Source organism: Falco biarmicus, chromosome 15 (assembly GCF_023638135.1).
Source record: "Falco biarmicus isolate bFalBia1 chromosome 15, bFalBia1.pri, whole genome shotgun sequence".
Lineage (NCBI taxonomy): Eukaryota > Metazoa > Chordata > Aves > Falconiformes > Falconidae > Falco > Falco biarmicus.
The window spans coordinates 14,403,392-14,547,416 of record NC_079302.1 but is presented as its reverse complement, the minus strand read 5'-3'; the positions used below and the strand labels follow the sequence as shown (position 1 = coordinate 14,547,416).

Here is a 144,025-nt window from a genome sequence, read left to right as displayed (position 1 = left end):
TTTTGTAATGACTCAGTGAGGTGTTCCAAACAGCCCCCATAAATCACTTAAGCTAAATCGCTCCCACAGACTGCTGGTATCACTGTCGACCCATCAGCTCCCTGAACCAAACCCCTGTCCCATCTGCTTTCTCCAGAACACGGCTCTGTGTTCATCTTTCACTAGAACACGTTAAACTCCCCATTGCTTGTTGAAGGAACTTCCTTAGAAACTGGGTAACATGAACATGACTGCTCACCAGTCCTCCCCTTCTGATTCATGACCATTCCCCCTCTCTTCATTAGCTGAGACAGTAAATCTTCATAGATTTACTATTACAAAATTGGAGAACAAATCACAGCTGTCTCTAATAAGCACCTTCCTTCATATCTTTAACTCTGAATTGCATGCAGCAAACATGGGTTTTGCAATAATTTTTATACCTGAACTCTCACTAAAGAAAAGGCTAACTAGGAAATAATGGACAACAATGAACAATATACAGTCTCACTACGTTACACACATTCCTGCTTTCCTATTTATACATATATAAATATATTTATAACCAATCTGAACTGAAACAATTGTAAACAATCCAGTTACTGAATAAATTACACTTTAGTAAAAATGGGAAAACAAACACCACATAACTATATTAATTAAATTTTTATTATTAATACTATATTAATTATATTATTAATTTTATATTATTCTATTATTATTAAAAATGAAAACATTGTATTAAAATAAAAAATAAAAATATATGTAGAAAGTGCTCAAAATTAAAGCCAAGTCACATCCAAGAAAACACACAGAAATTTCTATTTGAGGTGGGTTTTTTTTGTATTTCCTCTAAAAGATGGATTGCATGGCAATACAATGGAAACCGCCCAAAACCTCCTGGGACTCTCCTTGGGAAAATCATATTAAAATCACTGAAGTCACAGCAGCATGAGCTGACATTAACTATCTTCAAGCTACCCAATGTTTTAAAGAAGCATGAGAGAAAGCATAAAACTCTGATCCAGACTAGAGCCTTTCCTAATAAACTGGCAAGTCTTGGACAAGCTTGTCCCTCTGGCAGACTCACTTTATCCATATTAACATTTCACATCTGGGAGGACTTGCATCAATGCAAGAGGTTAGAAATTATTTCAAAGTCTCTTACAACCTTTTACCAAGCAACTCTTGTTAAAAAAATAATTTGGAAGGGTAACACACAGTCCTTAATAAGTAGCTGCATTTTCCAAAGTAGTAGTCCTGGTAAGGGCAACTAGTATTTTTTTACTAGGATAATGCCCCTGTTGAACTGGAAAGGGACAGAATATGGCTATGCCAGGCTGGTACGAGTTGAAAAAGAAAACTTACTGTTCTCAGGTGTGCACATAAAAGGTAGGCAAACCTGGCTTAGCTATTTTCACCATAATTTGCAAATCACAGGTTTAGAAACCTTGACTGGAAACATTGGTGGTGTTTTCTGATAGACAGACCAAAAAAAAACGGCATGGGGTGAGAAAGAGTATAGAAGGAACAAGAGAATGAGCCAGCGCTCAGAGCGAGTAACGAAGGGAAGAAGAATCAGTGTGGTAGGGGAAAGAGCCTGCAGAGAAAAGCTGCGGGTAGTCATTACTGCAACACTGCTAATTCTGTGCATCCCCTGCAAACTTCCACTTTTCTAGGGAAAAAGATACTCCAATTTTGCTGCAGACTGCATGTCTCACACTAACCAGCTGGAGGCTATTGGTCCTTCTCCACATTGGTACTTTTTCTTCTGGTATTTAGAGATAATCTTTAACATCCCATAAATAAATACAAAACAGTCCTTGAGAAATGAACAAAAGCCACAGCATACCATCTAAAAATTACCCAAATTTTTCACTTCCCAAGGAATGGTTTCTTTGGGAATTTGACAGCATACTTTGGAAACAGTGAGCTTGCAATAGAGCTCTTGCAGCCACCTAGGCCCACACCCTGGTGGGCATTTCTGTTGGTGCGCACGTTCTGAAGAACCAGGGAGCACCACAAAGCTACTGACCGGTTTGCCATCAAATAATTTACATCTTTGCTTATAACTCCACATATAACCAGAAAAGTTCACTTTTTCTTACACCTCCTCCTATTCCTATTAAAATTCACTTAAAACACAGCTGTGATGTCTGGCAGGACCCACTGTACTGCATTAGACCTGAGACACCATCTTGCTCCTCTACATCTGCAGCATATTTTCAGGAAACGGGAACAGTGTCTTCTCAAAACCAGAGTGGCGCTGCTTTTATCTGAACAGGGTGACTCCTCAGCCCCTTACCTGAGCAGTTACACTCACCCATTCCCCAGTTACAAGTCCCAACACATGCACAGACAGGTTTTCTAACTACCAAAAGTTCTGGTCACCTTATCATTCCCGCTGCAGTCACTGACACCTTCACACTGAAGACCACTGAACAGTTAATTCCTAGCTTCTCCCTCAGCACACACTACAATTTACCTGATAAATCTTCCTTTGCCTCCACGGACACCTTACCATGGGTGATGCAAGTACAAGGCTTCAGCAATCCATAAGCTCTCTTTTCCAGCTCCAACAGCCCCATCTTCTTCAAGCCTACACACCATGTGAGGTTTGAGCAGTACCAGTGGGATAGAAGGTCCCCACTAACCAGTAACAGCTGCATCAGGCTAGCCTCCTGTGCCATCACAGCTGAGTCAAATGTCCAATTAGCCTCTTGGGCAACACCAAAATTCCAAACAAGCTCTCTTGATATAGAAAACACCTGAGTAGTTTCAAAGACTAACTGTTGTCAGCTGTGCCTCGTATTCTGGTTGTATTGCCTTCTTGCACTCCAGATGACCTCATTAGCATGCAGGGCCTTGGTGAGTAAAGCATATTAGTTGACCTCTATAACAAGTGCTCACCTTCACACGTCTTGTTAGACTAATAAAAACTGGATTTACAAATCTTGTCATGTTACCACATGAATCAGACCATGGTCCTATGTACCAGGTCAAATTACATGTTGACAGCAGCTGAATCCATGGAATTTTGCAGAAGTTTGACCCACCTTTGCCTCATGCTCCCCTTCCTTCAATCTGTTACTCCTATGCCAACTCACTCCAGTTCTGAGTCATCTTCCCCACAGTGTGTGATGAAAAGGTATTCTTTTAGTAAGGCAAAAATCTCCCTCAGTGTACTGGTTTAATTAAATTAATGAGTGAATGTGAAAAATAGAAGTTCAAGCATCCACTGCTGCTGAGAGCAGTTATATCTGGCAAACACAAACTTCCTGAGTGGCCAAACAAACAGCACCTGGTGCTCTGCCTACAGATGGGCTTGGGCTTTGACACCTAGCTCTGCACACTCTGCCTGTTGGACAGGGATTACGGAAAACTACAAAGAACCCAGCGACATTCAGTATCTAATTAAGAGCTTCCCATGTCAAGAGAGCTCTCTGCTGCTTTCTATTACTGTATTAGTCACATAAGGTACAGTACCTTTTAACTATTAAGAAGAGAAAGAAACCTGAGCATACAGTTGACTAAAATAACATAACTAGTAGCTTTGAACCAGGACGCTGAAGGAGAAGAAACAACGCAGACTTTTCAGTCTATCCTGCCCTGCTCCCCAGCCATTTTTGGGCTATTACTTTTTTCATTCTGCTATGAACTATTGCTGTAGCACCGAACTTGCCAAACAACACTGCTTTACATGTTATTTTCATATACTTTCAGGCACTGACCAATGTTCTAATAACCTTCCATGGCCAGCTGAACAGCATGTTAAAGTACAGGCCTGTCAATAGAAATCTCTTCCCGGTGTATTAGTTAATAAATTCAGCCTTATTTCTTTCAGCTCTCAGAATGTGCTCCTAGCCTCATGACATATGGAATCTTAAAATATACAAAAAAATATTATAGTTAGAACATCAATTATAATATTCATGTAATAGTTTCTAGGAAGTATGAAATTATCAGAAACGCCAAAGGACTTTGGCTCGACCTCATAAATTGTAAATCAATAACCAAAATTGAATATAAATGCTAAAGTCCTCATATGCTTGTTAAAGGCAAAAGTTAAGACTTCAAAACCGCAAGCATGACTGCACTCCTCCATGAGCCAGGGCTTCTCAGCTGAGCCACGTGTCTCTGGGGCCCCAGGCTTGTAACAGAACATTTAAGAAAAAGTGCTTGTTGTGTCTGAGTCCAGCTGTCAAGCAGATCTCTGACTGCAAGCTCCTTGGCCATCCTCTAGTGTACACATAGTATCGGCACCAAAACGTACTCCCCTTAATAGCACTGTTACTCTGGGAGGGAGGGAGGGAAAAACAGGGTTATGCACTTCTTGTAAATGTTAAAATAATCCCATAAATCTGAGTAAAATGAAATTTTTTTTGTGAAATCGTCTGCAACACTCTGCCATGCATATTCTTCCTCTAAAGGACTATTTCAAAATTATGGACTCGGAAATGTTCAGCTGGATAATTCTTGGGTGGCTGAGGTGCTCACTGAAGAATGTAAATGATGTAATAGCTATTGAACACCCCATTATATGGCTGCCTAATTAATGTAAATGATAGTTATGTCTCACTCACAGAGGATTATTTTACACGGAGGAAAATCTACTCACTGCCACAGTAGCCATTTCAATAGTTTTTATAGGAGCAGTTGCATTATGGCTTCATTGAGTAAAAGGTAAGTAGCCATCCTAAATAATGAAGATTGAAGGTTTAATAGTCCCAATAAAGAATCCTGCAGGTTTTTTATTTCAAAAATTAGAGTTTGATTGCAAGCGTATGATAATGAGAGGGAAAAGAGTACTGGCACGTGGAATCCTTCTGCAGCCCAGGCTCCTTGGGAACTTCCACTCCTGCACAGAAATACAGAATAATGACAGAAAAAAAAGAGAATAAGATCTTCTTTACTTTTCATGACAGCATGTCCAAGCTCCAAGCTTCTCTCTGTGGCAACATTTCAGTGGATATGCTGGATTGTGTCTGTTATACTTAAAGGCTGACATTACTGGAACAGCTGCATACGGCTGATCACGTACACACAAATACCCTCAAATAATGTGAAGAGCCCAGCTTAGACCCATTTGAGTGATGATATACAGACATAAGCCAGCCTTGCAAACTTGTCTCAGAATTGTAGCCTATTACAGCTACTCTTTTTTGCAAGGCAATAGTCAAGGGACTCGGCATTTCTGTTACGAGACCCTACTTCCAAGGTTATATATCAGAGATTATAACAGCTATAAAAATTCAAATGAGATTTAAAACTTGGCATGAGCATTCTCACTTGGGATCTAGTATTTTTTAAGCAAATCTTTCCAGGAAGAGCTAAAAGTTTACTTGTTCCACTTGTTATTTTAGGTGTCTATCACTACATAATTCTCAATCTAGATTCTTACACACTCCCCATTTCAGTACCCAAGTAATCTCTTTTCACAGCTGCATTTTCAGAATGGCACTTTGCAGCTAGGACAATTGATCTGACATTTATTTCTCCAAACAGCAAACTTCCAGGAAGGGTTTTAAAAGAACTTCTGTTCCAAGGCAGCCACTTTTTTTCAGCAATAAAGCACCACATGCGTTTTAGCAAGTAAAAAGTGGCAACAACATTAACCTGAATTATGGTAACAATGACTACAAAACAAGCTGGCTGGGGATTTGCAAACACAATCTCCAGATGTCTGCAAAAGATCTGATTTATCAAACACACTCCAGGCAGGATTTGTTGTGTGTTTGTACTTCCTAATAAAAGAGGTCTGTAGTATTTATTTACTGTTAGTGTCATTGAAAGGTGCTACCCTTGTGACATCTTTCAGAAAGATGAGTAGATCCCTTTAGAATAATCCACAGGATACAGAGAGAACCACAGACCCTAGAAATCAAAGCTTGGAATCACCAGTGAAATGAAACAGGATGACGCTGAAAGTTAAATATAGGGAAGAGGGGAAAAAAATCATAGGAATTGGAGGCAGCCTCAACAGGACACCTCAGGTACTGCCAAGGGGAGGCCCAATGCACTCTGGCTGCAATGACAGGTTAGAAATGCTAAACGCAAACCGTGGAGAATGCAATCATATTGTATCAGGACAGCCTGCGGCCATTTAAAATGCTTCCCTCTGTGTGGGGCCTTAAAAGCACCAAACTGCAGCGTAAAGGCTAGTTCTGCCTCTGGGTTTGATCCATTGCCTTGCTGCTGAGGCCGTGATGAGAAGCCCTGGCTAGTGCTTCCTTTAGTGATGATTCTTGTGATGTGACTCCCTGCCATACAGGAGCTGGACTGACATGAACACACTCTTTCCAAGCAGACCTCCACATATCACTCCCCATGGATAAGTGCTGCATGCAAATAACGAATCATCACTTGTCCTAGTGGAAGAGTGGCACAAGGACAGACAGAAGCAGTGGGGACATTAAATTTACATTCCCTCACTTTCGTTCTCACAGTTCAGCCATACAACTTAAAACTAACGCTTCATACAAAGCACACATGGTCCCTTATATACTAGGCTCAATATCCAGAGGAAAGAGAAACATACATGTACATGGAATTAAAATAAGTAAAACACATGATCCAAATTTTTAAATTTGCGTTACAGTGCAATACTTCCTATTTGCAATGATATCACGATAATTACCTCTGTTTCTGGTTGTGTTGTTGGTTTGGTTGTTGGGGTGGGTTTTTTTTAAGGCAATAAAGTTGAGGAAATTCTTTAGAATTACTTAGAAAACCCAAGGCTTACCCAAAGAATGATAACATCTTCTGGTTTTGAACAATGACTTACTTCTGTTTAAAACAAAATGAGCTACTAAGGTGAACAGATTGAGTAATCAAGCTCAATTAAGCATGCGCAATATGCACTGTAACAACATTCACTGCTTGGTGAAGTAATAAAACAGCTTTATTTTCTTTTGACTTCTGGCAGTCTACCTCAAAGAACTGTTCATTCCTACTTCTACGCAACTAGCATTTCAGTGAAGATGTACCATGAATTCTAGCTACTTTGCTAAAGATATTGTTGAAGAGGGGAAAACAAAGAAAAACATCCTACAGCTACAAGTAGGCGACAGTATTAGCACCAACACAGGCATCAGGCTCCACTGGTATGGTCCATGCTACATGAAACCAATGAGTTATTGAGCAGAGTTATATTTTGGAAGACAAGCCACTTTTGGGGCCACACACTTAAGAGAACGTTTCAAAAGACAGTTTTCTTCTCATACAGCAGAACAGTTTGTAGCTTCAGGAAAACGACATTAATAACTTGTGGCTCAGCTCTGAGGTACAGGTATTTTAATTCGTTATTATTATTATTATTATTGTTGTTGCTGCTGTTGGTTTTGTTGTTGCTTTTGTTCCAGCCAACAAAACCGCTATAGCAATCCCCTTCCCCTCACCTCTTTCTATCCCCAGAGCAACACATTTTGCTTTGATACCAGAAGATGGAGCCACATGCTCACAGTTTTAAAGTTGGGTTTTTTTCTTCCCCCCGCGCCCCCCCCCCCCCCCCCCCCCGTTCTGACAAAAACCACCCATGAAGCAGACAGTGCCTAGAAACTGCTCCCTTACCTTACATGAACTTGCCTTCTTACTGCGTCTGTGTACTGCTAATCTGGTGCATGCCTTACTCTGTCAGCTGCCTTTCTCAGATGTTCCCATAACAACTGAATTTTCCTTACTGCAAATGTATTTTCTGAATTGCCTACCATGTCAAAACGAAATCAGGAAACAGAACAAACTAAGCCAGACATTTCCAACTGCTAAAATGCCACACTTTTAATTTCCTTCATGAGAGGATATACTCTTCAAGGGAGTCGTACATGTCCCAGAACCATCGATGTAATACTCTCATCTCACCTTGTTCAAAGGCCAAATAAACGCAGATATAATATTATGTTTACTCTGTGTCCTAAACCTTAAAAATACATACTCAGATGAGAGAATAGGCTAGGCTTGTACTCTGCAGACCCTTCAGCACTGCTGCAGTCACCCAGAGTAAGCTGTGTATTTGATGCGACTGAAGCGTGCCTTTGCCTACCCCAGCAGTATGCTGCTACCCAGCATGACCGGTTGCCACAGGGTAAGGCATGGTTGGTTTTTTTCACTCTGTTGAAGGCCAGCAAAGCCCCATTCTGCTTCAAAATCTACTTGCCAAAAAAAACCAAAAAAACCCAACCAAAAAAACCCCAAACCAAAAACAACACAACGAACCAACCAATAAAACCCACAACCTGCAGCGGGAGATGCTCTACCATGGCTGCTCCCTCAGGCCTTGCTCCAGAGCAGCTCCCACCCACTGCCCTGCAGATGTAGGGGCTCCACAGCCAGGGCAGGCAAGGAGCACTGCTGACCTCCCCGCAGCTCCATGCTGAGCAGTGGGACAGCGCCAGTCAAGTCTAGCAGCAAATCTTCTAAACCCTGCCCCTTAACCAACAGAGATGTCCTACTGCATACAGCCATCTCCATGAACACATTAAACTGAAAAGCGCCTTTGTAAAATGACATACATCTGAGGGGAAGAGAAACTCTTCGCTAAAGGTATTAAAGCCTGTCAGGGCTTTCCTTTGTTGGCTACTTGCTCGGCGTCAGCTCAGCTGTATGAGCAGCCAGTCCTAGGGAGTCAGATCAAAGCAAGGTAATGGCATTCCTAATAAAGCCAGCAGAGATCTTTCAGGTAAAAATGTTTATTGTTCAAGAACACTGTCAGGACCTTTCATGTCCTTTCCTAACCTGGCAACACCCCAAGTTACTACAGAACTGTTTTAAATACACAGACTTAATTATTCTTTTTGCCACTTTCAGACTGATCTGAGGCAGCAGAAGCCGGTGACTAGCTTTACTCATTCATTTCCTTAGTACAGTGTTGTAACCTCTTTTGTAACAAATCCTCCACCACAACACTTCACGTGTCTCCAACAGGACATTAAATGTGAAGTCAGCAAAATGTTCTAGCAAAGCGGTTCACCACTAAACACGGGCCAAAGCATGCTGCCTCTATCACCCTGAATGCTGCAACCTGCTGTCAGCAGTAAATAATTCACACGTGGCTTCAGCTCCCACCAGTACTTGGGGAACCTCCACCTGGTGGGGAAAACCAGAAGGGTGTGTAACACCAAGCAGAGCCCACAGTGGGTGAGATTGATACAAGTGGTCATCCTCTGTCCAGAGCCTACAGGTATCACAAGGCGGCTTTGGCAAATGGAAGAGCTATATTAGTAATTAATACTAATTCTCAGCTTTTATTTAAAAAATTGTACTCGCAAGCTTATCTCCACCAATTAAAGGCACCCTGAGCAGCAAATCTGAAGAAAATGTCTTCAGACATTTTTCCCCCATTTCAGTTCTGTGGCCAAAAGCCCAGTTACAGCTTCGGCTCCCAGGATTTCTGAGCAGTGTCTCTAGCACTCTCTGTATGATTTTTGGACAATCACTTAAAAACTTGGATTTGCTTCCTTTGCCTGTAACATATGAATAATATTCAAAGTCCTCAAGTGAGCACTACATGTGGGAATCACTTTGGGGCTACAAAAGCACTCCGTAAAAGTGTAAGGGGGCTGTGGGCTGGGATGCTGAGGCATGCCTCAACATGGACAAAAAGGATTTTCATACCCTTCCCATCCAGTCTGGGTCCCACATAGAGCAGCCACAGCTGTAGCAGCCAATCCTAGTCAAACTGCAGCAGGTGGAGAGATCTCAGCCATGCACTTGGTGCAGGCAGAGGCCAGCTGTGTGGCAAAACCACCAAAAGTGGCTGTACCATGCATCTACCAGGCTTAAGCCACATTAGATTACAAAACCCACAAAGGACACCCAGGCACCACTCATATAGTATGCTAGATGTATCCCAGATATATCACCTGCACTGTTCATGCTCTCTCCTCAGAGAGAAATGGAAATCCCAGACAGAAACACAGGATTTCTTTTGAAGATCTGCACTGAAATGACGACAAGCTGAGGAAATCTCCAGGAGGAAGCAGAAAAGGCCACACTGTTGACTGACTATTGTGTCTGCAAGATGGACGAGAATTTGAATTCCTTTGTAAGGAGATCAAACATATCACTTAATAAAAACAAGGCATCCTACAATGAACCTCTCTTTCCCATATTTATTCCTCTCTAAACACAGCAGTGCACAGATTACAGGAAATGGTTTTACATTTAACTTCAACCCCAAGTGGTAAAGAAACGGATTGTATCTCACAATGTAAATTTGCATCTACCATCATTTAATGGATGTTTTATACATGCTATGTACTACTGTGTTTTTATGGAAAGGCAAAAAAATTACTTGGGAATTTGTTTTTAATTAAGCAATAAGGCTCAATGGGGTACTGCTATCATGCAATAAAACCACTCCTGGGGTGTTGCGAGGCATTTGGTCCAGATGAGTGCTTCAAATCACCCCCAGATTGTGATTAGATGATTACTCCCTGGAGTTAATATTAGATGGTTCTCTCTAGAGTTGTCTTATTGCTATTATAAAAAGTCTTCAACATGGGGAAACTAAGTAGCTTTTGTGCTTGAAGAAGATGAAGTTCACAGTTTCGACTGTTCAGTGGCTGTCTGAGCTATGTGGGTCCCATAGATCAATTCACCTATTTAGCATGCGTGAAAGATCATCTCAGTGCATTTCTTTGACCCAAACAGTTTTACAATTAAGTGGCTTTCTTTTTTCTAGGAGATGGAAAGATATAAAGAGCAAACAACTCCAAAATAAAGCAATCCCAAGACAAGATGCTGAGGAATTTGGTTTTGAGATATAAGTTACTGGCTTTATCTTTTTGTAGGGAATAATGAATCCTAATCACTATGATGCTAATTGTATTAATGAAGGCTAATGCATGCAGCAGCGGTAAAAGATCCTCCCAAGTTGCGTGCATGAGGAGGTACACGGCCTGAGGCATTTGGGGGGGCTCCCAAGCTAATTAATTCAAACAGCACCAATGGTACAGAGCCAAACCGCGGTGCCTTCCCCTGCCTCCCCTCAACTGCTCTTCAGGGTTCAGGTTAGAGAACAAATATTTCCTTCTGAGAAAAGAAAAAAAGGAAAAAAAAATCAGGAAAAAAAAAAACTCAAAAACAAAGCTTCCTGCATATTTCAGTATACCAGTAAGAGAGAAATCTCAGGAAATAGTTAACTCTTGCAGGTCCCTTCTACTCCCAGAAAGGCAGGATGGTAGCACACACACGTGGACAATTTTTGCACAGCCTGAGCTGAAGTACAGAGGAGAATGCTCAGCTCCTTCAGATGTCCCTCAATAGCCCACCACACACCTCCTATTACACAAATGCTGTCTGGTTTCTCGAGCAGGCAATAATTTTTACACTTCAATAATTAAGGTGTGATCCTTTACACATCCTCTGCATCCTAGCCTGTGTCACATCTCATACCCTGCACAGCCCAGGCAGCAATACACTCTCTAAAGGCCAATAAACCTCTTCTATCTAGTAAGAGTTCCTCATGGTTCCTCCTTCAGCTCAGCACCTCTCCATTTAAAGATCCAGCATGCCAATGGATGGAGATCCCAGCCAAGCTGAGGTATGCTCTTTTGGTTTCCAGGATATCAGCAGAACACCTTGAAAAAAAACATACCACCTTCCTGTTTTCCCTTATATTTGAAGAACACGAGAGGAGACAAGGATTTCCTTTTTCTTTTTTCCCCCTTCCCCTTTCACAGAGCTCTCTGCACTATACACCCAATGCATAAAACTTCCCCAAGCAATCACAGCAGATGTCTTCCTGCACAAAAGGCATTGATGTGGGGCAAGGCGCGGGTCCCTTACATAGAAATGATATTTCCTTTCTGAGCAACACACACACTCAGTGTGGGTAGCAGTTCCAAAGGAAAGAGACCAAAACATGTTCTTCACTTAAACAGAAGCTATATCCATGGGCAAAGCAGGGTTTATGAATGAAACACTTTATGTGTCTTTGACTACTCAGTCAATCATAGGTGAACACATTTACATCTTTTTAAATTAACTAATGATTATCACACTCTTGTTCCCTGTGCTTTTTCCCCACTTCAATATTTGAAATGCCTAATCTACCTCAGTTTAGTGTTTGAAATACCTAATTGTTCACCATGATTTATCTTGTGCAATAAAAGCACACTCTGAATATGAGATCACTGTTTAAATAGAATGGCAGTAGTAGGAAAAGAGTTCAGAGAACAGAATGGTGTTATTCTGGAAGGAAGGCTGAGCCCAAAAGGTGCAGTACTCTCTCACAAAATGCTGTGAAATGCTTTCAGCAGCTTTTCTAGACACATCTCTTTTTCCACATTAATTTCATACATTTTTCCTTTAACATTATACCTCTCTCTGCACTGAATACCTGCACCTTATCACAGTTCTGGTATTTAATTGCCTGTTACTTCACCTCTTTCTCGCTCTTCCCTTTCATATTTGGACTAGAACCTGCTCCCATTACTGGGGAACACTACTCAGAAACAGCGGTCTGGCAGCCTGCCAATCCTACTGCTTGTTTGTCAGTGCATACTCACCCATCCCACCCCTCTGAAGAGAGCAGACTTCTGAGCTTACCCTGTTGTATGTCCCTGTGCTGGACAATTCTTGGGTGCAACCTGGAGACTCACGCCAATTGACGCACTTGATCAATCCACTCAGAAAACGAACACGAAGTTTATGCTGTTAAGGATTAAAGAAAGCATGGGTTAGTGACATGTGAAAAAAATGAGACTAGGTAACCTGCACTAAAAAAAAAGAAACAACCTTTCTCACTGAACCAATGCAACTCCTTCCTTGCTTGAACCTGCTCAATTTTCAGCTACAAAATGCCCTTGCTACCTTCAACCAACAGCCCACACGGGAGAAGCCACAGAGCTGTCACAGGCCACATGGGCATTGGTGCTCTGGGAGGCAGGGAAAGGGCTGCCAGCGTGGGATGGCGAGGGTGCTTCTGCACCACAAGGCAAGGCACACCCACAGTCCTGGCAGCAGCAGCTTCCCATGCCCAGTGCCAGAGGTCCAGTGTGCCCTCCTGACATCCACTGTGCTCCCACACACTCTCTGCTTCACCCCATGAGCATAAATCATAAATCATGGCCTGTTCATGGTTTTAAGTTTCAAGTTTTATCACGTCTCCTGCTCACAATATACTCCATCATGCAATATGGTACACACCGATGTCATCATACAAAGAACACTTCAGTGATAAAACACACAGAGTATTTTAGAGTTAAGAAGGGGGATATGAATGGAACTACATACGACATGCTGATCCAAAACAGAAATTAAAACTCTTACCAAGATTTGGATCAGATCTTCTAACCACTTCTGTGATTACAGTTACAGACCACTGTGAAGAGAACAAGCTATCAAAACTGAAATTGGCTTAGCAGGGAAACCCCTAGCATTCCTCTCTCCCACTGTATGTTTCACCACTGCTATTTATCACTGAAAATTAAGAAGGAAAAAGCAAAATACCTTATGCCTTCACAGCACTAAGATCCACAGACAACTGCCAAAGCTTAACACAAACACCAGTATACAACTTAAAGATAACAGGGGTTGCAAACCCCTCTCGTAGTGCTGACTATCATGTGTCTTTTTTACTGGGGAGAACACCCCCCCTTCTTTCCTGCTCCTAGAACCCAACCAAGAGCAGATATTTATTACATATTTATACACAGCATTTAAATGTAGCCTCTGCCGTTTACCTGCTTGGTCATTATTGGTTGTTCAAGACTTCAGTTCCAACTCTACCTAAAGGCTATGCACAACACTGCACGTATGTGACAAGGGGCTGAAAGTCTGAGCAGGTAAGGGCAAGGCACAGCAAACATAAAGGCTCTTATGATGCAAAATTGCAACTTTGGAATCTCCAAGTGTGAGTGGGTTTGTGCTCCTTATGTTCCACGGCTTTTGTAACAATTACTGAGATTTCTGAGCCGGGACATGACCCTGTGGTGAGACACACGGGGCTGTGAGTCAGGAGCTCTGGGGGACATTCCTCGGCCTCCTGAGTGATTCATATTGAGCCAGAGCCTGGGACTGCTGAAAACAATAGCAAACAACCCACTACTCCTGTTTCAGTGATCAAACGGTGCATGACCATATGTAACTCTCCAAGTTTCAGTTTTACACTCCATGAGGAGGGTACAAACCCTCACAGTTATTAGAATTTATGCTGCACTTCAAGATCCTTAGCATAAAGTGCTGCACACGTGCAAAGCACAGGAATGGCACTGTAAAAAGCACAGACTGTGTATTGCTTCCTTATGCAAAAGGCAGCCGAGCAAGCAGGTCTCAAGGTTGCTTGCAGGAATACTTTCATCACTCTGAGAATCATTTTGCAGCCAGGCTCTCAGGAACAACTCAAGAAGTGGGTAACTTCCCCCAGTGGGCTGAGAGAAGCCCCGAGGGCACAACAACCCTCTGAAACGGGTTTGTCTGGCAGCAGTCTCAAGGCATGTGGACTAGGGATATTTTGGAAACCCATGTTCTGAAGTTTGTCTGTACTGACAGAGCTGAGCAGGGCTCTGATTTCTGCACCATCAGACTTGGAAGCACCTCATTTTTAAAGCATGCAAATGATGCTCGTAGGGCTTCAGAGACACAAATCAATCACAGCAATTCATACATTTCTAAAATTGGCTGATTAGCTAAATCCACCAGGAGCCAGATCAAACAAACATTCATCCCTCCATGCACACTGCGCTCTCAGTGAGTATAGGACAGAGGTTATTCATGCTTACAAGTAACCCGTAAATGAACACATGTTGACTTACTCACTCATTAAAGAACAGGAGTATTCCAAGCTCAGTTCAATAAAATCTCCATAGCTAAAAGCTGTCTCATCCACTGATGAAATGCTCCATGTAGCCAATTAGTTAAAACCACTGTCTATCTTGGTGGGTTCCTAACATCCCAAACTGAATCTCGAGTTTTATTCAAAATAATTCTATCAATTGCCTGGTTTTTTGGTGGGGTTTTTTTTCTGTTGTTTTGGTGTTTTTTTCTAGAAAAACATCCATTAAACATACACTGAGCTCAGAATTTAACAGATGTTTTTGTTACTATTATAATCTAATCTTTTCCTGCAGGCTGTTGTAGTAATTTTGCCACTAGAAGATAATAAAAAGCCATTTTCTCCCCTGCAGAGCTTACCTTTGGCTGACTCAGCTGAGCAGCTGCAGTTTCCTTTACTTGCTTTGAAATTATTGCATCCCAGTTGGGCAAGATATTTCTGCTACTGAGAAACAAGTGGTTTTGGAGAAAACACCAGAGGCAATAGATCAGATAAAGTCTCTTTACCTTGCTCCAGTTTCATGAAAAGCTGGCAATTTGGGCTACAGCTTTTTCAAGTGGTCCCACAAATGTTTCACTTTAACAGCCAGGAAAAAAAGAGCTCCTGACCCTGCCTATCAAATAGCTCCTAAGATTACTGGTTAAACTCTTGAGTTTGTATCTCAGTAAGGGCTTCAAACAAGGATGTGACAGCTTCCAAAACAAACAAAATACCAACAGAAAGTCAGCTCTCAAGTGCAACTGACTTAACACTGACTGCACGCCCAGCCTGTACCTCCAGGCTTCCCTTGCCTCATGCAGCAGTTGCCTGAACACACCTCTACTTCTGACTAAAAGTGGAAACAACCTTCCCATCTCAGGCTGTTTGGCTAACACAATGCAACATTTGGCCAACTTGTAACGATTATTGCCCAGATGAGCATATTGAGAAACAACAAGAAAAATAAATCAAAGTACTACATTTCAGTGATAAAGACTATGATTAGGATAAGATGAAAGCAAACTCAGACTAGCAGAGGGGGAAAAAACAGTTTAAGAGTAATAACCTAGCGCTGGTTAGATCTGAATTATTCTGGCAGCTAAGACAAACTCTGACATATTTAGTTCAGCACTTTGAATATTTACAGATAGCTTTATGTAAAAAAAAAAGAAATAAACCTAACATTTTGCCAAGGATTAATTTCTAAGCTGGGCAGAACTCCCCAGACGCAGAAGGCTGCTCACAAGGCAGCCCAGATGGAGATGGCTGGTGTCCGGGCTCAACCCAAACCAGCTCCCAGTTGCGAGAACTGGTCTGGAAGGGCTCTGCCCCCACTCCCGCCAACAGCTCAGCCCCGTTCTCCCTTAAGGCCAGGAAAGGCCCCACACTGAGGCCCCAGCAATAGCCCTGCTCAGGCCAGCTGCCTGCCCTCTGCAGCGCGCTCTCTTCTCCCAGGTTTCACAAGCCCGTTGGCAACCCACAGCCTTCCCACAACCCTCCCTGTACCCTGCCAGGGAGCCACCTGAACTCGTCCACCCATCCCACACAAACACGCAGTACGAGGGATAAGGTCTTGTGGAAAGAAATTCTCGTGACAGCCTAAGCACTTCAGCGCTAAGGTTCACCACGAGCTTCCCAGCCGACCTTATTATTACCAAAGAAAACGAAAACCTGGAGAAAAGAAACATTTCAAATACTTTGACAGGTCCATCAGTTCCCATTAAAAATAGAAAAGCTATTACAGGAAGTGAGTAAGCGCCTGAATTATAGATCAGCGCGGGCAGCCGGGGGCTGTGTTACAGCGCCAGGCCAGGCGGCAGCTCGGCCCAGCCGCGCCTCCAGCCCGGGCACCCGCTGAGGGGCGCCTAAGGCCTCCGCCCTCCGGAGGGGCGCTCGGGGCCCGTGGCACAAGCAGCCACACACCGGAGTACCCCCGGGGGGCAAAGCCCCAGCACTGAGGCGGAGAGGCCCGAAGGCCCCGGGCCGCCGCCGCCGCGGAGGGCCGAGGGCGCCGCCAGGCAACCCGGGCAGCGGGGGACAGCGGGGGGCAGCGGGGGAGCCCGTCCTCGGACGCCCCCTAGCGGTACCCCGCCCGCCGCCGCCTGCCCCGCTCCGCCATTGGCCGCCGCCCAGCCAGAGCCGAGCGGCGCCCATTGGCCGGCGGGCGCGGGGTGGGCGTGGCCACGGCCCGGCCCGGCGGCGGAGCGGAGCCGCCCGGCGCGGGGCGGGAGGGGAGCGCTCGCCAGAGGCGGCCGGGGTCCTGCCGCGGAGGTACGGGGCCGCGGGTTCGGCGGGGCGGGCGAGCCTTTGCGGCAAGGAAGAGTTCCGGAAGGGTCGGGGGGTTCCGCCGCCGGGCCGGTGCAGCGGGAGGGGAACCGTCTCCGCCTGCCGTGGGACGGGGGGGGGCCGTGCTCGCCGCCGGGAGGGCCCGGCCGTGCGGGACCTGCGCCCGCCTGGGGGTGCCCCGCCACGCGTGGGGTGTCCCGCTCCGGGGGCGGCCGAGCAGCGCTTACCCGGCTGCTGCGCCGGCCGGCGGGACGGTGGAAGTGGGGGTTTGGGGGAGCCTCGTTACTGACCGACCCTGACCACGTACCGAAGCCGGTCCGGCGGCAGGAGGACCCCCCCGGGCCGTACAGCTCTGAAAGGCACGTGAGGAGACCGGGAACCCGCCTCCTCCCGCCGTGCCCGGCCGTCCCGCCGGTGCAGTTTGTCACGGCCCGAGCACGGGCTGCGGTGCGGCTGCTGCGGCGGGGGCTGCCGGGGGGCCCGGCCCTGCCCGCGGCCCCGTGCGAGGACGGAGAGCGGCGCCGAAGCAGCGGGGAGGCTCCTCCCGGAGTTTCGGGTTTTCCTTCGTTCCCCTGCAAAGCCGCTGGGATGCCTGCGCCCGGGGGCACGTGCAAGAGCGGCGGCCCGGGCTTGGTAGCATCAGCCCGTGCTCGCCATCGCTGCCGCTCAGCGGGCCCCTTGCTCTGGCCGTACGTGCCAGAAGCCCAGGGCAACCAGAGCGACAGTGGCAAGAAGCTCAGTAGCTTGGTTAGCCCGTATCCTGCCAGGACTGGTGGCATTTCTCAATCAAAGGCCCGATGTGACGGTCTGTCCCAAAAAGTCCGTGTGCCGAGCCGGGTTCCTCGTGAGCGCAGCTGGAAGTGGGTGCCAGAGCCTGCCCCCCTTGCCTGTGGTGGCCCAGCAGTTACAACACGGCTGGGAGAGAGGGACAGGCAAGCCAAAATCCCCTCCGGCAGCAAAAAGAGAGGAACTGCGTTGTTCCAAATGCCTGCTCTGGCAAAAAGGTGGCTGCATCCTGCTTACCGTGCTTGGTGAGGAAGAGCTTACACCAGCCCTAACTCCGGGAGAGGCTTCTCAAGCTGAGCAAAGCAGAAGGAGGGAGTAAGGGAGAGCTAGAGAGGGACGAGGCTCAGGGCATTTTCTGCTGGTGGCCCTCAGCAGTCAGATCTCAGTGTGCCAGTACTCGAGGACCATCCCTTGCATCTGCTATGCGTTAGGTATGCAATGGATACCGAGACCGTCAATTCTGTTTGACAGCAAGAACGGAAGAATCAGGTAGAACAGCTCACTGCATTGCTATGCCTAAGCCTTAGGTACACACAGACCTGAAAAACATACCCCAGACTTGCTGACCCAGGAGCTTAAGTTGAAATGCTCTGCTGGCATGCATCAACATGGCTGTTTATAATCACAAGTGAACAAGCGCTCATTGTTAAAAGACGTGGCTTGCTTACTGCTGGAGTGGAGTGCCAAACAGCATATTTTTCCCCGTGAATATCAGTTATATTCACTGAGTTATAGATTCACTGCATAGTATTGATCACATGCAGAACCAACAGATCTAGATGAAAAAAACAACCCCAAACTCTGCCATGCCAAAAACTCCTGTGGAAAGTAGCATGCCAGTAAAGTACATCCATCCTTCCCACCCTCATTTCAGCTGTGCAAGCTTCTGCTGCACGTGGTGCATGTGCATGTGTATCACTTGGTAATAGGCCCTGTGACCCTGCTGACCTGGCAGAACAAACACGAACAAAATATTTACTGTAATGAATAAAATAGATTACAATTTATATCCTCATTTTTATCTCTCGACACTGTTGTGCCAAAGGGAGAGACTCTCACCTCCCAGCAGGTATCTGTCTTTACCACATTCACATAATACTTCCATCTGAAAGCCAAACAGAGTATTATTTGCAGTGAGTCACGATATCAATGTGAAATTGGCTTGTATGTGGGCACTGCAGCTGAGCACTGTCTAAGACTTGGGGCAGGATTGATCCTGTGCGTGGTGGGATGAGGTGAGTCACCCTTGGCAGGTGGCTGTTTCTCCCCCCTTAGCTGAAAAGGGATCGTGTAGAGTTAGTTGTCCAAGTCCAAGGGTAGGTGATGTGAATCACACCCCTCCTATTTTTTTTACTGCTTGGTATGTGTATGTGCAGCTCTCCAATCATTTGTGCCTGAGGGGAGAGAGGTGGAAGAAAATTGCTCGCTTTTGCTTCTCTGGGAAGACTCCTTTGGGAAATACCCTGGACTAGAGCAGCAGCTGATACTTTTAGTCTTAGCAGGGAAGATTTTTCCCAGAACAGTTAGCTTTTGGTTAATTTGTGACATTTTAGCTAGGTAGCAAACCAGAGGGTGGAGGAATAAGGACATACCTTGCAGGTGGAAGTGCGATGTGTCGTGACAGCTCACTTTCATTTCTTTCACATTGTGGGGTTGTATCCAGCCCCTGTGCAGCCCCTTCTCCCTTTGCTCCACACGGCAAGTCCAAGAGCTTTCTGGCCTATGCAGGGGCCCGAACCAATGCAACAGCTAAAGCTTTCATGGCAGCAGGGCTTGCACTCCTCACTGCAAATGAGCTTATGTTTCCTGGCTCTTTGCAGGCATGGTCTTCATATCTGACGGAACGTTTTCATTTCCACCGGGAGCCAGTACACGGAGAACCCTAGAAATAGAGTCATGTCAAGTACCGTACATGCTTGAGAGGTTGGACCGTGCTTCTAAAATACATAAAACTAAAAGAAGCAGGCTAAAAGCTGGAGCTCCATAACCCAGAAACAGGAAACTGGTGGGAGCAGGATTAACTGCTTTGGTTTATCCCACTTGGTGTTGCTGGTGCCAAAAATTCTTGACAGTATTTTGTTGCATTCACAGTCTTTCCACACCAAACTTCCCAAGCTGTAATTTCAAGGATTTTTTTTTTCCCCTTTATTTTGTGTGCCCATCTTGCTCTTTCACTCAAAAGCTCTGCATCCAAGCATTTGTTTGTAGAAAACCCTGAGAGACCACATCCCAGGATAGGTGAGACTCTGGGTATTCATAGTCAGGGAGTGTGGTGTTCAGTTGTGGATCCTAGTTTGCCCTGCCTGTTTGTTCTTCAGCCTAATTTGTGTATTTAAGAGGGACAGAGAAAAAAAACGGTGCTGCACTGTTGTAATTGAGAATAGATTTGAATGAATGTCCTGCAGCAGAGCAGTTCCCTTCGTGCACGGGTCCACCTGGGCTGACAGATCAAGGAGGGGAAACGGAGCCTTTCTCCTTTCCTGTTGGCCAGGGGTAAATCCCTTTGCACAGCTTCTGCATGCCTGTATCAAAATGGTAGGTTGATTGGGGCGTTAATTACTTCAGCTGCTGGTGCTGCTGTCAGGCCCCTGGATTCCCCCTGCCCGGAGCGTGGCAGTTAATTGTAACTTGCCCTTCACGCTGGAGAACACACATGTGCGTGGATACGCTTAACATTGTCCCATTTCATTAAATCCATGCTGGTGCTTTGAGGCCCTGAAGATAGACATCCTTCCAGAAGGAAGCTGGAGGTCTTGGGACCCTCCCTCTAGCTCAAGGGGGACCCTGAAGAAGCCAGCTTTTCAGGAGCACTGGCCACTTGATGCTTCTCTGTGAAAGCTACTTCTGCAGGGTAGGTTGCTTCATTGAGGTCTCCTGGGGCTAAACCTGCACCTTAGCTTTGTGCCTCTGTACCCTGCCGGCTGTAGAACAGAAAATTCTGGGACCTCAGAGGAACTGACCGGTACGTCTGCCAGATAGCCCAGGCAAGAGGTAAACGGCAGGCAGCAGCCTTGAACTTCAGCTCTGTGGTTTCCCTTCTAGCATACCGAAGGGGTGATTTGGGGTGAAGGGCAAGGGAAGACTGTAAATCGTCATTGTCCCAAACACACAGGAGCAGACGTGTTGCCCTTCTCCTCTTCCCTTTCCCCTCCAGCCTCCATGGCTACAGGCACACTCTGGACAAGGAGGACCGGGGAGATGGTGGGGAGCGGCTCTGCCTTAGTGATTCAGTGAACCACTAACAGCAACCAGGGCGACACACATCCCTGTGATCTTGGAGCCGCCTCGTGATGGCTGAGCTACCTTGGTGCTGGAGGAGGAAATGACTCACGTTCCCGTGGCCGGCCGGCCTCGGGGCAGCACCCTCCGGCACCGGAGGGGCTAGGTGCAGCGAAAAATTGAGCTTGCAGCACAGAGCGCTTCCCGTACAGCAAACCACCAACAGCAAACATTCGCTTTTGCTTCGGTTACCCTTACCTAGGTTTTTCTGTTAAACATAACGCAACAGACTATCGAAACCCCAGATTGTGTGAGGGAGGAGGACATGGAGGGGTGGGGAGTGATGAGCCTGCTGCCCTCTGCCTCCCTTTCAGCAGAGATTAGACTATTTTCAGAATGATGTGTCTTCTAACTGGAAGCGCCGGCAGCCCCAGCATAACTGGGGTAATGGAGGAGGGGCTTGGCTTTTGTGGGTTTACTCACATAGCGAGTGCTTCTATCTTTTCTTCCCCCCTCTTTTTTGTTACACAGGGAGGATGAGCGGGAACAAGTGCTATTGCTTCGTTTTGTTCCTGCCTCAGCTCTGGTCAAAAATGACGTTGCGGGGTGCATGTGTCTGTAATCCTCAAGAAAGCAGGTGTGCAGTCAGAAACAGGAGGCTTGCTCCCAAGACCACGGGTCTCCTCCCTGAGCCTGCATCCAGCCCAGCATCAGTTAGCTCCCAGCACCAAGAGGGATAGACGACAGGCATCCTGGTACCCTTCAGCTGTCACAGCGGTAACTGCTGAGCACGTACTTACACCTGCATAAAAGCAGGTTCAGACTAACCAGCTTCCTTTGCTATGGGCACACAGTCATCCTGGTAAAGAGCACATCTGTAATGGAAGAGCTGTCTCTGACTTCAGGGGCTTCCACTGCTGCAAACTGAACTATCTGAGTATAGACCAGGCTGTTGCAAAGTTGAGTCGGAAATTCTGAAAATCTAATTTAGAAAGGTAACAGACTAAAGTGAGGAGTTGTAAGGAGATTACTTGGAACCTCAGGTTGCGTTAGGAATATTTCACCTCTGCATATGTTTGCTACTCAGCCTCACCCTGGGGCAAATGTTTGCAGCTTCACCACTTCCCTCTTTATTTTCCTCTCTTCAGAGCAAGCTGGAGATGGTGGACCATCTTGCAAACACTGAGATCAACAGCCAGCGCATTGCTGCTGTGGAAAACTGCTTTGGGGCTTCTGGACAGCCCTTAGCCGTGCCAGGAAGGGTCCTTCTAGGAGAAGGGATTTTAACCAAAGAATGCCGCAAGAAACCGAAGCCTCGCATATTCTTTCTTTTCAACGACATCCTCGTCTACGGCAGCATCGTCATCAACAAAAGGAAGTACAATTCCCAGCACATTATTCCCCTTGAAGATGTCACTTTGGAGACGCTGCCAGACACCTTGCAGATGAAGAACCGTTGGATGATTAAAACCTCCAAGAAGTCCTTCGTGGTTTCTGCAGCCTCCCTCACAGAGAGGAAGGAGTGGATCAGCCACCTGGAGGAGTGCATCAGGCACCTGCTGACAAAGACGGGCCGGCAGCCCTCCACGGAGCATGCGGCCCCCTGGATCCCAGACAAGGCGACGGACATCTGCATGCGCTGCACGCAGACCAAGTTCTCCACGCTTACCCGACGGCACCACTGCCGCAAGTGTGGCTTTGTGGTCTGCGCAGACTGCTCCAGGCAGAGGTTCCTGATGCCCCGGCTGTCCCCCAAGCCCCTGCGGGTCTGCAACCTGTGCTACAGGCAGCTGCTGGCAGAAAAGAAGAAGGAGGCAGAGGCAGATCGCAAGCAGCCGGAGCCGATCTGCTCTACCATCCCAGGCTATGAACCCTCCAGTGGTGATGACAGTGACAAGTCTGATGATGACAAAGCTGACCAGTGGCCAGCAGACACAGAGTTTTATACCTCAGAAGTATCCTGGTCATCCTTCCATAGCTGACCTCCTTGGGAGTCAGTGGCATTGAGACACTGGGAACCCAGCCTCTGGCCGCCAGTGCTTGTCTGTCTGGATGTTTTCTCTGGAGGCCGTGCCTAGGAAGGTGGATCTTGGCCCCTGTGTGTGGTGTCTGAATGGGGAGCAGGGATGGGGTTACCCCTCTAAAAACGTGTATCACACAACACGAGTGCAGAAAGCAATAGCACAGTGACAAGCACGGACTGGGGCGGAGACCTGCGGGTCAGCCTTGGCCAAATGAGCTCACCCTTCAGTGCCTTAAGTCTTCCTGGCTGCAAGAACAGAACAATAATAACTTCTTTTCTCAAATACTTTGAGATCGGCTCTTGGGAGAAAAAAGGAGCAAGAAATCCTGGAGTTAAGCACGCTTGCCTGCTAGCAGGGTGTTCCTGTTATGGCAAGGAGCACTCTGGATGCTGTTTCCCATAAGCATAGCACATACGTCAGAGATCGTCATTGCAAGCGTGCCAGCCTGAGGGGACAGCCACTCACCCCTGCATGGTAAGGTCAGCAGGCTTCTGTGTCCACACCTGCATCTCTCAACTTTGGAAACACTACGGGAATCGTGCTCCGAATGCAGGGAGCTTGTACGAGGCTTGGTGTGAGCAGCCTTAGCAAAGCACTGGAGCATCCAGCTCTCGCATGGAAAGGGGCTGTTGGGGTGGTACAGGGCCAGGAGGGAGGAGAAGGGAAAGGGACAGGTGAAGTTATGCAGAGGGGTGAGATAAGGAGGGAGAGACTTCTCACAGTTGACTCAACTAAGTGCAGAGCTCCAGATCTCAAAAACAGGCAGTTCCACAAGATTACCAGCAACTTGACGAACTCAGGCTTATTAGGTAAAAAGACAGCCCAGGGAAGACTTGTTAAAAGTCTTGAAATCCAGGGAAACACCCCAAATAAAGATCCTATGAAGTACAGCACTTCCACTTCTTCCCTCCCGAGCAGGAGCCCGAGGCATTGAATGCTCTCTTGCGGGCTCATCTCAGGTCTATCAGTCTCGCAAATCCAAAGTTAAGGTCCTTTATGTACTTCCAAGGTTGGAACCCAAGACTTTCCAGTTAACTTGAGATCAACTTTAAAGTTCAAATTAAGTTAGAAATAAACCATGTTTATTCAAGTATTCTATCATCATATAGCGTGGGAGTAAATATACTGAAAATGAGACAACAGCAATTGTTTTGCGGCAGACATTTCTACAGACTCCATTATTAATTTTAGTATATTTTTATATTGTATATTTTATGCTCTGGAAAAGGAACATGGCTGGGAGTACACTGCCAATGTTATAAACTGTTTCCTTACCTGTTCCGAACAGTGCATTGCCTGCCAGATAGCTGAACTTTGTTTTTTTTAAATTTCAAAGTAATCATTCTTACTGTCTTTTGTAAACTGCCACTGTTCCAATGAATTTGTATCACTTGACTGTGTGAATAAAGATATGGCCAACAGGAAGAAGCCAGGAAAATAGGACAATAAAGCGTGTTGTTATTTAACAAGAGCTGGGATTCAGGCCCGGCCGGCCAGCGTGAGTTCTGACTCCTCAGCCATGGGGTGAATGGTCTGGGTTTCTGTTTACTCCTTGAAGGTAAGCGGGGGTGAAAAATAATTGCCAGATCTGATGCTTCCTTTCTATTTATACCATGTTGTCATCTGACCAAGTTTTCCCAAGTCTTTTGCAATCCCCTGCAGTAGTCTGTATTAATTGAAATGGTATTTTTCCAGTGGGGACACAACTTGGAGTGGGTCAGCAAACCCTATGACCTAAGCAGATGTTGTTGGGTTTTAAAGCAGTAAGTACACCAGGTTCTGTTTTTTCCATCCCTCCCCAAGCTTAGTTCATAACTCTGCACAGCAGTGATTGTTTTTACAATGCCTCCCACCCACCAGAAGGGTGTACATGCTATGCAAGCAGAAAATGACCTTAAAAATAAACAACTGTTGGAGTGGTTCACAAGCCAAAAATAGCCCAGCCACTGAATCCACATCCATAGCTGACGTTCCAGTTCCCTGCTCCTGAGGCAAAACTCGCAGTTTCTTCCTAGTAACTGGCTCCAGAAACTTACTTCAGTTTTGAACCTACTCCTCAGTTCTCTTAGACTTCATCTTTTCTTTATCTTATCTGTCCAAAGTTCTTGCTATTATCAGCCCCAAAAGAACTATGAACTGTTTTTATCCACTAATGAAGGACAGGCACGTCTCTAACAAATGCTGTCTTGTTGAGCAAGAGCTTTTCTTAATCACAGCAGGAAAAAAAAAAAACCTACAAAAAAACAAACAGGCAAGCTCCACCAAAAACAACCCATCCCCTTTTTGCTGTGCATGCTGTAGTTGATGGTCTTTTGGGAAACACACGCACTTTCCAGCAGCTGGTGTGTCCCCATTCCTTGCAGGAGGTGGGGATGGAGAAGAGTCAAGGGAGGAAAAGCTGCAACACTGAGTAACTGAATAAGGGCCCCTCACATCACAAACACACACTGCTGTTCTGAGGTGTGGTGTTGTGGAGCTGAAGAGGGGCATGTGAGCACTTGTGCTTCCAGAGGCTTCTGACGTGCACACTGCCCTGCGTGTGCTCCCGAGCCCCCTCCCCGTGCGTCACCCCCCGCAGCCTGTGGTGCTCCCTGCTCTGCAGCCGTGCACACACCAAGGCTGGGGCTGCCACGGCTTCCAGCAGCGCTGGGGGGGGACACCTGCCAAGGCTGGGGCTGCCACGGCTTCCAGCAGCACTGGGGGGGGACACCTGCCAAGGCTGGGGCTGCCACGGCTTCCAGCAGCACTGGGGGGGACACCCGCCAAGGCTGGGGCTGCCACGGCTTCCAGAAGACGTTTCACATGGAAGCCCCACGTAACCTAGTGACTCTTTTAACTGTTAATGCATATAGTAAATGGAGCCTGCCCAGGAAAACGTGAGGAAATTGAAACAAAGCCTCTCCCCCCCTTCCTGCAGTTTTGTTAGCCAAGCTGGGGAGCTCGGGCTGGGATGAGAGCCTGGGGCTGCTGGCTGCTGTCCTGCTCAACACATGGGTTATACATCATGGGCTGTGCCGTTACAGTCCAGCCTGGAGTTTTCTCGCCTGATTCTATCTATCTGCAGTGCATTAATGGGGCATTTCCTCATGCTTTGAGGGGGGGGGAGTGGGTGGGGTTTTTTTGAGCTAAATAAATGCCTTACCTGGGATTCATTAAAGTTCTCAAACCCAGCAACTAGTTGGAAGAGCAGCAGCTTGAATGCTCCCTTTGGAAAACCATCTGCAGGCTGGGGATGTTGTGGGGTCACATCCTTCTCTTGAAAGGCTCCCAAAGACGATATGTGGGGATCCGTTGCCAGATGGGGTTCCCTGCTCGGCCCCAGCCTGCAGGGCACAGCTCCGAGCAGCTGTCCCCACCGCACGCCAGCCACGGCACTGCCTGACCCCGGGGTGCGCTGGTTCAGGGAATCCGGCTGGCTGGAAAATGCTCCTTCTGCTCCCTCGGGCAGAAACTAGAGCCCAGGCGCTTCTAGAAAAAAGCAAGAGATTTTAGCCCTCAGCAAAATGGTTCCTTTTCTGCTGGGCACGGGAGAGCCAGGGGACAGTCCCTGTAGCTCTCAGGACTCAGAACACTAGTGTGCTGAACGCAGAAAGCAAAACCTGAATGTTAGCATCAGACCTGCTGAAACTGGTGGGGATTCCCCAGTAAAGAGGCAGGAAAACACTCAAGGCCATGCAGCGAGGCAATCCTCTCCTGCTCTCCAAAGTCCGTAGGAAGGTGGGGAAGAGGATGACGCTGCTGGAGCAGCCAGTCACAAAAGCTGAAGGAAAGGTAACGGGGAGATTTGCTATGTGAATGAACTGAAAAGAAAGGATCAAAGATGTTCAATGAGACCTGTGTGCCCTGCTGTCCCGAGGCATACCACCAGCTCCAGAACAGCTGACTCAGCAGTTCACAAGCCATTGGAGGCAGCGGGGTGGAGTAAGCCAGCTTCTCAGGCAGAAAGTTGCTCCCAGTTACTCAAACACTGAGTTCCTATCCAAGCAGGAGCTCTGGCTCTGTCACAGCCCACGGCCTCTCCTGACTCACTACCGCTGCAGCGCAGTTCCTCGTATTCCTCAGCCTGGGATTTTTGGTTAGCAGGAGGAATCGAGGAGCACAGATAGTCCCAACTACTGCTGAGCTTTAAAATGATGCATCTCCAATGAAAAATACAGGCTTCTGTTTCTGACTCTTTCAGCTCTAGGCCATGGATCTTTAAGAAAGGTGTCGGCAGGAAGATGTTAAGCTACTGTCACTTCCATGGTGGACACAGTATGGTAAAACATCTCCAAGAAACCCTTGGCCAAGAGCCGAGCACTGGAGATGTTCTCCAGAGCGCCAGGGGAGGAGCACTGCACTCCAGGGAAGCACAGGCTGTACACCATGTTGTAAAGCACCGGACCAGGGTGGTGCCAGGTCTGTTTTATATCGCACGTTACAGCCAGGAGAAGCCCCAGTGCCACACACGTGTGTGGGAAGGAGCCTCTCCTGGCCACGCATTTGTTGATAAAACCTCCCACCAGGCGCAGCAGCCGGTGCTGCAGTCCCAAGAGGGCGGCTGCCAGACGGGCAGGGAGGCGGTGTGAGTACTGACAGACGCTGAGCGACTCCCTCTGAACTTGGCATTTGGCTTCATTTCCAGTAAGGCCCAGAAATGCGAATAAACCGTAAGCAGGTTTTCCGTAAACCTCTTATAGAGAGGTTCATGGCCCAGAGCGAGTTACACAACCTCTCCAGTCTGCTGTTGTGGGAAGGGCAGAGAAAGAAGAGGGGAGGGAGGTATGGGGGTTTGCTTTAGCAGAGCACTCCTGTGCAGTGCCCTCTCATGCGCGATGGGACCACCCTGGGGCACAGCATCCACTGTCGGCAGCCATGCCGCTGCCTGCGATGCCCCATGCAGCGAGGGAACGCTGCGCCCCTGCTTGAGCTTTGTCTAGCCTCTCCTTTTTTGTCTTAAACACAATGTGTTTTGCTGAGAACCTTAGAAAAAAATGGATTTGAGAAGGGAAAAGCATGAACTCAAGGCCAGACAGGGCCTCTTTTCCTCTAGCAGAGAGCAACAAGTAAAAAAAAAAAGTTACACATGGTTTTCATTGAGTTATACATCAGGTAAAACCAGACCTGTGGTGGTTTCACATATAAAGCATCTTCCACAGACACCAGAGGCAAAAGTTAAGTGTGACACTGAGGCATCTCCACAGATTTTTTTTCCCCCTCCTGCCAAAGCCCGCAGGAGGAACAGTGTTCCCTAACACCCCCCCCATCCCCATGTAGCCATTCTCCTGGGACAGCCTCGGAGCATGGCCCTGCTGCCCGGAGGGTGGCCATGGGTGCTGGGGGAGGCTCCAGGCAGCCTGTCGTGGCACACTGGCTCCGCACGCTGCCAGAGCTGCAGGATGAGCCCCATGCCCAGCAGAGTGGCACGCACGGGCTGCCCCTCACGCTCCTCAGATGTCTTGAAGGGCCCAGACGCCGCGGTGCGAGCCGGCAAACAACCCACAAACCAGAGCCACCAGCGCCCAGGCCACAGCTAGGTAGACCTGGTTTCTGTCAGAGTCTCTGACTTGGTGTTTGCTCAGCAGCGAGTTTCAGGCAAACCAGCCCAAGTCTCTCGCTCCTTCCAAAAAATGGCCTTGTTTACTGACTAAACACTTGTTTCTGAGCAGCCCCTAAGCCAGGCAGCCCAGCAAAGCTGCGCTGTGCGCGGCTCACCGAGGCCAGAGGTCCATTGCACGTCCCTGGCAGCCCAGCCCTGCTCCGCAGCGGTACCGGTACCGGAGCAGCTGCCATGGCCGGGCTGCAGAAGTGGGGGAGCTGTCTGAGCATCCTCTCCACAGCGGGAGGGACCCCCACACCACTTGCAGCCATGTCTCCTCCCGAGGAGAGGCTGTTTTTCACTGACTTGGCAGGATCCAGCTGCTCTCCCTCACACCCTCCTCACACAGCTGACTTTACTGAATAGCCCTGGGGGAGCAGAGGGAGGAGTGACGCTGTGCGTTACCCCTGCAAGCGCCTTTGCAGCAGAACTCTCTGCTGCAGTTCCTGCAGGGGGGATGCCTTACCCCCAAACCTCAACAGAGACGGGCTGGTGTCAGCCACACCTGTCCCATACCCAGGGGAGGACTTGTCCCACTGGGTATCCAGCTGCAGACGCATTTGTTCATTCTACTAGTACCACATTCAAGGCAGAGGCACCCGCAGGCCAGCAGGCTGAGCAACCCCTGTATCTGTGCTGGGTCCCAACAGGCACTTGGGACGTCACACGCTGCAGCCATCTGTTTGCAAGGAAACAGCCTTATCGACAAGAGGCTCTACAAAATCCACTGGTAAAGCTACGCTGTTAATCCAGGGAGAACAACAAATGGAGACTGTCACACTTCACTGTTTCAAGACTTCAGCAGTAGCATTGCTGTTCCTGTAATACAGCAGCTAGAGGCGTTACCTTCGTAAAAACAGGGTCTGTAATGCAGCTGGTGTAGCCCCCGAGCAAGGGCAGCCCCACACAGCAGACCCCTGGAGCCCCAAAGCAGCCCCTTCTGGAGCAGCAGCGCTGCAAGCACCCTGGCAGGCACCAAGCAAGCATCCCTCCTGCCAGCTGACATTCCCTCTCTCTCCTCAGGGACATACAATAGCCAAAGCCCAGCATATGGCTGCGGCACAGAAAGGATTCTGAAGGATATATTTCTTGGTTTAGACCTTACAAGTCAGACACAGACTGGTAAAAACCGGGTTACTCCTCCACACAGCCTCCCATTTCAGCACCCTCACCACTCTGGAGAACCATCTGAGCAATCCATGAAGCATGGGGGAGCCCCCAGGGTCACAACTCCTCTTCCCCGTGCAAGATGGGGGAAGGATCCCACGTTGGAAGCAGGCAGAGGAGCTGGTCATTACCCAAGCACAAGCAATGCATCTCCCCAGACACAAGTTTTCACAGGCAGCTCCAGAGCCAGCCCTGGTGCTAACAGCTGTCTGAAGCACAGCAGGCTGATGACCTCCAGTACAGCTCTGCCTTCCACCCAGCAGCACTTGAACTTTCTCCTCCCTGCCCATCCTCCCTCCCCAGGATTTGTCCATTGTGTTTATTTTTCCAGCCTGAAAATTTTCCAGGGTTTTCCTGGAGCTGGCTCGCCCAGCTATGCCAGTGGGACACCTGCTGTGACGGGGGCACATGGCAGCTGCCCACGCAGGGCATGGCAGGCAGGGCATCCCCCCGCTGAACCAGCCCTGCACAACAGGCACCTCTGCCAGCTGGGGGTCTGCTGGCTGCAGGGTCAGGGAGAACAGCAAAATAGGGGAAGAGAAGGAGGGTTTTTTTTAATATAAACTTTAAATTAGTTCTGTGAGAACACTTAAACATTCAAAAAGGAAACATGAGGAACTTTTCAATCAGCATATGACCCTTGTAATCAGTCTCTGTAAAACAACTTTTTCTTCTGCAAAGCAAAGCAATAGCATGACCATATCTTAATACAACTTCCACTGTATGTGGGTGTGAATAAAGGAACTTCACTTTAAAAGTACTGTCTGGTGATTTGGATTCTGGTGGCATGGAGACATTTTCTTCTTGCTGCAAGCAATAAAGACATCTGGTTTAATTTTTAAGCTGATACTGCAATTTTAAGAACATGAAATAACTGACTGCAGCTGATGGACTGAGAGGTGAAGGTTTCCTACTTCTGTTTAATCACTTGTTTGTACGCAGGGAAGCATTCAGGGAGGCAGGCTCCACTCCTGAGCAGGATAAGAGGCACAAAGGCAAACAGGCAGGTCTTCCCCTGTCACAGGAAAACCCTTCTGTACAACACAAAGCGTGCTGCACTGTTTCCAGAACGTGATTGCTTTGGCAGCACATGCGTCATATTTCAGCCGTGGTAGCACATATGTTGGCACAATACTGCAGAAATTGTGCACTGCATGTGTTTGGGATAACATATGAAAGCAGTGTTAATACACCAGAGCCAGAGTTCACCTACCCCAAAATGATGAGGGATGCCATGCCAGAGGCACCTACAGAGCCATACTTTGCTGCTTTCGTCGTTTGGCAGCCCATGGTGGGAAACTTCTCAATGATTGTGGACCGGTCCATTTAGTAGTCCTTGCTGCCACCAATCTGCCTAATCACTTTCCGAACACACTTGCGTTTTGGCACCTAGAGCATCCTGTGCCAATTAGCGCTGCATTCCGTTACACTGTGGGAACAAGCACTTCCCCTCACCCCCGCCAGCCCAGCGGGTGCACCCTGCCTTCCATGCCACGGTATTGTTCCTCCCGTTCACCTCTGTGCTGTTCACCACCATGACCAAAGCTCTCCCCATTAGCATCCTTTCCAGGTTGAACAGTTTTAAACCAGCCCATCTCTCTTTACACAGATGTCCTCCCATACAGCGTTACCCTTCTCTGTATCCTTCGTAGCCCTGCAATGCCCTTTTTGACTCCAAAAGGACTAATCAGAGTGGACTGAGCAGGCTGCACAGGCTGTTCAAGATGTGCCCGCTACCTGGATTTATCCAGTGACCTAAAAACATTTATTACCACCTTCTTGATTTCCTTCCCCATCAGTCCTAACCTTCACATTGCCTTCTGACCTGCTGCTGAGCACTGAGCCTGTATTGTTAGAAATCTGTCCACAGTGACCTCAAGCTCTTTCCTGAGAGAAAATAGGTCACTTGGAGCCCAGCACTGTGACTACATAATCAGGGTTATCTTTCATCTGGTGGCATTTACCAATATAAACCAGTACCTACTGTTCTACTGGCTGCTGGCTCGCATCAATGCTAGCGTGGATGGCAGGCACCAGAGGGCTGTGGACAAGTGGCTTCACTGCCCAGAAAGGCTTTGGCACCGTGCAGGTACATAGAGCATGCGCTCTATTCCCTGACACGTCAGCGCAGCACAGCATGACCTTATTCTCGTTTGCAACCAGTACACACCAGTATGACACTGTAATTAGAACACAGCGCCAGCAGCGCAGAAATTGGGGCTCTTCAGTTAAGCTGAGCAGTGCTGGGTTTAACTCAGTGGCACTGGGACTGCATCCTCTGGGCAGGGCCAAGAGGTGGCGGAGGCCATAGGCACGGGTGGAACCTGAGCTGCTGCGAAACACTGGAGCCACTTTTTTAAATATTTGGCATTGTGCTGCTTTGCATGAGTATTAGAGGTTCCCAAAGATGCACCAAGCCTATCCAAAAAGCATGGGGCAGCTTTGAAGCTGACTCAGTTGTTGGGGTGTGAGCAGCCAGGAGTTGGTTAATTGATTTCCTGATTGCTATCTGAAGACACCATCCAATTTTGGTTTATTGCACAACAATACAGTACGGTTAAATTATGCACAATAGAAATACATACCTTTGTCGCAAGTCTGCGTGGCAGCTTAATTAGTTAGTATCAGCAGAGCACTTTGAAGACGTAAAGCACTACAAGAGTGCTCCTTATTATCCTCATTGCTACTTATCATTAGTGGCACAACGTGAAGGCTAATCTTCCCCCTGTACTCACCGGGGATGTGCTGCCGCCATTGTCAGCAGCCCCAGTCCCACGGGCCAGGCTGAGGACTTGAAAGCCCGAAATTAGGATTAGACTCAGCGTCAGCACAGGCTCCTGCAGAGTTAAACTTCAGAGACAACAGAAAGCCTCAAGTATGCAGGCGACTGCCAGGCAATGGGAGGCTGTTCGCTGTGGTTATGGAACAAATATTTTTATACACAGATTCCTGGAGAGAATGGCTGGGAAAAAGCAAGCAAGCCCCTTTTATGGAAACCAACAAAATCACATCCAAGAGCCTGCCTTGCCAGCACCCTGTTTAGCTTTTTATTACTGACTTTGTTCCTGTATAAGCAATTAATAAACTGCAGTTTGGTCCAAAGTCTGTTGCGTGAACTTCAGCTCATGGACAGGCACAGAGCAGGCAGCTGATTCTTACTGATACTCCAGCAAGCCTTCCGCTTTAACGCAGTATTTGCTGAACTGTTTTGCCTTGTCCCCTGTTTTCTTGAGTAAATTTGCCTTTTTTTTTTTTTTTTTTTTTTTCAAAAAAGAAGCATTTGCTCTTGCACTTAGTCTCTCCCAAGCCCAAATATTACATTCAGCTGTTGTGCCTTTTGTAACCTTTGCTGCTCTACAAGGGAGCAAATCTTTTAACTGAGGATTTTGAAAATCTGGTTATGTAGGGCTTAAAATAAACCTGGAAGGTAGAAAAGTTAGACGGCCACCTTACTTTGGCCTGAAAGAGTGGAATCCTTAGAGCCAGAGAGGTTTGAATAAACACAGGTGGCAGTCAAAAGTCAGAGCTGCCCTGGCCTCCTTTCTTTCTGCAGAAAACTTCCATCAGTATCAAGCAGAATTGCCTGCCAGGGAGAGGGCAGAAATCTAGAGGAACTATCTGTTGGCACAGTTAGCTGGGCAAGAACGAAAAATCACCTTGGAAATCCATACACATATCAGAAGAATGAGCTTACCTACAGTTCTGAGCCCAGGATAGGCTTCACCCACTGGCTCATACAGTTCAGCAGGAGATGCGGATCTCCTCCAGCTGGGAGGGAATGCTGGTGTGGTATAGTCGAGGCGAAGCACACATCTGCTCCGGCTCCATGATCTCTCTCGCCGGGATCCCTCCTACCTCTATCAGAGTTCAGGGGCTGATTCTGACTCAGCTGGTTGATTCTCCAATTATTTTGTTGTAACAGCTCAACAGAAGGAGCTGCTCAGGGATCTGCAGCAGGGCGAGGTAAAAATAAGACCTTCAGAGCTTTTGCTTTATCAGTTTTGACCCCAAATGACAAAGATTATTAATCATATCTTATTGACTGATGCAGAAATAACAAACCCTTCTTGCTGTCTTCACATTACACATACAAGGGGATATCCGAGTGCTCTACTCCAAAGCAGCATGTCAGAGCACAGGAAAGATTTAATTTCACCCTAAATCACTCCTGCCCACCGAGACTGAGCAGGAAATAAGAAATACAAAACATTTGTATCCTGTTAGACACTCCTGTGCAGGGTCTAATTAGTTAAGGTCAAACACCAGTGTAAATCTTTCATTCCCCTGCAACAAAGTAAGTAGCTACATTTCACAACCTAGCAGTTTCTTCTTCATCCCGATGGCTGCAAACCTCTGCTAACATTTATTACGTTCCTCCTCCTTCGATGCATGAGCTCTGACTACAGGATCAGCGAGTGGTTAGCTGCATAATAGCACTATCACATTTTTGTACCACACCATTTCCTATTGATAGATTACAAAGCGTTTACCAGAAAACGCATTCAGGATCGAGACGGGAAGTTACTCAAGGTCACCCAGCAAACAAGCAGAACATCCAGGGAAGGTGGTACCTCTCCTGAGGCCCAGCAAAACGGGCTTTCCACCGAGCTGCACTGCTTTCCCTGCTGACAGACCTTCATTGAAACATCAGCAGTGACACTAGATGAAACCAGACCATTTTGAGGGAATTGCGAGGGTAGAGATGTCCAAATGCAGTGTCTTTACCAAATGTTGAAAGCTATAATGTTCACATTTGTCTAAATCCTTCCTGCTGAACAGTCATCCAAAGAAATGAATGCCTTCATTTTTGCAGAGTTCAGAGTAATTTTATATATTTACCTCTTAGGCTCTTCTGGAATTCATAAATCACAGTTAATGAGAAGTATTAGCACACACTTACTGCAATTATGTGATGAATGTTTGATTTCTGGCTTAGAGCCTGAAAAATACATAGATTTCTGTGATCTCTAGAAAGGTAAAGATGAAACCTCATGTTTTAATTAGGGCCTAATAGCTTTAGTTCACTGCAATGCAAAGGCCTTTGGTTTTTTAAAAGCTTTCCAACCCAGCTGAAAGTCTGCTATTCAATTAGTCTGGAGTTATACATCAGCTGGTCAAGCAATGATAGCCTTTCTAAGAAGCTATTGCTTTCTCTGTAAGGGCTTTTACTCTGGGGAAAAAAACGCATTGCTTTTCCATCCTCTGGCTGCACCAGTGCTGCTCAACTGCTGGTGGAAACTGAGCTCGGCAGGTCCTACCACAGCAGCTACACAGGATTAAACCCTTGAGTGTGCCCCTATTCCACTAGTGAGCACTGCTGGAGCCGCTGCAACGCTGTGAGGAAAAAATGGAAAAAAATAATTTCGACATGAATCTGCATAGTTTTTAACAGAAATATTAAGATTGGTATAAATTATGTATGACCAGAAATACACGTACGTGCAAGCACTAGAACAGCAATTACAAGAGGGGCCTATATGGAGAGCAAGGGATGCCACTGCATCCAGCGGAGGAATGCGTCGCTGCGGTCAGATGCCGGGGGTCCCACAGCGCAGACGGCTCCTGAACAGCAGAGCCAGTGCGGGCAGCAGGACAGTGGCGGAGCTTGCAGCAAACCGCAGATGCCAGCCCTCCTCCTGTTAGCCCAGTGGGCTAAGGGGCTAGCAGGAAGGCAATAGCAATAGGATACAAAAGATATCCTAAAGGATATAAAAGATGTGTCCAAATAGTTCATCACTTACAATCAAGAAGAACGCAGGCAATGAAGTGAGGATTTGACTCATCCTCCGTATTGTGCACAAGCAATCGTCGTCAGACCATCTGAGCAGGTATGCCATGAGGGCATGGCTGTGTAAAATCAAATTGCTTAATGACTTTGAACACAATCCCTTTCTGTAAGATCTTTCAGTGAGTTCTGCAACACTAATTTCCTGTAAACCAAGCAAAAGGGAGATAAAGGCACGCTAACCACCATCAGGTTGCAATCATCAAAGAGCTGTCCTCTGAAAGAAACATGGACACACTGGGTCTCGGTAGTTTCATGCTGCGTGTGCCAGAGTTTTGCCTCAAAAGAGCAGCTACCCTGGCCCACATGAGTCCCCTGCAGCACAAGCTTTGCCCCCCAAAGTGGTGCATGTTACTGGGAGCAGGTGACTGCAGCCATACACGCCCCCGTGCCCCACGCACTGAAGCACCTATGGCAGGAGCTATAAATCGTGGAGTATGAGAGGGGAAGCAGTTCTGCCAGGGCACAGTGCCCTGTGACTGGGCTACAGCAGACAGGACAACACATAGCACCACCAGAATCTTCTCATGTGATACAGTGAGAAATAATCGAATGATAGTAACAAAACGCTGGTAGCATCACGCCCCACCGTCAGCAGCCACCACCTCGCACAGCCCTTTTTAACAGCCAGGTGCTGTCGCCACCATCTCACACAAAAGCAGCGGAACGGGGAAGCTGGGTGACTGTCCAAAGCCACCCCAGCAAACTATTGCTGCAGATCAGTCTGCTTCCTTCAACAAGCTGCCCTCAGCCAGGCAGCAGAGCACCTCGCCAACCAGCCTGCCCTTCAGAGCAGCAGGCACGGGCTGGGGAGCAGCAGCCTGCAGAGGCACCGCGGCCAGGGGCTTTGCCAGGGGGGCAAGGAGCCCCACACAGGTGGCTGCGGAGCAGCCCCTCCACAGCAGCCCACCGGAGACCTCGGACTGAGATGGAGACCCTCCTGCTTGGGAATGTTCCTCCCCACCAACACCCTCCGTAGGTGCAGGTGTGCAGCCCTGGAAGGAGAGGCTGTCCTTAGAAAATCTGCCCGCGTACCGCTAATCTGTGTTACTTTTCAGACTGGAGTAAGACTGGAGTAACCAGACCCTCCTTCGTGGGGGCACGTACTTACTCAGCAAAACCTCAGCTGAGGTTGAAAGCAGCTCTCTGCCTGGCCACCCCTGGGCAGATCCCCGCTGCTGGCCAGGTTCTCACTGCCTGCTGTAAACTCAGCATCAGCCAGTCAACGGGACCTCAGGACTGCTCTGCTTCCACAGTTCTCTGTGCGCTCTGGAGTCGGTGGGCAATACAGGGAACCCTCTTCCCACAGCAGAAAAATCTCACCACAATCCGTAAAACGTCCAGCCGATGAGAACCACAGCAATGATTCAGGAGTACCTTGGGCACCGTGGTGCACCACTCGAGCACCCTGTTCTCTACCCTTAGTTCAAGGCCTCTGCTGCAGTTCTCATGCTCCTCAAGGACCAAGCCTGGGAGTCTCCGTGATGCCACTGGCAACAGGAGCTTTGGGAAGTCTGTGCTGTGATAGTGACTAGCAGAACAGAATTTTCACCGCCCAACCAAACTCCTTGGTCCTGCAGGGTCCACATGAGCAGCAGTTACACACAGGCCAGTCTATGTGAGAGGCGAGCACCACTCCGAAGGCTGCACTGGCCCAAGTAGAGCTGCTGCAGATGCAGCCTTGAAGGTGATGAAACCGAACAAAGAAATGCAATCCTCCAAGCAACAAGCAATTACTCTTTACTGGCTTGCCAATTCAACTGTGGTCAATCAGTCTTTGCAAACTGGCTGCTGCTCAGCTCACAAAATCCACTTGTCCTTCAGTAATCATGAGGGTGAAACCGCCCTCCTCTGCCTGATTGTGTATTTTCTCACTATAATTAAATGTGACATGCAGCTGCAGTAAATATTTGTGCAGTCATAGCTCACATAATAATCACCAGAAAACCAACTTCAGCAGGGAACATACATGAATTCTAGTCCAGTCTGAAGCTAGACTGATATTTCTAATCCAATAAAAATTCATTAAAGCCAGGAATTTAACAGAGTAAGAGCAAAAAAAAGAATTTAACCCTACTTTTCATGGAAAAAGATAACTGTGTTATCCATATACTGACACAGCCTTGATAGTCCAAATTTAAGAAATAATCTAATTGCCACTAGATGGCACATCTCAATTACTAATCTATGTTTGAATTCAGGATAGCTTTTTTCTTTAAAAAAAAAAAAAAGATACTCCCTCTCTTTGCTAACATAACACTTTGCAATTATGCTTGCTTTCTATTTTGAAATCAGACAGCTTAAAAAACACATAGAAAAAAAAAGGAATTTTTAACTAAAAATACACCATCTGCCAGTGAAAACCTAGCTTGATTCTGCCACATCTACAACCAAACCAGGTTAATAACTAGCATCACAGATGGTTTCTTTATATAAATATGTACATCTCCCCATAGTGACTTTTTCAGCTGCTTCCCAAAACTGCTGGCACTGCGTTACCTCGTTTCCTAGGCAATAGCTGTGCCTCACACTCAGCCTGGACATTATGCAGCTGGAATGGATTTCAGAAGATCCCATCTCCTGCCTGTGGCTGTTCCCAATACCAACAAGGGATGCAGCAGTGGACAGCCATGTCTCTACCAGAGAGCAGCAACAGATGGATATTAATACATACTCATGCAGCTGGTCTTTTTCCTCCAATGATTAAATTTGCTGAAAGGTTCTTTTAACTTGCCCAAATCCTCCCAGAAGGCTACACACCAATATCACGGTGACCTCAGTATGATAGCATAGGGCTACAGTCAGAACAATAAAGGTAGAATTTGATCTTTCTGCAGTATTCAACAGCATGAACTGTCATAAACTACTAAAATACAAACCACAAAACCACTGTGGGGTGCCATGCTTATTCTTCCTCGGTAGTTATGTATCAGGTCTGCAATCAGCAGCGGTTATTTCCTAATTCTCCTATGTCCAAGTTCACTTGAGACGAACACTTGAGCTGGATTCTGTTGCTCTTCCAGTACCAGCAGTGAAACATATTTCAGACCAAACTGCAAGCCTATTGCTACCACTTTGAAAATAGATACCTGCTACCTTCCAAGAAGTTCCACAAGCATCAAACCTGTTAAATAATGAAACAGAGAACAAACAGAATTCAATTCACTTCTTCCTGGTTCTACTTCACTCATCTGAAAACCTATGGAAGTAAAAATTATTGGAATGACCAAGAGCATGCTACTCTGTGGCACAGAATATAAAGCTTCTCGGGACCACAGCAGCTGTGAGGTTTAACATAAGCTAGACTGGTCCATACAGAACTCTGAGCTACTTAGATCCAATTTTGTTGGTATTCATATGACAGATGCCCCCTTCATACTACAATGAAGGCAAAAAGATGGTAATTCCAACTGCTTTAGTATTTCTAAGGGTATAATAAAAAGCATTTAAAAGAATACCTTAAGAAATAGAGTAACGGGAGAGCACAGGACAGGACTCACATAATCTAAGCTCCATTCATGTCTATTACATTGATATGAGTGATAAAAATCAATTGACTACCTACATTTGGGCCTGAATTTATGAATACCTCTAAAATGAGGGTCATGATATTGATGTCTGAAATCACTCCGAAACTTGTAATGGTCTGTTTAAATACTGGATACTATTATAAATTAACTGAAACCAACACCTTTCCTATGGCCTGCTTTACAATCAGATGTCAACTTCTTTCTTGTCTGGGTTTGAACAGCTGATTGTAAGATGGCAGGCTCCATCCTACTGTGTCATTCAATCATCTGCTGTTATTTTGGAAAGAGTAAACTTACTTTGAGAAATAACTAGAAGATTGCAAATATAAAGTAACTGTATTCGTTAAAACAGTATTTTTAAATGGATATAACAGAGTATGTAAAGTCTTAAAAAGCCAGTGCAGTGTATGTAATGTGTCAATGAAACTGAAAGAATGCCGATTTCAGGCTTGGCATTATAAAACTATGACAAAGTAAGGAGCGCCCACTTACCATTCACTTCCGTCTGTCTTTCACATCACTGAAAAAGTGTTTTCAAATTATGAGAATAACGATCACTGCCCTGCACCCCAGGCAGGAAAGTACACTGAATTTATAACTGGCAAATGGTACTTGCAGAAGCGAATTAATCAAATGTATACAACAGCAACTTCTGAGTTTAGAGCTTCACCCTTGAAAACTCAACTTCTAGAAACCTCACCACACACAGAGAGATGTTTCTTTATTTTAGGAGGAAAATGAAATTATCAGAGCAGTTTCACATGGTTTTACATACAAAAAAAGGCACACCTGCACGTTTTTTGACTCACAAACTTGTCTTACAAGTGCCTTGAAACAAATGGTGAAAAACTGGCTGGGACATTCAGCAACAATGCATTTGGAGCTTTCAGTGTTAACTGCAGCCACCATGTCACTCCTCACCCCCGCTACCAACTGCTGGCTGTCCAGTACAAGACTTCTTCCTCAAATTTCAGTATTCTTTCTTGAAGAGTTCATTCACTTTCAAGGAAAACACAGACCACTATGATGCTTCTTATGAATATCTGAATGAAAACAGAGGACCAGCTGTTCAGATTCAGTCAAGAAACCAATGCTGAAATGACAATCCTAAGCCTGGGGATAGTACAAAAATGGCAGATTCAGCTCCCCTTTAAAAAAAAATTTTAGAAGAGTATTCTTGCCATGTCTTCCCATTCTAGGACACCAGGAACACTTAATTGTGCACAGTTTGTTTACCTGTTGCTTTAAATCTTGTTTAGGCATTGACTTCACTTCTTACATAAAGGAACAAATAACTCAAGGACTACAATAAAAATGCAACAAAGAATAAAGTAAGGATTGACATCTTTGAGTTCACAGTAGAATAACATGGTTTCTTATAATCTTCCTTTGCAGGACTAAAACAGACAGTAGGTAAAATCCTTCCAAGTGCCCTAGCTACTTTGGCACCTTCACAGACGAAATTTAAAGCACTTACACAAACAGGATTAAATCTTCCAAATAAAACACAACGACTTTGAAAATTCTAACCAGTGATACATTAGTGTAAGAAAAGCATAATTCCCTTCAGCGACTTTTAATTCAGTCCTAGTGCAAAGGAATTCAAAATTACATAGCAAGTCAGTGTCAGGATAATGCAGTAACCTAATACCATCATTACAAGAAAACAAACTCACCCCAAAACAATGCTTAGAATTGCCTAGATTAGTTATCACTACTAATTATGAATAACTGCTATGTTGAAGAATCACAACCGTCAGAGTAAAATTCATTACACTGTAAAAAGCCTGCCCTGGAAAGGTTTATTCTCTATACTGGATCTCTGCTCTTAGCTCTTTGGTGAGGTAATTTATCAGCACTGCTGTTAACTTCTGCTGAAGACTAGCATTTCCCATTACAAGAGCAGTCAGCTGAGCAATATCGGTCCAGTCTAAGCGCCTGAGAATAACAATGGCTTCATCATACAGTTTCTGCTGCTCAGCAGGAGGCAATTCCAATAAAATCTGAGGAACTGGCCTGAACTGCCCACTGGTCATCCAGGCACCAAGCAATCCACCAAATGCTCCTCCTGGAAAAGAGAGAGATGTTACTCCTTACCAGTTAAGGTTTAAACCTGAAATTCTATCCACAGCCTTCATCAACAATGTTCCCACCTTTATGAGAAATCAATGCAGAGTTGTCTCTACTTTAACTAGATTTACACAGGATGTTCAAAGCACCACAGCTATTTACACCCACAGCAATCACAAAGGAACTCTTTACACAATCAAAGCAAATAGCTTCAAGCCAGAAATCAGAAACAAAACAGCACTTCCTAGGGCAGCGGTCTCTCTTTAGGATAAGCTCTACTACTAAATAAAAACCATGCCCAAGGAAAACAGGTGACCAACAATTACTTTATCAGTGCCATTAAGACATGATCTCTTATTAGAGATTCCCAGACTGACCCAAGCTTTCTGCTTCTGTAGAGCCACATCTTTCAGCCTCCTACTCCCATGAAGTCCACCCCTCAGAAGGTGCTCACAGAGACCAAACACATCAGCTCTGTGGGGTTAAACACATTCATGCTCTCGTTTACCAAATCAACACTCCACCCACGCTGCCCAACCCAGCTGGCCAAGAAATGCTCTTAATTAAGAGTCGTTCCAGGTCATCCCTCAGCAGAGGGATCCTCTATAGCTGATGTGATTGTGGCTGCTGCTTAGTCACCAGCCTTGCAGTCCTACACGGCTGTTCTCTTTTCAGAGTGACCAGTCTAACTTGCAACACAGTGCTCTCCAACAGCAGTTCACATGACTGACGCAGCTGCCCAGGGACAGGCATCCTGGTGGAAGGAAGGAGAACCCTCACAACAGTGGGGTTGTGATCAGAATTGACCTGCCTCCAAAATTCTCGCTGCCAGCGACTGCTCCTACAAAGTCATTTAGGCACTCACAGGCATGCAGTTTTTCATTAGACAAAAATTCTGTAATTTGAAGCTTTTACGCAGTTGGCATTTTTTCCCATGATACCACAGAAATACTTGAAAGCCTACAACGGCTGAATTCATCTTCAAGGGACTTTTATGAGAACATCAATATCTGATTTAGGGGCACTTAATGCAAAAGTCACTAGAAGTATTGATGTCTAAGTTCCTTGTCTATTGAGACAGGATTTGTTACAGGATCACTCTTTTTCCCCCCAAGCAACACGTCCACAATCCATTCTTCTGAGAGCAAGCAGTCCTTAGAAAGCACAATACGTTGCAAGTTTCTCCAGTGACCACCGCAGATGGAAGGTAACTCATCCTTTAGTTCCTGGTGCAAGGCAGCAATAAGGACAATCCCTGCTACTCAGTCCCATAGCAATAGAGGCTGTTTGTGTAAGTGAAAGTGCAAATGTCCTTGTAAACTGTCCTAAAACTCACTGAAGACCCAGCATTGTTTACCTATAAAATTTCAAAATAGTATTTTTGGCTATTAAGTAAGCTCTGTACTTGAAAGAGTAAATACACAGGTTCATTTTGCATTTTCTGTTACCACTCCTCACATAATATTTGTTTATTTTTTGTAACTCGATCTTGCTAACCCTCACGCAGGCATACTGCAATTCACTCCAATGCCAATAAGCCCATGAAAGTGCTGGAACTGCTTGCAGGAATAAGGAGCATTCAGGGACCAAGGCCCACATTACTTCAGTGACATGGCAGCTTTCAAACTAGAAAACTCTTAATTCAAGAGATACAGAGGCGAGACAAAGGAGAGACAACTCTTTACTATTGGACTCTGGCCTTCCTGTAATCTTCCATGCAAGGAAAAAAAAGAAAATGACAGGGAATAATGAATTCCAGAGGAAAAACTCAAGTTCACCACAAAGTGGATAGCAGGTACTTTTAAAATACAGAAACAAACACCATTTTTAGTAAGATCATTAGGAAAATGATCCTGTCTCATGCTAAAGCTAACCAAGAATATTTATTCACCCTCACTTCACACACCAATTTTTTTTCTTTCTTCTGTGCCATCAGGTACCAACATCCCCCACAACTGCTACGTCATCTCTTCTGCTTCTTCACCCCTGCCTCCCCCCTCCCTTCTTTTCTCCCCTACCACAGCACCGGAGCAAAGCTAGCACTAACAAGCTCAGAGCCCGTTAGTTTGCTGTTTCATCCCACACCCCAGGTACGGGTGTACCTCAGCAGATGGAAACCCACCAAAAGCAAATGATTTTTTAACACCTTGTTCAAAGGGTTTTTCAAGGTGCCACTATCTCAGCCTCAGATCTGGATAGCTTCCCTTTTCTGCACAGGAGTCAAAGTCAGTAAGGTCACTATCACCCTAGAAGTAAATACTGACACATGCCTTTCTGATGCACACCTTGTTTCTAAAAAGCCAACATACTATCTTCTAAAAAACCGACATTCTATGGCATCTTGTTAAAGCCCGGTTACATGAAATCTCAACACTGCATATCCCTCTCCTGCAACCCATGGCTACTACACAGACCTCCTAGTTTCTTCACTCAGGGAGTTAAACATACTTCTTGTTCCTAAAGCAAAACACACTTACCTACAGCGATTCCAGGTGGACCTCCCATCAGACCCCCAATAAATGCTGTTGCACCAGCCATCAGTGCTCCCAGACCAGAGTGTTTGACAGCAGCTTTCATGCCCTTCACCTGAGAGAGATGGCAAAACAGTTGCATCACATCATCAACATCGATGGGCATCTTGGCGAGTTAAGACCCTGGAAAAGAAGTTTAAAGTTATCTTTTGATTGCTGCAACAGAAACTAAATCTTGCTGCTAAATTCAGGAAAAAAATGAATTCTGGAGTCTGTGAGACTAAAGGTGCACACTCAGTACAGGAAAAAATAAATTTGCTTTCCCTTTCACTTCTGGAAAGTTAGTTGAAGGTTACTGAAACTGCAAATGAAACCAGAGTAGACCAGAAAAAAAAACTGTTTCAGTAAAAAATTCAGAAAACAAAAAAATGGCAAGTACCATTAATGAGAGACTTAAGAAAATTTCTATCTAATTCTACAGTACATCGCCTTTGCCTTGCACAACTGCTGCACATATTCAGGATCATGTACAACTCCAGGAAAAAGGCAAAGCAGTCTCACTCTACTGCAAGTAGCAAATTTAACTGACAAGTCTGTCAGGTATTTTCTCCTTGTCCTAATTCTTGACACAAATCAGTTGCTTGTTTTCACATATCAGTTCTTCTCCCCATTTTGCTACCTGCTTAAACACTTCTACACTGATTTCTGAAGGCAAAAGGCTGTCTACAGCAACAAAGAAAAGCCTGAGGAAGCGAACAGATTTCAGGAGTCAGAGGAGAGACCTGGCACTGGGAATAAACGGGGAGCTCTGGAGACAGGGCATCAGAAATGCAGGGGTGTACGTGTACAGAGATCGGACTCAGATCAGACACGTGTACAGGGAGGCAGAGATGGGACCTCAGCCCCCTTACGCGCAGTGACAAGTCCCCAGCATGGGGCAGATACCTGGTCCCAAGAACAATCTCTCCGAGACCAAACCTTTCCCACCTTGTTCACTTGCTGCTGCTGCCCATCTAAGCCCACTGATTTCCGCAGAGGCCCACAGAGAGCATGGCTACCCATCACTGCTGCTGTGGCCACTGCTGACAAAAAGGGCAGCGGGGTATGCCTGGGTGAGGGTTCCAGCCCCCCACCCTGCAGGCATGGGAAGCCATGCTATTGCACTGACTATAACCATGAGAAAAGGCACACAAACATGACCCAGTTTAAAAAAAAAAAAAAAAAAAAAAGATACAGGACATCTTTTTGGAATTTCTGCATATTAAATATTCTTTTCCACAGGCTGCTTGCCCTGTCACAGCAGGTAAACTGGGAGGCGTAACAGAAGCAAACACATGACTTAAAAGTTGCAGGTGCCAGCAAGTGTAGTGAGCAAGGAAAGAGGCTGCATGAAGAAACAGTAAGTCTTCTCTGCTTTAAAAAAGCTTCCACCTGAAGAAAAATATTTTACCCCTTATTTTGCACCCAATATTTGCTTGCTGTTAAGCCAGTCACTTGAATCAAACTTTTTAGATATGGGTACTACGCTCTAACTTTGCCAGGCACCCATACTGAATCTCAAGAGAGATTTGCAAAACCGGTGACCCCTCAAAATAATTGAACTCAAATGCAGCTCTTCTTGTGTACAGTGTTACACGATGCCAAGCACTGAAAAAATCCATCTTTGGCTTTCGGTTTGGCAAAGCAAGTGGATACTTTAGACTTTAACAGCTATTTTAAAGATAGGAGAACAGACAGAGATAATAAAAATATCCCCATCTCATGTTGCAAAAATAGGTTCAACACTAATGAAAGACACTGATTCAGACCAATGAGATCAGAGGAAAACCCATAAAATGCAATTAAGAAACTCCATCCTCATAGCAGAGTTGGAGAAGTGTTCAGTAAATAAGGCCCGAGGACTTGGCACTGAACAGTAAGAAAAAGCTTGATCATTAAGCAAATACCTTCCATTCTGTACACTGAGGAAAGGGTTTGCAGGGGGGAAAAATACTCAGTATGATTAAAAATATAATCACACATACACAGAAGGCTGAATTATTGTTGTACATGTAACTTTAGCACTATCGAACAGATGAGTGTTTGGTTTTCCAGCCTCTAGAAAACTTTTTATCCCAGTGCATGTGTGATACTTTCTCAGCCCAAGCCAACTTGTCTTCAAGTCCTTCTTGAGTAGATCTCCTCAATGTCCTCAATGCAAAGCGAAACCGGAGTGGTATCACATAATTTTTCATATTAATAATTAACTACTGTGAAAGCAAAAGCTTTCTTTTGCACTAAAATGGCTGACTCCAAATCATCTATGTCACTGCAGTATCCGAGCACTGCTGACACGACACAAAAATCCGAGTTTTGGGAAGGGACCACATATGCTCCATAGCTGCAGAGATGCAGTAGGAAATTCATCATATAGCTGCATTTCTCTCACTACTTCATCCATCCGCATGCCAGTCTAAGGAAAACATCAAAGTTCTTCATTTTACCACCGTTGCTTTTGGGTTTTTGGCAGGCTTATGACACAGCAGTGTATCAGAATGTCAACGCATGCTGGTTAGTGACAGCAGAGTGGCACACTCTGCTTCCAGAGTTATATGTTATCTCATTCAATATGATTCAGCCTCAAAGTAACAAACAAATGGCTGCTCTGTTCATTCTAGAAAAGTAGGAAAAAAACCCCAAAATATACAACTGGTACAGTTCACACGGCCAAGCCTAGAAATGGTAGAAAGTAAGATTATGTATTTGTTGTTTCTACCTTCTTACCAAAAGGTGAACAGATCGCCACTCAGAGTAACGTTCACACCAGCACCAAGAAGCCTTGAGTGCTGCAGGATTCAGCTCCTGTGAGACAGGAACCGATTCATGCTTATTCTGCAACTCCTTAGCATGACCTCAGATTAACCCAACCACCGGAGTGCTGAAATGATTTGCTTCTTCTCTTTTGGCTAAATCCAGTTTGGCAAAACTCTTCAGTATGAAGGATCTGCGGCATGGCCAGGACAACACAAGTTAGAGAACTGACAACACAGTATGGCTCTCGCTGACAGTAATATAATCTGCTTTCCCCCAATCAAACTGACCGACTTTCATAATCTCCTAAACTGATCCAATACATGAAATGGTGTTTGTGAGCAAAGAAACCCAAAGCTGAAGCATCAGGTCCCTGCACTGCATAGAAGCTGGCTGTCCACGTAAAGCCACCCACGTTACTCCACACTGCCAATACTAGGAAGTCTCCTTACAGTGAAATGGCATCTAAAGCAGTGCAAAGGTGATCAGCTACTCTGGGTTTCTCCAAATAAATATAAAACAGTTTCATGACTAGATTCAAAGTGCAATTGGAAAACAGGAATCATACTGCTATCTGGTGGCATACAATGTGGCAAACACATGAATTTGTAATGATGTATTAGTCTCAAGGTAAAGCAGAAACATGCTAGAACTCAAGCAATTGTAAGTATTTTTTCCATAGTAAATTATTTTACTGCTTTACTCCCCTCACAACTTCCCCAAAGAGAATTTCCACTCACAAAATTAACATTTATTTGGGTTTTTTTTGGCTTGATCGAAGAAGGTTATTGGCACGGCAGAGCTGGTCCTGCTTAATTCCGAATGTGAGCATCACACTCAAAATTCTCATAGACATTACAAGCAGCACTCATTTTCTCTCAACTCTTAAAAGTAATTCTATGATCTTTTAGCATATTCACTGTATTTTAAGTCCTGCAGTGAATTTTAGTGAATACAGGAGCTGATGCACAGCACATACAAGTTGGTGGGGTTTTTTTTATACTGTACATACAGGGCACTAGTGGGAGCCATCAAAACGTAAACCACGTATTAGAACACAAAAAGTAAACCCAAAGATTCCTACATTGAGCACAAAGACACAGATGAGTGGACCAACATTACAGAGATCTTTTATGAAGTCACACCATTATGAATTTCTTTGAAAATTTCAGGCTCTGACACAGAACTATGGTGCTCAACCAGACAATTTTCAGTGAGCATGGTATTTTTTTTAACCATACACCACAGGCCATGAAAGCAGGATATTTTGACAACACATTAACAGGTTGCAACATAGAAACTCCACAAAAGTATAACCTGCTACTAGGACAAGCAGCCAAACCCCGCCCCACCCCCCCAAAAAAAAAAATTAAATCAACAGGCAGACAGCTAGCTTTAGGCTAAGGAAATCAAACAAAAGGGTTATAAAGATCTGTAGCTGCAGACCTCTCAACACCTCACAGACTGGTAAGGCCTGTAAGAAGCCAACTGCAAGAATGCAGAGCACAAAGTTGCGGCTGACATGAACCAAATGATCAGAATCGCTGAGCGAGTAGAATAGGAAGATAAGCATATTTGAAAATGCCAGTGAACTACAAGAAGCAAGAATCCTACCCCAGATTAAAAGAAGCTGTAAGTTTTGTGTCAGAAGCAGAACCAAATGACAGCCAAAAATATTTATAAACTTTGATTGTGTAATTGACAAGTAAATAAAAGTGCAATTTGATTCTAGCACCGAACTATTTCCTACAGAACCCACGCATATGTTAAGCAACACTAGGAACATAAAATACTGGATTTGCATTAATGGAGGGGTGGAAATGTCAATGACATCTATAAAAATGGGCTTGGCTTTCAGAGGTGCTGAGTCCCCTACTGACTTCACATGGCATTGACAATATCCATTGCTTCAAGGGAAAAAAAAAACACCAAGAGTTTTGGAAAACAAAGCTGCTAAGAAACCAAGCTTTGTTGTATAACAGACCTTCCTTTTTTGATCTACTGCAGTTCAGTGGCTGCGTTCCTCTTCTCTTTGTGGTCTCCCCAAATGCTCATCTGAGGTGAGTAAAGTAAGCAATGATACTACTTTACCTATCCAAAGAGAATGGTAACATATGTTTCTATCTCATCTTTGAGCCTACACTAAAAAGTACATTCCTCTCAGACCTAGTTTATTAGTTCTTAAGAAGAAAAATAACATGGAAAGAATTGAAACAAGAAAAGGATCACATCATACGCAACTTACTGAAAGTCCTATTAATGCAAACAACAAAAAGAGGGCTGCCAAATTAATCTGTGGTGTGAACCTCATTCCAGCTCTTCCTTATTTAATACTCCCATTTCATTACCCTACTTTCACCTTCACAGAACGATAACTTTAGACAGGCAAAAGCCGTTTTACCTCCTGGGCTCACTGTCTCACTTATAGAAAAATAAACACCCTCCCAAATGTCCACACAGAAGGTACTCTAACCAGCACACAGCCTGGACAGCCGCTGAACTGTCCTCACAGTTTCTTATAACCTCTTAGTGAGTTAATAGGGTATACTCTTCAGTAAACACCTCTACAATGTGCACACATGTAGAATCACCCACAGGACAAATTCCAAACCTACCAAACAATGAAGACATAGGTCTAAGTCCTCTTACCAGGAGCTAACTTTGTCTTGGTGGACACCACACAGTGATAAGCAAGAATGTGGGGCAAGAACCTCCATACAACTGCTAGAAAGCATACATGTGATCTGTGTAGGTCTTCAAACTGGAGCTTTAAGACAACAGCAAATATTAATGCAAGCACAGATGCCCAGGAGATAACCCAGGGCAATTTCTTCTGTCTCAACTGTACAGCAACGGTTCTATCTATAGTGCAACTTTTTAAAATAAATATGAGATCAGCACTAGAGCAAAACCAAGTGCAAAATACTCAGCAACTGAGACAGAGTAAAGAACACAACCTCAAAAACAATGGCGTGCAAAAAGAGATGACTTGATGATTAAACAGGCCAGAAGTTCAGTGACTATTTAAGTAATAGCTGGTGGATAGGCAGGCTATCAAGATATTCCTATCTACAAAGGAGGGCTGGCTCATCACTGATCCATATGCATACTGTTGGCTTGAGCAGCATTTCTGCTCCTGAATCACTTCCTGAAAATCTTACCTTTAGAGCCCAGCCAGTATTTCAAATCTGCAAAGCAGGTGGTCTGATTTAAATCATGACTGGCATCAGCAGCCAGTAAAACTTGGGTTAAATACACCAGTTTTAACCCTGCTCCACATTTGTAATTTTGTTATTTTGCTAAGGAAGGGTTCATTCCTCCTTACTGATGTAAAACATGCTGACTACCATTCCGGTCTCAGTACCTGGTACTCCTCTTTCCCAGCCATCAGGATTCACCACACCTACAAGTATTTATTGTAATAATATACTTATGTTGCTGACTATACATTATTCAGATGTTCAATTTTTGAGTTTCGATTATATTATATGGCAAAGAAACTCACCTATTTGGTAGACAACCCAAACTCAATTGAAATGCATAAAAAAGCACTTTACAATTGTTTTTGTAAGAACTGCGACCTTAAAAGCATTGCTTACTTTCTTCTTTTGTGTATTTATCAAAGCATGTAAATTTATCAAGGTATTTAATTGGCTTGTTTACCAAAAGAGGCAACAAATTCACTCGTTATAGGAACATACTATTTCTAGGAACCTAGAAGCTGATTTTACAAGGCTCTTGGACGCCTAAGAATGCAGGTAAATGTTCAGTGGGAGTTACCTTCTTCTGGTGAGATTAAAGGAAATTTGGCACCTACCCTGTCTGGGCACTCAGGATACCCTGCTTACCTAGACTGCCAAATCCCAAAGTATCTGTGAAAGACTGGCCACAACTCCTTCAGTCCTTAAAATTTTTTTAGACCTACCCGATGTCTTTCTAATCTATATATTAAGTGTGGAATTACTTTTTTTCATTCCCTAGCCAACTTCACCATTCTGAAGGCAGTATTTGAAAAAGTTACAGGTTGATTTCATCAGAGCTCATACTGAAGCCAAAACAATCAGACTTTCAGCTAAGAAAGAAAGAGCTGACACTTAGAAAGAACCTGATAGCATGAGGCTTTCCCTGTAGATACTTGGCACAGTGCACTGCAGCACTACCTTCGAAATCTGAACTAAGCCTGAAAATTAAAATGTTTTTCCTGACTTGCTACAAAAACATAAACTTCATCTCGTTAAAATTAATCAACATGTGCCAAATGTTTTAAAATTTATTAAAAACTTTATGACTAAAACAGGTTGAACATAAACCGTAATTATAAACTCATTCAAACAGCCGATATTTAATTGCGCTTCAGGCATTTTTTCATTTATTTGCCTACAGCGCCGGTTTCAGGTTTCCCATTGCTGCAAGGCCGGTACTGCCGCCAGGTCAACCCGGGCTAGGCCGGCGGGGGATGCTGAGGCCGGGGAGGGATGGGATGCCGAGGCCGCATCAATGTTCAATCCCATCTGAAGACCCTCACGGCTCCTCCCGCGATCCGCACGACGGCCCCGAAGCCCGGGCCGGCCTCGGCGGCCGAAGCCCCGGCGGCAGGTCAGGGCCCGGCCGCCCCCCCGGGGGCAGCCCAGGACCGCGCCGCAGGCCGCGGCCCCCCCCGCCCCGCTCCCCTCACAGCGCCCGGCCTCTTCTGGAAGCGTCCCGGCCCCTGCAAGCTCCAACCCCGCCGACAGCGGGCCGCGGCGAGCTCCGGCGGAAGCGGAGGGCACGGCGGGGCCCGCCCGGCCAGGGGGGCCGCAAAGCCGGCGCCAAGCTCGGCCGCGGCCCTGCCTCCCTTCCTTCCTCCCTCCTTCGCCCGCCTACCTCAGCCGGCAGCGCGCACGGCCCGCAGGAGGCCGGGCAGGAAACGGCCGCGGCGCCGCCGGTACCGTGGGAGGAGCGCGGCCCGGCGGGGCGACCCCCGCGCAGCCCGGCCCCCGCCCTGCCCGCCCTCACCTGGGGGGCGGCGGCGGCGGCAGGCCTGGGGCGGCGGGACCGGCTGCCTGTGCTACACCAGCTCCCGCCGCAGCTCCCGCGCTGGCTCCGCGGGCAAAGCGCGTAGCCGGGAGCGGCGTTAGGCGAGAGGTGCTGCCGCGCCGCCTCCTCCCCCCGCCTGCTCCCGCTGCCCGGCCGGGCCCTGCCCGGGAGCCGTCGCTTCCCCGCGGCTGGCGCGGAGGCCCTGCGGGCGGGAGGCGGCAGCAGCGCGGCGGGCCCGGGGCTGCGGGCAGGGCACAGGCCCGGGGCTGCGGGCAGCACCGTGCAGGCAGTGCGCGGAGCAGCGGTGAAGGGCTGCCCACGGACGGCTCCCGCAACACCGCACTGCGTCCCGACGCCGGCCCGATCCTGGAAAAGGCACTGCCTGACGTGACACATGCTGCCCTTTCCCAAGGATGGGTTATTAACGGAGGGTTTGGCTTTTGTCAGCTGAGCTGCTGGGATGATGTCCTTCCCGATTTCAGATAAACCCTCTCCCCCTCAGCTCCTTGCCGAGAGGAAGAAGCAGGATGAGGAAAAAAGGAGGAATGACTCACAATTTGTGCCCCTTTCCTGTGGCTGCACCGGGGACTTCTTAACCTCCCCATGCTTTATACGATCACATAAAATAACTCTCTGTGTAACAACTCAAAATGTTACAGGTCTGCTGGTGCTCTTGATTTTATGATTTGGATGTAAAAAGCAAATGTAATTCCTAAAATGAGCGAAGAACCAAAATGCCATGTACATTTTAAGAAGTAACACCCCAAACTTCAGCTGTAAGCAGCTTTCTAAGGAGCAGAATTAAAACAATGAAGTCTGCCAGCCATCAAAGTAAGGAATTTTTATCGCTTTATCCCAGACTTACTCATTACTTCAGTACTCCAGTTAAATATAAACACAGGTTATTAGGGCTACACCAGCAGGTATTTATTAGGTCTATTTTTTCTCTATGGTATAAGTTACTAACATGAAAATGTAAGGTAGGAGTCAGAGTGTATCCTTCAAGGATGTGCACGCTGCTGTAAATCACATTCTCAGAGAAATTGTGACTGTTGAAGTCAGTGGGAATCTGGTTATTGCAACCAGCTGGATGAAGATTTGATTCTCTAGGTAGTTACCAGCCAGCATGCGATGGCATGCCCCTTCCTCTTCTCGGTGAACTTGAACCAGCACATGTGAATCGGCACACTCCACGTTCCACCAAGCGTTCCGTGCGTTTGGGCTACACCACAGCGCAGCAGTCTATTTTTGGTCTGAGCGAAGCAGCAAGACCCATGACGGATTTTCTCCTGACTGCACGTGCTACCAGCCGGGCTCCATCTGCTGGCTCCCCCCTGCCCCCCCCCGCCATCGCAGGGCCCCGGCTATGTGCCTGCCATTTGGGAAAGGTCACCCTACCTGCGAGAAGGGATGGCTCTGCCGGCTGCATTCTCTTTTACAGGATTGCGTATTCTGGCTGGATCTGTCACTATAATTCTAGAGCGTATCTATGCATTTCAACATGCACTCCTAAATAACTGGCACCCGAGATAAACGTTCACATGCGTTCTAAATGCTAGGAGCTGGTGGAGTCGGAGCAGTTCAAGGTGGTCCTGCTGCAAATCCGATCCTGCCAATATTCTCTCTGTATTCACTGCAGTATGCTGGGCTCTTCTAAGTACTAGATGTCATTGCTATCCTGTATCTTAGTTCTCTTTGTCCGCTTTATCAGCACTGAGTCATTATTTCATTTCCTTTATGAGGATGTTTTACATCTTTTTCCTCTTCAGGTTACTAGAAACTCTACGCTTTCAAAAAAATCAAGAGGAAAAAAAATATTTTTTATCCCCCAAAATCCTCAAGTCATCTGCCAAAAGCAAGCATCAGAAATCAACCACAGCAATGGTGCCCTGGCATTCAGGTTTGATGAGCAGATTTATGTCAAGTCCTTCCCTAACATGCAGCAGAACCCAAAACAACTACCAGCCAGTTCAGCATGTCCTCAGTGTGCTGGGCTCACTGCTTATTTTCACAGCTTTTGACACACTAAGAGATAGGCCAAGGGGCGCTAGGGACAATTTCAGCTGGAGATAGGCTGTTGCTACCAACAGAATGATTCATTCTGTCTTTCAGCTTGCTCGTTACAGAGTCTCAAGAAAATGCCCATCAGAAGCAGGCTCAGTCTCGAGGTACTGTCCAGAAATACCCAATGCAATTTTCTGAAATACCTATTACCTTCAAAAGAGACCACGAAAGGTGTTTGTTTTTCTTTTCAAACTAGGCATTTAATCTTGTTGGACAGAAAAAAAGCTGTTTCTCCAAATTTTTTTCTGTGCCAAAGGTGCCCAGCAAAACCACAAGGATTAAGCAAATGTATGTGCCAGACTCAGTTTTGTTTTATCTAGTTGCATTTTTTTTCCTTAAAATCTTTAACTTTCTTACTGTCACAATGGCAGAGAAAAAACATTCAAAACTTGAGGCCTGCACAAATAACACAGATCCATTTGCCTAAGTTTGCAAAGCATCTAAAAATACTCCTGAGATTTCCCTTTTGTGTCAATGTGTTAACTTGGATATGGGCGAGGATGGTTTAATTTACAATGTTACAGCAAAGTAAGGAGAAAAGAAGAAAAAAGGAAGAAATGCCATGTGTTCCCCAGAACGTGTGATGGGAACAGTCCACAGAGAAGAAAGGAGATGGAAAATGTAACAAAGCAGGTTTCTAATCATGTCCAAGCTTAGGAGGGCATGAGATTTCTATCAGTTTCCCCAGAAGTCTGGGAAACCCTATGCTGCAGGGAAGAAAAGCTGCTTTGCTGATCCATGTCTTACGTCTAGGGCTCTAGTCAACCTACATCTCTCCCTTGATACTGTAATACCCCAGTATGGGTGCTCCTACAGGGTCGCAGCAATAACAGCATCTGTTCTGAAAGTCTGCCGCTTCTGCTTCATATTATAATTTGAACCTTCCCTTCTTGACAACACTACAGTTTTGTAACTTCAGAGTTTGTCTTATTATACAAAATGGTGAGCTTTGCAAGATCAAACAAGGGACAACCTATATCGAAACAGAAAATGAATATAAAAAGTAATGCTATAGCATTTAAGTCCTTAAACAGAGCCACGTAATCAGGGATATTTTGCAACTGCAGAATGTCTGTTTAAAAGGAGTAAGAAAAGGCAACATTTCTAAAACCAGGAACGTAACTCCAGTTTTCACCTGTTAACACTCTTCACCTCTTAGCACGCAGGTGTAAATAATACACTGAAAATGACCGAATCACAGGAAGACATAATAGCAGGTTACAGAGATCCACTACAAGCAAAGCATATGCTTGATGGCAAATCTTTTCCCCATTTCCTACATTAGATATTCATCAGGGTCTGACTTCTAATTGAATGCAAATAAAGAATATAACAGGTTTTTGCATATGAAGTGAAGATATAGAACATCTGTCTCTTCACAGCCTTTCAATGTACCTTATGTGACATTAACCAAAGAAGGTTTGCCTCATCAGCTTGTAGGAAATGGTGAATTTGAAGAACAGTGTGACTGAACTAAATCATTCCACTGCTGCTGTAAAAGGTGCTTCTTTGATCTCCTCGCGCACTCCTAGGTGATAAAATGCCAAGTTGGGCAAAATCAGTTTCAATGCCAAAAAGATGGACTACTGGAGCAGAAGGTCACAAAACACTATTAATTGCCTTATATCATCTCAGTCTTGAAAGATGATCCAAAAATACAGGCTGGTGCTTTGGAATAAAGCACACATTGCTAGCTAGCACTATCCAAGCAAGCTGTTAAAAGATATTTAAGGCATAACCTTAACTGCAAACAGCATACCTATCTTCTGTTCTTTTAGACTTATTACAGTAGTCATTTATGCTGGTTTTTTACTTCCTCAGCAACCTAATTCAGTAATTGTTTTACTGGTACAGAGTAGCCATTTTGTTAGCTTTTCAGAAAAAAGTTACAGCAAATCTGAATGCAAAAGTCAGTGTCATGAAATTAGCGTACATGTTTATATGTCACAGCATGTACGAACACTGAAGTGGAAATAAAATCCTAGTTAAAAAATAGCCACACAAAATACCTGCAAGGTTTCCAGATAGGAGCTAAAAATAAAGAGAATCTCCTACAACCACTTCCTCCACTCATCACTCTTGCAGAATGTATCTCAGTGCACCTTTCTTCAAACCTCCAATTAAAGGGCACACATAAAGTAGACACAAGTTCAAAATCAGATCTAAAATGCATCTTGTAAATTCAGTTAAGGAACAAAGCATTCTAGTGTCAAGGGTGGAAGGATGACACTTGAAGGTGTCTAGAATAACATCAGTGATAGATTTCCAAGCTCGGTGCTCTTCAGTGGTGTGAGAAATCTGTACCATGACTTGGTGCTTGTGGAGTCTGAGAATAGTAAATGTTCAGCTACATATAATTCTGGCCCCAGACATACAGTACTTTGGCGATGCAAAGAGTAAGCGCAAAGAAGCTGGCTTGAGTCCCTTCAGTCAAGGGTCCTTGGCTGACTTCGCTTCCAACCTTAGACCAGCCTCACCAGTGCTGAATGAGCGCCCAGATTTTACAAAGCTGTTAGTCTAAGTTTCCCGTTCTTCAGGGAAGACGGAACAATTCTCTCTCCAGCCTTCCTGGGTCTTAGTTTTGATAATGTGGCAGACAACAGGGGAGCTCGCAGCCAGCTAGGCAGTAGGGTGGAAGGGAGGGGGCCAGCTTGATTTTCTTTTCTCACGTGACAGGTTGGAGACAAGAAGGTGGAAAGGTGAATTTGAATCACTCTCTACAATGACGGAACAGATTCAAAGCTTCCAGAAGTCACTACAAATACTTGAATGTGTTACAATGGGATTTGCAGACTTACAGTTTAGCTTGTTACATTTTAATACTGCCTCCTGGGCCACCTCTCTGCTTCACTTGCAGATCACAAGGGTGTCACCACTTGGGATCGCATAACGGCCATGTGGCTACACGACAGGGTTCTCTAAAGAGCTACTGCTAAGCTAAGTAAAGAGCAGGGCAGTGTTTATACCGTATTTGTATTCGTCCTGACTTTGGAAACAAAAAGAACTGGAAACTTTGCAAACTACAAAGAGGCCCTTTGCTGGCTTTCGGCAGAGCTCAGTTTGGGAACAGCTGCCTTAAAAACGTCGCAGATGACTGTCTCAGGAGTAAAATGATGTGCATTCAAAACTGGTAACGGGCTTAATTTATAAAGATCAGGTAATGGCAAATGGCTTTACTTACAACAGCGTGCATACACGCAATCATGAGAGCCAAGTGCCACTGGAGTAGAGGGCACTGAGCAAGCAGATGACTGAATGCTAGAAAGGGAGAGGGCTGGGCAGCCCCTTCTCTGTGATAAATTCCAGGGGATCTTTCATTCTGCCCTAAGCAGACAAGCACTAAGTTCTCAAAAGTCTGTCAAAAAGACTTACAGCAGGATGTGCCAATCTATACCATGGAAGAATAAAAGGCTAAGATTTTGCTGCAATTAGGATAAACAACTGTCTTTAATTTCTGTCAAACAGTACATGTGCCCCTTTGCTAGTATTTGTGTAAAATGTTGTTAGGGTACACGTCCACAGCCAGCATTATTACTCTTTTTCTCAACCTACACTCCCATCATGCCTCATAGAAAAATCCATGGGGGATGAAAGATAAAACCGAGTCCAAACCCTGAGAACAGAGCCCCATGAAAGCAACAAATTATAAACTCTACTGAAGAGATTTTCTTCAGAAAGATCACAGGTCTCATGCTTTAGTCATGGCCCATTCCTTTGCCAGCAGGTTCAGAGGGAGTGATCTGTGAGAGCTAAGTGATTTCTTTCAAGTAAGCTGCTCACGATGACTACAGAAACCTCAAGGATTACAGTGCACAAACAATGGGAGAAAAGCTGCTTCAAATAATACACCCAGACAATGGAGTTGCCATTATGGGTAGCAATGCAAAATATGGACAGGGATTTAAATGAAACGGGTGATATCTGTATACTTTGGAGGGCTCACATGTGCCAAATTTGGCAGCGTGAGTGTTCATATTGCTTGTTGCTCCACCCCTTGAACAATGAGGCTAAACCCCATATGTGCAGGAGTTGGTGGAGCACAAGCAGTTTTGCTAATCACACTGCATGCAAAAGCAAAAAGACAAAAGAAACTAGTAATGCTTAGACTAGCATTGGGGAAATAATTAAGCATGAATGAAATATTGTATGTGGATTTGAAATGAATGTTCTTGGAAACAATTGTGCTGTTTCAGTTGTGCTGCTTCCCCCCTTAAGTTTCACAAAGTAATTTGCATGTCATTTAAATAAATACCATAAATTATTGCAAACTTTTTGGTTTTATTTACATAAAACAAAAAAATCATTTCCATTATTGTTTGGATTACCTGACAAGAGTGAAATGCAAAGGTCTGAAAGGAAACTTGTCTCTCCCCAGAACATTACAGACTTCTCATACGTGAGTGAGCCAGAAAGCAGGATGACCCCATTTTTAGCTTTGCCTTACGTAGGCAAGTAATGCCCTGTACGTGTAACAGAGATGCAGGATCAGATCTTCCAGTTGAGCCAAGCTGGGGCTGCAGGCTGGTCAAGGGTACTGGTATAGGCTGCCTTGCACTTGTCAGGGTTTCATGGCCCTTCATGAAAACAACAACAGCCTCAGCACTGCTTGGCTGCTGGCTAAGCTTCCTTTTTCCGGGATAGCTCAGGTTTTTTGCAGCTTAAGCACACATACCAAACAACAACGCTGCAGGCATACTGAACTTGCACAAGCTGCCCGACAGCTCGACAGCAGCTGCAGTGGACACTCAGTACAGCTTTCACACGCTGGGAGGTTAGGGCACCACTAACTCACGTTTCTCTGATGAATTCTGTTTCTCTTCGAATCATAGGAGGGTTAACTTCAACCACCACAACTTACAAGGTTCACGCTCTTCTCTGATGCTTATATTGTTTTCACTTCCATTCAGCGCTACCCACAGATCACCAATTTCATTTCACCTCTGAAAAACATCTCTGCCTTCCTTCTTGACTAATTACACTTTTTCTCAGAGTGCTTCTCAAACCTGCTTTCTTCTTGCACCCCATCAAGGGGTCAACACCAGCCAGTTCAGAAACCTTGACATACTGTGCATTCAGACCATTAAAAATAAATCACATGATTGAAATACTGAAATCCAGAAAAAGGTGAGGTGAGTGCAGGGCAGTCTGAAAAGTTCGGAAGGTGCGCAGCCCCCTGCAGGATCATATGGGCCCTCCTGGCCACCGAAAACTAAGTACAGGTACCATCACCTGAAAAGCCAAGTGACATGACCATCTGCAAAAGGAGGCAAAAGGAGGAACTGAATATCTAGCATAAATTTTAGTGTTCTGGCTGTAAGACATTAAATGATCATCCCGGCTTCTGACCCATGAAGACTGCCTGCAGGGTTCTTCCACAATGTTTGTATTTGCATCTGGTTGCTCTCTCCGCTCTAAAAGGGAATCCAACAAATATTGTCTCTTCTCACATGACCGTGGGCTGCTTTTCCCCATGGTCTGTTGTTAAATACGCCCAACATTACAGACTGCAAACCAGATGCATTCATTACACAGATGTTCTTTTCACAGAAGAGTATCCTGTAGTCTCTAATTTCTAAGGCTCTTTTCTTTTTACAAACCAAGGGATTCAACCCACTTCCCACCTTGGATATAAATGCATTTATTTTCCTTGACTTTGCTTAGTGCAGTTCTAAGTTTTGCTCCACCGCAAAGGAAGTAAAGTTGACTGGGTCTAACTTCATGATTCCCAGATATCACTAGGGTGTGCTGTAGATCATGAAATTTCAGTAAAGCACAGTTAACAGGGAAAAATCTAGCTGCTATACTAAATATTTTAATTACAAACACAGAAGCAACTCAACACTGACTCCAATTCCTTTGAAAACACACTCAAGAGAGGTAATATAACACCTTCACAATTTAAAACATTTTTGTTACACAGGCTTGGTAAACACAGTGTAGTACACAACAGAAAACTAAGAGTAGGGCAGATAATCACTATGTGCCTAAACTGCACATAGGTAACAAATTCAGGCAAGCAGTCTGATGGAAATTGAAAAAAATGGGATTAGAACCAATACCCATAACAAACCAGGTAACAAGCAATAAAGGACTCTTTGTGGAAAACTTCCTATGAAAAAAAAATACGAGACTATTTAAGTCACTGGAACTCGCAAGGGTATGGCCTGGGGATGTAGTCAGGGGCTGAACTGGTTGTTTTTTTTTACACAAAATAATGTGTATAAGCAATGGTGATGAAATTCCCAGTGAGGATAACAGTAGAACTGAACCAAATTCATCACAGGAGACTGCGGCACCTGTCAGGTATCACCTCTTAGAACAAGGGTGCCCAGCACAGAGTGACATGGGGAAGGGGACCACAGCCTTTGGAGGAAGGAAACTTCCACCCACTTCCAGCCCCAGCAGGAGGTGGGACCCCTTGCTACAACCTACACCCAACCAGCTGCTCAGCGCTCGGGAGGAAGCATCTTCCCGCTCTCGCACCTTTCCTTCAGCCCAGGAAAGAAACATATATCCTGGCACTGTGTCCTTCAGTGCCCACCAACTCTCATTAGCCATGGAGGGCTGTATGTGGGATAATGAACTCAGCACAATAAGGATGCTGAATCAGAAGAGTTTTTAAGCACAAGCTTAACTTTAAGCATATATTTACACTAACAACCACAGACTCAAATGCAAATTTTAAAAGCACCTATTTAAACACGAACAAAAGCTTGAATGGTTTACTGGGCTGAGGCCCCAACTGTCAAGACATATCCAGTATGACATAGTTAGCAGTAACAGCAAACAGAATATCAAGTGATGCTTCAGCAGGCTGTTTGAAACTAGTTTGGTAGTCTTACACCATGAACTATGTATTCATTATTATAACAATTTGTATTACTATTTGTAGCATCTAGGGAACCCCAATCAGGGCTCTATTGTGTTAGACTGTACAAGCACAGAAAAATAGGATGGCTTTTATAATGAGTACATCACAAGCCCCACTACCATAATTAACATTGATTAGCATCAATGCAAACAGCATGGGAAGACAAAGATTGAGCCAGTTTGGGAGTCGAGGTACTCTCCCACCCTTTAAGGTGGCTCCTCCAGTTCCCAACTGCAGAACACAGGGGAGGCTGTTTTGGTGGGGAAGGCTGCGGTCTCCAGTGCTCCCAGTTAGCAGCTCCCATAAGCACATTCTAGGACACAGGATTCAAAAAAACATCTTTGTCACTTACTAATCCAGTGTCTATCACAGACAACTATATCACACAACCCCACCCTTAAAATTATGATGTACCATTGTAATGTACCATTACAAAACCAGTTAAGAGTGCTTTCACTTCTTACTCAGGGTGTACATCTCTGTAAATGTTACTCAGTTGGCTGAAACAGTTAGACTATACTGCCTATCTCTACACTTCAAATTAAATACTAAAGAAAGACTTCTATTTAATGTTATTAGTCTGAAATGGAATGGCTAGAATGGATGTAGAAGAAGAATCAGTGTCAGACTTTCAGAGCATGCCAATCAACTAAAGCCAACACACCAGTACCAAACCTGCTCCCAAACGGCTGAACGGTGGATTTGCCCTGCTCCCCCAAGCCCCCCTCCCCAGCATGTGTTATCTTCCCCAGTACCATTGTGGAGCTGTATGATCGCAACTACCGCCACCAATTCTGATCAAAAAGGACAGCTGGCAACCTCGGATCTACTTAATGTGTTACAAAAAGACCCAAAAAAATCCAGATCCACTTTAAACAAAATCTCAAAAGAGTGACCTTAAAGGACATGGGATGTGGAGCTGCATGTAGTAGACTTCCTCCCTCCAACATAAGGAGCCCTTCCTAGATCTGTAATTATCGTATGCATCTTCTAATCTCAGGCCCGTGGCATTTTCCCAGGTTTGCCTTTGATACTAAAGCAGTTTTTCCTATCTAACTGTAGGAAAGCATGTTGATAGCTTTGTAATGGCAGCAAAAAAAAGACAGTATTTTTAAATGGGTAGTGTGAAATTATAGGGTTGGATATTTTGATTGTGTTAATAAAATTGCCTTCATTAAACAAATGAGATTCAAGACCTAAAACTTTCCTATGAACCATCCTCCGCCCAAAATGTTTCTGCACATTTTTATTGCATAACCTAATGAAATACAGCCACCTTGAATTCCACTTTCATGTCCAGAACCATGGAAAATTCACCCACAGAAAATGCATTCACACTAGAAATTTTGTTCGGTTCTCCACGACGTCATCGCTTATGTCATAACCTAACCTGCAATCTGGTGTATCTTCAGACATCTCAAGATGTATCTTAAGAATTCTCACATGCATTGAACAGAACACGTAAATATTTGCAGGATTATACTGTAGCTACAACTTCAATGCAATCGGGATGTGTTTACATGCTTGACTGTAGTTAGCTTCCAGTGTTTTGCTACTTTTTACTGTTCTGGTAAAGTTTCCTAATTTTTGAGCTACTCTCTACAATTTCACTCACAGGGACATGAAAAATAATTCTATAAAGCCTAAAAATAAACTTGGTTCTGTTAAAAAATTCATCATTTCACTCCAAGGCTTCCACCAGCTGGGCTTGTCTGCTTTAGGTTTGACACCCCTGAGAGCTACAAGCATGACTTATAAAGATGAGCAAGTTTACATGAGAACAATTAAGAGATCCTTTTTTAAAAAAATCTTTACTTTGACAAAATACTGTCCAGGGCACTTATTACTGGGAGGCATTTATTTTTGGCAATCTTTCACTCACTTTTAATACCATACTTATGTTATTTTCAAATTTGGAGAGGTAATATCCAAATAGATAGGCTGCTCTATGTGTACTTCTTTCAGGTTTGCTCATTACACTCGTTAAACTGTTTAATTCTCAAGGATCTACTGGAGATACAGTGAAGACCCCCTGAACACCAGTTAAGAATAAACCTGTAATGAGAATAAATTACACATGCATATGAATTACTACAAGTCCTGTAAGGAGTGAGACCTTTCTACATAAACATCTGCCGCGGAATTAAATCTGATACATTAATAAAAGCCCTCCCCACCCAAATCAAACAATGGAAGTGTAACAGTTAGCCAATCAGTTAAAAGAATAAACCTTTTAAATAAATAAATTTGCGCTTCACCAATTTATGTCACTGTGGTACTTAAGGCGAAACCTTTTAAAGGAATAGATTTACTGTGCATACAGATCTCCACTGGGTATGTGTAATTATGCAAAGGAAAGGCATTACTTTTAAAGTGGATGAATGGCTGATACTTTTTGATTTACTGCTAGAAACAGAAAAATGGTAATGGCATGAAATAAGCATTTGCAAAACCGTTTTGGCAGACGGAAAATGTTTGATTTACCTAGGGCATCCATCAGGTTCTATATTTTAGATCAAAGTAGATAAATGGAAAGGCAAATGGATATTTGGGAAAAAAAATCTACTGCTTTTCTGTCAGCTGTGAAAGTTAAATGTTTGGAGGGGGAAAAAGCCCAAGGCTCTTTGGATGGAAGGAAATCACGATTCATCACTGCTCTAGCAACTATAGCTTCCTGCATTTACCTGGAAAGGTGAGAATTGCATGGAAGTAGCTTAAACTTTCTCATTCTGGGCCTGATTCTGAGAGGTAATTTGAAGGTGGGTGCCTGGCAAAGCTCAACATTCGCACCCGACACTGGAAATGGATAATGCGTACCCTGCATCTTACTTTCCTCTCAACTCCAAGTTGTTCACTCTTTTTCTGTCCTCTTCTGGATTGAATTCATGTTGGCAAAGAAAATATGTTCCAGACAAGACATACACACACCCAAAATCGAAAAGCAGCGCCTTCTCAGATCCTTTAAAAAATTCCGTGCAATAGGAAAGCACACTGAATGCAGAATAAGACTTACTGGGCAATTATCTGTGACAAGCCAGGAGACTGAAGAACCAAAAATCAACTTCTTCCTATGACAGAACTATTCCTAGAGGTTCCTAGTGAAAAGCGTGATTTCTGAGCATGCCATGAGCCTGTTCTGAACTCCCTCTATACTGAAATGCACCACCAGGAGCCGTGTCATCGATGTGTTGTGTCCAGCCCTTAAAGCATCGCTAGACCTGTGGTATATGTGTCACACAGATGGCCTGAACATGCACAGTTAATCTGAAATGTCTGGGACACATCCAGTTTGTTGTGCTTGTGAAAATCCACAGGAGGGCACATGCACAAGAGCCACAGCCACATCAGATTTACCACGAGTGCATACCATGGGAAGTGGGCATTTCCAGCAAGTGGCGAATTTGCTATACCTGCCCAGTAGAAAGGATTTGCTCACATGCCGAGAAAAGGCTGGCATTACCAGACATCTGGAAATCTTGACAAACATACTAATCCTTGAACATAACCTCTTGACAAAACAGCTGGCTGGAGGAGGACACATCTGCGATATGTCCCTCTGCCTGCTCCATCAGGGAATAACACAGAGTAGGGTGTGGTCTTTCAGTTCTATCCCCATCATTATGAACACGAGTAGCAAATCCATCAGTTAACTTCTGCATCCATTTATTCTGTGGAAGGGTTGCCCAGCTCTTAAGAGGCCAAAGACCAGTAAAAACTCACTTCTTTTGCCCAGATAGGTAAAAAAGCCAGCAGGACTTACAATTACACAATAACAGAGTGCTGGCTGCTCTCTAGGATACCCGTTTCATACATTTATCATAGCAAAATTAGTAGATAGCTGCTCATGCTGACCTACATGGCCTGTATTTTTAACTCCGTAGCTTACTTTTGACCACTGAAAATACTGGAACAGGTTACCGAGAGGCTGTGGAAACTCCATCCCTGCAGATGTTCAGTACCTGTCTGGACAGGATCCTGAGCAACCTGTTCTGGTTGACTGTGTTTTGAGCAGAGGGATCGGTCTAAATGATGCTCCTTCCAGCGTCCACTGTTCCGGAATTCTGTGGTGAAAATCTTTCCCTTCAATTTTGTAGGTACACTTGCCTTCCAAGAAGTAATTAATTGATCATACCTCTGCCATAAGCCATGGTTATCACTGTATACAGAGAGTTCAAAGATGCTGAGTTTGTGGAGTGGATCAAATCCTCTGCAGTGATCTCCAGTTATCAACAAAAAATGGCCCCCCAAAAATAAGAAATTTTACCAACAAAAGGGTCCAAGAAGGACGATGCTAGCTCTCTGCTGCATTCCAATACCTGTGACTAGGAAACAGCCCTTATACATCAGGCTTTACATACACAGCTCCACAGAGACAAAAGCCAACCCATCTTCAGACCTGGCCTAGCAAGCCTATATGCCCCCCAACCTCCCCAAGCTTATCTTTAGTTAAGCCTTTCAAACAGCAACCCTGCTACAGACTTCCACATACATAAACTCTTAAAATCCAGACTGAAGAGTGAGACTGCAGAACGCAGGATGTACGCACACCTGTAACAGCCAATACACCTACGTGAGCTGAAGATTTGTGCACATCCAGGGACAGCTGAAAGTTATACACCTTGTCTGTAGAAAAAGTCATTGCAAGCTTCCATGCAAGGAATACAGTAAGCGTTAAAATATTGAGCTAGAAGTAAGGCCAGACTGTATTTCTCCCCCTGTAATAAATCAGTACTATATGTATATATTAAATCCAATCCCTTGATGTGTCCAGTTTCAGTAATAAAAACTTAGAGAGCAGGGCAAAAGTTATTGGGTAGAGATCGATATGCTTGCTTGTTGTCCTTGATTGGCAATAATATGACATTTTCTCCTTGACTGTAAGAAGCGCTTTTGTGATTTGGGAGCATAAAGAAATTCTGTACTTGACAGATTTATATAGTAGGAATACGCTAATGTCCTTTGACCCGCTTAAGAATAAATACGACCTACCAAATTGTCATTTTTATGGGTATTTACAACTGAGGCACTTTGTAAACCTAAGAACTAATATTTCCCAAAGGAAATCTGTGCTCTCGAATCTTGATAAATTATTGAAAAATACAAGCCACTACCAGCCCTACAAATTTTCTCTTCTATTTCTCCTATTTTTAGTTACATAGGAGGTGTCAAAGTAGATTGGACCACTGATCTATTTCACCGGGTATTTTGCTGCAGCCATGGTTAGTGCTTCAGAGGGATCCTATAATATTTTTGGCTATTTGATCAAGGCAGTGTCAAAAAAATTCTTTCCTGAAACTTGACGGTTTTCAATGCCCGATTGAAATATTATTCACGTAATTCTTTAAGCTCTCAAATTACTATTAGAAAAGTATTACAGACTGTAATTTCTACAGCCCAAATGCCACCAGCTGCATTTGCTCTCGTGAATGCTTCAGTTGATGCTTTAAACAGACAGTGCAAGGAATAAAATAAGCCATCCTAGTTCACCCAAATTCCAGTACTCATCACCTCACGGGTATAGTGCTAATACTGTGTAAATTTAATAACACAGTACCAACCAGCTACATCCCTAGTTTCTTAATTCTGCAGGCCAGGTGACCCAGGAAGCCTTCATTTGATCGTTGTATCTCAGCTCTACTTCATCTCACCTACCCATTCACTTGCCACATGAATTTCTCCCATCACCTTTATGCTGTCTCTGCCCACAAAGGCTTTCAGAAAAGTCAAACCAACTACCTGCAGAGGAGATGGAGACTAATGAGATGAGGACCTCTGCCCTTCACAATCTTCCTCTGGAAGATGACAGCGCACAACCATACCTCTATAGTTTTGGCCTTAAGGAAACAGAAGTTTCCGACACAAAACTGATGATTAATATTGTCATCCATAACAGAACAGTTGAAAGCCATTTCCTTTCATCCTTATTTTCCAGCTGACAGTTGACAAGAAGTCAACACTATTCAGGATAGTGTCTAAGACATGAGATTCACAGTATTTTTCAGCAGAGACTTATTGTTTCCCCCTCTTGGTTATATCCCTGTACAACAGCACAGATCCTCTCAAAGACTTTCAACGCATCAGATTTTGACTAAAGCATCATGACGTGGCACTCATCTCTACTTTTACTCCATTTCTAAGGGCAGCTGCTTTTCTATTTTTCTTTGCGCATCTGTGGACAACAAAATCTTTTCTCTAGCACAAGAATGTCTTCATTAAGTCAGTTTCTGCCTTCAGCTTATTCTTAGTTTTCTGCATACTATAATCTATGTATATGCACAAGAAAGGCTTGAGAGGCAAACTGAAAAAAGCAGGAAGCTGGAACAAACAATGAGGCAGGAACTGCGGGAAACTTAAGCGTCTTTTCTTGCCCTTACTGTGCTGCCTTCCTTTTCATCCTTGTTTACTGTTAATTTGGGATTCCTCCGACATTTGTATGAAATGATATCAATGTCTTCTGCTTTGTGACCTCATTCTGACAGCAGTATGACATGGCACAGCTAATATAGTGACTGGTACAAAGTAAAAAAATTCTGAGTTTAACTACTACTTTGAGTACTTAACTTTGTATCAGATTTGGCAAATTTACATATTTAAAACGTCTTGTACACTTAACTTACACTTTAGCATTTAATGTTGTTCATTAAGTAATAAAAAGGTCTTAAATACCCACTCATTCCTCAGCTGCTACCCCCTACACTGGATATTCCATCTCCCTTTCCACAGGTAGTAGGACAGAAGAAGTTGCATTTTAATATGCAAAGCACCCAATAACCCAGTGATCCATGCAACCAAACAGCATCTTTGTCACATTCATTTCAAGAAGAGTGACATCTTTCAGAAAAAGAAGTTATGGAACACTAATGTTTGCTGTCTGACACTCAATTTACTTTGTGAAACAATGAAGATCTGGACAGTGACAGGAAAGAGGCAAGTTAGACAGAAGTAGTTTCAGCCCAAATCAGAAAAATCCCTTTTTGGTATCTTGAAAGAAACCTACCTGTTAAGATAAACAGATTTTTTTAATCAAGGTAACTAGCCTCATGCATATTTTCCTATGCTGAATTGTTCAGCAAGCAACATCTTAGGCTGACCTTACCTTTACTACCTCTGAAGCTTCAAACTGTAAGCAGAGAAACAGACGATGTGAACTGCAACCCTTTTGCCTCATGTGAAAGGCTTTCCTATTTGCATTGCAGAAAGGCTCTTTTTCTCCCTAAAATTATCTGTGCATTTGAAGACTGGAGTGAAACAGCATCTATTACTCTCAACATTTCACCAGAAACCATCTGGCCTTACATTTAGTTCAGCTGCTGCCTCCGTTTCCTCGATTCGCTGCAGACCTACAGAGGCTGACGGGAAGGAGCGATGACTCTCTGACTGCAAGCAAAGCACAGGGGTGAAAGGGACGCAGCTTTGAAGGCTGGAATACTTCAGTGCCCCAAAGGCATCAGTCTGAGATAGTGCACAGGCAAGTTGTAACTTTGTCAGATAAAGAATAATCCAAGGGAAGTACTGAATAGGTCTGTCCGGACCTGAGCGAGCGAGTGTCAAAGACTTTTCGACAGACGAAGTCAGCAATATGAATGCAGTCAGGAAACTATGCAACATTTTCAACTTCAAATTGACCAAGTATGGACTTCTCAACGGAAGATTCCTAATCAGTCACAACATGAGAACAATGTGACCGAACTTACTAGTCCTAACACAAGTCTAACACACAACCGGCTTTTTATCCCTAAAACAAGCATTCAAGGGATCAAATAATCCTTGTCACTAAGAGTCAATGGTTAGAGTAGAAGAAAAAAAGTAAGTTCTGCATTACCTCAACATGAACAATTTCTTGCAAACCCCAATACAAGCACTGGTTCTTATAAAAGCAAAGAGCTATCTGGGTGCTTTCCCTGACACTTCTATGGCAGGAATCCAGCTCTGTCTCCCTGTAAAGGATTTTAAGTTCTGATGGTATTCCTGCAGTAGAGTGGAGGGGAGGGTCAATTCTACTACACACCATGGCATTTTAGCCCATTAAAAGAGTATCTCAGCCCAATTCTCCACAGTTCCTGAAAAATATATGATTTAGGTCACTTAGATATCCAAGTGCTGCAAATGTGCAAGAAAAAAGTCACAGACTGCTCTGCTCCTAAACTCAACTCCCAAGTTCCTCAGCACAGCGAACACTGACTGGATGTTAGGGCAAAGGCGCAGCAAGTGAAATTTTAAGTGAAATGAAACCTTTAATGGTTTATTTTTGAAGATACATACCTCTAAATCTCCCCTTAAACCTAAGAGCTGTGAATTCCAAGCATGGCTTTTGCTACAGATATCACCCCTTACTGCCACAATTATCCTGCCAAACTTCAGCTTTCATTTAGGAAAAATGCCTCCCTAAGTACACATACCAGCAGAGACACTCTTTGAAACATAACCTAGGTGTGAACTCACAGAGTCTTAACTGAAGAGGCTGCAAACAGCCTGAAACTACAGCAAACATCCCCATTCACTTCTCTCAGGAGAACCATGCAATGCAGCAATTTGTCATGGACTTCAAGACTTTGCTAAAGCCAAATATTTTGGTTTCCTTCCCCCTTCCTGCTCTGCCAGCACCTGCCTGCAAGCCCTTTATATTGCTCAGTTTCCCCCCAGTGAGGAATTTGTTGGAATAGGTGCAGGAAACAAGAACTGGAGTCCAACTTGTAATCAGGGATTCTGCGGAGTCAAAATAATAGGATGAAAGAACAGCGTAGCAGCTGGTTCAGCTGCCTAAATGACACAGGGAAGAAAATTCTCTGAAAATTATCTGTAAATCTTACAAGCTTACATATTTTCAGGACCAACATAGGCAAAAGACACATTTGCTGTCTTAGATCCAGATAAAAATACTCCAATTTTATGAATGGAATGAGGTTACATTAAGATTTATACATTAATTTAGACCACAAAGTCTATTATTACCAGTGAGTTTTACTTATCTATAATTCCACTAAAAAGACCCCCACTTTTCTAGGCATCTTCCCTGTACTAAAGACGATGACTCATGTAAAGTGAGTTTGGTACAAATGGCCACTTACATTCTCTCTGCTGGTTCATAAGTTAAGAGTGAGAACCACATGTGAAATTCAGGTGGGCAATTACTGTTACATTTTCAAAATCTATTTTTAAGGGTTTTTTTCTGCTCACCACAGAACAGACAAGAGTAAGTACAGTAACTATGCAAGAGCAAACCCTGAGAGAAAGAAGAGCTCCAACAAGAAGGGGAGGCCACTATCTGACATTTGAAAAGGGCAAATCGAAAGCAATCAACACCCAACAAAATGCTCAATGTAGGATGAGGTGATAGCATAGGATATGCTTAGGATACTGTAATGAGGCTAACAAGTGCTGTGTGTTTTAACATAAATTAACACAAGATAATCTCTTCACATATTTAAGTGATGCACTTCAAATTAATTAATACATATTTAATAGAAGTCTTCTTGAACAGCTGTTATTTACTTCTGGAGTTTCTACACATTAGCACTGCCTCTTTGTTCTGCTCTGAAGTTGTTCATGCTCCAAAGTACTTTAACAACTTGGGCTGTATAAAAATTGAACAGTCTTCCCAGAAGAGACAGCCTTTCTGATAACTTAATATTTTTACGTTAAATATTCAAACACTTTCTGAACAAAAGGTCAAATTCTACTTACAGCATCTGTGTAGAAACAGGCAAGCAGATGCTTAATGCTGCTAGACAAATAATTTCGGCACAAAGAATGATAAAGAGTTGGTGATCAGTCACATTTCCAGGCTTTAAAATCAGCTTTCCTTTATTTCTGTTCCCTAAATTCTGCACTTACTATTCATGTGTAACACTACAGACCTAACTTATGGCCTGTTTCTTCCCTAAGTGTTGCACAGTGGTATGTTAAATGAAATCCTGACAGTGAAAGTGCTGTCTACAGTAATCATCGCATGTTATGAGTATTACACCAACTCATTAGGGTTTTTGTCTTACAAAGACTACTGCATATGGCATTACTTCATTTAGACCTTGCACACAGCGTTGAAGTAGTTCTCCTCACCACCACTTTTATTCAGATGACAACCCGTTTGACTTCCAGCCACTTCTGAGTTTCCAGGATGTGAATGAGTGGAAGCCCAACCAAGAAACGTGCTGGTAACACATTACATTTTCACACTCGTGGTGATGCATACAACTTTTGGTAACTATAATCAGTTTCTTTAAAAACATTTATCATCACTAAACTGTCCTTATCAGTGTATCCGTTGTAGTTTTCAGCTGACTTCTTGAAGATGCTTATTCTTCTTATGGCACTAGAGCACTGGCTAGTACTCACTGCTTACATGTCAGCCTTCCTAGCTCACAGGCTTACTGAAAATAACTTTCAAGTTAGCAACAATTGTACTAGAAAATATTTGTTGGGACAACCATCATTAAATCTTCTGTGCAATGATGTATGGAAATATATGCGACTTGTGAAAGGCAGAAAACCGTCCTAAACACACAAAGGTGAAAAATATGTACTGATTTAAGCACAATGATATTATGATATCTAAATTCATTCTTTTTTCACACATTGTGGTGCTTTTCACAATAAAGAGATCAGATGGCACCCATTACTCAGGCTAAGAGCTTAAAGATTAAACCAGATCAACGCTTTACCTGGTAAATATGCTGTGGGTGAATGAGTGTGCGGAAGAGATTTAGAAAGCATCTTCATGATCCTCGAATAATTCTGCACTGTCTATACCAGCAACTTGGAGTTAGAGCTGCAGATGCAAGGAACGAGGAAGACTTAAATTGACTTAAAACGACCTAAATTCACGCCCTGTCTCCAGGAGTATGGCTGGCACAAGACTGGGTTAGCTTTCAGCTAGAATCAGCTTCCTACCCCGTGAGGCCACACGAATACTGCTGCCGGCACAAGAGAAACTGTGGGGACAAGTGGTTGGGATGGAACTGTTGGGTTTTATGGAAGCCCAAACACACAGCAGATTAAAACACCTGTGTAAATGTGGACTTGGACAAAGTAGTGCCAGCCACAATAAACAGGCCCCTAAAAGCATTTCTATGCATTGAAGCTCTGTCAGCATGTTTAGAAGGAAAAGAGAGAAAATCAGAAGAACGCCAAGGTTGTCATAAGGTCTAAAGAATCTCTTTTCCAGAAGGTCAGCACACCAAAGACATTTCACTGCTTTTGACAGGAGTCATATTGGAGACAGACTAGTCCAGGAAAAAGAAATCCAAGGAGAAGACAACCTCATACTGCGATGTTCTGGAATCCCATTATGTTAATGAAACTAAACCTCCTGAAAATCTTTTTGCCTTTGGAAGGAGGAGGTATCTTTTGTTCAGAGAAGCACAGGCACTCTGCCAGTTGACAAAAAATATGTTTGCACACTTGCTTTGATATCTACGATATAACTTTCATTAGCATCAGAAGTCTGATGCATGGATGTCCAGGAAAGAGAGAGAGACCCCAGAGGACAAACTTAGTTCCCAGTCCCAAGGAATGAAAACATGCACCCACATTTTAAACACCCATGACATAACAGGTATTCATTGAGTTCTTTTAAACTTCCTTAGAGCTAACGGATCAAATTCAAGGGGAATCTCTTAAAACATACAGTGAAACGGTAATATTTTTCCTCTACATTTTACAGGAAAAATGAAAATCTGTGTTTACCTGTCAGCTGTGGTAGAAAGGTTTCCATCATAATTACACATTGTGTGTTGGAAGGAACCTGGCTGTTTTTAACATCACTAATACTAGTCTGGAGAGGTACAAAGCTGTAAGAACTTGCTCAAAAATAATAATAAACCTTTATTAAAATTTCCAATTTTTGCAAAAACATTTTGATTAAATTCCCATTCTACTTGAAATGTAATCAAATATTTACATTTATTGTCTAGTAAGTATTGTAAGTAAATCAATTTCCCAATTATCTTACATTTCTCTATGGTATACAATTACTACATTTTTGTAATAAATGCACAATTTAATGAAAAAATAATGATCTTGAACTTTAAAAGAGCCCTTCATTTGAAGAGACGAAAGTGCTGTACATTCATTTATTATGTCTTACAACCTGTGTGTCGTATGTACTATTATCATCATTTTACAGATGAGGAAACTGGAAGGCTAATTACCTTGTCCAATTTGCAATACTCTTAGCTGTAAACTCAGGGCATCCTATTGTACTCACAGGCAAAACAAAACTCAGCTCACCTGTGATGAATATTTACTACGAATTCTTAACCTCCATAAGCATTTTACTTATAGGAGAGAATGTATTACACAAGCCTTTGGAGAGTTGGTTTCGCATTGACAACGGCTTTGAGTGCCACAGAAATGTGCTGCCTAGAAACAAACATCAGAGCACCAGTTTATTGTAAAGTGTCACCACGCTTCCCAGCTAGTTACAGAGATGGCATGCTTTTTCATTTAATTTTATTAGCTATTCAAGCACACATTTGTGCTTTAATTCTGTATGATGTATCCTACTGCATTTATACATACACACAAAAAATTACTGTTTACCAACAACCTCATTCTCTCAGTTTACTTATGTGTTCCATAAATTTCTTTACTCTGTCAGGATCAACACCATTTGCCCAATAACCTTCTTTCTTGAAATACGAACCAATTATTAAAGCATTTGCATCCAAGTAATTCCTCACGTTCTCCAGAGTCACTCCAGACCCAATCAGCACAGGAATCTTCACAGCATGTTTAACCTCTGAAGAGAAGAAAACCAAAATTAGGGTTAAGTTCTATCTTTGAGACTATCAAGACTAATTTGTGTAGTTTTTCAACAATAAGGAAAGGTATCAAGAAACTCATGATCACGGTATTTCTTACTTCTACTATAAAATGATGCAACTTCTTTAGAAAAAACAGCTTCAGTTCTGAACACCTATTAAGAAAAATCTCATTTTTATTTTGTTTTGCATTCTGTTATTGTATGAAATGCTGCAGAAGGATATTCCTGGCCACATACCAGAGGGTGGTTTCAGCACTGTGGAAGAAATCAGTTGGGTCTTGGTACCATACCTGTACCCCTCTCTGTGCTCGAGGAACAACATTTAAGCAAGATTACGCTGAACTGCCTAGCAGAGAACGTACTGCATTTTACTATATTCCCTCATAAATTCATTTTTATTCCACATCCCTAGTAAGAAGAGATGCTAGAGGAAGTTTTTGCACAGCAGGACCTTTTTTTGTTACTGTGACTGTTACCACCCTGCTCGGAGGCTGCGTTGTGCTTGAGGTACTACACATACACGGAAAAGTACCATCATTTACTACTGCGTTGCAGTAGCACCCAGTATAGATTCCAGGCAAACCAGGCCCACTGCCTTGACAAACGAGTTACTAATACTGGAGTGACCAACCACGTCGGCTGCCATGCCCCATGCAGAGTCTTAACTGTGTTCTCAATTTCCCTCACCTTAAGATACAAATAATCACCTCCCCCAGTGTTTCCACAAAGTAATCAAAATACAGCGACAAGAATAAGATTCCATTCTTGTTTCCATTCATTGTATCACCTCAGATCCTTTTTTCGAAGTCTGGTGAGATCATTACAGTGGCAGAACTATTCAACAGAGCTGTGCTCATTACAATTCTTCAGTCATCAGTTTAAATCACAATAATGGTAGTTGGACTGGTGTGTATTTCTGCCAGGTCTCCTTGCTGAATTTATGCTATGTTGACAACTAGTAGAAGATCTTCAGTGAAGAAAGAAGGGCCTTATTCACAGGGAATGAAAAAGGAACATGCTCTCTACTTCATGATAAATTTCAGGGACTTTGAAGTAGGAAAGTAAGCAGTGGCCATACAAACTACGTTGATAGCTCCAGCTAGTTCACCAGAAAGCAGAAGATAGTACTGATAATGACTACTTCTCTTTCCATGAATGGCACCTGAACAAAAAAGCCAATTATTTTTTCTATATACAGTATGTGTTATTTAATCACCTGACCCTTCAGCTGGCTCCAAAAGGAAAAAATAGCTGGAATATCAAAGTATCTAAACAAGGCTCAAAATATTACAGTTCACCCCACCAGGGATGGATTTCAGCCCACGGTTCAGGTGCTCACGCTCACCGTGAAATGCAGGCATTCTGGCAGGCCTGACTGCGCACAAACTGATCAATGGCTCAGTTACTGTAGTTCACATTTTTCAGACTAAAACCAAAAGGGGACGGCTGTTTTGACCATGGACAGGGTCTCCATAGATAAATAAAAGGTTAAGAGTATTGTCTGCAGAACTTGAGTCAGTACTGCCTCGGGGTTGGGGGCGGTGAGGAGAAATTAAAATCCCAGTTCAAAAATTACTAAGTATCCTTCTAATCCTTTCATTTTGAACTGACCGTCTTAAGACTAACTCAGAGGACTGGACACTTCAACCTTTGCTTATAGAAAAGTTGTGAGGCATCATTTCTGACCTTTAAAAACATATAAATTGCCTTAATTGGTGATAAGCTGATTCAAGATGGTTAGAGCCTGAGGTAACTAGGGAAAGCATACATGCAACATGTAAAAGTCTGCTTCAAAACACTGTTTAAATGAAGTTTCATCAGAAGTCTAACTTATTAATAATGCCTCAGGGAAGGCTAATTATTTATCACCTTCCTACTTCACCAAAGAAAGGGGATCAATTAAAAATGCTCTTGAATCTCTTTTAGGTCACATGCCCTACCATTTTTCCATCTAGGAACAATAACGCCTTCTTACAAAAATTCTAACACAAAAGTAAAACCATTCCACAGTCCTTATTGAAAATTTTAAACAAATCAGATGGATCATGCATACATGATTAAAACTGTAGTTATTTCTATGCATATTTTATATTCTTATAGTCATCCAGCTTACAGCAACAAAATAATTCATTTTTAGTTATTTATAGCATTATTACTCAGATCCTGTTCTAGAAAAATCAGAATTTTATTTATACAGTATCTACACACTCTTACAAATACCAGCTTTACATAGATACCAATGCATAATTAAGGTGCTACAACTGACCGCAGATCTGAGCAACAGTACTTTACTGTACTCCCAGGGGAACTGCATTCCAAGTCAATATTTGTTTTTATGACAAGTGCATAAGGCACATTAGCAGGTAGTTGTTTTATAATTATTTCACATCAGTAGGAAAAATGAAGAGCCAAATAATTAAACAGAGCGTGATCACATGGGTGTAAGACAACAGCTTAGCCTTACTAGGCAAAGAGTAAAAACCAGCGAAACCTGAGATTGCTGTGAAACTATAAAAAATCCCAAAGCTTTCCTAAGTGGCAAGGTATCCAACTCCTGCTGCGATCCATATATGACACATGGAGTCCACACACATCTCCTGTGCTGGAGATTTATTCAGAATGACAATGTGAAGAATGGCAATGGGAGCACTCAGTCTGCAATGAGACTGGGTTACGCAATTAAGTATGCTACAGATGCTACTTTTAAGTCATTTCCAAGCACATCAAGGCCTGAAGTTGATTAGTAGAAAGTGATTTGTCTACCGGCTGTGTTAATACAAATTTTAACCTGTAAAAGCAAATAAAGTAACAGCAGTGAGATACACATTTGCATGGCAGTGTTCAGTCACTATCAAGATGTCTCTAAAAACAGAGCTTTGCTTTAAATCTCCCGGCTGTCTTGGCTTTCTTTTTCCAATTACACTTTTTTTTTTTTTTATACAAAGAGAAAAGGAGACCATTTTGTGATGTTTCAGTAATCAAGATCCTACTAAAGTTTACACAACTCACACGTTTCTGTTTCAATGAACTGTAACTAGAGGGCACTGTGCTCTTTCTTGTGACAGTACATCTGCAGATATGTCTTTAATAAAATCAAATGAAATAGTGCTTGGTTGCAAAGCACAATGAAAGCATTTGAACTATGGTATGCACAAGTTACATGAAATAAAGGCCAAATGCTCCTAGCTTGAAAACAATGGCAAAGAGCAGCATAAAAATAAGCGCCACTGTTCCAATAACTTGCTCGACCACTCTTCTTTAACAGCTTTTCCATACGCAGTAATCACTGCACCATACACAACACTATGTTTATGGTAATGCTCCACTGTAATACATTTTAGGTTTTTAATTCAGCAGACTTTTTCTTCTGTCATTAAATCTAGGGCTTACAAAAAAGACTGATCAGACTGACACCTCCAGTTTCTCTCTGAAGATACCGGCAAAGGCAGCAGCCCCGCTTCCGACCTAAATGTACCATCAAAAGGTGAGGGGGGGAATCAGTCTTGATGCCCCTTTTAGGAAAAATAACTGAGGCGGCGACAGTCACAGCCGGCTGCTGGGTTTCAGGGTGCATCCTGTTTTCCACTGTTACTCAGCTGAGGCAGTTTGCTTTGTGCTAACAGATAACTACGCAGTCACGATACAAAGCTCTGGTCACTTAAAACACAGACTGGATGCCAAGCTGGTATTTCAGCAGTTACATCCACAGATCCACGCGCCAACCACGGAACATTTCACAACGTAGCAAACTGGAACAAGCTTCTACAACCTCCTAAATGAAAATATCGCTTACTAATTGTAATTCAAAATGCCCAGCACCTGCTCCTTAATGACCCGAAGTCTGAGTTTTAGACCTTGTACTCCACCACCCACTGGTGCCCTGCTGTACACCCAGGGAGTCCTGGAGCAGAGCCTGCCAGCCTCTGTGAGGCACAACGCTGATGGTTGCCTATGAGCAGGCAGTGACACAAACTACAAACACAGTTCTCTGGCTTGACAGGGAAACACTCATTTCCCACACCCCATCACAAATCAGTCAATTCAACACAAAGACACAAAGGCAAAAAACACTTCCATATTACCTCACAACAAAGCTGAAAAAAAGACATGACAAAAATCTCATCTGTCTCTGGGTTCTGCTTTCAAGAGATGCTTTGCAGTGTGATGAAAGGTGCCCAATTGTGTGTATCATCGTAATACAACACTTTCAGGGCTGCATAAATTCGTGGAATGCAAAATTTCACTCACATCAACACCAACTTTGTAGACTGTAGATTTGATTCCTTTTAAGAATCTGCTGACATAGATATGCCTAATTTGTCATTTCCTTATACCCTGGAATATTGATTTTTAAGTTATTCTCTTAACTGTTTTAAGCCAACATCCTTCTCTTGAGAGGGCCTGCTAACAACCAAACTGTTGTGACCTAAGTAAAATAAACCCATGATCTGCAGACTCTTGCTTTTATAGCACAAATCCAAACACTAAACTAATGTGTGTACTTCATTACAGCTGCCACCTCTGACTCATTTTGTTCTTTGGACTCAGAAAGAAAACAAGACTGACAGACTGACACGTTTGTTCACATGAAAGAAAAGCAGAAGCCATGGTGGTGTCTGTTGGGAGTCCTGTGATGAAAAACCTATGGGCCTAGAGGTCAGGTTTTCGCTCCGGTGCAGGAAATCAATGGAGGTTGCACATGCGTATGTGAAAGCAGAATTTAACCTAGGATTTTTCCGTAAGACTATCAAATCCTTTTTTAAAATTATTTAATCTGCATTAAGAGCGCTGGGGACATTAATTGCAGGCAGGGATGGAGCACTAGATCAACGAAATTTGCAGTCTCTAAAATATGCCTAGCCTTCAGGGTCACCTGTTCCAGGTATCATTTCTAGTTTATTATCGTGAAAGACCCAACTAATTCAAGTGCTCAGTGTTCAGAGCAAGCCATCATTTTCTTTTTAACACTGGTGATTGAAGCATAGCCATTTTATAATCTCTTATTTGGCAAAAAGTTTAATATGTATGAAATAAGATCCCATCTTGACAAGTTCAACATTCATTTTAAATGCTGTTAAGCACATATGATATTGCTAGAACTGTAAAAATACTGAATGATTTCATGTTATTTCAAAAGATATTTGAGGTCCAGGTATCTACGCCAAGTAAAGCATGTTTTTCACTCTCATGAGCTAATGTAAGTTGAATAGAATACACTCTGCACTGGAACTTCAAAACATGTTAAGTTAAAGCACGTTAGCAAAAGTAAAAGCTAAAAAATACGTATTTTATTTTATGTAGTGAGACCCTCAAATTCAAGCCAGTCATCTAAATTCAAATTACTGATGAAAATTAAATGCCCCCATGACAGAACTCTAGCATGGAAGCAATCCAGTTTCATGAAGACAGGCCAAACTTATGCCAATATAAAACTATGAAGAATCATATAACACTTGCAAAGGTCAGAACTCATAGCTCACATGACTCTCACTTGATAAAAAAGTCTACACCATTTAAAAATCATTTTGATCTAGTATCTTTTTATCTACCAATGAACTTGTATTCTTTCTGAAAATCTTCCACACAGAACTTTCCCTGATATTACTGTTTGGAAAGTTGCCTTTCCAAAATGCCCCTTTTCTTACAGGATTCCCATTTTCATTGTGAAAGATAAAAATTCTTAACTCTTCAGTGGAAAGATTTATAGTTAGTTTTATAATGATACTATAAAGTAGCTTTTACTTATATTAAGACTTTGTAGAAATGAAACAGTCTTTTATTTAAAACAATTTTGCTTATTTTTTTACTTTTTTTCATGTAAGCCTCAGTATCATTCAGTATTACAAAAGTTTGAAACTAGTTGTCATTTTTGTCCCATCACATTGTTGTTTAGAAACACAAGACAGCCAATCTGAATAGCACCTCCATCACATTCATTCTGCAGTATCAAATCAAACCCTACGGTGAGAGTTTCTTCCCCAACCCCGCCCCCCCCCCCCCCCCGCCTTTTTTTTTTTCGTTAAGGAACAGCAGATATATGGATTTTTTTTCTACGTTAATCCAGAAGTGGATTCAGTGCCTGTTGCCCGCCCTTCGTATGACAGCTCTCACCTTTCAACTCCTGAGGATGTGCGGGCAATCCGGTAGCGGTGCCAGTCAGTACAACCCCATCAGCCAGGAAGAGCTCAGCAGCCGCAGCGGTCTCGGACACGCTGACATCTGCAGTCAGAGCGTGAGCACTGTAAATAGCAGGAGCGTACCCTGCGGTTACTGTCGGCACACACATTTGTTATCCATCTTGCTGAATGTTTAGACTGCATTTCTTCATCTTCCCCGCTGTCAGAACAACGAAAAGGCAGCCTTTGTGACAGAGGGCAAGTGTCCTGTTTTAAACCGGGCAGTAACATTGCGACATGAACAAAAGGAAAAATCCCAACTTGTTCCATCAGGGAACTGTAATTGATCAGTCTGTTGCTTTGGGTCCCCTGTCTCTAAGGAGTGATTACTAAGTCTGAACTACCAAATGTCAATTGAGACAGCTGCTTACATCTGGAGCACCTGTATTTCAGAAATGTTGAACACACACAGCGCTCTGACTTCAAGTGGGAGTTGTGGATGTGCAGTCACTCATAAATCAGATTCTGTTGCCTAGAACAGAATTAACACCCTCCATTTCACGAAGTCCAACTCACAGAAAGTATAGTTATTACCTATGATATAATCACAGGAATCATCTTACACAGCAGTTACAAACATCAATTACCTGCAACCTAGCTTTACAACAGCAGTCTTTGATATACGGGTGATGCACTTCGTCTGAAAACTGTAGCAATAGCATCTTTTAATTTAAACAGTTCTGAACATTGAAAGAATTCCAGTCATTGCTGGTTCAGCACCTGACTTTGCTGTTTCTGTACTTCCATTCAAGAAGAAATCAGTGGCTATGGCAAACACATTGGACACATGGACACAATGGAGCCAGCTTCTTTCCTGGACGGACAATGCTCTTAGGAGGGGCACACTGGCCACGTTCAGAGGCAGCACATGTACAGTGTGTTCCACTCACAACGATGGATGGAAAAAGTACACTAACTCCCTTTCTGCAGCTGGAGAAAGGCAGGCCGAAGTAACTAATACATACAAGGAGGTTGAAATGGGGCTTAAGAGTAGTAGGCACCCTAAAACTAGCACATGGACAGTAACCATAACACAGCAAGCAGACTACAAAAATAGTTTCTCCCCATACAAAGAGCAGGAAGCTGGCAGCTCTCAGTGGCAGGCATATTTTTCTACAATAAAAACCTCAACCAACAAGTCTTTTAACATTTCCTTCTTAGCTTATGAGTCTGCCTGAAAGAAAAGTTTTCCTTTCTTAAAATGCAAACCCTTTGAACAACAGGAGGTATAATCCAAATATCAATTCATCAACTGTCAAGCCAAAGGGGAAAAAAAATAATCACACGATTCAATCAATTTTTTTACAAAAAGTCTAATGCAACCTATTTTTATTTTTTATTTTTATATATGTACACACATATATTAAGAAATCATTAGAAATAAACCACTCTGAAAGGACCTTAAAAGTTTAATTTGACCACATTGCATTGTTTCCTTTCAATTTTGAAATTTATTACCTGTTTATTAGGTATTTAAGATCTTCCAGACTTGGTTATTCTCATGATAACCTAATTAAAATGTACGTGTGTAGTATGTGGGTAATTTAGCATGTATAATACATAAGACTTAAGCAGGTTTTCTGGGGGAAGAAAACCCAAAGAGTGACATCTATATAGCTGAAAGTACCATATGACAGTTATGATAGAGTATCAGCAGAAAAGAAACTGGATTAATCTGTCATAAATTCCTTCTGTTTGATGATCACAGAACATAATCTATACACAGACAGCACTGATTTAAGTAGAAGAAACCAGTATTACTGGCAGGAAGGAAAGGAAAAAAGAGAATAGATTTTTTTAAATGCCAAAATATTAATTTGGATGCTTTTATAAGGCAACTGCTTGTATAACTACAAATAACCTTGGACGCCTAGCCTCCAGAAACAAAATTTCTTTAAATGTGACAGCCATAGACACAAGTTTACAAAATCTCACCTAATAACAGATGCAAAACTTTTACAGTCTGCACTTAAAAATCCTGAAGGTTAAACAACGGCAGATTTCACAGATGCAGCAACCTGCGGCTTACAGGTGCAAATTTATTTTTAAACATAGCCCCTAATAGCATTGCAACACCTTGCTTGAACAATAAAGTACCCCCTATATCATTAACTTTCCTGACACAAAATAGGCATTAACAAAAAATATCAGAAAATGGAGGAAAATGTAAGATTATTATTACATGAATATTTACATAAAATATTGTTTCTATTTACCTATGCTTCTTTTTAATATCAGCAAAAATCTGAATGTTCTCTGCTCCAACTTGTTTCCTGTACCGTAGCAGGTTACCTGCACAGGCATTTATAATCCCTTCATCAGCAACATGAGAAAACACAAACCCTTCGGCTCGTATAAAATCAAGACCTGGAAGAAAAAAAAATAAAAAATTTAGCAGTATCTTAGCTAAAAGTGGAGACCAAAACCCAGAAATCTGTATTTTCTCAGCCCCTACCCGTTTGCTCCGGTGTGATTCAGGGCAGGCGGCCTGCACACCCTGCTCCACCTCTTGCCATGACGTGTCAGCGGGCACGTGCTGACAGAGGAGCAGGTAGGTCAAAACACAGCTCCTTTGTCCTAGAGATATGTCTTACCTCCAAAAAGCATCATTAACTTGGGTGTCTCCCCTCTTTCCAGATACTTTTTCATTGTATTGCTTCTTTCCCAACATCTGTTCCCCTGTTCATATGCCTGAAGTTGGCCATCAGGCCAAAAAGCGTCAAGGACGCAGCAGCAGAGGAGCAGCATTAAGTCTTCTTTCTTTAGGAAATCAGGCAAGAAAACACAGCCTGACATCATATACAGCCTGTTTGACTTTCCATCTGAACGTACCTTGCGTTTTCTACACAGCATGACATCAACAAATTACTTCTAGTGCTGTGCCAAAGGTACAAAAAGGTAAGGTCTGGGACTAATGAAACATTTTCCACTCTACTCTGAACTTACTCTGTCAACCCTACCATGTCTTAGCAACGTGGTTTCCACTATATTCATTCATTTTCTGCACTATAAAGGTTTTTTGGGGTAGATACTTAAGAGGAAGGTTACGAACAGCACTGACTTCACACAGGCCATTCATCTACTCTCAGGGACCCCCTACACAGCCTTGAAATATCTCTGTGTAGAAACACTGAAGCCTTGGGCCATAGCGTCACAAGCCCACAGCTGTGAGGCTCAAGATTGAATTCTGACCCCCTTATTGTATTCTCTTCTTCTCTCCAGTCTTTCATAGACTTGAAGTTTATTTCACCTGTCACTCCGTGGGCACGTAAAAGCTCTGCACTCATCTCGTGCAGCCTTCTCTGTTCTTCACTTACTTTAGAGGTCTCTTCCAAGCCCTTCTGAAGCTCTGCGGCTGCTCCAGCTTTGGAGTCAGCCGCACATTTAATTAGAGCTGACATCATAACAAGGAAACCAATGCATTTGAAAGCAGCCATCAAGAATGCAATCTCACCCACCCAAGAACTGCTTAGGTGACACAGGCCTCACCTTAGCACATTTAAAATACAAACATAAATGGTCTTTCAAATGTATTTACCAAATGAGAAGGTGCCTGTTTATTTCAAAATTTCAGTTTCATGCCAAAAGCCCTGAAGTTGCAAGAATAGAAGCTTATGCCCAATACAGAAGAGCCTGTATTGCTTAGCAACACAGACTCCAGCTAACAAGAAACATCACAGATGGATGCCAAATCAAATGCAAGCTGTTGTCCTGTGCCTGGAGATTAGCAGGTGAAAAGCATGGAGTATTCTCAGGATCCAAAGACAAGAGCGTGCCACTAGTTACAGGTGCTTGTAGACATGGGGTAATAAACACAGTACAAATAGCTAGAGTGAGATTTCTGCATCTAGGAACAAAAGCTACAGGTTCTATTTAAATCACCCAAGTTTACAGTACAATTCAGAATTAAACAAGAAAAAATACTTCTCTAATAATAAGACTTGATGAGTCTAGAGATATGTTACATTTTCATAGTAATCGTAATGTCTAACTTCGGACAGGGGCTAGTCACCAAGTAATTTCATTTCTTGAAGTCACTGCTTACATGTTGGTTATTGATGCTTAGTTTGTGTTTCCTTAACATTGTAATTTAAGACTTCCTGCTAAACATATAGGATTGTACTTCGCTTAACAAGGCTGCACTCTATCTGGGTTTTTGGGGGCTATGAAAATACAAATTTTAACCAAGTGTAATAGGTGCAGGCACCAAATCATTACCCTTCTGTTTTATGAAGCCATAATCAGATTCCACTAATGAATTCATTTTTTACGCTCATAAAATTGTGAGAATGATACTACTGCTTACTTTCACATTTGGTCAGTTGAAAAGTTATAGCCATTGACTAGCTAATAGGCAGTCCCATTTCTGACTTATATGGGAACAAAATAATTTTGTAATCTCACTGGAAAACAAGGACAGGAAATTTCCAACAAAACCTAATAAATAGAACTTCAAGACTACATTAAGAACATGGCATGCAGTAACCAGCCACGTCAGGGCCTGCTCAAGGAACTAGAGTTTGTCTCTTTTTCAAAAGTTAGTGTTACTCCACTTATTTTAATCCTACTTAAACAGCTTTACCTAAACAGCTGTGAAGGTCTATCAATGGTAGAGAAAAAGCTTTATTTTCTTTCCTACACAGGATAATTTATGATTAAAGGAAAAAAGATGTCAGACAAACATTTCTGCTGGGTGAGCAGATATTGCATGACTGAGTTGATGGAGGAAATGGCACTTTTACTTTATCCATTTAAATGCCACATATACGCATATCTGCATTTTAACAGCCCAAAATAGTGAGCTGGATGCAACTGATGAGAAGCCCTTTCTCAGTTATGTCCCTTCCTTCAGTTATAAAGTCAAAAGGAGCTGGGAGCTAGGTTTTACTGCTTTCACAGAACTGGAGTCTGGCCTCTGCAAGGCAGCAGCTCCTGGCTGCTGCTGAGTTTTGGACTTCAGGCAAACACCTCTGCCTTTACACAAACACAAGATACTGCAGGTAACTACTGGTGGTATCTTCTTTTAGGCACAGTAAATCCTGGCTCCCAGGCCTTCTTGCCTTCCTTATTCAGAAAGAATCTGAAAGACTAATTTTTGTCCTGAAAATGAAAACTCAAGAGGACTATCAACTTTACATGCTAATGATGCTAGAGGCATACAGTCTTCATGCTGCAAAGACCCTTTACTACTCAGGACAAGGTCTTGCAGCAGCTCCTTCCATGCTGAGCATGACCTGCAGGCCTGGGAGAAGTGTCTCCAGCAGAGCTCACAGCAGCCTGCAAGGCTCACTGCCTTGCTCTGAAGCACCTGCGAACGCCCCCAAGGCACACACCACCCCCCTGCCGCAGTTTCCAGCCTAGCTGCTTCCTCCCACCCTGGCCCAGCATTAATACAGTTACGGTGGCAGTTAAAAAGAACAGAAAAGCAGTATACAATTCTGCCCAATTCTATCTCACCTTAAACAGAATCATGGGCTGTAGCAAGTGCATTTCCATGGAAGGTATCTCTGCTGGTGGGTGAGGCAAAGGAACAGTCTCAGACAGCAAAGCTATATTTAACAAGCGATTGGACAATTTGAAACAGCCTGAAGTTGCACCAGGGGAGGTTTAGATCAGCTATCAGGAAGAATTTCTTCACTGAAGGGGTGGTGAAGCATTGGAACAGGCTGCCCAGGGAGGTGGTGGAATCACCATCCCTGGAGGTCTTTAAAAGATGCAGTGCTTGGGGACATGGTGGGTTTAGCAATCCTGGGTTAACAGTTGGAGTTGATGATCTTTTCCAACCTAAATGACTCTATGATTTATAAAAGACATCAAGATATCTGGGTACCTGGGATATCTTCTGATATGAAGCCTCACTTAATCAGCTACCAACTGTGTCATTATCATTGATGAAGACTAATTCAGAAATGGGATTTCAGTAACATGACTCTTAAAGGAAAAAAAGGCAGTTTCGCAGTCAGGCGGAGACGCAGTTGGACTAACTGATAGCATTTTAAGTTCCCTCCAACGGAACTATTCTATTCTAAATTTATAAGATAAGAGAAGGTAAACTTAAAAATTGAGCCCTGATTCCTGGCAAGTGTAATACAGGCTCACCCAGGTGTAGTGAAGCTGCACTCTACTGTTGACCCTACTACAGCCCTTGCTCCCAGGGACCCAGACCAAAGCTCCAGCCAGAACACAAAAGCACAGCTTGCCTCTGGCCCAGAGGCTCGGGTTTTCCACCCCTTGGAGTCAAGATACGGCAAGGAGGGATATCTGGAAAATCAGAAGTAGTATTCCTGTGCATCACTACAGAGACCCAGCTACATGGACTGTTTCATGCCAAAGATCAGCAGATGGCCAGGTCAATATTCCACAGTGGCAATTCTTGAAGCCCTTCTTCTCACCATTAACTTTGTCTCCATTAGGCTAAGGGTGGGCCAGTTACTTATTTCTTCTCAATCACTGCTACATGTTGGTAACACAGAGCATGCAGAACATGCAAAGCAATAAAGGCTGTATCACCTGCATGTACGCCCGGTACTATAAAGGCTCTGCGTGTCCTCTGCAAAGGCCTACACTGATAAATTAGAGCCAAGCAAAATATCTCACTAATGCAAGGGGAAAGAAAAAACAACCAGCAGCTGAGGGCTTTTGGGCAATTCTTTTACACACAACATTCCCCTCTAATATGAATAATGCTTCATAATTAGCAAACTTTCAGTAAAAGCCATGTAACTCAAAAGTACCTGAACATCAAACAAGATGAGTAGCATGAAATCAACACAATGGTTAACTTCAGGAAACAAGACACACTGATAAGCAACGAAAACCAAACACTATGCCTAAATCTGACCCAGACTTAGTGAACATATTGTGGACATTCCTGAGCACTGGGAAATGATAACCAGTAATACGTGCTAAACAAAAATAAATAAGGGAGCACATGCATTTTTATCTCCTCTAGAAATGTTCATAGAACCTGCTTATATACATCATTCTGTTTCAACCTCAAACAGATGTAGTTAATTAAATCAGAAACTACAAACAGGAAATTATACACCTCTAAAAACCACATGGTACACCTGTTAATAATGAACCAATTGAAAAGTAACCCTAGCAAAGAAATTTCTGACTTGCTTCTCCACAAAGAGCAGTTTAGGAAAACACTAAGATAATACAGTTTTTGGAGGATGTCATTGAACTATTAAGGTTGTTTTTCTGAGAGTAAGTATTTGAGATTAAGATGGCTTCCAGTAAAAAACAGAAATACAAAACTGTACTATTCTGTATTGTCTCTGTGTTTTGAAGTCTATGGTTCCTTAGGGACATGACTATATTTTAAATGAAAATGCTTCATTAAAAGAGTATAAAAATTGAGCAGCAGAGGACTTTAATTTTAAAGGAAAGGTGTGACATGAATCTCCCACACTATTTGTTTACATAATGGCACTATTTTTTGAGTGGGCTAACATTGCCATATCTGCCCTGAGGAACAGAGGGAAATTCAGCAGCTTTCAACATCATCTCAAAGTCAAAAGCAAAAGATCAGACACAGTGACTCTGCTGTGTGGGGCAGACGGCGGGGGAACATGGGCCCCGCAGCAAAGTCCACCGCAGGAAGATGCCATGTCCTTGGGCAACCACCTCCTTCAGTCCCCTGTGGTGGACCTGTGGCGCTGAACCAAGAACATTCAGCACTGGTGTAACAGTCTGTCAGTAACCTTTTGGAGCTGGGAAGAAGTTGGCAGCCTCTGTTTTGGTTCAGTAACTGTTTTTTGATAGCATGAGGAACTGCTTGTTTCTGTCAGAAGCATGGAGTTCCCTTCTTCCTCAAGATACCCCAATATTTTCCTGCCCCTACCCCACATCTTTGCTGAAGCACCCAGGACAAACATGTTTTTGCTGGCATTCCTTCCTTTAGGTGCCTAATTAAATAAATAAAGGTTTCCTAAAGAACCAAAATAATTTTTAAAAACATTCTCAACCTTCTCTGATGCCTCATCCCCTGATATATTACTGTTATTTTCAGATTTATCCAATACCTTGTCAATATGCTAGGAAAATTCAGTGATTTCATCTGTTACTGTTTGGCTACCCACAACATGTTTCCCCACACAACCATACGTTGCTGATGTTGAGCTCCTACTCACTCTGTAAACCTGCTGACTTCTTCCCCCTCTACAGAACAGAAACATTATCTTCACCTAGAGACCAACTCACAATTTCCCTGTGCAGTTCTCTTCAGAACGGTTATGTCTACCAAAGATAGGAGTTTCCACCGGGAAAAGGAAACTACTGCATAGTAGCAGGAGATGCTACATATGCTTTTTAGCTAAAACACCTTCATCAAGTATTTTTTGTAGTAAAAGCATACAGGGCTTGCTTTATTAATAGCCACCTATTAAAACTGTATTGACAGTAAAATCCCTACTAAGCTGCTACAGAAAAAATTACTCAAAGATCTGCTACCTACAAAGTAGCACTCACTTCACTATGATTTTGCTTGAAGTGATTTTTATTTTTTTTCTTTTTGCTTTCCTGTTCAGTGAACTTGAGACAGTAATTTTTAAAGAAGTGCAACGAAATGCATTAAACACAGGCCCTTCCTAGCTGGTGTTCTCCAGTTACAGAGCAAATAGTGCAGAACACTAGCAGAGCTGCGCAAAAACTAAGCCCTCCAGGAATTCTCTTCCTCATTAATAACTGCAAAGAGGTAAGAGAAATGCATTGGTCCCACACTATATCCCTTATTTAGTGATAAATTTTGTGCCTACAAGGATTCATAACTCACTAAAAGTTTGACTATTGCTTTTACAATTAAGATGTGTAAATATTTTTGCAAATGTCTGTGTACCTCAAGTATCCCACATACAGAGAATCCTTAAAAACTAAAACTGGATTCTGTTGGTTTGGGGTTTTTTTTAGGTTTTTACATAGGTTCTGCTGTAGCAATAAAAATTAGGTTGTGTCAAATAGCTACGTACCCTGAAAATGGCAACTTCTGATTTTAAAGCACTCAAATCTGAGTTCAAAACATACCTCCTAACAAGAATTTCCCTCAGGAAAAAGGAATTTGAAGACTCTTAGAACATACTCAACATACTTAAAACTGCCACTGCAGATAAGTTAGCCTACATTACTTTACCTGAAGTGTGTTTTTCAATTAACACCAGCATCTTTTAGTTTTACATTCTGACAGAATTCTGCTTGTTTATAAAATCTGTACATTTAAAAACGTGCAACCTTACTGTAATCACGTGTACAATTTTGGCAAAACCAGACATTAACCCTCAACCTATAAAGTATTTAGGAAGTACAGGCCTTCCATATTAAACCAGCCTCCATCTTTAAATCATGGAATGTTACATACGTAAAACTAAAATTGCTTCAGCAAGCAGTAGAAGCAGAAAGGTTAGTTAGTCTAGGATTCATGCAATAATGATAGATTAATTTATATTTAATTCCCCCAAATGCAATTTAATTTTAAGTAGTTTGGCTAGCTGTACACTCAATTTTTTGTTATTATATAAAATGCTTCATTCCATCCATCATTAAAAAAGGCAATGAAAACTTAGTTTTAATGGATAATAGTAGTAGCAACAACATATAATTAGATGCTAAACCAGGATGCTTAACCACAGTGGGTTAAATTGATCCTCAAATATAATTTAACTGAAGTAAATAGAGTTACACCAAAGGTGGTTTTTCGACATGAGTAGGTTTAAACTAATCATTATATTTAGACAGGTTTCACCTAGAAAGCTGTGGCAGCGGCCTTGGGATTTTTAGCTGCCTCCAACTGAAGCAGCGCACAAGTATCATCTATTATAATCAAGCAGGCATCTTTCTCAAAATCTAATTTCTGCTTTTTCAGGGTACAGTGAGCTTTTCATGTCTCATTTTTCATGGTATCTATGTTAGTACAATGCACAATTTGCAGGGAGTAAATGCCATAGCAAACAACAGTAATAACTGATGAGTCATTTCTATTACCTGCAGCAAGAGCAACTGCTATCGCCTGTTGATTTGCGGCGCACAGGATCTGGACGCCCAGCGCGAGGTGCGGGCAGGTCTGTCTCACCGCAGCACTGATGACTGTCATTGCTGCTGTTACTTCAGGCCCAGGACACACCGTGTAAGGAAGATCATGCATGTTTTCTACTATTAAGCCATCCTGCGGAGATTATTATAAAGAAATATGATTAAACTGGGAAAAAAAGGGACTTAAAAAAATATGGCGAGTTTACCACCACACTTGTTTGTGTTAAGACACACGAGTTTAAAGGTTTTCCTTCAAAGGAAGGATTATCTACAGTAAATTGTGTTGATGCATCCAGCCACTTATAAAAGTGCTTTCATCACCAGCATGGTATTTGCAGGGAAATCATAAAGAGAAATAAATGTGATTTTAATTATACATTCATCAATTTGGTTTCCTTTGATCCATCCTAAAATGTGAACTATAGGCGAATGAGTTAAATCTTATACCTCATTAAAAACAGTGTAAAGTCAAACTTCAATTATCCAAGTGGAATATAGGATATTGAGTATGTTTGGATAACAGAGGATCTAGAGATAATCATGGCAATTTTCAATTCAATTAATGTCAGAAAATGTGTTATTTTGGATAAAAAAAGGAATTTTTTGTTTGACTATTATTGTGCCTATTTGCAGTGTGCCTAATACCACAGTATTAACTATTGATATTTCTCCCATTCCGGAGATTACTTGAAGAAATTCCAGAATTACTTGAAGAAAGATATTACTATTTATTATCTACTATACATCTCACTCCTCATGGACATACTCTTAGCAAACAATGGAGTGGTGATAAAATACTCTGCCAATATAATTTACGTGCTGTATTGAAAATCTTTGTACATTATCTGGTACCTTGTACTTTTCCGATTGTTGTATAGTATATACCAGGAAGTTTTCAGCACCTGCAAATCGTGTAATTTTATCAAGGACTAATAACGAGTAAAAGTATAGCCTTGAAACACATTTTCAAGCCTGATGTTTTGCATTTGCAGTGAGAATGTTAAAAGAAGCTAGAAATTTCTCACTGGCTTCAATCTAAAAATACAAAAAGTTTAACAGACAAATCAATTGTATGTATAGAAAATAAATTCTGCTCTCTCTGGAGTTTTATCACACATCTTAATCCTTTAAAATGAGAACTTGACAATTGAAAGATACTGTAACTGAACCAGAATAGAAAGAAGAACATTTTTTTAGGGAAAAAAAATACAACTAGAGATTAAAAAAGAAGTTTTGTTAATAATAACATAGAGAATCAGGAAGAGGGTTAAAAAAAAAGGTTTCCTTTTAAAAAAATTTTCATATGTAACGCTTCTTTAATCTTTGTTGTAGTGTAGAAGCCCTTTCGCAGTAAAAGATAAGACAGTATATAAAATGCAGTCAGCATTTAATGGCTGAATTACAGGCTAAGCACAGACATCATAACGGCACACCGAACACGGAGGATGGGGAAAACTGAGAATGGAAATAATCCAGTGGAACAATACGGTCAGTCCAAGCACACAACCCACATAGGTTCAGCGCACCCAGGTACAGCTGCCCTCACCAAATGACTTACAGCGGAGTATGTAAATACACAAAACACGTAATACCTTAAAAACAAAAGGACACAACCTATTCATGGAAAAAGCGATCTAATATTACGAGCACCCAACATTAGACTATTTGGTGCCATTCATCAGCTTATTTAATTACAGAATTCCAGTCCAAGAAAAACTCAGCTAGGCAAAGGAAAACCAGACATGAAACTAACCAAAACATCTGTCCTTGATTTTGTTTCTACATCCAACTCAACATGTAATTTAAATTCAACGTATAATTTAACATCCACACGGAGGTAGGCATATGACAAAAACGACAGTCAGTCCTCAGAAAACCCACAGCATTTTCAGAAACTAAAAAAATCACAAAATTTCAGTTGGTTTCTCTGGAATGAGGTCAGAGCTGTCCCAACAAATGTGAACTGACCAAACGGTCTTGTACCTCAGGAGGCACAACCACCGCATCTTTTATGGTACCAACAGAAAGAGAAATCCTTTTGCCTTACATTAGGTCAGTCTAAGCAAAAATGTAGGGTTGGTCAGTAGTAGCATGTGGCAAAAAGATTGATATAGAACTGTAATATTTTAACAGAAACTCAAAAAATGCAACGAACCTTCAAAACCAGGTAATTCCTTGAGGCCACAAAACCTGGAAGCCCTTGGTCCTTGGCTCAAGAATGCTCTACTTAGCAGACTTCACCAAAAACGGGGTATCTGGGAAGCTCCAAGCTTATCATAAGGGCAAGGAATTAGGATCCACAAACCAGAAGCTCCAGGCCTTCAGGGAGTCAAGAATCAACTTCAATTGGACACGCACGAAGAAACGCATCTGGGAATGGGACTTGAGATGCTCAGCTCCTGAAGAGCCATGCTAGCAGCTGAAAAAAGCAGAATAGGCTGACAGAATTCCACAGTGAAACTGGGCTTTCCGTGAGTTGCTACTACTTTGACGGCTCAGGATTTGCATAAAGCAAATTATTCCATGAGATATATCAATGAATTAATTTTGAAATTCACTTAAAACCCTAGCCATATTACTGTGCATAAAAAGTATCAGAATTCTAGTTTAAAATGCAGGCATGTGGGAGGATTCCAACATTTCTCTTCTGCCTTAAACTTAGCATATTCACTTCTCAGCAGTTGTCTCTTCCTACGGCCTCAAGGTCCACAGTTACAGTGAGTATTTTTGGTATTACTTTAATAATGTTTTATTCTTTTGGTACCATCTGATAGATTAGGTTCTTTTGCGTATTATGTTTTGTTTAATTAAAAAAGAACAACATATGTTCTATGATACAGAGAGCTGAACTACAGATGCATTAATTCAAAGCTTTCTTTCATATTTTATATAAAAATATAACACCACAGATTTCTGGGCTTACTGAATTGATATGTATATAAAACAGACTTCAGTGCTATCAGACAGCTAATTAAAATGGTGGAAAGAAAACAGTTATGGTAAATTAAAGTTCTTAGAACTTAAGCTTATAATTTAGAAGTCTATGGGAACAGCTACTGTATTACATCATCCAAAGCAGAATTTATTTGGATGGCATGAGATAAAACTATAGCAAATACCTTCTGTGTTCCTTTTCCATTGAAAATTAAGATGATTTAAGTGTTGCTTACATATAATAGCCTTATTATAAGTAATTCTCAAACAATATATTTCCTCGTTGCTTTGAATGACTTCTGAAGTGCTGCATATGTGCGAAGTGCCTCTTGTATCACAATTAGCTACTAGAAAATAGGTCATTTAAATAGCTCCCTTATTATATAGAAAAATAATTTCCTTAGCTTTATTCCACTTACAGAAATGATCTCTTAAAACACTTCAGCTGCACAGACACACACATCACAGCAGAAAAGCCTTCAAACTAGTCACAAAGCCATACACACAACAGGTATAGCAATCATACAAGCTTTAACTCCTTACCTACCTAACATAAGTTTTACCTAGGGCATTTTAACTCCAATATTCCTCCTAACAGAAAAGCTTTACCTATAAGCACATACATACTAATACAAACATTCGCAAGTCTAAACAACTATTCCTTCCTACAAGAAAGAAAGAGGAGTTTGTACCACCCCCATTATTATATAGGCTCAGGTATACACTAAGACAGTTGCAGTCTTTCCCACCACCACAATCATGTGTTCCATATAAAGGAAATCAGGTGCTTTTGTAGAGCATTTATTTGCTGCATCTGGACACAGCTTCCTAGCAATTCCTTCAAAAACCCCACCTCCAGCACAAGAGGCTACTGCCTTAATAGAGGTAAGTAGATCTCTTGTGTTTTCTTGTGTATACCATAGGAGGCAGTTGTGGGGAGATCTGCTATTTTATTCTACTGTGATATAGTTAAGATTTTAAATATTAACCTCTGTAGTCCAAGGGATAACTGCCTATGTGTTTCTATACAGAAATACTGGTTTGTTCTGTCTCAACTGTTATGAAACTCTTTAAGTAATTTGAATTCAAATTGTCATTCTTGTTATAAGAGTTATGAGCTTGAAACTTTTCATTAAAAAACCCAACAATATAAACCACATACTAGTAACTCCTTTTCCAAGTACAGAGACAAAAGAAGGGTCAGGAGAACGAGAATAGCAATAAATGTATCTCCAGAGACACCATTAATAACACAAAATTTTAGGTTTGCTTTTCTTATAAGAAGCACCATAATATTTGCAATTTAATGTAGTGTTGTAATTTTGGGTGGTCTCTTTTAAGAAGTATCTATATCTCTAACTGTCTCTAATGTGAGGTAACGGCAATTGGTAGTAAAGTGTTCTATATCACAGAAATTAAAGGGAGCTTGTGCTTTATTTTCTGGCTACGAAGTAAGCATCACTTGGGCTGAACGCAATGAATAAAAGTTAACTTGAATATATATGTTTCACTCTTCTTAAACAAAAGCAGATACAGATTAGAGAGATCATAATGCCTCATAGCTTGCTGCTTACAAAATCTTGTCTAGGGAATTTCATTGTTTAGAAGTATACAAGTACAAAGCATATACATTTTGAGCACAGATGGCTTCCTAACTGAGCACTCACTTGTTTTCATTACAGTGCTCTAATATAACAAATCTTTCATATTATGTTAGGCTGCTAATGTGCCAGACAAGTCACCTTCTTTGGAATATGCTGGGTTTTACTTCCAAGTGCAATGCATATTGAATGAGTGAGACCATATACTTCATTTTTAAATGTTAACACCAATTAAAGTAACGAGACAATATGTAAACATCTAGTAGCAACAAGATGGTTACGTATCATCTTAAGGGCTACTTGTAGGCAGCATTTGGAAATTCTGTTAGTAGAAACATCTGTGGAAAAAACCTTTATGTTTCTGGTTCTCTTTCACAAGAAAAACAGACAGATTCAGAGTTTGTTTGGGGTACTGAGGAGGAAACCCAAATATATTCCCATTATAGAAGCAGGATAGTTACTTTGGAAGATTAGGTATCTCTGTGCAAAAGCCAGGAAACTCCTGAAGTATCTCTCATGTGAACTTGCATTTCTCTCAAAGTACCAGGAAAAAACCTAAACAAGTGAACTGCAGAAAGTGTTAGGCAACCATATCAATACTTAGGGAAGCTCTCCTGATTATCTCTGATCTTTATGGCATTAATAAAGGATTTGTTATATTGCTATTAACACTATTGTGTACAGATCTTCAGAATGAATATGGGTGTGAAATGTATACTGATGTTCTTGTGACTTCTACAGGAATTAGACTAAGCATAACTTTACGCCCTGAATTTGTCCAAATCTATAGAGAAATGACACAGATGATATGAATGCAGTATCTGGGAGGTAGGTTTAAACATGTATTTCAGTTCAGAGACTGCAATGCAGTAGGAGAGAAGGTAAACCAGTCAAACTGGAATAGCAGAATTTAACAACTGTTGAAAAGACAAAGTATAAACCCTAAATCAAAAATTTTTGTGCTAGTACTGATTTTTAAAGCTTGTCTTAAAACTGTTCTAGCTTTGTGCATGTCGGCAGTGAATGTAACTGCTTCTATATCCCCCCTCACCTTTAGGCATATTTGGCATTTTCTCCCTGCTGCTGAAGATTTCAATGTATAATTAGTCTGTAAGGGAAATGTATAAACAAGCACTGGAATGTGGGGCAATGGTTTTACAGACCACTTGTGTAACCACTTCCGCTAACACAGGAAGACAAAAGACTAGTACTTGTCACTCTCCTGATGCAGATCAAATTATGTTATACCTCATGTTGGTACTGTAACTGTAAAGGCAAAAGACAAAGTCACAGTACAGAACACAGAGCTATTGTGCGCCCCTTCTTTCAATGGGGATGAAAAGGAATAAAAGTTACTCATTCTGTACAACTTGCAGTTAGATTATTCTAACTGGGTGGACATCTTGCACATGCTCATCTGGTTCATAGGCACTGAAGCCTGCCTCTGTAAACATCATTCTTCCACACTGCTGTTTAACCTTTCAACAGTTCTGTTCTCAGGATTTTTTCCTAATTTAGCCTTACTAGTGCTCTGCCCATAACCTACTTGGCATGACTCGCCTTGCATTTTGACCCTGGCCTTCTACAACTTAAGACTAAGCTCTCATATTCATCTGTAAAGTATCATTCCAATTTATGCCATTAAAAAGGTTTCAGCTGGCTTGCTGTTAAAGTTTTGCAGCAAACAGCAGCTCAAAGCAATGACTACTTGTTCTTAGGACATTGTCAAACCTTGGACATTAGGATGCCACCTTACCATGCCAGAAAATGTACATAATGCTGTAGGTAGGGCAAAGAAAAAGCACATCAACACCTGAAGACAAGGTCCAATGAAGTGTTTAAAACATATCTGACCTTTCAAAAGGACATACACGCTGTTAAAATCTACTGAGCTACGAAGATTACTACACTACTCTAGGTCCAACGGCAATTCAGTCAGTAGTGCTGCCTCTTCTTGCCTCTGGCTGAGACTGGCCTTTTGGGCCTTCTCTGGATGGGCAAAGCAGGCATGCCTGCTGCCGGGGGGCTTGGATAGAGGGGCTAAAAAGGGCAGAAAAGAAAGGGCCTAAGCTTTTATTTTTTTTAGTCCCTGAATAATCTGTGCTGTTTTGGTACAAACACAAATGTGGGGTAATCCTGCACCCTGTGGTTGTGACAGGTATATATGCAGTGCCTCAGCTGTGCACATGGCATTCCTCTACAACTTCATGAAACCAGAGTGTTCTACAGAGCTAAAAATACACTGGCTTGTCAGACTGGATGATGAAGAATTCTACAGCCAGATACCTAAGATGACAGCAAACATTCCTGTTGCAGTCAACTTTCCTCCTCCAACCCCCCCTGCCCTTAAACTGACTTGATGCTTTAGAAACTGTTGGTAATCCAACTTGAGCAACTTGAATAGGATGGTTTGTATCTTAAGCTTTGTCAATTGTTTTAGGTGCATATGATACCTATTTTGGGTCTTGTAATCTAGAAGGCCTACTTCCTATGTTGAAATAAAAGATGTGGAGTTAAACACCTTCCTAAACTGTGTGGTTTAAGATGCTTTTGCTGAGCTATAGACTCTGTTTAAACTATTGGCTATGCAGAAGCAGGTTTGTGTGAATGCTGCCATAGGAAGAAGGAAACAAAAAAAAACTTACAACTCCAGCATCCTTGTAAGTTTCTGCCTCTTGACAAGCTTGATCAATGATCTGGGTCAATGGAAGAGAACTTCTCGGTGTCCCTGCAAGAATAATGCTGCTTACCCCAGGGCATGCACAAACCAAAACGACATACAGTAATACCCTTCAGGTAGGATAATGATGGGGGCTGGCATACTGAAATAAGGAGAGACAGGGTACACTTGCGAAAAGGCTGCTGCACTTCCTTGTGCCATGCCTTAGTGGGACCACTTTCCGTAGCTGAAGTTGAGAGATCTGCTATAACCACTCAGCTCCTAAGTAATGCATAAACCTGAAGAATATTTGCTAATCTCTTATTGCACTGGGTCTGCTCTTGGCTTGTTATTCCTGTACTTGTTATGGTTTATCCTGCATTAGCAACGCTCTGTGCAATACAACCTATAGCAAGGCCGACCTCTATAGCTGCAGAATAACGATGGTAAACACCAGCCGATTTGAAATTAGTTAAAGCCGTGTTAAACTCTGATGTGCGAGGCTGACTGGGCCTGGTCTTCGGTGTAAGTGCCGCGCGGAGGCGCGAACACACGTGGGTTTTGCTGGAGATCCGGGAGTTTCCCTTAAGATCAACTCCAAGGTGTCCCGCCGAGGGGCGGCACAGGGCCCGGCAGGGTGCGGGGCCGCCTGCCCGCGGGGGCCGCCGCCGCGCCTGGGAACGCGGCCTGGCCGGGCGCCAGCGGCACGGCACGGGGAGGCGCAGCCGCAGCCGGGCCGCGGGGGAGGCGGCTGCGGCGGCCGGGCAGGAGCGTCCCCACCAGTCGCTTCGGGACCCGCCGGATCCCCGCCCGACACCCGCCGTGCCCGCTGGCGCACCTGCCGGGCCGCTGCCCCGCAAACACGGCGCGGCCCCCGCCTCCCAGCGTCTCCTGCCCCCTTCGCCTCCGGGAAGGGCAGAGGCCCGGCCTCGAGGGGCCCGCGGGGGCGGCCGAAGGGACGGGCTCCCGGGGACCGCAGCCGGGCTGAGGGCGCGGGCGGCAGAGCCCGGCCCCCGCCGCCGCTTACCTGGCAGCGCTGCCACGTGCACCACCCCGACGACCGCCGCCCTCAGCCGCCCGAGCAGCCCGGGCGGCCGCATGGCACCGCGGGCGGGGAGCGAGCCGGGGGCGGCACGGCGGGGCGGGCCCCGGCCGGCCATGGCGGCGGCCCACCCTCCCGCCGCGGACAGGCCGGGCCCGTTCCCGCTAGCGGGCGGGGCGGCCCCTCCCCTGCTCCCCGCCTCCTCCCCTGCTCCCCGCCCCCTCACCTCAGCTCACCCCGGCGGCGTCCACCTGCCGGTGGCGCCGCTTCCGCGTCCGCGCCCCCGGCCCCGCCCCCGGCCCCGCCCCGCCGGCCCCGGCGCGGGGTCCCGCGCCCCGCCGCGCCCTGCCCCGCCGCCCCGCGGCCCGCCCGCAGCGCCCCGCCGCGCCCCCCGCAGACCCCGCCCCGGCCGGGCGCCGGCGCTGCGCGCGGGGCCACGTGTGCGGGCGGGCGGGCGGGAGGCGGCCCCGCGCCGCGCGTTTAAATGTCCCGCTCGGCGCGGCCCGCGCTGTGCGCAGGGACGGGAGCGGCCGCGCCGTGAGGCAGGAGGCGCCCAGCGGAGCCCGCCCGCACCGCGCTCCCGCCCTGCCCCCGCGCCCTGCTAGCGCCGCCGGGCGCCCGCCCGCCCTCACCCCCCTCGCCGCCGGGAAGGGCCGGGGCGGCCGGCGAGTGCTCGGGCGGGGGCCGGCGGGCACCCGTGCCGCCTCCCGGGGTGCCTGGCCGCGGGGCGGGGGGAGCCGGCGGGCCGGCCCGGGGCTGCGGCCGCCCTTTCCGCGCCGTGCGCCCGCGCCTCCGCCGCCCTTTGTGGGGGCTGGGGCCCGGGCCTGCTCGGCCGCTCCCCGCACGGCGCCGCGCTCGGCTCGGCCCGGCCCAGGCGGGCACCATGCGCCGGGAGAGGTGAGTCCGCCCGCCCCGCCGTGCGCCGGGCCCTGCAGGCCGAGGTCTCCGCCGGGCGCCCCCGCGGAGGCTCCGCGCCGGCCGGGCTCCCCCAGCTTCCCCTCTCTTGGCAGCGACTGCGCGGAGGAGAAGGCGCCCGCCAGGGGGGACGGGGGCGCGGAGGGCGCCATGCGGACCCGCAAGAGGAAAGCTGATGTGGCCACGGTGAGTGCGGGCCCGGCCCTGCCGCCCCACCCGGGTGCCCGCCCCGGCCTGCGGGCCCTCGCCTGCTTTTGTGGGGGGCTGGGGGCCATGTGGCAGGCGGGCCGCAGTGGGGCTTCGCTCCCGGGGGACCCCGGCCCCTCGCCCTGCAGTCTGTGCTCCTGGAATTATCTGCTGCTTTCTGTAGTTCTTGCAGGATCCTGATGAAGAGGTCGCCAAAATGGAGATGACCAGGAAAAAGCAGTATGAAACCCAGGTAACGGATCTGGCTTTCGCGTGTCCTCCTGCAATCTCACTTCACCCTGTCGCTTGTGCAGTACCTTGTTACTGCGAGCGTGGTGCGGCGTGCACCGCTGCCATGTGCGGTGTAGCAATGGGCGAGGGGGACTATCGGCCCTGGCTGGTGAGGCGTGCCAGACACGTCCGTTCATACAGGTTGCTGTGGAGTCTTTGCAAGAGATGAGGCCTGTGTTGGTCTAAAACATTACATTAATACTTAAGGCTCTTCGGCTGTCCTGGGATTGCAGGGGGGCACCTTACAAAAGCCTTAATATCTGTTCAGGCCTGCACAGTGGGACTCTGCATTGACCTCTCTAGAGAGTTGCAAGAGCACTGTCACGTGCTTACGTGCCGTACCTTGCAGGCCGAAGCACAAAACACTTGAGCGTGTGAGCAGGATGGTCTCGAGTTGGCTCTCTTTGCAGCCGTATCTCTACTTGTATGTCACCTGGCAAAAAGGAAGGATCCCACTTTCCTTCCATCGTCGGCTCCGTTCCCATTGGCACGGGCCATTATCGCACTAACAGTAAGGAGTTTCTGATTGGAACTTTGAAGTTTATACTAGATGTTAATGGGGTAGCGAAATAGGCTTAATTTCTCCGCAGAGCAAAGGGATAGTTTCTGTAAAGTTACCTGTGGAAATCAGGCCTACGGTGGAGGTTGGTGGTGACCGTTGCCAGTTGTCTGTGAGACGTTTATCTGAGTTATGAAGTGAAAAGTAGCTTTAGTTTTGTCTTCTAGCTCCCTTGGTTCCCGTTCTGTAATCTTCAAAACTAAGATGTTGGTATCTATGTTGGCTGCTACATTGATGCATGGTATTGGAAGCGTGATGCTTTTGTACACTGAGGTGCCCACTCTAAATAAAGCAGAGTAGCCTGTTTTTTGAAATAGGTTTATTCCCCTTTCTTTCTGCATGCATGCACACATGCTCGCTCAGTCACTGTCACTAGGACTTCAGCCCATTAATGCACAGGCAGGGTGATACTTAAGCTGCAAAAGTCATGATCAGGGAGTACAGACCATACTCATTTGGTACGCAAGGCTATGCATAATGTGGCACATCTAACCAGAAGTGGCAGCTGGAAGTTCTAAGACTAAAGTGCTACCATAACAGATGGGCATCATTGTTTGGAATGGCCTCTGCTTGTTGCAACTGCGTATACTAGTTATCAGTCAACATATTAAGCAGGGCTCAAATGGTGAGCATTTAATGAGGGGATCTCTCCTTCCCTTCTGTCTTTCTTTTGTGCAGTATATTAAACTAATTTCTCACTTCTGACAAGGAAGAGCTGCCTGTCCTTCACCAGTGCTTTCTCCTTCACCAAAAGATTCATTCTCTTTGAGCTGAGCGAGGGCTTCTTATGCATGTTTGTTGCATAATAATAGGGTATTGTTAAAAAACCCTCAACAGGGACTCAATTTGACCTCCTTCCAGAAAGGCACTGGAAAGAAACTTGAAATATATTTTGTGTACGTTGACCTTCAACTTTGAAAGTAAAGACAATCCCATTTTGTGTTCTTGTTTGTGCTCCTGGCCTGATAGCCATTCAGTGTTACTTCAGGAATGATACATAAGTTAAGATTTAGGTAACTTGGGCAGTAGGCATCCGAAATACGTGCTTGGGAATCTTTCCGTTTAAGCTTAGGATACTGGTAGGATTTGGCTCTTTGATTCTGTGAGCCATAATTAAAATGGGTACCTGTGTATCCCTCCCTACATAGGGAAGGGTTTTTGTTGTGACAAAGTAGCCAGATTGTTACAGATCTGGTTAAAAAAGCTAACATTTGGCTGCACAGCAGCAGCTCTTCAGTCTATGGTGTGACACAAGCTATTCTCTGATATAAATTGCCATGGGCCACTAATGAGATTATGTTTACGGTTCCAGCAGCAGTATAGCAGGCTTGTATGATAGCCAGTGAGATAGTTATTCTGTTGAGGCACAACAATTCTAAAATGCAAGTAGCTATAAATCCACTGCAGCCTATACCACATGACTTCTACATTAAATAAATTGTTTACTGACACTAGTTTATACACAAGGCAAAATATAGTCTCATCCCACTTTACGGCATCTTCATAGTCAATTCATTAGTTTGCTTCTGTTGAACATAAGGCCTGAGTTCTTAATTAGGATGCCATTACCTTTTATGTGATGAAAGGGTGGCTATATCATCAGGTTTGTGACAGCAGAATATTGCATAAATTCTGTGTTTGATTTCAGAGAACTGGCACTGCTGTAATTCTGCTAGCAATTCTCATATTAATTCTGGTGGCTTTCTGTGGACAGATACAGTTCTGAGGCTCCCTGTCAAACAAAATTCATTTAACTGGAGTCATCCGTGCAACCGTGATAGAAATTACATGTCTATGTCCATCTAGAGTGGAGAATTGAACCTAGAAGTTAGTTTCTTTAGATGAAACTAGTGTTTTCAGGTGAAAAGAAGACTGAGTAAACTCAGGAAAGAGTTTTGATCAATTTCTCACTAGACATTTTTCTCGGATTTGGTCTTACTGTTGTCAAAAATCTTTGCCTAACTGGTTTGAAAATATCCTCAAAAAGGTTTCATTGACCAGTCTAGGGTTATCTTTGGAAGATCCAATTTTAAAAAAAAAAAAAAGAACCTCCCCCAGTAACAGCTTACAAGTCTTTGGACAAACAGGTAAAGGATGTAAACTATATGCAGGTTGAGAACTTGACTTGGCCCTAATCTGGGGCAGGACAATATTCAGCCTCTTCAGAAAATTAGAAGTAGTAGAAGCTACGACGCTATGCAGAAAGAATTGGAACAACTTAATAACATGAGTTGCTCTTCCCTCTCCTATCTTATTAATTCTGGAATCCCTATCTAATGGCAAAAAAAATCCCCTATACTTCAAACTAATGCTTCCTGTATGTGAAAAATGCCTAGAATTATTAATCTTACTATTTCTGATGGACACACTGAGGCTGCAGTCCAGTAGCTGGTACAGATGTGTGTCTGTTACAGGGCACTGCTTTTCAGGATGAGGCACAGGCCTGTCCCACCCCTGTTCCTCTACCTTTGATATCCATGCTGAACATCCGCTGGCCTTGTTGTTTGAATGCAGTTCTAGGTCACTTTTTTCCTCTGCTGCCCTCCTTGCCCTGGGTCTGTGGAAGCCTGACCTGGTGTCTTTCAGCTCACATCATGATGCATGAGTGCGTTGGCAGCTTATGTTCTTAGGTGTGGATGCTTCACTGAAGGCTCTGCGTGGCCAGTAACACCAGTGGTCACTACCTTTTCCAGTTTGTCTGGCCTGTATGCCTGTGAAGGATGTTCAATAGATCCATTTAAATGAACATTTGATATATCAGTGAATGACTGTGCTGCAGAAGTCTAAGGCATGGGAGCATCTGAGCTTTAAAAAAAACCCCACCTCTGAACTCCTGGGTTTCTTTGGAGCTGCATGGGCTTGACTGCTGTGACTGACTCCAGTCACCTACCTTCTGTCCTTCTTTCTCCTAACAAGCCTTCTAGTGTCCTGAGTTCAGTTTCTCCAGTCTGTATCTAGCTCTCTGGTCTAAGAGAGAGATCTGTATCTCTGACCACCTGTCCCTATTCCTTCCTGTATCTGGGGTATTAGCAGCGGGTGTCACCAGGCTCTCTTGCTGGGCTCTATATAGATTTCAAGAGGTAGTTTTCCCCACTGATTTCTGGCTTGCAATCTACTTCAGCTCCTATTTGCTTCAGAAGCCCAGGACTGTAGGATTTCCTCCATTAGGCTGCACAGATTCTCTGTAACATCTGTCGCTTTTTGGCAGCTCCCTGCTTTTGGGTTAGCTCTGCGCAAGCCCAAAGGAAGCTCTTCATGGTTTCCTCACACCCTCCCCACCTTAAACTGTTTCTTCTTTCAGCGGTGGCTCCTGTTTCCTTACTGTTACAGTGTAATGTAATGCAGTTTCTTAATCTTGTTTCTCAGTTTTGGTTGAATGTCTTGCTAAATCTGCTTTAAAGACTCAAGGGTCTGGTTAATATGCTCATACCCTCAACCAAAATCCGTGCCAGAGCTATGGTGTTCCCTTACCTATGCTAATTCAGACTCCTGTCTCCCTTCCCGATAGCCTCTTTCGTTTGAGGGCTTTGCGCATTTGTTTCCTTCTTGTTTCTAACTAAGCTGTATGTTTTCCTGTTGCTTGCATCTTTTCCCCAGTTGTCTTGGTGAACAACATTATCTAGTAAAAAACTGTGTTTTCACTTCTCAAAACACCTAAGAGGGTCTTAACTTTTGATTGATATTTCCTTACAGAACATTGCAGGTGGTGAAATCTCTTAAATCAATAGTAATTGTTGCTGCCGCGTAGTATGTGGGGTATCTACTTTGAGAGCTCTGTGGAGCAGATCCCTTGTCCTTCAGAAGCTGCTGGTGTAATAGGCACCTTTAAATACATATTACATATAACCTTACTGCTTTTCTGTTGGTTTGCTGATTAACTGATAAGACAGCACTTCTCCAAAGGCTGTCGGCAGCTGGGCTTGCTGTGCTGTTTGCAAGACAAAGTATGACTAAAGTCTAGTTTTGAGGGTGGGCAAAAATTAACTTGGAGCAAGGCTGATGTGGCCCTTTCATTCAAGCTTTCAGTTTAAGGAATCTTAATTTTTAAGATAAAGATACTATTCAATCTTTTTGCCTTCCCCCACCCAAATTAAATTGTGGCATGGCTGGATATGTTAGCTCTGCTAGATTTGCATGTACAACTCCAAGAAGAAAAAATACCCACCGATGTGTCAGTACCTCAAAGTACAAAGCAGTCTTAGCCGTGAGGCAACTGTGAAATGTGCTTTTTGTTTCACCAAGTCAGTGGTTTCTGTTTCTGAAGGTGGTGCTTGGAGGCAGCCATTTTGCTGGAAAGTGATGTCATTTGTAGCAAGGACAGGGCAAAAATCAGATGTGGAAGCTTATTTGCAAGAGGCAAAATTTCATGTAGAGCATTTTACTTGTTAGCACCTAATGATGCTTCTGATTATTTTTTCTTAAGCACATTAGGGATCTTGTTAGGGAGTTCAGCCCTTTTAGCGGTGCAGAACAGGTCATTTTGCAGCGAGATGACTTGACTTCACTGTTAGGCAGAAATGCCAATTTTTAATTTGTTTAGGCATGATTACATGGGGCTGGTTTGTATTCTACCACAAAATAAAACCGTAGTATTTTCCTGGGGAGCTGTGTGAAATGTACACCAAGATACTGTTTAACGGAATTAGGGAGGAGAAAAGTAAACCTAAACTTAACTTTTGGTCCAATAAAAGTAAAAGAATACAACAGGTGAAGCATCAGATGTCTGATGTTTGCACACCTTGACAAAATTCTGTATATGAAATGGTCAACTTTATAGTTTAGTGGCAATTGCTTAACATGCACTTGCTTTATTCTGAAAATAATTGGATTATAAGTGCTTTGTATTTTCATTTTAGCACTGCTAGATGGATGAGTAAGAAAACCTCTTTCAACTACTATCTTGCCATGTTCATGGTCAGGGGTGCTTTGCATGGAACCGTGACTTCAAGTGTTCCATCTACACATTCCTTACCCGAAATCCTGATACTGTATTTGGGCTTTAAAGTTCTGTCTGATTATTCTGTACCTGAAGACAAGCATATCTTGGTAAAACCAAAATGCAACGTGACAATAGGAGACCCTGACTTGGATATTCTTACATGAAACAGTTGTGTTCCTTCAAAAGGAGAACAGGGTAAATGTTCTTTGGCTTTAGCTGCAAACTTTGTCTACTGGGAAAATAAATAAGCAACACCCTTCCACTAAGCATTAGGGGCCATACCTCAACTGCTGTGTCCAGTTCTGGGTTTCCCAGTACAAGAGACACTTGAAAAGACTGGAAAGAGTCCATCAAAGGTCCACTAAGATGGTTAAGGGGCCAGAGCATCTCTCCTATAAGCAGGGACTGTTTAGCCTGGAGAAAAGAAAGCTTGAGGAGATGGTGTCAATTTTGTAGAAATATCTGGAGGGAGGATGTGAAGAAAACGGAGCCAGGCTCTTTTCAGTGATGGGACAAGATGCAATGGGCACAAACTGAAGCATAGGAGGGTCCATCTCAACATTAGGAAATGCTTTTTTAGTGTGAGGGTGACCAAGCAGTGACACATGTTGCCCAGTGAGGTTGTGGAGTCTCCATTCTTAAAGATACTGAAAAGCAATCTGGACATGGTCCTGGGCAACTGGTTCCAGGTGGCCCTGCTTAAGCAGGGGGCTTAGACAAAACAACCTGCAGAGGTCCCTTCCCATCTCAATGATTCTGTGATGCTGTGCAGTTGAAAGAGGTAATAATGAGTTTTTTCATAGCTTCTTGCCAATGTCTTGTCTTCTATTTACAGCTAAAATGATTATTTAGAAAGGTGCAATGTAAAATCTTGTATTTCATTTAATAGCCATCCTGGAATAATGTTCACAAAAATGCCCATATGCTGATTCCTACGCCAGATAAAGATGATGATCCAGTTGGTGTTGATTACTCTCACTTCATACATCTAAGTATTGTGCCAACTAGAGCTTCACCACTACCAGTTCTAGGGTAAGTGTGCCTTTTTGCCACTGCTTGTCTGCCTTCCTTTGGTCTTATGATTTGAGACTAAGCATATTGATCTGTCTTAGCTGGGCAAACAGAGAAGACGTGTGGAAAAACATGATAAACAAAGAAGAGACATACGTGAGGGATAAACTTTATATGCAAAAGCACCCTCTCCTGCAACCTAAAATGAGAACAATCCTTCTAGACTGGCTGATGGAGGTAAGCTTCGCTGTGCTTATGGGTATTACAAGTGTGCTTTTGTTGAGGTGTACTAATAACTGTCATGAGTACACTTCATGATCTTTGCGTGGCCCATATAGCACTAAACACTCATCTTCATCTTAAAAAGTTTGTCAATGAATGGCACCAAACTTAAAAAAAACTATAATGGATTGAGTTGATGGTGTACAAACTGACGATATATTCTGTTATTCATTTAGATTGATAGTGGATAATAACCAGTTTGTCTCTAAAGCTCCATGGGGTAAGCTTTTTAAGGTCACATTGCAGACAAAAGCTGCAGAAATGATTATGAAAGTCACTGAAGGAAGGTGTGGTGGCTTAGAGATCAGATGCATCTCAAAACTTCTCTCTCTGTAACTGGCATGTAGAATGTACTACAAGCTGTCATCTTGTATGTGAGGCTTTTTTGCTCTTTGGATGACTTGGTGGCATAGTCTCTGTTCTTAATTTTAAAGTATTTGTGAGAATTTTCTATTTTAAGGTGTTGGAATAATGCATCTTTGCAAAAATGAGGAACTGATGTTCTGACATTGTTAGAACATGTGCTTGCATTTCCTAAAAGTTTCCTAAAAGGGTTTTTACTCTGATCTCTTTTTTTTTTTTTTTTTTTTGGGGGGGGGGGGGGGTATTGTTACTATAGTGGCAGTCATCTTGTGTCAAAGGAAACTGTTTAATTCATGCTCTTAGTTAACATGTTAGTTTCACAATAGCAGTGAAGCAGAAAGCCAATATGAATTTTATGTCTGGCTCTTTTTATTTTTTTGCATACATCTGTAGCATCTGGTTTTGACTCTATAACATTGTTCTTGACCTTTGTAATCTCTGATGTCTCTCCAGGTTTGTGAAGTCTACAAGCTTCATAGAGAAACTTTTTATTTAGCACAAGATTTCTTTGATCGGTTTATGGCAACACAACAGAATGTTGTAAAAACACTATTGCAGCTTATTGGTATCTCTTCTTTATTCATAGCAGCAAAGCTTGAGGTAAGTATCTCTAGCTTTACTTAAACATAAAAATGTGAATGGATAGGCAGCACACTTACTGTACACTAGATGCATTTTGGTAAGCTTTATGGAGTTTGCTATGACTTTTCAGCTGGGAGACAGAAAAAAAGATCCTTTTTTCTCTTCAAAATTCCTCCTTTTTCTGTTTTTGGGTGGGGTTTTTTAGAAGTGGCTAAAATTAAGACTAGCTAACATCACAGTGTATATCTTTAATTTTAAAAAGATAAGTGGTTTTGGTGCTAGAATAAATCTAAACTTTGTAATTGCAGTTGCCAAATGAGTGTTTCACTGGCTGTTTTACACAGAGACCACTTGTTGCAATTCTGTTGTCAGTGGAGTCCCTACTGGATGATAGTCTGAGCTATTCTTTATTTACTGGAACAAACTGAACTATTAAAGTACATAGTGCTTTTTAAGTTCTTACTGTTTGAGGGCTATTATTCTTCAATCTGTTCTTCTCAAGCAAGGGATAAAAGGCCTTTTCTTTAGGATGCATAAAAAAATCTTGATGTCAAATTATGGTACCATCTTAGTGCTGCTGTAGTCAAACATAATGCATGTTGTACTGATCTATCAAAAGTGAAAGGCGAAGGCTATGAGCAGGAAGATTGAACAAGAAACTTGTGTATATTAAAGGCAGAGGATAACACCATGAGTTAGGATAGGGGGGGTTGGTTCTTTTTCTTTTCCCTTCTATTTTGAAATGCTGAGGTAGTGGTGAGTTGTAGTTTGTTTTGGTTTTTTAAGCCTGTGAGACTAGTTACAACCTCTTCCACAAATTAAATATTCGATCTTGTATCTTTCAGGAAATTTACCCACCAAAGTTGCACCAGTTTGCCTATGTTACAGATGGAGCTTGTACAGAAGATGAAATCCTCAGTATGGAACTGATCATTATGAAGGTAATATTTCAAAGTGGACTCGGTTCTACTTCAGTTTTTAAAAACATACAGCATAATCGGACTAAAAGCAGAGAGCCTCAGTTAATCTTACGTGCTGCTCAGAGGCACAATTTCTCTTTCTAATTAGAAAACAGTGTTCTCTAGGTAACAAGTGAATTAAAGCATCCACCACAAAGCATTACAAAATGAATTGTTCCCCCACCTTATCAGCAGGAAGAGGTATAGGATTAGATTTGCTTGTTTCAAGGATGCCTTGACCAACTGGAATTCCAGCTTCTGACTCTGAGTAACTAAAGTTGCATCGTTTAAGTTAAGAACTTTTTATTAATACTGAAGTCTCATGCATGTCTACTCTTGCAGGCTCTTAATTGGAACTTAAATCCACTGACTGTTATATCGTGGCTGAACATTTACATGCAAGTTGCATATTTAAATGAGCTTTATGAGGTATTGCTGCCACAATATCCACAGCAAATATTTGTACAAATAGCAGAGGTAAGACTGTTTTCTCTCCTCAAATGCTGTTTCACCTGGAAAAAAGTATTCTTGTGACGGAAACGTCTGTTGTCTTGTAGCTCTTGGATCTCTGTGTGCTGGATATTGGCTGCTTGGAATATACATATGGAGTACTTGCAGCTTCTGCTTTGTATCACTTCTCCTCATCTGAGTTGATGCAGAAAGTTTCAGGTATTGGCATTTATAAACTAAGTTTAATGTGTTTACAAATGTTAAGTCTTCATTCAGGCAGATAAGCATATGTCTTGTCTTGCAGGTTATGAATGGTGTGAGATAGAGGAATGTGTAAAATGGATGGTTCCATTTGCAATGGCTATAAGGGAAGTAGGAAGCTCCAAACTCAAACACTTTAGAGGTATAGCTCCTGAAGACTTGCACAATATACAGACGCACATAAACAGCTTGGATTTGCTGGTACGTATGTGCGTAATGAAGACACGTCTGTCTGTAAAATCTCTGAAGTCTTGTTTCTTTGGTTAGAACATGCAGTAAACTTAAGCGAAGCATTATCAGAGTGCGACTGAGTATATTCAGATGATAAAAGGTGTAAAGTTCTTGGGACAGCCTTGTCTTGGGCCTGACTTGTTCAGTATTTAGTTTGAGGTGATTGTGACTTAAGCCTCTCATCTCAAACAGCAAATAATTACTCAAGAAATCAGAAGCATCTCTCTACCCTTTGGGATACTTCAAATACCTTTTGTTAGACCTCTCTGTATAGGAAATACAGGTAATCCAACCTTGTCTGGTAAAAAAGAAAGTGAAGACTGATCACTTGAGTGATCTTATGGGACTGTTATGTTACAGTGGGGGTTGACAAGAAGTTGAGCAAGAGTGTTTTTTAGCATGAGAAACATGCAAAGGATCAAAATCTTGTCCAACAAATTGTAGTTCATCTAAGCTATCGGGGGTGGGTGGGTGTGTTTTATTTATTTAGGTGGTTTAATTGCAGTAGAAGTTACAGCTCTTCCTCTTCAGTTGCTTCTGAGTTTTGCTTACTTGAGGATACAAGTACCATAATGCTGATCATCAGATCCCAAAAGTTAATACTGATCTCTTGGAGTTCACTAACTATTGTGTACTGCATGATTTATCAGTTACTGCTGGGGAGTTGGATACAGAGATGTATTTCTATATCGGCAATCTATCAAGTTATAGAACACTGAATTACGTTGATCTGTTGCATAGATGTACCAAAGTAAAGAGATTATTTTTTCTTCTCCTTTTCCTATGCTTTCAGGACAAAGCTCAAGCAAAACAAGCCATGTTGGCTGAGCAAAATAGGACTTCACCTTTCCCAACTGGTATCCTTACACCACCACAGAGTAGTAAGAAACAGTCTTCTGGACTGAAGCCAATATAACTTTAGAAACTGTTGACAGACAGTTTTGCTGAAGTGCCTGTTCTGCTGGTTCTAACTCCTGCTCCATTATGGAAATGCTGCCAGTGAAGTTCATAAGCTTTTATGGAATCTGAAAAGGAAACCTTACTTTTTTCGTGACAGAAGAATTTTTCTATTTGAAATATTTTTATTGAACATTAAAGTATTTTTAAAGAAATGGATCAAGTACACCAGCCACTTAAAAGAACACCGAAGAGTGCTCCAAATGCTGCTATGGAGGGTGATGCTTGATGTGATCAACTGTTCAGAAAAAGGGCTTGAAGTTTAGGTTAGTTACTGTGCCTATTTGTCCTTTGGATAATCTGCAGTCATACTGTCCGCTGTTGACAAATGGGTAAAGTGTGCTGTGGAAGACAACATTTCAAAGCCTCTTTTTCAAATGGTTGGCTTACAACTTGATGCCTTTTTAAAACCTCTTTATTGTAAATGCTGCTATGTCTCTGTGTATCCATTTTTAATAAAAATGCTGTCTAAGACAGCTGGTTTTATGTATATTCCTATTTTTCTTTTAATTATGGTCAGCTAAGGTTTTTCAGCCTGTGACCACTAGCAGTGTGGGAGTTGGGGATGAATTATGTAGTAACTATTGCTTTATTTATTTACCACTACTGGCTTATGGATTGGAACTTTCTTTTTGGATACCAAGATGAAATTGTCATGTTGGGCTATGTGGATTTCCTTAGGCAGATGCAGCTGGCTAGGGAAGAGATAATAAACATGGCAAGTACATGGGGAATCCCTCCACAACACATTTCCTAATGATCAGCGTATTGGGAAATTCTTGAGTGAGTCTGATTGTCAGGCTTAATAGCAAGAAGTGATCAGTAGGGAAACCCTGCCTTTTCATCAAAACATCATCATTTAAACATTGGGATTCTGGCATAGTAATTTGACAATTAATCATCTGTGCAAAATTGAACTCTGGAGTGGTGTGTGCCTTTACAGGAGTTGTCCTTGACCTTTGCAAAGTCTGAGAACTTGTGAAGTCATAGTAAGGAGTTTTCTGGAAAGTCATGGTTCTGGGGAAAGGGGGAACAGAAATAAATGTAAAAAATGGTTGCTTGTTTTTCTTATGATGTTCACTTTGAAGGACTGTTCAACAACACTGAAAACTTTTCTGAGACTACGAGGATTCATCGTGTCCTCCTGCAGATAACTTAAATGCTACAACACTTATTTCAGGAAGCTCCTACTCTGCTGTTGGTAAATTTTTCTAAACAGTGAAGCTTTTCCCAGCAAGGCAGTGTGTTTGTGTTTTGGATTTTTTTTAAGTTATTCTCCCTTTTGCTTTTCCCTGACCCAGTATTCTGATAAATGTTAAAAGCTTTAATGTAATAAAAACAGCTATGGTAACTAATGGTAAGCAAAATTATTTGGTGCTTCTGGCTTTTTTTTTTTCTTCCCTTGTAGTGGATGGTTATGAGTTTTGTGCTAACAAAATAAGTATAAATGTTAGCTGAACAAGTTTGCTGGTGCCAGTTCAGAGAGGTTTTAATCTGAGAACTGCATGTCCTAGACAAAGGAATGTTATATTTGCATCTTACTGAAAAGGTTTGTAACATTGGAGGAATTGTCAAGGCACACTTTAGTACTTTGTCCTTAAATTTAAAACACAAAACAGGAGCGGGGGACACAGAACAGTAACCTTCCTGGAAGATAATCTCTAGGCTCAATTCCTAAATTGCCAGCCAAGCTTCAGTACTACTCCTTTTGCTGTTACTTTTCAGTATTTAAGTATGTGTTTCATCTGTTTCCAAAAAAAAAAAGCAACCCTGAAATTGTAGCTGGCCTCTTATAAACAAGGATTACATTTTCTTTATGACTCTTAACTGTTCAAGAAAATGTTCTGTAATTCTAGATATGAAGAATTCTAACTTTCAGTTTAAGCTAAATATGACATTATAGTTAATGCTTATTTGAGAGTGGATGCAGGTGTTCCATGTGTTCTTTGGGCTGTGTGGGAAACCTGTATCTGAAAAAGATAGATATATATATATATCTGTGAATGAAACTGTTCAGATAGCAGGCCTCTTTCTAAATTGGATCTCTGTTTCAGATGGTAATCCTGCTAATTTTATAACTCCCTGCCCCCAGAAGTTTAACCTTGATTTCGATGGGAAGCAGTCTGTTCAGAGCACGGAGATGGCGGCTTGGCAGCTTTGCAGGTAGGAACGCAATCATGTGCCAGAGGTGCGGTACTTTCCAGCAGGGGTGATTTTAAAAGCTATTTTCTTACTTTCTCATTTTTCTCTCATGCTTCAAGCATCTTTGTTTCTGGTTGTCTTGTGACATGTGGATGCTTCTGTCTCAGTGTGCTGTCTTTCTAGGGTAGCTTGAAAAAATTACGCACTGATTGCCACAGGTTGAAAACCATTTTAGGGAGGAATGGTGCAGCTGATTTTAAGGAAGATAGTTGTCCTTATTGGAAAAAATAATTAAAAACCAAAACAAAACCAAGAGAGAATTGCCTCTGTATTTCTTTGCCTGAGGATGCCATTCTAAATTCTCTCTGGTCCTGGACCGACCTGGAGGCAGATTGATGGCAGGTGGGGAGAAGCAAGTGGGCAGTTCTGCCTGGCTAGGGAAGAGATAAAGGTGTCATGTGTTTACAAGGGGGCTGAAGGTGTAATACCAAATTTGAGTTCCCGCAAGCTGCTTCTGATTCTAAGCAGGTTACCTGCGAGGTGGGAAGGGCAGCCCCAGAGCAATGGGTGAGGCCGCTGTCCTTGGCACGGGAGCGTGGGGACCCCCAGAAAGCAGTTTAGCTTAGCTGGGCATTGCTGCATGCTCCTCAACTGGGAACTCTCTCCCTTTAATAGCTACAGACCAGCATAAAGCGTGCTGCAAGGTAAATTGAACTCTGTGGTAACCCAGGTGGCATATGATTATCTTCCTCCTCCCAAAAAGTTTGTCATAACCACGTATCGACACCTCACCTTGGTCTGAAAGCTGGGGGCATCAGAGAAAATCTGAACACGACAAATCCAGTGCTGGTTTTGTATTCCGGCTGCTCTAAGGTTGGATGTTGGCAGCGGCTGTGGCTGGGTTGGAGGGAGCTGGGGCCTGGGGGTGGGCTTGGCTAGGTGGAGCGCCGGGGAGCAGAAAGGGTGAGGATGCGGAGGTCCGCACTGGGTCTGCCAGATGCTGAGCTGCTGAGAATGCTGTCGTCATCTCACAGCAGCTCGTAGAACCAGCTCTGCGTAGCTCGTCTCCTGTAAAGCAGCGGGATGGTCTGCCTGGGGCTGTCTCAGTTTCTCGGTCTCAGGTCAGCATCTTCTCTTGGTTCTCAGGAATTACAGCATGAGGGGTTTTATTACATCCCTGCTTGCGTGGGGCAGAGGTAAGCAGCCGGCATGAGTTCCATGGAGTGCTTGTGCAGGTACGCAGCCGGGCACCCCACGGGAGCTGCAGGCCCTGCGAGCTCTCCTGGCCTGGCTCACGTTTCTCTCGATGCTGGGTGCCGTTCCCTTCGCCTACAGCACAGCTGGCTGGTCTCGCAGCAGCCTGAATTCGGGCAGCCGGGTAAAATGTGCTGCCTCTGACTGGGCTGGGTGCGGAGCTGGGTGCAAGCGTAGGAGCCTTACCGCAGCATCGCCTCGGGGGAGGCACTGGGGCACCTGAACTTCAGCTTGGGAGCGGCCGAAGGCCATGGCTGGCTTTCCCCCAGGCTTTCGTGGGAGTAACATCCACTCAGGGTACTGCGAGGTTGGGTAAAATCCATTAGGAAACTGTCAGGGGGCCCACGTACGGTGCAGCGGGGCAGCTGGCAACTGCACGGGTTGGCATTGGACGGACCCGCTTCTGCTTCACCTTGTTTGTTGGCATCAATCATCTGTTTTGGGAACATGCTTTCGCCGGGTATTTAACAACATGCATTTAAGGCGTTAGGTTACTCATACCCTCATCTTCTGAACCTTGCCCTCCCCTCAAAAAAAAGGGAGACGCCAGCATATACTGTGAAATAACACGGGTTAATTGTCTATCCTTGAATTTGCTGGGGATGAGGCACTGCGGCTCCTCGCTGGCGAGGCTGAGGTCAGCTTGACCTGGGCTCTTGTAAACTCTCTATAGAGATCTGCTGGGGCTGGGCACGTTACTCGGGCACGCAGCTGGGGCGTGTGGCACCGCCGGTGGGAAGCAGCTTGGCTCTCCTTCCTCTCCTGCTCCTGCTGCCCTCGCCCCGGCCGGCAGCGCCCGTGCCGTGGGGTGCAGACCCACCGAGGGGGGTGGGCAGTCAAGGTGGAGTCACCGAGACATCTGGAGGTCTTGTTTCATTTTTTTAACTATATGAAACCTTACTTTTGCAAGGCAGGAGGTGATGACTATATACAAATGCAAGAAGACCTTAATGTCCGCTTTTTGCCGTTATAGCATTCGATTTCTAGCTAATTTGTGAAACTTCTGTGCTTTGAAGTTAAGGCTCTGGCGAAGCAGTAACTTGGCTTGAGTGGTTGAACAGTATTTTGGAGATGGGCTCTTTCAGCCACGCTACCTGCAAACAAGTCACGTTATGTCTTACCTTTGAAGTACAAAACCCGTTTCTCACAAGTTTTGAGTAAACTGAAGCAACTTATACTTAATCAAACATTTAATTAAGACTGCAGAATATTGCGATACTACATAATCTGTCTCCTTTTGGTCTCTTGAAATAATCGGCTCATGCCAAGCACAAAAGGATAAGTTTGTGTATGAAGCTTTTAATTTCTGTTTATGGTGAATTTGAGATTATAAAAAGGAGTAAAGTATTCTTTGTAGACTGAATAAAACCAGGGTTTTCAAAACTCTGTAGACTGGCATGTTTGAGGGCAAATTAGATCAACGGCTATCAAGGAAGGAAGGAAGGAAAACCTTTCTGATCCCAGGGGGCTTTGGTCCTACAGCTGCTGGCAATTCAGGGGAGCAGACTGTCTATTGAAACTGCAAATCTACTTGAAAACTGGTTTTGTTTTAGTGCGCTGATATTTGACGTTTCAGCAGGGCTGCACTAATAATCAAGGGGGAAAAATATGAAAGGCCTATTTCTGCTCGGCTTAGGATATGTTGATTGCCTGAGATATAAGGAAAAATGATAAGGCTGCACCCTAACCTTCCTTTTGCCAGTGGACCCTGGCCAAGTAGACCTGTTCTTCCCAGGCATTTCAGATAAATATCTGCTTGTTTGAACTGAGGAGGCTGCTGTTGACATGTCAAGAACCTGAAAATCCCCTGCTCCGTGGCATGGGACTAAGGTGCACCAGCCTCTGCCCCTGGGATGGAGGAGAGCCTGCAGCTGCTCAGCAGGACCTTCTCCTTCCTTGAGGGGGAAGTATTTCCTTTATCATGTTTCCCTGTGATGTCTCATGAGTCTCAAGTGTTACATTTCTGACTTGGGCTTGGCTAGAGAAATAAGGGTTTAGCTGCTTTCTTAAATTCCCATGAGCATGGGAAAGAGGAGGAGCTAGCGTTTTTATGGACAGTGGCCATGGTGGGGAAACAGTTCGCTAAATCTGAATGCACTCAATGTCTTTCTGGCAACATTGCGGTTGGTCTTCACTTTGTTTTTTAAAAAAAAAAAATATGCAGCCACGTGTGCTAATAGAATTTTAATCTATAAAGGCAAAATCCAAGTATCAAATGTTCTGGTTTTTACAAACTGTATGCAGTAAAATCCTTGAAACTGAAATGATACTGGGTTTAATCATGAGCGAAATGATTTTCCTGAGAAAAGCAACAAGCCTTAACATTTTCTGGAAACTCATGCAGCAAAAGGCCACGTCACAGATACGATTTTCCTGGTACTAAAGCATATATTGGTATGTTGTATTTTTTTGCATTGGAGGCAGTTTCTTATTTTCAGTAGGGCCAGGGGGCCAAAGTAACTCGTATACAGGTGTGAGCTTTCAGAAGGCAACCACGGCGCACATCGCTGGTGTAAGGATGTGAAATCCGCTACGGCTGGGAGGGCGAGACTGCTGCTGGTCAGCACGAGCAGGCAGCACACACCACTGGATCTAGGATTGCTGCTTTCTTCCTTAAATATGGATGGAAGAGGCCTCACGTAGAACTAAAAATAAGTGGCTTGGCTGGAGATTAGGCATTCATTGCAAAGTGAGTAAAAATGTAATAAAGCTGTGTAGGGAAGGGTTTGGGGATTTTTTCCCCCTACAAGGCAAAAGGAGAAGCAGGGACAGCTGCCATTTGCCAGGTTGTCGTGTTCAGGCTCCAGTTACATGAACTTACCTGTGGTGTGCCTGCGTGTGACTAGGATAAATGGTTTCAGCATTCTTGGACTGAATCCCAGAGACAGAAAAGAGTGCTTTATTTTGTAATTCTGCATACGGTGTTTGGATATATACTTATTTTCCAAAGGGGGTACTCTACCAAGATGCTCAGTGCCTCAGCCCAGTTTTTCTGAACATGAAGAATTATTGACTGTGACAAGAGTTAAAAGATAACCTTTTTTTTTTTTTCCACCCTGATATTTGTCTTCCAAGTACTTACCAGATGTCAATGTAATATTTGGATTGTGCAGCTCACAGTCAGGTTTGGTTGTTACACTTCAATTTAAGGTCGGTCTGAGAATAAACAAGTTGCTTTCTCACTTCAGCCAGATCTGCAAAACGTTGCTTTCTGGCATTTATACAGCAGATGTTTCTGGGCTTGCAGGAGCATCCCCTCTTACCTGTACCAGAGTGATGAGGATGATGTTATTCGGGCACAGTACAGTGCAACTGAAAACCCTTTTGCCTCTTGGTTTGGGAAATCTGGTTGTCAGCCACAGGCTTGCAAGAGCGAAAAAAAAATGTTTTAATTTTGGCCAAAATCTTGCAGAATGAAGAATGCACTGCAGAAAGGTTAGCTGATCCTGCGAGGTTTTATTAGTATTCTGGGCTTCACTCAGGAGATTAATAATGGCCACAGACAGTGTCTCTTCATATTAAAGTGTCTTCACATGAGTAGTTTGGGTGAGTGCAAAAGGACTGTAAGGCACAAGCAAGCTGTCTTGTCTCGCCCCAACTGACAATGAGTCAACACTTTAATATAAAGAAGAGACAGTTGGTAACAGTCATTAACATAACAAAGTGCCCTATAGATCACTCAAAATTCATCTGACTGTTTTTAAGCAAATGTTTTCCCCTGAGAAGTGGCAACAGAACAATTTGTGTAATGTTCGGCTGCCCGGGCCATCCTGTTCCGCTGGGAGCAGGAGAGGCGCTCCTGCGGGATGGCTGGTCCTGGAACCTCCTAATAGAGGACGGGATTTGCTTGCAGTGACAGTGTGCTGATTTTTTTATTATTATTATTTTTTAGCCTGATTTCCTATCAAAACTGGATTTGTGGGGTTTTTTGGTGGTGTGTCCCTGCCACCTTCCCTGTCTGTTGCTTCTTCCATTGGACAACTGCAAGAAGATCTGACTTTGGTTAATATAGATGAGAAGAAAAAGGAGTCAGAGGGGCTGGTGACCCTCTGTGCGATGGAGGGGCACAGGATTGGCACCATGCTCTGCGCTTGGCCTGACCCCAGGCGAGTGACAGCGGGGGCTCCGTGCTGGCAGGACAAAAGGTGGGAATCAAGGGGGAAGAGGGGAAGAGGGAATCGGGGCTGTAGCACTGGCAGCCGTGATGTACATCTGGTATTGACGGGAGATGAGCAGAGGCTAACCCAAGGAGGAAGGCAACACCGTGCTCAAGAGCGGGTCTGTTAGTTTGGCGCTCATGGAGAAATGTGCTTGACTTCTTCACGGAGCATCGTGCTGTGCTGGTGCAAGAAATGCATTGGTTGTCCACACCAAGAATCCATCGTGTGTCTGCCCAGAACAACCCGGTTGTGTCATTGCTCCAGCTTGTGTGTGCTCTGGCACGTACAGGTTGATGGCAGCACATGCCGTAAGACTCCAGGTTTCTCCGGCAGTTCCCAAGGGCTGCCTGCCAGTGGCGAGAGGGCTGGGATGTGCCGGCGGCAGGGTTGGACCCTCCTGCTGCCCAGTGGCTATCGCTCCCCGGCAGCCTGCACGAACAGAAACCGTGTTTCCCAGAGCTGACGTAGCGGAAAGCTTCGATGAAGGTAGATGGCGGGAGGCTGGAACATGTTGCTGGCTGGCAGCTGGGTGGCACCGACCATAGAAACACCAGCACAGCCCAGGCAGGGGTGGGGGGGCTTTGAGGGGCATCACTTCACTGCTTCTAGTTGCGTACCTGGCTTTGCTGGGTGCTCACAGGTGGGTCATCACCTCGAGGGTGGCTGCAGGCACGTGGGATGCCGGGATGGCTCTGTGTGTGGTGGGACCTGTTGCTCACGGGCATGGGGGAGAAGTCCCTGCCTCTGCCCCAGCTGTTGGTGCCGGAGGGGGACCGGTGGGACCCCTTCCACCTCTGCCCACCACGGCCGGGGTGGCCGTGCGTGCTGGGCGGTCGCCTCTCCGGGACGCGGGGGGAGCATGAATGCGTCCCTTTGTGCAGGGCTGTGCTGGGGGCTGCATGCTCCTTCAGGGATGTGGAGAGCGGGCTGGAAGATGCCCGGGTGGGACCTGGCTGGGAGAGGGGCCGTGGAGCTGGTGGGAGCAGCTCGGTGCCCCCACGCTCATTGACTTAATTGGGGCTGCGCTGCAGGGCTGGAGGAACGCAAGATGGCCGGGATTCTCACGGCGTGGGGAGGCTCGCCGGCGAGGACCGGGACCCAGCCAAATCATTAATGTCAATTAAGTACAGAATGTGTAGATTACTGACATGTTATTGTTAGGGCTCTAAAGGAAATATAATTAATAAACCCCCCCCACCCACACCAAGAGGCAGCCCTTTGTGTTCCCTGTGCTTTCCCCTGCCGGCAACGTCTATCTCCTCCCACAGCCCCACGCTCCTTTCAGCAGCCTCGGACAGCATTAACATTTGAATTAACATAAAATCACTTTCTGAGATCTGTTAACATTTCTGATGTTGCCATACTTTGCCTGATCATTGCGTTTTTTCTGTCGTTTTGAGCTCGGTGAGGTTTGTTTTGTTTTTTTTTCAAGTGATACCAAACATCGACCTATTATACCGCAAAAATCACGTATTTATTTAATGATTTCCCATTGGTATCTTTGTTGCTATGAACCAAAGCATTAAATAGAAGCTAGCACGTTAACTGTGTTGTTCTACGTAATAAATTTGAATATCCCACGATAAATATTTTTAACGGGGATTTTCTGAATAAAATGCATTCGTGCCAGGGTATTAGTAATTACTTAAAATCAGTTTTTGACATTTAATGTTGACATCTAAAATATTTCCTTTAATTTTTGGTTGCCTCTGCAGACATTTGTCCTAGGGAAGGCTGGGTGGACAAATAACACTTTTACTCATAATGAAATGAAAAGCAATAAGGAAAATGTGCTAAATGTCAACAGTAAAGTATATCTTCTCTTCACATATTATGAGGAGAATATACCCCAAAAAATGCATACACACAAAAAAATCCTTTAAGTGACTTAATATGTTTGAATATTAATGGTTTGAATGTTAATCCATTGCAATGGTTCCATTTTTTGAAAATTGGCTATTTAAATACTTTATTACCTCAATAAATTCTCTGTGGTCACTGTGGTAGCCATAGTATGAAAAATAATAATCATAAATCTGAATTTACAAAATCTCTCCAAAATTGCGCAGTTTTGCTAAGAGAAACAAAAGATAAAGTATATATTATTTAACTCGATATATTTTGTCCTTGCAGGAGTTGCGTGTCTGAAAAACCAGCAGATGGAGTCTGTTGGAGGACACGAGGGTCTGGCAGCACCCTGAGAAACCAGCTCAAAACCTTTACCATGTGAGATGCAGTCTGGAAACCTCTGCTAAAGACATTGGTTGATGCTGAAGCATCTGCATTTGCAGAAAGCAGCTTTGCTGGGAACCTGGGTGAGTCGGTATGGGATACTGTGCCCCTGCTAGGAGGGATTTGGCCAGGACTGGTCTAAGATGGCTCGTACCATCGCTGCCCCTTTCTGCTGGATGGTGGCAAAACCAGCGGGCTTTGGTTTCAGCACAGCCAACTGGCATTTTCCAGTGTGAGCAGCTTTGCATTGAACTGTGCAACAGTACAAGAGCCAGGGGGCGGCGAGGCGTGCTGGGACGGGACGGCTGCCCTGTGCCCTGCGGGGCTGCAGCCTTGCTGGGCGAGCACCGCTGCCGGGAGCGGGGGGTGGTCTGAGGGTGCCGGAGGGCCCCAGGAGCTGCCCCGTGGCACAGCCACCCTGCGGGGCAAAGCCGTGGGGTGGTCTGAAGGGAAAGCGAATGTGATGCTCTTCTCTTTCTGCACAGGTGCCGTTCAGTGCTGTAACAGATGTCTGAAGGAGGCTGTGATGTTTCGTGTCGGAGAGCATCTCCATGGATGCTGGGGTGCAGGAAAGGCTGGGGCAGAGCCTGCAGGCAAGGCTTGTGTCTGCGCTCAGGTGGGGTGGAAAAACCCCTTGTTCCTTCCCTTCTTAGTTTTTACAACTTTTTTGTTAAAATAATTATGAGGAAAATCATTACGCGCCTCCACACTTCTGCATCTCTGAGTGTGTCTCATTATGCACAAACACATCTTCATCCCTGAATATCCTGGGGTTTTTCACAGGGATAGGGCTGTTATTTGCAAGTGTCAGTGATTGCTGGGATGTTCTTTGGGCAGAGCTGGCCACTCAGACAGCAGGGTGGCAAAGCAGAGGGAGAGGATACTGCAGCTCCCTGACACTTGGCCATAGCAGGAGGAGGGTTGTGCTCAGGCGCTTTGCACAAAGTAGTGCCCAGCAGGGCCTGCAGGAGAATTGTGAGCATCGCCTGTGTCCCGCAACTGTGGTGCTTGGCAGTTTTATGGTAATAACACTAATTTTAAGCAGAAGAGGGAAGACCGCGCCACCTCTGCCTTTTTTCATTCCCAAGAAGTCTATTCCTCCTCATTTTCAGCTCATGCCCCCTCAAGGCACCTCTCATCCACGCCTGAAGGTCCTTGTGCAGGTATCTGGGGACGTTACCTGCCTTTGAATTTCTTTGGCTGCGTTGTCACTCAGCTAATGGCATGCAACAAAAGTAGACCTCGGTGAGGCAAAATCTGAGAAGGCTGGTAAAATACTGACCTGTGTAAATCAATGACAAGTTTTGCCATTATTCTCTTCTCTTTCACTCTTATGACCAGAGTAACGTGTGTGTACTGTCTTAGATAAATGTCTTAGCCTTTATCCAGGCTGCTCAGCCACATGTATTGTGCAAGGACAAGGAAAAAAAACCCCAAATGACTCTAGAGTCCTTCATGAGCCCTGGGAACGGGGACATGGCAGGAGCGTGCCCAGGCGGCAAGCACAGCACAGACACCCCCTTTCATGGGGTGCAGAGTCCCAACCCATGTATGCAGGGACTGGTCCTGGGGTGCCCTCGCCCAGCTCAGAGTCGGGCATCTCTGTAGGTTCAGGAATACAGCAATGGGATTAGTTTTGCTGCTCAACCCTCAAAAAGCTGAGCACCCTAACTATGAATTACAGCCTTTCCTTTCATATCTGCAGCTGAGTTTGACATGTGTAGCTGCAGCTGGCCCTACCTCTACAGTTTTATTTGATAAATCTGATTGATGAGGGTTTTTTAATTCCTCTCAAACTCTTTAAATTAAAAAAAAAAAAAGAGAGAGAGAGAAGTTGAAAAGAGCTGTAATTGCGACTGAGCACTATAGAAACCTACAGCCAGCAGGCATGCTTCAAAGGAAACAGGGCCAGCCTGGACCCTTTCGTTGCTGGCTAGCCAGGGGCTTAAAATGTGCCTGCATGGTGACCGTGTTTTAATTTTGATCCATACCAAAAGACCTTAATTGGAAGATACTGGGATGTTTGATGCATATGTCCTCTTCAATTCGGTGAGTGGACACCAGAGGTGGTCTCAAGCGCAGCGGGGTGGGTGTCCTGCACCAGGCTTCCCCAGCGCGGGCAGGCACAGCCCTGCCTCCTGCTCCCGCAGCTGTGCTTTGGGTTGGGGTGGTGACAAGGAAAAGTTTCCTCCTCGAGGAGCAAGAGACCTGCCTGGTGCATGTAAAGCCCCGACGCTTAGCGAGCAGCTGGCTGGCAGCCCACCGCTGGTGCTCCTCTGGCACGCCGCATGCTCCAGCCTGGCCGGGCAGCCGGCAGGGGCACGGCTCCCCTCTGCGCTCGCATGGCAGTGACCCCTCTGTCCCTTGTGTCCTCTCACCCTGTGGTGTGGCTGCTGCCTGGGCTGCTTCTGGGCAGGCACAGCCAGCTGCCTGCATGCCCTCCTGCTGCCGCCCATCGTGTCCCTCCACGCCCCGTGGGATGGGCACAGGGCACGGAGAGCAGCAGCCTTCCTCTGCTTTCCCACCACCTTCCCTGGCACGCTTCCCTGCGTGGCCGGCAAATTAATCAACGAATTCTCATTAGTGTCAATGCACCTTGCACCGAACTCTACACTACCAATTAAAGTTATCAGTTCTGATCAGCAAAGGTACTCAGTGCCAGTCAGAACTGAAAACAGCTACTAAACTTACGGACTCAACGTGTTTAACGCAGCTGTGGATTAAAGCAACTGATGTATCATCTTTGTGCCTTTAAAATGCTGATCCTCAGGATGTGGGTCTGGACCAGCTCCTGTGTGTCTGGAATCTTTTTCACCTGATCAGGACAGATCTGAGCATCAAAACTCCAACTGTTGCCCTTGAATGTCTATCTCCTCAGTAATTTTTTTTGGTTCCCCTGATTAATTCTACAAGATGATTAATTATTGTGTAAAAATAATTTTGTGTTTGTTACATTGGGGCGTAAGAATTTGTCCCTTTATTTCCTGATCCTGCAAACGGACACTAGCAAAGCATTACTGTTTTTCACTGAATTCTGCTGTGGATTCTCATGTGGCTTTTTCTCAGCATGCTCACCAAATTTGGTCCTTAGCTTGCAGTCTCCACAAGGCATTATCAGTCCATGTATCCATGCTCTGGAGAAGGTGTTGAGCATTTTTCTGTTCTAACATCACGCCACCGAAGGTTGCATCCAAACAATAATTGACTGTTAGGTTAACTTGTCCTGGAAAATACAAAAAAGATGCTTCATCCTCTTTTAGTCAGTCTGAGTTCATTCAAGAGGCATGAACGTCGGCATTCCTCTGCAGCAGGAGTGACCTGTGTCTGCTCGATGCATAGCAGTGGTTTAAAAAGCTAATAGTATGTTTGAACTAAGAGCGAGAGAGAATATGGAAGAATATTATAATTGTGCGTAACAGAGATGTCTATAATTAAAAATGGAATTCTCTGGCATTGGAGCAGAAATAGCAATTTTCTACCCAGTGAAGCTCCAAATTATTTTAGAGGGAATTAGATGTATTCTCCTGGACGGTGATCACTCTGAAAGATTTTGTTGATGCTAAACTGTATCTGAATATTGGAAAGAGCAAGCTGTGTTGTCCTCTCACCTGCTGCTAGCTTGGAAGTGGAAACTTCGGAGACAAAAGTGTCATAGCTTTTGGATTTGTTACACGGTTGTGTTCTCTCTCCATGTGATTATAACGTGGGAAATGCCTCCTACAACCACTGTATATCCTCATGCATGCGTTTTTCCCTGTGTTTAAGCCAAGATGGCTCTTGGCTTTATGTGCAGTTGCATCCTGAGAAGCTACTTTTACAGGTCAGTGGTTGAAAGGTGCAGGAGGTTCCTTGTGCAGGACAGCCAGTTCTGTCAAATGGAGACCTGCTGAGCAGGCTGAGCGCTCATGACCTGGGACACCAGTGTGCCCAGGAGCCGCATGGCTTGGGGGTTCCCAGAGATGCTGCCTCACAGTCCCTCCAGCACAGCAGCAGAACTGAAGAACCCCTCTTTTTTTGCTCCCTTCCCCCCCTATTTGTTCAAAATCGGCTTGTGCTGTAATCGGCCTTTCCAGCATAACCCCCAGAACGATTCTGGCTTTCCCAAACCTGATCTTCTGCATGCCAGAAGGCTGCCTAGATGGGCTCTGGAGATAACTGCAATGAAATATTTGGGATATGTGTGTGCTAGCACTGGCACCAGGTTGCCCTCTAGTTTTATTTCCACTACAGTTCACTCAAGGCTGTTGCCATCCAGCCCAGGTTTGTCGGAGCAGTGCGCCCGTGCAGCTTTCGGGCAGGGAACCTTGTCTCACACCAGGTATCAGCCTTAAGGTAAACTGTGTTTGTGTGATTGACTTTACTGAATGGGGGAAAAATTCAAGTGATCACTTGCTCTCTGAGAAAATATCCTGGTGAGCTGGCTCTGTCCTGCTCCCATTGGTACAGGGTGCTGGTGTTGCTCCACCAGGCACGGCTGAGCATCCTTCGGAGGGAAAGCTGGCTCCTCCAGCTGAGCTTGGCTGTGGTGCGTTTGGTGTAAATCATAAGGAAGCGATCAGTGTTTGCCTGCATTAGCTCTGATATACATATTGCTGCTCTGCCCTCGCTATTGACGGAGTGTTTTTCTGCTTGGCAGCCCAGTGCCAGGCGCTGGCAGCCTGTTCCAGTGCAGAGGCTGCCTGACCCCGCCTCTGACCTGGTGGTGTGGAGAAGAAGGTTGAGTCTGTGCTTAATGTATTGGACGGGCACCCAGGGGAGGCTCTGCAATTCCCAGCTCTGCCACCAGCTTCTACTGCGACCTGAGATAAATCATTTAATCTCCTTCTGCAGCAGCTCCCCTTTTGGGGACAGAGGTGGGAGCAGCAATAACAGCCTCCTCCGTCTTGTCTGATCTAGGGCTATACTTTTAATGCGGTGTGGCACTGGATATCTTCTATTTAAGGGGCTGCCGTCCCCAAACAGGTCTGGTTTTACTGGGCACTGAAGACTTAAACCCACACCTGAGCAGGGCTTGCACCGAAGCTGAAGCATCAGGGCTTTGCTGTGGCGTGGCAGGTGATAAAGCACATAGTTGCAAGAGCCCGGCAGTGCTTCTGGTCCCTCCGCCTCTCCCCTCGGGGGCTGTGCCCTGCTTTTCCCAAGGAAACTCTCCAGCTGTCCCTGATGTCTGTGTTAAAGCAAGAGACAGCCAAATGCTGCCCTACCTAGCAGCACGGGGAGGTCAGGCGAGGGAACATATTTTACTTGCAGAGCTGACATAATTGTTTAAAGCAAACAGACAGCTCAACATTTTTGCTAACTTGGAAAATCTGGCATCTCTGGAGAACGTGTTTGGACTCAGCAAGGCCATTTTCACAGGCAAAGCGTTGTCATTAATCTGCATGTTTGGCATTGCTGCTGAAGAGCCTCCTTTTTGCTTTGAATGAGATGTATATTCATGGACCGAAAGTTGCCTGGTTTTGTTTTTATGCCGGCCGCATGGTTTTGATGGGGTGGGATCTCTGCACGCAGGCACTCAGCTCTCCCAGCTGCACCGGCACAAAAGCTCTGGTCACTGCTGCTGGCTTGTCGAGCAGAGCCTGAGCTGTGATTGTATCCAGGCCAATGCAATCATATCACCTGCCAGTCTGGGGAAAAATAGGGTCTAAATAAGATGACGAGTGAGTGATGTGGTCAGAATTAAAAGGCTAAACAGCATCTTCCCCTTAATGAGCTCTGTTTAACATGTGAGAAGCCCACATGTGCTTTTTCTGTATTCTGACCAGCGAGGAGCCTTACCCAGACTTCATACAATTCATCACGGCCGATTTGTGCAAGGCATATTTGAGATGTAAGATGTGTGACTCAACCTCTTTTATTCCCTCATTAATTTTCTATTCTGCCTGAAATGGGTTCTTAGAGTGCTCATCACCAGGGTACGAGTGCTGGTGAAAATGGGGCGTCAGGATTTCTGCACTCATTTTTGTCACTGCGGTTGGATAGAGGGGCAGCCGTACCACACCTGGGATAGGCAGGCTGGGGGACCCGGGCCACCAGCACCTCCCTCCACCTGCGACTGCCCCCGCGCGTCTGCAAATCTGATAATAAGTCTGATCATTGCTGTGTCATTGACAGTGTTTCTACAAAAACTGGTGGCTGAACAATTGGAGTTTGAAGTTTTTAGCTACCTTTTGAAGACGTCACCCGAAAGTGCTCAAAGACCCGGTTTACTTGGTCAGTAGGCGTGTGCATCTGCTCAACTGTGCATCTCGTGCAGCTTTGCTTTTCTGCTCCAGTTCTTCTCTCCCTTTCAACACTTCTATACATGCTTCTCACTGTGCCTTTGTGTTGTGTGCTTTATATATCTTTCTGCTGTGATATGTATTAACTACTCAGACTCCCAAGGGCCTCAGAAGATGAATGGCTTTATCTATAAGATTCCAGTAATAATCCATTTGTGTATGAAATGTGCTCTTCAGTATTAGTGCATCGCAGAGGGTTGGCATTATCTGATAGCTGCAGAGGAGGCTACGGGCAGCAACTGTGTTCTGAGCCATGCCTCGGGCTCTCCCGATAACTCCTGACAAGTCACTTAAATTCTTTGCAGTTCCCTGTATCCGAAGGCAGCCAGGACTCAGCTCGCCAGCTGTGCAGGGTGCTGTGTGGCTGCCTGAGCCGACACCTGCAAAGCCCCCCCGACCTTCAGGGAAGTGCAGCCGGTAAGCGCTTACACTCCAAGCAACAAATCCAGGCCCCTTCCCAGGAGATGCGGTGGTGGTGGTGTGAGTAAGTGGGCTTGGTGACACCAAGCATGCTATGTCGGGGTGTTAGAGAAGGCCCCCCTCACCCACCTCCTGCAGATCCCCACCTCTGACAGAATTGGGCTTTTCCAGTTGTTTCAGGTAATGCATGTAGCAGCACAGCAGCTCGCTTTAGCGTGCGGTGGTGTTCTTAAAGATTGTCCACTGGCTTCTGGTTGAATTTCAGACTATCTTAGTCCAGGCAAAAAAACCCCAAAAAACAAAACAAAACAAAAAACACCAGCCTGTGCCAATCAAGAAGTATAGAGCATGCAGTAAGTACAGTTCAAAAGCTGCATTACCCTTATCTATTAGTAATGATCAATTAGCATGAAGGTCAGTGGGCAGCTTGGAAATGAGTCAGATAAGAAAGGCAGAAGGAGGATTTGAATGGAAAGGAAATTCTTGATTCATATTCGGCGTTTAAAGTCATAACTCTGTAACAGTGGGGGCGGAGGGTAGTGTTAAGTAGTCCTGCTGTCACACTGACTCAACCAGAGCGTAAATCATGGTGGAGAGAGTGCTATGGCTTTTCTTCTGGTGCTAAAGCATCATGCTGTACCACAGCAGGGACTGCAAGTTGCAAAAAGTTCTCCTTGCCCTCCGGCCCACCCTGAAATCCCCTGGCTGGTTTGCCCCCCGCAGCATGGCACAGCACTGCCAGGCTGGTGGCTGCTCTCGGTGCCACCAAAAGCTTAAAATTCTGGTCCTTCGCCTGCAGTACCATGAGTGGGGTCGGTGGTAAAGGGTGGTTCAGGATGGAGGCGGGGGGGGCTCTGTGGTCTCCTGAGCATCCTCCAGGCAGGAGGCACTGTTCAACACAACGTTAATGGTTTTCGGGGAAGAAGAAGAGTTGTAACCGATTAATTAACTTGCAAATTTTGCACAGATGATCCAAGTGAGCCACATTAAACAGTAATTGGCCCTTCCCAGTGTGTATGTGCACTCTGAGATAAATAAAAATGTATTAAAAAACATTGCTGGGGGCTACACATGCACACGTGGGGTAGGGTGGGCCTCTCCACCTGAGGGTGTGCTCAGCCTGGCTCCCATTGCAAGCGGTGAGGCGCAGGCAGAGCCAGCAGGGCACACGGCTGCAGCAGGCAGCGTTGCAACGCACTGCCCGGGTGCTGCCTTTGCCCCGTCAGCTACTTTAAGCCAGTGCACTCAGAACAATTTTATCTTCACCCAGGTCTCCTTCTGTGAGAGCAGCCAGCAAGCTGCTGGACAGGTTAACATGGGTAAGAAAAAGAGGTGTTCTGGTGTATCTCCCCATTTGAAGGTGGGGACATGCACGGCCATGTGCCTGCAGGGACGGCAGGCTGGTTCTCCTGGCCCCCCAGGTGCCTGCAGGGATGACAGTGCTGCTCCAGCTGCCCGGGGCTGGGGCCATGCTGCCAGCAGCACTGGTGCGGTGGCACAGCTGCTCTGGGAGGGGACCTGACCCCGCACACAGGACCCTCCTCCCTGGGCCAGGTAAAAGGGATTTTCCTCGGAAAATAAATCAGAGCTGTTCCTGAATATCAGAACTGATGTCTGAAGCAGCCTCTCTGGATTAAAACAGAGAAACGAACTGCGGGGCTTGCCGCAAATTTCAGATGTTACGATACAATCTTTCTTGTTTTCTCAAGTTTACATATTCCAGGTATCTGCTGTTGCTGTGGGGCAGGTTGATGGATGGGTGGAAATAAATCTGTCACTTCTCAGTGCGCAAAGTTTATTTCTGCTTACTTCTCCCACGCATCCGTACACACGCACGCATGCCGAGCCTTAGCAGAACACCTCACCTCCTTCCGCGCTGGGTGTGTGAAGGAATACACGTGCACGGTGCTTCCAGCTTCTGTTCCTGAAATACCATATGTTCTGGCCTGTGAGCTTAAAATATCCTGGCTAAGTGATGTTTTAAAGCATGAGAGTGCTACACTCTGAGTTTCTTCTCCATTCTCTGGAGGTTAATTAATCCCCTTAAAATAGAGAGATAGTAGTGAAATAGGTGCTCTTGGTACCGGGCAACTGCACTGCCTGTTGAAGATGATGAAACGCAAGTACAAAAGAGAATAGGTAGGGGTAGGTTAAACCTGGTGTTCCTGTCTCTGACAGTTTACTTTGATGAATGCACTCATTCACTCAGCTTCACCATTTGGATCCTGCATAATCAGAGATAACAGGCGGATGGTTTGCATGAATAACTAAGTTTGTCATGTTTAATTTTCTTTAAAAAAAGAAACAGCAGTTGCTTTACCCTCATCCTTCAGGCCCAATACATATTTATAAATTGTCAGGAAATGAAAAGCCTTTTAACAGCATGCAACAAGCATGCAAAGCTACCAGGAGAAATAGCTGGGAGAGCAGCGAGCGCGGGGAGCAGGGCAGCCCGCCTGCAGCTCGGGTGGGCTCACCTCACCTCGCCTGAGACGGTGGTGTGGGCAGAGGACGCCAAGCAGGTTGTCTGAGTTATTAGGATGTGTGGCACTGATATTTGTGTTGTGTGTTCCGCAGATGGTGTCTTCTGGCATCTTGACGTTGTGCAACAAGACGCATTACAGCTGAAACATAAACTTGCGCTTGGCAGTTAGCTGGTAATGCAGCGACTGACTGCTGCTTAATATTTGATGGGGTGCTTGCTTTATAGTGCCTACCCCATCGCTGGCAATTTCTTAAAAGATACAGAAGGTGCAGCTGGAGTCTGCGTGGAGCAAAATGCTGGAGGAAGGTCTTTTGCAGGCGCTGCTGCTGGCAGCTGGGTCTTCCCCTCCAAAGCTGGTCCCGGCTGCCCTGGGAGCTGCTCACAGCGGAAGCATGAAGGTGAAAGCACTGACTCCCTCCTAAGATGGCTTGGATCCAAGACCAGCCCTTCTCAGCCCGTGCCAGGCGTAGGTGCAGGCATCGTGGCTGCTATTGAACACTGCTAATGTTACAATTAAAAAAAATCCAGTCTCTTTATTGAGCAAATGATTTCTGCAGAGAATAGCGTGATATATTAAAATGTCTGTGTAGAAAGCTCCCAAGGGAGAAATTCAGAAGAAGAAAGATTGGATCACTAAAACTGAGAGAGAAACCAGGAGTCGCTAATGTGAGGCTGAAGGAAGAAGACCAAATCTAGTTAGAGGGTCTTCTAACCAGCATGGCTTTTTTCATAATCATCCTATCAAGATGATCTTTGCAATAGGCGACCTCTGACTTCAATACCAATATATATGTCACCAGACACAAATCCCTCAAGAGCTAACTCAATGATATTTCAAGTAAAAACTACTAGGCAGAAGTGCAATCTGATTATCAGCGTGTATGCAGCCTGGGAGGCACGGAAGATCTATGAACGCCGAAGCCAGGGAGAAGCGCGGGGCAGGATCACGCTGAGCCCCCCGCCGTGGTCCTGCTGGCCGGCCACCGCTGCCCCGCCGCAAGTCCCACCGTTGGCACACAGCGTGCTACAGCAGGTCCCCAAAGAAAAGGAGTCTTGAGCTGATTAGGAATCCCCTTGCTGCATTTTAATTTGACTCCAGCGTCATTTGAAATGATCTCAGAGTTGCTTTAAATTACAACCAGTTTATCGCCCTCTGCAAAGCCCCGGGTGGCTGCGGGGTGGGTGCTGGCATCGCCCACCTCCCCAGGGAGCCAGAGTCCCCTGGGCGCCGCCTGTGCGGGCTGCGAACCTGCTGCTGGGCAGCCCGGCGCTGAGAGGGACTGCCAGGGCGTACTGCAGTGCAGTATTGGGATTTAATGGTAAAAATGATAAATCTTACCAAAATATCACTGAGATGAAAAGTATGAAGTGTTTGCCACTAGTAGTCGTCTAGGGAATAGGGAATAATGAAATAGCAAATTCGAAACCACAAAGGCCTGTAAAACGTTGTTTCCCTGCTAAAAATATCTTACGGAAAAATCTTTAAAGCATCAGTCCTCCTCTTTTTTATAGACCTCGCTTTATCCAAGCACTTATGCACGTGCTTAGTTTTCAGCGTGTGAGCCGTTGTGTGGATGCTATGGGAAGAGCATGGGTTTGGAGTGCTGGCATGTGGTAATGTTTGGCTGGATCAGCCCGTGGCGAACGCTTGTGGGAATCTGGCAGAGGGTGGGCGTGCGGAGCCTGATTCTCATTTACGCCGAGGCGGCTGTACACGGCTCCCCGGGCGAGCGGGGCTCTTGCAGGGAGTGTAAGTGTGTGCGAACGCTAAACCATGTAATTAATTTCAAATCCCCTGAAGTTAACCCAAAATAGTTCCATATAGGCATCATGGGGCTGGTAGACCACAGGCATCTGAGTGCGGTGCCCCGTCCCTCCCTGTGAAGGTGCCGGCAGGCGTCCCACAGGCATGGTGGGTCTCTCCCCGGCTGCTGCCCTGTACATCACCCAAGGGTCTGCATCCCCCACCTCTGCTCTGAGCATCTCATCTGCTGTCTGGACTGGAGAGCCTGGTCTCAAACAGAGACATTAACATTTCTGTTAATAGGGATCTCTGTGTTGCTACATAGTCTGAATTGGCCTCTATTACTTATTAATGAAGATCCGAAAGTGCATGTACTTAAGACCTTGCTTAGCTAAGGGGAGTCTTCTAGGGCCAATTTGAGTCCTATTTAATGACTAATGGCTATTGAGACATAATGTCCACTAAGCAGATATCACATCCTATTTAGTATTTAATGTTTAAATATTTAATTAATTAAACACTGCCAAATATTTAATTAAACACCATCAGAGCCATCCTGACACTTCCACTATGCATAATGCAAAGGAAATCAGGGCTTTTCTTTATCAGCCCCACAAGTAATGCAGATTCAGCTTTATCCAGAAACAGCTGGGGTCTGTGTAGCCAACATACCTGCAACCATACACAACAGAGAGGGCTGGTTTTTAAAAACCTCTTTTTTTTTTTTTCTTTATTTTCTTTCTTTTGCAAAATGAGCTTAGCTAAAAGCTTTGTTAGTAAATCAGGCTCCGAAGTGACATGTAGGCAGAGTGGTAGTACCGTATGCCGCACTGCAACAAGAATGCTATGCTTGTATATTGACTTTTAATTATTTAAAAGTAAATGACTTCTACTTAGCATGGCATACCTGCCAGCAGTTTACACTAGTTTTGCTTAAATATTTACTCTGCTATTCAATAAAAAATGAGTCTACTGAAGCAAAAAATGAGAACCTGCCGTATCACGTGGTCCTTCTCCTACCTGTGGCATGCCAACTTCACAAAGATTTATTCACAAAGAGATGCTAGAGTTTGATGGTTTTCCTGGCCTAAGCCAAAATACAGGTTTGAATTATCCAGCTAGACTTCCAGCTACAAACTGGGTCGTAGTGGTCATCTTTTGACATTCATTTTTGTATTTACTTATGGAAACTTGGTACTTAGAAATATAAAGATCTTTAAATCCCAGTTTTTGAAATCTGGACACCCAGCAGGTACGGAAATGTTTAGGGCCGAACTGCTTATTTGAATATTTTATTACCAGGCTCCATCCTCTGATGCGTGCTGAAGCTGCTAGGTCGTGTTTCATCACTCCCAGCCTGTGTGGGGATGGCTTATTTTAATGTTCCCACATGGGATCTCTCACTAACAAGGAATGTGGCTACCAGTTGGAGAAAACATTAAAGTCACATCGTTTTTATGCTTGGATTGAAGCCATTTATTAATGAAACGAGGATACATATTTGGGGCTTTCTTTAGAGGATCTTACACGATCTTATTGGCTGCTCCAGCCGAATTATCTTTCACTGTAAAAAGCTGATGCTCCAGTTGCTCAAATTGTGTTTTACTTATATAAACAGGCAAAAAAAAAAAAAAAAAAAATTGGACTCACACTGTAAAAAGCCTCTATTGTTAGGACCTTTATCTCTCAAGTTCAGTGGTGCTTCGCTTTGTCCGTTTGCATTTATTGAACAATCAGTTGTCTGAACAGCCTGGAGTTTGCCTACATCTATAGGCTGCTGGGATGCTTTGAATTTTCATGTTCGCCTGCCCACCCAAGCAATAACCTCAAACTGCATTCATTCCTTTCACTTCTCTGCGCCTTATGGTCTTTGAAACAAAGGTATATTGCCACCCAAGGTGGGAGTAAAATGCTGTCGTGCCCACACTTTGCCCAAAAATAAATGCTAAGACTGAGCAGGGCGGAGGACTCATCTACCTCATTTAATGTAACAGACACTTGATGGGCTGGGTTGATGTAGGTCATACGTTTTAACTAACTTTTACTTTATTCTCACGTACACATATAACCCCCCCGGGTCACTGAAAGTGGGTGGTGGTCTCTGTGTCAGGGATGCAGGGAGCGGCGGCTGCGAGCGGAGGGGTGACGGGCGGGGATGGCGAGATGCTGGGGGGCCGGTCCCCCCGCTAGGTCCGGGGCACAGGCGGGGACGAGGTGCCCGCCACCGGGGGAGCCCCGGGCCCTGCGGGAGGCTCCCCCGGCCACGCCTGCGCCCGCCGCACTCACCCGGGGACTCGGTCCCAGCCGCAGCCCCGGCCAATTTGCGCTCATTTATTATTCAGCACGTCTTGACCGCCTAATTGAGGCGATGCGTAGCGGTCTCTATTAGCGTGAGCCCTTCGCGGGGGGGGGGGGGGGGGGGGGGGGGGGAATCGGCGCCGCCAGCCACTCCGCGTTTGCATTCCCAGTTCACCAAGAGCAACTCCTTCAGCCCCCCGCCGCCCCCCGAGGCGGTGCCCGCTCGCACTGCTGGCCGCGGCACCCTGAGCGGGGCTGCTCCGGGCACACACCGCCGGGAAATGCCCTGCTCGCCACCCCCCCGCGGGCGGAGACCCCTCCGTGCCTGCGGTGCTAGGGGCTCGGCGGCGGCGGCGGCGGCAGCATCGCCCGAGCGCTGCTTGGCCGCCCGGCTTCCCTCGCCCCAGCCTGACCCCCGAGGGCCGCTCCCGGGAGCAGAGCGACTCGAGACGCAGGTTTCTCCCGTCACGTTTCACAGACCGCAGCCAGGTGCGGTTTCCCCGCCTACGGGCGGCACGACAGGCGGCGGCGCGGACCGCGGCGGGGAGCGCCCTGCGGGCTCCGCTCGGTACCCCCGGCACCCGGCGCCCCGCAGGGACCCCCAGCGCCGCCCGGCGGGACCCCCGCCCGCCCCAGCCCCGCCAGCAGACGCTTCCCCGGCAGGCCCGTCCGGCCGCAGCGCCAGAACCACCCGCGGCAGCCTCCCGGCCGCCCTGCCCGGCCCGGCCCGGCCCGGTGCGGAGCGGAGCGGAGCGGCTGCGGGCGGGACGGGGGCCGGGCTGTCCCGCCTGAGCTCCCGCCCGCCCGCCCGGCCCCGCCGCCGCATTGCAAAGGGTCTGCTGCCACCTCGTGGGCCGCGCCGCGCCCCGCCGCGGGGGGACCGGCCCGCACCCCCCGCCGCACCGGCACCCTCCAGCCGCACCGGCATCCCCTCGCCGCGGGGGGGACCGGCCCGCACCCCCCCGCCGCACCGGCACCCTCCAGCCGCACCGGCATCCCCTCGCCGCGGGGGGACCGGCCCGCACCCCCCGCCGCACCGGCACCCTCCAGCCGCACCGGCATCCCCTCGCCGCGGGGGGACCGGCCCGCACCCCCCCGCCGCACCGGCACCCGCCGCCGCACCAGCATATCCCCCCCCCCGCCACACCGGCGCCCTCCAGCCGTGGGGGGACCGGGCCGCACCGCCCCGCCGCGCCCCGCCGCTGCATCCCCCCCCTCCCCCCCCGAAATAACAAGCTTCCCCGCTGAGCAGCCTCACCCCGGGGAGCCCCACCTGCCCCGGAGCACCCCAGCCCCGCTGAGCCTCCGCACCGGCACCGGGGAACTCGGTGGGCTCTTACGGGATCGCATTTTCCACGCGTGTAAAGTTTGGGTCCTGACCCCCACGGCGTGGGAGCGACTGAGGCACAGCCAAGGTGTCCCGAGAGCCAGCGGGTGCAGCTGTGCATTAGGATCCTCTGCTTTATGGAGAGCAAACCAGCTCCCTGTGTTTAGCATCACTCTACAAAGGTGACACTTTGCTGGTTTCGGGTCCATCTTTTTTTTTTCCTCCCCCCGCCCCGCCCCAGGCATGTGAAGCGCTGGTGGAGACACCGCGGGTTTGGCCGTACAGGTTTATGGACAGCACTTTGGTGCATACATAAGGACTGGAACCAACGTGTAGGTGGACAAGGCCATTTTTCTCTCCACAGTTTCCAAATGTATATGTTATGTTTCATTGTCTCACATAAGATTTTATCAGGCATGTTGTTTTCGCTGCACATCCTGACTTAATGCAATGTGGCCTACAAAAATTAGTCATAACACAGTACATCAGCCAGGAACAGACAAACATTTCCATAAACTGCATGTTCCATCAGCGCGTCGGTGCAACCTATGGGCAGATGGTTTTGTCCAAATCCAGTGGAATCACATGTTTTCCAGATGGCTCCATGTTCGCAAATAACGTATTCCCATACAACCCTGATCCGGACATGGGTCAAACTCAGTCTCAAAGCAAAGGTATATTAGTAACAAATGTGCCGCTTCTTCTCCCTGCCCCATTTCTGGGGGAGCACGCTATGACCCGTCGGAAAGAAACGCCCTTAATCCTAAAAATAGGCCTTAGAGTAATTGAGCGCCCACCGGCCTTTCTTTTGATCTGTGGGTCAGCGGCTCCTGCAGGGCCCCAGCAGCGCCGGGTGAGCGGGGGGGCGACGTGCCGCGGCCCCGTGGGCTCCACAGGGAGGGCGAGCGCCTGGTGGCACCCCGACGTCCTGCCCGTGCGAAGCCTGGCCAGCTACAGGCTCCTCTTTGCCCTGGGATGGTGCTTCCATCCCTGGTACTTGTCTCCTGGGAGGTATCCCTGGGCACTCGCGGCTCTCCAGCTTTGTGCTCCCATGTTACAGAGGCAAAAAAGCCGAGCCGGTGGGCTGCTCTGGTCACCGCTTGGCACTGCATACCCCATTCCCCAGGGAAGCTGGGCTGGTGCCCCAGAGGGCCGGCGGGATGTCTGGGTGATGCCGGGAGGGGATGCGGGGGCCGGCAGCTGTGGCCTTCCGTGCCTGCCCGCCCCCCCCGTGCTGTGTCCTGTGGGTCAGCTCCACTCCTCGCCACAGAAATGATTGTCAGTTGATCCTTCACTACTTCAGTGATGCTGATCAGCTTTTGAACTGCCGTAAATGAGGCCAATCAGCATTACTTTCGTTTCATTACTTCAAGAGCTTACTCATAAATTTCCTCTTATCCTGCTTCCCCTTTGGTCTGGAATTAGCCACAGCACTTGCTACGAGCCGCTGTACCCGGTTCTCCTCCACCGGAGCCGTTTGATCTTTCCTAGGTTTAGTAATCAACAGGCAAACACGCCTTATCTTGTTTGACTTAAAGCAATACACCTTCGCGCGGGGGTTTCTCCATGTTGCACGTGCGGTGCTGCTGGGGAAGCAGGGGACGAGCTGCGGCACTTAACTGACCTCAGTATAACACGGGAGAGAATGAATTGGCAACGAGTCCATAAAATAATTAACAACATCTTTCATTTAGCTGTGTGAATTTTATTACTTGGATGTTAAAAATGGGGAGGATGGATTTCATTGCAGACGAAAGGGTGGTTCCCCCCCGTTACTACTGAGCAGCTCACGGCTTGGTGCGCGGTGGGGATGGGTTTGACAGCGATGCTCTTCTGGGGTGAAAACCACCATGTTACTGAAAAGACACAACTGGAATGGAAAATATGTCCTTTTTTGCACCATTGTGTTGCCGTTGGGGCAAGTTGAAATGGGGTGATGGGTGGCTCCAGCCATGCTCCTGCCTGAAGTGCCCCAAAGTGTCCCTGACTGGGATGGCTGGTCCACAGAGCTGCAGCAGCTCTTCCAGCCAACAGCACTTAATTAAAACCAGTGTGGGTGTAAAAGAGCTGTAACAAATGCAAAGCCCTTCAAATGCATTTCCCTGTCTGGAGAGACCTGAAAAGGGACACTTTCAGAGGTGTTTTGCCTTGATTTTCCCAGTACATAAAGTAACCCAACCTACTTTCAGCAGAAAGTGAGCAGCAACTGTCTTTCTTTTCAGTGACTAATCTTTCATAAAATACAAGTTAAAAAATTATTTGCTTTCTTGATGTTAGAATCTTTTTTAAAGGACTGACAAATAAAGCGAGCATTGAAATTGCCGAGACACGTAAAAAGCATCAGCACTGATTGTTTGCACGAGCGCCTGTGCAGCTGGTGCTGAGCCTGAGCCTCCCTGGCGGCGGTGGGCAAGGCTGGTACAGGACCCCTCGGGGGGCACCCACCGCCTCCAACCCCATCCACCTGCCCTTTGGGAAGGGCCATTTCCTGACCAAACACAAATAGCTCCACCTGTCATAAATTAACAGATTTTTCTGGGGATGCTTAAATTCATCACACCTGGAGGAAACCAAAGCTGCCCATAAAAGAGCCCTGTGCTCTTGCAAGCCCTTCTGGGGTGTGAGCTCTTGCCCTTGTACCTCTTTGTTTTGTAATCCCTGCCTTGGAGCAGACCCAAGGCAAACAGTTATTGCTTCACGCTGTGTGGATGGCTAGAGAGGTAAGGCACAATCTCATCTTTCCTCCACAGGGATGTGCGGGGCTCCGCCGGGGCAGGGGAGCAGCCGGTGGGTGCCCGGTGCTTGCTGTCTTGGTGGGCTGGTTCTGGAGGCATGGCATCGTGGCTGGGAAGCTTCTCACGCTTCTGCTGTTGTAGTCCGATGGTCTTTCCCAAATGCCCCATTTTTCTGGAGTGATGTGACATGCGGTGCTGGAGCGTGGGCTGCAGGCTCTGCCCAGCCAAGGCTCGCTCTGACTATGCTGCTGACTGTGCGCTCCAGGGAAGCGGTTTTCTGGTGACTCCTGTTTATCATATACAAAATGGGGATAATAATAACCTATGTCGCAGGGGTGTTGCAAGGCTTAATTAATTAGTATTTGCAAAGAGCTTTCAGATAATTGGATTAGAGGTGCTATATTAACACAAACTGTTATTGTTATTATTTATTTATTATGCACTTGTAGAGTTTATCTGTGCAGGATGTTTTTGCTGAGTCTAGCTTGCAGATGTAAATAGAGGAGACTGCACTGAGTTAAAGGGAGCAAAAGAAGTGAATTCCTATTCCAGCTCTCACTTGTGACCTCCCCGAGGCTGACACGCTCTCAGATGCTGATCAGCAGTTAAGTGAAAGTTTTCAGTCATGCCTCCTGCTGCAACTGGGAAGCTCTCTACGTTTCTGGAAAATGCCCAGAAAATGGGTGGGAAAAGGTCCCACAGTTTGGGAGGCCATTGCACCACAGAGCCCAGATTTAGCTTTCCTTCCCGAATGCCTTTCAGCTCCTCCCATCAGGCATGGAATGATGTGGGATCCCAAGACCTGTGTGCCCCTCTCTGTGTGAGATGGGCAGCCTAGCAGCAGCAGGGCATGGGAAGCGTGGCACTGCTACTTGTGTGGCTTCTTAAGGCTGGGCACACTGGATTCATTTTTTTAAGATGGATTATATTTTTAAAGCTCACCTAAAACGGAATGACATGAGAATAACAGAAATGGTCAGGCGGAGCAGTGCTGTGGAGGTCTCTGATGTGATGGGAATGGCTCCTGCTATGCTGGGTTATGGTACAATGTGCACCAAATCTGCACTTCCTTCCACAAAATGAAGTTATTGGTGAATATGTAAAATAAGCTTCCTAAAACTGCGAATGCTTTTCCATCTGACTCCAGCTTCTCTAGGTAATTCACCCCTGAGGTGAATACATGGGTCAGAGTTAAATACAGCTGCTTTGGGATTTTGTGGGTATGAAAACAGACTAATTTGGTGCATAAGTCATTTTTAGTGCACTAATTTCCTGTTTTACATGCAGAAATGGTCCATAAATGGCACAAAAGTCTTGAGGAAACTAAGCCTAAAGCATCTTGTTCTGATAGACTGAATGCTGGAGTCTTCCTTAACAGCGTATTATATGAAAACTCTTGGTGCTTCACTTCTTACTAGAGACCAGCAAATCTTTATCAGTTTATAGTTCTGCATGGGTTATTAGTTGTCTCAGGCTTGCATAGCTCTGTTTTTCTTCATTAATATTAGGCTTTTATCCTTTCAATTTTTTTAAGAGCTCCAAGTCCACAGCTGAAGATCTGAAGTCTTTCTTCATTAAAAAGAACAACAACAAACACAGTGTGCAAATGAGATTTAGGGAAACAGAGCAGAACCTGCTGTGTCTGGAGCCGGAGGCTCTTCTGCAGTGTCCCCAGGCGCTGCTGCAGCATCTCCCCTTGTCCCTGGGGCTGGTGCACCTGGCTCTGCAGGACGGTGAGGGGCTGCTTGTGCCCAAACCATCATCAGGCTCCAGCTGGAAATGTACCAGCCTGGCTTCAAATCTACTGAATTGCCTCGATCTTGAGGGCTGAGTCTCAGCTTCCACACCTACGGCTTGAGGTTCCCATCAATGGTGGGAAATTCTTGCCTGGAAGAAAGACCCATCAGGGAGAGGCTGTCCTGGGGAGAAGGTACTAAAGCCTAGAAGGCTTGGGAAAATTAAGTGCAGCCAAGCCTGTAAGAAAAACTTCAGGATGAAGTTTACTCCCAGTTGCTGGTGAGTCGGCAGCACAGGCGAGCCCTTGGCAGGGGCCTGGGTTAGGATTTCACATGGGGAGGGAGGCAGCCTCCTTGGGGGAGAAGCACTGGCTCATTGCAGCCCCTTCCCCTCACCTCCTGCGTTCTTGGCTGCGTGTTGCTCTGTGCTGTCCCTAGCCCATCGCTCAGCTCTCAGCCACATCTCGCAGCAGCCTGTGAAACCGATCGCAACATGCAGCAGTGGCTGCGTAGATGGGATCCAGAGGGTAGCACCAGCGGGATGCAGGTGTAGGGAGGCTGGGGGCTGGCTTGTGTGCCATGTGGGCAGAGTGGCAGCGAGTCAGCAGCAGGCTTGGTGTACCCAATTTATGGCCATTTAAATGTGAAATTGCTCTGATCTAATTTGCATATGCAGTCATGGTAATCGTGGGCCAATTAAACTTGTAGTTCACAAAAATCTGGGCCTGAAACCTTTACAATTCTTATGAACATACTAATCTGAGTGTATATGTCACTTCATCAGATTCATGAAACCATAAATTGTTCCTGTCTGGCATCACCAGCTGCACGGGGGAGTTGCTGGGGCTGGGCTGAAGGAGCCATCGGCCCCATGCAGCGACTGGGGAAGATATTTTTAATGAGCTCTTCCCTATTCAAGGATTGAATCAGAGCTGTTAGGATGTCAGTGTAAGATTCATTGCAATATCTATGGGTGATTTATCTTTAATCTTCCATTTTTTTAAAAATGTTGTCCTGGAGGAGTTGTTACAATGTCAATAAATGTGTCGTCTACATTTGTTAGTGCAAATGCAGTTATAAAATGTCAGAGATTTGTTGCAAGTTTTTTGTTTCTACCTTACTATTGAGGAACACAAGTGGCTTCAAAACAGGCAGCGTGATGGGCTTGTGGCTGGGTAGGGAGCGTGCCTCTGGCCACCCTGGCCCGGGAGACCCCATTTCCCTGCCAAGACTTGTGCAATGGAATGTTCTGGGTCTCCGGCTCCAGGATGGGGATGGCGAGAGAGTGTGGAGGTGGCTTTTTGGGGCCAGTGGAACTGGGTGCTGCATCGGTAGCCTCCCTGGCATCACACCAGGCTGCTCCCAGGAGCTGCCTCCTCCCCAGCTGTAAGCATCTGTAAGCACCCAGACAGCATTTGACCCTATGAGAGTAGATTTTAGAAACTTCATCTATACTTTAGTCTAACTCCGCTTTAACAGTCCTCTTTGTGACCCAGCGAGGTACATGCTCAGTACCTTACCCAGCCTTCCCAGGGCACACCTACCATGTCTCCACCTACCCCTTTTATGCAGTTCAACTTCTCAGGCGCATCCTGCTAATTTAGCAGCGCATCTCTGAATAGTTGGTGTTGGAGCAAGGCTTTATCATAGCCAGATGCTGTTGACGACTTGAGGTTTGGCTTTTGTTCAGTGAGAAGAGCTCTAGCTATTGAAGCACTGAGTGTGGGGCTGGCTATTGCAGAGCCAGATGGTTTCATTCCAAATGTTTAAAATCTATAAATCTTTAATCTATAAATTCTGTTGTCACTATGGAAATGATAGGTTAAATTTTGCAATCCTCACAGATAGTTACCCTCTGAGAAGATATCATCAAAGATTAAAAAGTCATTATTTCTTGGCTTTTTATATATTTTTCCTTCTTTGTCATTTTTGTGTAAGTTCCTACAAGGGGGGAAAAAGATTATTCTAACTCTGAGTTAAAGAACATTAGAAGTCAGCTTCTCTGAACTGAATTTGACAGAATTTTTTCCAATGTGTTGCTCCTCTTTGGTCTAGTTGCAATGTTGAAGGTCTCAGTGTATTTGTGACACTTCTGTTATTTGTATCCCAGCCAACTGCAGATTTTATTCTATCAATGATATTTTACACATCTTTCAGAAAAGTGGTTACTTGCTTCATTTTTACCCTTGTATTTCTGGTTTTAGGCCTGTAAGCAGCAATATTTTTCTTTACTCTTAAATCTTGGTAGGGGCTCTGGTGCAGTAGCTTGTTGCCTGTGGCTGACTGCTGAGGTTTAAGGGCACCGTGCTATACCTGTCTGTCACCTGTATCATTTCTGCAGACCGGAACGGTTTAAACCTTGGAAGAGTCTTGTTGCTGCTCAGACTCACTATGCCAGAAGGCACAGCTTATGGGGGCCAGCACGATGGTCTGACTACCCTGCTGAGGGACTGAGCTGCAAAGTGCTGCTGTTGGGATGTGTGGTGTGGACACAGGGGTTTGTGGTTTTCCCTGCCAACATTGTGCTGCTTTATCTGCTTGTTTTTACCTGGTCTGTGCCAGTAAGCACCTGGTGCCTTGCACCAACGGGATGGTCCCTTCTGCAGGGGACTGTCCCACTGTGCAGCAGGATAGACTGTAGGCTGAGGGAAGCATCTCTGGCTGAAGAACACAAGTGAGAGCTGGGAGACCTGATGCTTTTTAAAGCAATCCTACTGTCTTGCAACAAAATTTATACATGTTCAGTTACGGATTTGGGAGGAGAGAAACATGCCTTCTTGGAAAGAGAAATACATCCTTGGAAATTGCTGAGGGAGCTTGGAGTAGGTGGGCTCACAGCTCTAACCTAGAGGCTTAGTCAAGGGAAGAAAGGTTTGTTAGCCTGCACAAGTCTAAACCTCCCAATGTCAAACCACATTTCTGTGTGTACCTGAGCTATCTGCTGCTCAGTGACCGCTGCTGGTAGCATGAGGCTGATCAGCACCTCGGGGACCTAATGCTGGGCTCTGAAATGTGCAAGTGGGGCTACTCAAAGTCTGAGCCCAAGGACTTGCCTGCCATCATAAAACCAGTCTGGGCTCTTATTTGACCACCAAATGGTTGCTTTACTTCTCATTGTGGAAAGTCACATTTTTGGCTACCTAATTGTGGTATTCTGAATGCACACATACACATGTTGTACCAGCTACAGGGCTGACCAACCTCTGATGTGAAGCTGTGTGCCAAAACTAGTGTGGCCCAGGGCTGGGCGAGCAGCACCTCCAGCTGTGGCACCCTGCAGTGAGCAGAGCAGCTCCTGGGGCCCTTCGCTGCTTTCGTGCAAAACCAGGGACAAGTCAGTCGTGCAGCTGAGCCTCAGGTGGCCTGGCAAAACCCACCTCCAAAGCAGAGGAGACTGGCAGTAGGACGTGCCCATTGCTCCTAAGTGTGCTACTAGGGCAGGCTCATGCCCTGCTCCGGTGCCCAGGCTGCCTGCGCAGGCTGCAGTGTGTAGGGAGAGGAATACCTGCCCGCTTTAACCCACCCCTCCAGGCAACTGCCTGCAATGAGCTCCCGATGCGAGCATTTTGCTCCAGCAGAACTTCAAAATTGTTAGGGACAAAGCTTTCAATGTATTTGCCTGTGTTTATGCAAATATATTAAAATTAATGCAAATTGCAATCTATTGGTTTTTTAAATGATATTGGCAGGCGTGAGTGAGGCAGAAAGACACTGCACTGATTTTTCACTGTCTTGCATCTTTTCAAGTACTTCACTCTTGTGCACAGTGAACAGAAGTGTCTGAAAACTGTTTTATGCTCCCTTCATAGAGGCCAGAAAGCTGAACGCAGAGTGGAGATAAATTGAGCCCAAATCCATTAACCAGTTTGAAAATAAAGAGGATTACTGTCACCAGATCCGTGTATCGGTGAACAGAAAACACATGTGGAGGGGAGCAATTTGTGCTCAACGTGTGAGAACCAGAGCAGCAGTAATTCGTGTACGCTGGCAGGAGTGAGCTTGGGAAAAACCCCAGGAGGGGGAACAGGCTGGGGGGAGGCTTCAGCAGAGGTGCACAGAAAGTCAGCTGCGAAGGCAGCCGTTGCAGTGGGTGGATGTGGGGAGACCCGTGCATTGGGAACACCGGCAGCTTGCTGCGAGGTGCCCTGCTGTGGGGAAGAGGCAAGGAGTAAAGGCAGCCTGCCTGCCTTTTGGTCAGGGTGTGAACCTGTGGTTGGGCTGCCCGAAACTAGGGCTGGGCATCTGAACTAGGCTAAACGCAGTGGGGACGCCCTGGGACACACGGGCTGTGCACCCCAAAGCTCTGGTCCACCTTGGCTTGTGCAGTGGGAGGGGAGATGTGGCCCCGGCCCCCAGCTGCAGCTTGTACCAACTGACTTACAGTTTATTTTTGGATTCCTGTTTAGTTTATAATAACTGGCCTGAACCTTGGATTCTGCATCTCCTCTCCATGTTGTGTTTTGAAGTCTTTGTTATAGAGTAATGGTGTCTATCAATACCACATGGTTTTTATTTACATGAGTTTGTTAAAGGATACACAAAAAAGGTGACTCTTGATATTGTATATAGGATTGGCAGGTTGGGAGGGCGCTGGCAGGGGAGTGATTGCTGCCATGACTTAGCTGCGTGTTGAAGGGCATCAGCCCAGTGCTTTGCTGGTGGGTCAGAACACAGGGATGTGTCTAAAGCTTTTTATAATTTAACTTTAGTTTCTTTCTGTTTGTTTGGAAAATGGTCTTGTGGGTTTTTTTTATAAGGTGGAAGGATTTTCTCTTGCAGTTGGTTTGAAGCTGAGGGCTGGAAGGCTTAGGGGGGTACAGAGCAGCCCAGGCTCTTGTAAGAGTCTTCTTGAAAGCTGCAGGGAGAAGCCAGGCAAGTCTGGGATGTCACTGGCAGAGGAGGTACAGCAAAACCTGCACAGCCAGGGTGGCCTCGGGCCTAATGCTGCTCCCAGTGAGCTTGGTGCCAGGAGGAAGCAGCTTTCCTGTTATGTGGTGCCTCCCACCTTGCCACCCATTCCAGTCCAGCTTCTGCCAGGCGTGGCTGGGGACAGATGCCAGATGATAGTTGCTTGGTGACTTATGCAAGCGTTGCAATTTTAATACTTTCCTCGATGGGTAAATATCCATGTTGCAACTTGAATTTGTTTTTTTCTTTTTGGGAGACCTCATAGCAAGGCCTCGGGGGAATGGGTACGGAAGTCAAACCTCTTTCATTTGGGTAATTGGCTTTCAGCATCAGGGGCACTACGGGAAAGGGAGGCTTGTCCTGTTCCCAGGCTGCACAGGCTCCTGTCCAGGAGTTTTCATCATCCCTAAACTTCTGTGGCAAGCTGAACCCAAACATTGGAGGGCAAAAAAAAGCATGGGAGACTTGTTTGGTGTCCTTAGTGTTATAACTGCTGGACATGGTGAAAATAATGTGAAGAAGAAGAATTGATGACCTCTACCAGAAATGTTAATGGAACATTTCTGTTAGAAGGGAATTACATGGTCATGTTTGTATGGCTCTTCATAGGAAAATATTTCACATTAATTGGCTACAGTGCAAATCTTAGGATAGAAAATGCCTCCTCGTGTCTGGTTCTATATAGAAACCAACGAGGTAGAGCAAATTTGCCGCTAACCTGCAGC

At 44.9% G+C, this 144,025-nt stretch overlaps 3 protein-coding genes across 8 annotated transcripts; 2 read left to right on the top strand and 1 right to left on the bottom strand.

Moving 5' to 3' along the window:
• The first annotated feature begins 16,902 nt into the window (after positions 1 to 16,902).
• Positions 16,903 to 24,517, top strand: PLEKHF1 (pleckstrin homology and FYVE domain containing 1). The gene is made up of 2 exons (XM_056360823.1): positions 16,903 to 17,002; positions 22,171 to 24,517. Exon 2 carries the CDS (start codon positions 22,183 to 22,185, stop codon positions 23,002 to 23,004), a length of 822 nt encoding a protein of 273 aa, XP_056216798.1. The 5' UTR covers positions 16,903 to 17,002; positions 22,171 to 22,182; the 3' UTR covers positions 23,005 to 24,517.
• A 15,293-nt stretch (positions 24,518 to 39,810) lies between these two features.
• Positions 39,811 to 97,773, bottom strand: C15H19orf12 (chromosome 15 C19orf12 homolog). Of its 6 annotated transcripts, XM_056360816.1 has the most exons (9): positions 97,578 to 97,772; positions 96,537 to 96,619; positions 89,309 to 89,489; positions 81,544 to 81,694; positions 79,263 to 79,390; positions 73,032 to 73,127; positions 72,669 to 72,748; positions 43,654 to 43,762; positions 39,811 to 41,174 (listed from the first exon to the last, which is right to left on the bottom strand). In XM_056360816.1, exons 1-9 carry the CDS (start codon positions 97,708 to 97,710, stop codon positions 40,909 to 40,911), a joined length of 1,227 nt encoding a protein of 408 aa, XP_056216791.1. In that variant the 5' UTR covers positions 97,711 to 97,772; the 3' UTR covers positions 39,811 to 40,908. The 6 variants fall into 6 exon arrangements, with proteins under 6 accessions (XP_056216791.1, XP_056216792.1, XP_056216793.1 ...); XM_056360817.1 differs by lacking the exon at positions 96,537 to 96,619 and having other exon boundaries at positions 97,578 to 97,716; XM_056360818.1 differs by lacking the exons at positions 79,263 to 79,390; positions 81,544 to 81,694 and having other exon boundaries at positions 97,578 to 97,773.
• Positions 97,774 to 98,015: 242 nt separating this feature from the next.
• Positions 98,016 to 110,068, top strand: CCNE1 (cyclin E1). Its single transcript, XM_056360822.1, has 11 exons — positions 98,016 to 98,489; positions 98,603 to 98,693; positions 98,878 to 98,946; positions 105,372 to 105,514; positions 105,595 to 105,730; positions 106,592 to 106,738; positions 107,566 to 107,661; positions 108,022 to 108,156; positions 108,237 to 108,348; positions 108,434 to 108,591; positions 109,415 to 110,068. The coding sequence occupies exons 1-11, from the start codon at positions 98,476 to 98,478 to the stop codon at positions 109,535 to 109,537; spliced, it is 1,224 nt and encodes a 407-aa protein (XP_056216797.1). The 5' UTR covers positions 98,016 to 98,475; the 3' UTR covers positions 109,538 to 110,068.
• Positions 110,069 to 144,025: the final 33,957 nt, after the last annotated feature.

Coding starts and splice junctions, on each gene's coding strand:
- PLEKHF1 (XM_056360823.1), top strand. CDS start 22,183: ATGGTGGACCATCTTGCAAACACTGAGATCAACAGCCAGCGCATTGCT.
- CCNE1 (XM_056360822.1), top strand. Junction 98,694..98,877: donor GGAAAGCTGATGTGGCCACG/GTGAGTGCGGGC, acceptor TGCTTTCTGTAG/TTCTTGCAGGATCCTGATGA. Junction 108,157..108,236: donor TATTTGTACAAATAGCAGAG/GTAAGACTGTTT, acceptor GTTGTCTTGTAG/CTCTTGGATCTCTGTGTGCT.
- C15H19orf12 (XM_056360816.1), bottom strand. CDS start 97,710: ATGGCCGGCCGGGGCCCGCCCCGCCGTGCCGCCCCCGGCTCGCTCCCC. Junction 73,128..79,262: donor ACATCCTCAGGAGTTGAAAG/GTGAGAGCTGTC, acceptor TCTTCTCTTCAG/AGGTTAAACATGCTGTGAAG. Junction 43,763..72,668: donor TGTGTAATACATTCTCTCCT/ATAAGTAAAATG, acceptor CATCTCTCTCAG/GTGAAGGGCATGAAAGCTGC.